The 103,378-nt window shown below is 50.3% G+C and overlaps 1 protein-coding gene across 1 annotated transcript; it reads right to left on the bottom strand.

The window, feature by feature from the left end:
- Positions 1–50,650: 50,650 nt before the first annotated feature.
- On the bottom strand, positions 50,651–101,423 carry SYT17 (synaptotagmin 17). Its single transcript, XM_026082990.1, has 10 exons — positions 101,381–101,423; positions 100,157–100,305; positions 95,087–95,235; positions 94,137–94,756; positions 82,401–82,521; positions 81,410–81,565; positions 53,482–53,647; positions 53,272–53,365; positions 51,664–51,796; positions 50,651–50,730 (listed from the first exon to the last, which is right to left on the bottom strand). The coding sequence occupies exons 4-10, from the start codon at positions 94,575–94,577 to the stop codon at positions 50,651–50,653; spliced, it is 1,191 nt and encodes a 396-aa protein (XP_025938775.1). The 5' UTR covers positions 94,578–94,756; positions 95,087–95,235; positions 100,157–100,305; positions 101,381–101,423.
- Between the last annotated feature and the right edge of the window lie 1,955 nt (positions 101,424–103,378).

Here is a 103,378-nt window from a genome sequence, read left to right as displayed (position 1 = left end):
GCGGGGAGATCACCCCTCGCGGGCGGACAGACTGCCGGCCCCCCGCGCCGCCGGGCAGGGCTGTGGGTGTGCCCCCGTGACAGGGGCTGTGGGTGTGCCGCCAGGACCAGGCTGTGCATGTCGTCGTCCCGCCAAGGCAGGGCTGTGAACCTCCCCCCCCATGACAGGGGCTGTGGATGTCCCTCCCCTAAGACAGGGGCTGTGGACATTTCCCCCCCCCTCCCTGTGACAGGGGCTGTAGATGTCCCCCCAAGACTGGGGCTGTGGATGTCCCTCCCCTAAGACAGAGGCTGTGGTTGTCCCCCCAAGACAGGGGCTGTGGACATTCCCCCCCCCATGACAGAGGCTGTGGTTGTCCCCCCAAGACCGGGCTGTGAACATCCTCCCTGCTTCCCTCCGCGGCAGCCTCTGCTACCCTTCTCCTTGCTGGGGTCTCAGTGGGGAGCTTCCCCCTAAATAAGTCCTTTTCCCCTGCCTGGGTTTCTCCCCTTGGGATGTGCCACCCATGTGGCACTGCCAGCAAGAAGTCCGGTCTTTCCTTTGGCAGTGATCAGCAAAAAGCTGACAAATCACATACTAATAGTTTCTCCTTCTTCCTCCCAGCTGCTGAAATGCATTTTAAAAGAAATCTAGCAACATTTCTTCTTCCTAATCCTGGATTACTCTTCTGTGTGAAGAAGTCTCCACACTTGCTAGAAGGGCTTTTGATGCAAATAGCAGGGAAGGCCTATCTGTAAATAGGAAGGCAGGCAAACCTGGGAGGCGGGGGGAAAGCCTCCTCAGTTTGGCACATATTCTGGCTGCATTTCTCAAAAAAAGATGTAAAGACTGTCTCAGGCATATCGTTTCTCCTCCAAGATCTAGAAACTTAGCATATTTAATAAACCTGATTCCTGTCTGCAGAATATTTCCCTAGTTATGAAAAATTATAATAGCTTGGTCAGGTATTCAGCAAAGAGATCCAGGTAGACCAAACTCTTTTATTAATTACAATATCTTAGATTTAATATCACTGAAAGACCTGAGGAACTGTTTTAAATTCCTGCATGGCTAATACATCACAGTTCTGGTGGTGAATTAGCTAACACCCTGTTGCCACCTCTCCTTGATTCTACTGCACAGCCATGATCTTCGTGACACGATCTTGCTGGTTTACAGCCTGTAAATGCTCCTAAGACATGTACAGATTTCAAAAGCAGTCCCAGGACAAAAAAAAAAGTTGTATCACAAGGTTTCGTTACAGCATATATTTTGATGCAATAAGACCTAGTGTCCATCAGACTGCATTTCAACGGACATACTGTGAAAAGTAGTTGTAAATCTTGATTAAATGAGTCAGTTGTGCATAAATAATTAATTCCATGAGTCATGATAAATTGTTTTATTTTTCTTCTTTATAATTGAGATGGACATCCAGAATTACTTAAAATGCAACAAAATGAAGTTTTCTGACCTATAGCAACAATGCCTACTGCAAATTTGCTCACTCTTTCCAACAGAGTCTAACAGATCCCCTGCCATTGGCGATGCAGCAGGTGATGATTTTTCCTCTCATTTCACGACTGAGTAATATCCCAATGGTAACAACATGAATCGCTTGTGGGGAAAGGTAATAGCAGGAATGTATTTTCAACTACCTTTCAAACTGATTTAGCATGGGGAGGCAAGAAAGAAAACTGGCACAATATGACCAACACTGCCTGCAGATAGCAAGAGTTTAAGAACCACTAATTTAGTATTTGGTACAAGAAATTTTGTATCACAAATCGTGTATTCTAGTGATGAATTTGCTGCAGTCTGTGTGCTCTAATGCAGACTCTTCTGAGCATAGTTGTCTCATTTGTAAAATGATGATGTTTAGCTTTCTTAACTGCTGTTGTACACAGCCTTAAAAATGTAAAATGTTATATAGTCGCCAAGTACTGTCAAATACATACTTGATCTGTTTCTCCAAGGATGATTATATTGTGAAATTTGAATAGTATTATAGATAATAATTAAAATTCTCATAATGATTTGCAAGATACAGTAATAATTATTTGTATAACATATTTTCAATTATAGATTTCAATCAACCACTCTGTGCAGATGGACAAGGACATTCAGACACCACTTTATGGATGAAGAAGCACAGAGAAGCTGAGACTTAGGTTTTCAAAACTGCCTTCTAATTTCTGTCCTTAATTTTTGGACCTCAATTTTAGATACTTAATGGCCAGCACTGACATTAATTGGATCTGTAGGTTCTTGAGTCTTGTTAAAAAAAAAAAAAGTCTAAATCTGGACCCCCAGAATAGAAATATGTGGACTTAAAAGGCCTGTCCCAGGCCTCGAAAGCACTTGCAGAAATAGATACCCAGTCTGACTCCCTGGCTTATGCTCAGTCTACTCAATGAAACTGTCCATGTCCATCCTAATGCAGAACTCTGGAGTGACAGACACTGCGAGACACACTTTTCCTACTTTTTAATTCATGGTAATGATTTCTCTATTTAATATATAAAAGAAGACTATATTAATTTGAGTGTTATTTTTATTTGAAATAAACTGCAGATTGTATATATTTAATGTGCTTAAATAGGGCAGTAAGCACCATATTGCATCTTTTACTCCTTACTAGTTTATTTCTTTACTAAGCAGTATGTCTAGAAAAATCAGCATATGCTGAAAATTACAAGCCACTTTTGGCCCTATGGCTCCTTATGATCCGTAACAAAGCTACAGATTGAGAGAAAAACAATCACCAACCATGAGAGGGAAAAAGATGCTATTTCCTGTACTGGAAATAGGACAGAAGCCAAGGAGCAAAACAGTATTTAACTGGAGCAGAGAAGCACCACATGCCAAGATTTTGTAGCCTGAATATTGCAGATGCATGCCTCCTGAAAATTATAAAGGATTCCTAGAATAGTTATTCCCTATACCTGCCAATTCTACGGATTCAGTGACAGTAGACTGTTTTTATCAGTGACCTACCAGATTTTCAGTTGAATGGCCCCATACCCAGCAAGCCCACTATTTCCTGGACCTAGCAGACTCCAAGCACGTGACGTATGGCCAATCTGTGCAGGCATAGAAAACCTAGGGTGTCCAGAACATATTGTACTTGTGGTGCATGCACAGCTCATCAGCGCATGCACAGTAGGTCCCTCAGGACTCCTACTGTTTTCTTCATTAAAAATGTCGGTAGGTATAATTATGTATGTAGATTGTACTGCCGAGCAAAGATACTGTCTATCATGAACAAATGGTACAATCTGCATTGGGGCCTACTTTGTTTCATCCCAAACTGGATTTTTTCCTCATCCTTCTGTGTATATTAATATCTAGATCCAAACTAAAAATGGTCCTGAAAACAAAGCATGTTGAAACATTCTAGGGTTTTGTGTTGCAAATCTTTTTAATGCGAAAAAGCAGAATCTTACATTTTAGAAATATATAAATGCACTGTAAATTGAGCACTAACAAAAATCATCTTTTGTCTTCTTTGTTTACATAAAAGAGAAAGGAAAATATTTTACCTTTCCCAAGTAAAACTGAAATTTAAGTGACATGGCACATGGAAATCTGCCCTATTTCCTCAAGGTCTTTTAGAGGATAACTTTTACTGAACAGTGTTCCTCTGCATCAGTGCAAGAAATACAGTACATTAACTTTGTTAGAACTTACATTTTTGTTCTACAGAATTTCTTTGAGATTATTTCTTTAAAAGGTGAGCATTTTACATCTCCTAGATAAGACAGCATTGTATACTTTAGTATACAATATATGAGTAAATACATGAGTTCCTGCCACAGGTTCATCACAGTTTCATTATATCATGGATTAACCTAAGTCCTTGGTTGTGTGTGTAAACTCTGTTTCTTGGTTTTCTGTTTATTAACTGTAGGTTACCTTAAATGTTCTATATATCATTTGCATGCTACCAGCAGCAATCAACAGTCATATAATCATAAACCTGAGTACTTCTATTTAATCAAATGGTACCTAAATAAGTAGTTGTTGGAGTTACTTTGACCTGACAAATATATAACCTAAAATAGATATAGGTCTTGAAATACTTGTTAAAATGACCAGGGAGAACATAGTAAAATAGTACATTTTCAGTTAATATAATGAACTCTATTACATCTGTTAGATTTCAGCCAGGGTAAAAATGGAAAGATAGCCCAAAGCAGTAGTTTGCACGCTGGTCTTCAGGAGAGCATGAACTGCAGCGATCCTTTTATGAGTTTTGGAAATCGCACAGAATGCCTTAGAGGAAAGTCATAGTAGACATGCAGTGTATTACACAGTTAAATTGACAGCATCGTAATAACTTGGTTAAAATTTTTTTCTCTATATCTCTGCAAACCAAACTCTTTGTGAAACAAGCTCACTTCTGATTGGTAGGTAACGCTGGCTGAGAGTCAAGTATGCCGAATAAAATATGTGCAACTCACACCGAATAAACTCCTTCTGAATAAAATATGTACAAAGAGCAGTGGTTCCCTCTTTTTGAATCATTTAGGAATCCAGTTAGACTCTCCTTTCTCGGTACTGTATCCAAGGTCCTGCCCGAGATGGTCTGTTATCTGCAAGCCAAACAAGGTGGCTACAGAACGGTTCATGTTGCTGTAAGAGCTGGCTGTTTTGACTGGAGGTTGTTGTGAGATTTGTGCTGCTTGCATTATTTTGGGAGAGCCTAGGCTGAAGCTTAATGAAAAACACTGCATCCTGCAAGAGTGAAAAGCTGAATCAGGACTTATGAGAAATTGCATATTATGAAATTGCTGCACAATGCTGGAACAGAGCTGGCATTAATTGTACTGCACTGCAGAAAAAGACAAAGTTGGAGCAAGAAGCAGTTACCTTTTATTGCAGATGCCAATTTTACAAGACTATTATACAGTGGAGTCCTTTTTAAAAATTAATAGTTTAGTTGATGCTGTGTTACCTTTCCAGTGAATTTTAGAATTTCTGTCTGTTGAAATAACTGCTTTCCCACATAAGCTTACATGTCCTATAGACCAAAGTTTATAGCATGTTTGTTGAAGAGAGGCTGCCGGAAGAAAGTACCAAGCCCTTAAGGCACAGCAAGCCTGTGGAAGTTTGTCTGGATAGTGTGATTAATGCAGTTTATTAATTTAGCTCACTTTGGTGCTTCTTGCTGATAGTGGAACTCTATGAAAACTAAAAGAAAAATTGGTCTAACAGGTACAGAACAATTAAACATGAAATATGTAGTAAACTTCCCCAAAGTATTTGTTCTTCAGTCTTCTCTAATTTTAATTGCTTTTTCTAGGCTTATTTTCTTTAATAAGAAACCTGTTTCTTTAATGTTTTCCAGATCTCAACATTACAAAATCCTTATCTCTCGGTCTTTCCTTGAAGACCGTGCAAAAGACTTTGATGATATCACTAGAGATGTCACACGAGGTCATACTTTGCATGGCAGCCCGCTAGCCAGCTTTTCTGAGAAACAGCGCGGTATCGGAGCACAGACGGGAGGAGTCATGGAGCTAGACTCATACAGGTGTTTAAGCAGGAGGCCCCCACCGCCCCCACCGGCCCCCGGGGCTCCCAGGGCGAGCTGGGCTCGAGGCAGGGTCTGGTGCCCGTGCCCTGCGTGGGGAGCGGTGTGCAGAGCCCAGGGTTCCCGTGAGGAGACCCGTGTCCTCTCCAGCCCCGCTCTGGAGTCTAGACAACCTTGCTGGCCTGCCCCATCTTCCTGCCAGGGAGCGCTCGGCCCTTTCTTTCAAATCTGGGGAGCACACCATCCCTCCTTTGGTAACGAGGCTGGGAGAGACACCACGCTAAGCCTCATCGAATGGAAAAGATCTACATTAACTTCCTCCTTCGACCACAGGGATTCAAACCATGCTGTGCTCTAACCCTCGGTTACAGAATTTCCCTTGATAATTACATATTCATTAAGTGAATACACAGAACATATAAGCCTGCCCGAACCGCGGTGTGGCAGGGTGCTCGCTCAGGCCCAGGGCCTGTTTAACTACGCCATGCTGAGAGGAAACGCACATGCCGCAGCGGTTACAGCCCTGCTTCGGGAGGCGGGAGACATGGGTCACAATTTCCTTGCGTGAAGTCTCGTCCCTCGACGCGAGTCCCTCAAGAAATATTCTGGCCAGCAAAACTACCAAGAGCTCCCCAAAAAGGCAAAGGGTGACATCTGCCCCTTCATAAGCTCTGCATAATTGGCAATATCCCCCCAGGGAGTCAAGAGCAGGACGGGCGGCAGCTGCCCGGGTGGCTGTGCGGTGTCCGATCCTGCCCACGCCAGTCCCGCGGCAGGGTGGGCACAGCAGGTTTGACCAGGGTTTTCCCACCAGAGAAGCGCAAAGGCTCGGAATGCAGCCCAGGTTGAGGAGCTTGTGTTAGATAACTTAAAGCTTTTTAGTAAAAAACGCACTGACAGACGTATGCATGACTGAATACAGTAACTGCAGTCACTGCAAGCCTACGCCTATAGGTATCCCTTTGCGTTTTAACTGGTAAATTTGTGAATAAAACTAGTAACAATTGTGCAAGCAAATTATAACCACGCAAAAGTAAAGCAGTAGACATTTCAGTGAAATAATAAAAGTCATGTAAATTCGGAGAAATGTAGGAAAACTAGAGTACCGTGTCTGCTGTCATTATTGGAAAAGTGAGTTAAACCTGTAGTTCCATAAACTAATGAAAATAATGAAGATAATGAATCTCATTTTCTAGAGATTCATCATCCATCTGACTGATTTTATAAGTGAAATTTAATACAATTTTCTGTCAATTCTGCAAATATTTCTCAGGTCCCACTCTGTTTTTCTTACAGTCCATCTTGTGAAGAGCATTTTGGTAGAAACATGCAAGCTGAGCCATCTGACTACAGACCTGGCAGTGGCACCAGAAGTTATTAACAGAGGGCCCATGATCCACGGGCTGGCCAACGGATCCCGTAACCTCTGCTTCCATGGGAAACCAACTAAAAAGTCATTCACGCCTCTGAATGTTTGTGTGATCACATGCTGCCGGGGTGGAAAACACTCACCAGCAGAAAACAAATGGAGATGATCTCCATTGTCTGTCGGGTGCATAAAGCTCAAATAAAGTCAGCATGTCCGAAACGTCTGTGTTTAGCGCTCGGCTTAGTGTGAGGAAGGGGGTCTTGGTGGCCACCATTGCCTGGCACGAGCTAGAGCAGCCCCAAGAGAGGTCAAAGTCTCCGTATGCAGAATTAAGGCTTTGGGCACCACTTAAGCAAAACCTCACCCGCACAGTTATCTTAGATGTTATTTTTGTGAGGAGGGCTGTGCCCATGCCTAAATAATGACATACAATACAATTCAAACTGAATCAAATGAGAATAATTTGTCTCCTACTGCTGGATATGTTCAGCGCAAAGATTTTGCATGAATTCGAGTCTGTGAAAAGCTTGATTTAGGAGAGCTGTCCAGCATTACATGAAAGAGAATCTGATTTCCTAAATAACATACTAGCTCTGTAATCACCACATCATCTTCCTGTATTGCTCTGTCTAAATCACTATACTTTCCAGCTTCTGCAACAGCAGCCTTACAAACCACAGCTTCCTTCAATGCACAGCTTTGACTCATCCCGAGGCCAGGACAAAAAATAGTATGTGGGTTTGTACATAAAAACTGTACGTAACTCATATTTAACCTTAATTCTGGCTTTTCCCAGTTTATAAGTTTTGATTTTGCAACCTTCATAAAATTCTTTAAATCCAGCTTTTGTCTGTTTACATTCAAAACTCCAAGGGTTTAGTCAGGAAGAAACAGAAGAAAAAAAGCAGAGCTCTCATCATGTGATATTTACATGTTCTTTTAACATTTTTTTGTGATTTACATATAATTTATATTCCTCAATCCCCAGTACTTGTGGTTTCTCTTGTAAAAACAAAAGGATGTTATTCCACAAGACTGTGTATCCTGTAAGACTTTCTAGGCAGAAATGGCATCTTTGCTTATATTTAGCACAGGAAGACCTTGATCTCATTGGGATCTCTGAGCACAACCATAACATTAAGTCTAATAATTATGCTGTAGAAGAGCCCAAGAGCCTGAAGGCAGTGGGAACTTGCCATTTGAAGCAGGATTAGCTCTCGAGCAGACCACATCTCCTGCTTTCGCTCCTTCTTTGCTTTACCAGAGTCCAGTTTACGCTACACCTTTGCGCAGTTCCTTGCAGTGCAGCTGTCCTCCTTGGGGCCACAGCTCATGTAGCCAATGCACAAAGAAGTGTTACAGCCCTTAAAGTAGGGCCTTTTAATAAACATGATTGGCCTTTCATTCAGTTAGAAAGCAATCAGTAAGTGACATGTATTTATTGTTTTCTTTCATGTAAATTGCATTAAATTCTTATTTGGGATATTAATTAGAACATTTTTAGTCTATGGCGTGTAATTACTTAATTCTCACAGTTCCTTGAACTCATCATTCCTCAGTCTTGCATATAAGACATCATCCAGAATGAATAAAAATTAACCTTGAAATAATCAGTGATCCACTAGCATGGTGCTTCATCATAGTGTTTTTTCTTGTTATTTTTGTTCACTGAATATAAAAACAGGCAATGTTTTGGTCTCTTAACTCATTCGTTCAGCTGTTTTTGTAAAACAATGACACTAGAAAGGGTGCTGCATTTATTCAGGCTGATGTGCCCATTAGTTAAACACTTATTCTGCAGATAAACAAAATTCAGCTTCGAATGTCCAGGACAGTCCCCCAGCCCCTTAATGACGTGCTCACAGACCTATAAATCCCGGCTTTACACTCTCACCAACACATGGCTGAAGAACAAGCTAAGTGTTTAAACACTGAAAAGAAAATTCATGATGAGACAGAAAATTGACACTGAGAATTGCACCAGTAAATGCTACAGCTGCACAAATAATTGCTGTTTCAGTGTAATTACCACTCAGAAATGTGTGTGTACTATATACATACCTATGCATACATTTCCACATAGTGTTTGGATCAATATAATCAATTTATTCGAAATCTGGAATCCAACTTGAAAAAAAAAGGGTAAGTTTGAATGAAACGTATCCTTCAAATTCTGAACTTCTTAAGATTAAAAATGACACTGAAGCAAATTACAAAGGAACCCATCACTTCTAAGATATAATGAAATCAATCATTCAGGGGCAGCTTTTTAATGCATTTTCCTCCTCTTTTTCCCTCTCCACTGCCCCTAAGCGTGTCAGCAGCAGCCTGCTGGCTCCACAACGCTGCAGGTAATTTCAGGGTATGCCTCCTACAGCGGCACGGCTCCGCGCTGTGCTGAGCAGCGCTGGAACTCCCCCAGCCCAGCATACATAAGTAAGAGCCAGAGCACATCAGGGAGATGCACATCAGCATGTTAAAGCAGCCTCATATGTAAATAACTGATTTTTTTTTTTAATTAGAGAATATCAGTGATTTGCATAAGTGACATGATATATGCAATTTCTTTTGGTTCCCCAAACCCTCCTCATTAGAAATCATGTGGCTTAGTAAAATATGTAAAATTGATGTACGTTTATTGTAAAATGCCTGAATTGATTAATTACTCCATTTGATTTCTATATTTAAATTCTTTTAGCTGCATTCAGCTGTTCCACTGGAGTGGGCAACAGGGCAGGTCGAGGGGCACCGTGGCCTCTTCTGCCACCACAGCAGGAGCCGCGGAGCTGGAAACTCCAGCCTGAGCATGGAATTTCATCCTTCCCGTAGGCTGCTCTATTTATTTCCGATTTTTTCCTGCTCTCTTGGCATCCACTCTGAAAAGTGACTTCCCGTGCTACTGTGCCCCAGCTGCACTAGGCCCGTTCTCCCTCTCCTCTCAAAAAGGAGATACTGTGGTGTCGAGCCCGCTGCTTGCCAGCCCTCCAGCCCAGCAGCGACCGCGCTCCTGCGCGTCAGCCGTCGCAAACCCCAAATGATAACTTCTCTCGTGCCTTGGTTTTCTTGGTGACAGCCTACACTCCTGTCCTGGCCAAAGCGGTTTCGGCGCACACTGCCAGGACACGGGTAGGTTTCCCCAGGCTGCGATTGCTGGGACGCCGCTGCCTCGGCCGCTCGCTGGGCGCCAGGGTGCCCTCGGCGTGCTAACGCGGACCCGAGGGCTGCGGCCAAGCTCGGGGCGCTGGGGGGCCTTGGAGCGGTGAAACCAGGCTGCGGAGCCCGCCCTGCGCTGCACGCCTCCGTGCCCTCGCCCCCTGCCAGCCCTGCCCCGCGTCACCCTCCGCCCCGGCCGGCAACGGCGCTCTCGTGGCTGCTCTCGCGCTGCTGTAGCTGGGCGTTTTTGCTTGTTTTGCTTCCCGCCGTGTCCGCAGACGACCATCCGGCCTGCGCTCCCTGCCCCGGCCCTCGGCTCCCTGGGCCGGAGCTCACGAGCTGGTTCTGCTGGTGCCCTAGCTCGTTCGGTCCCTCACGCTCTTTGTGATTTGCCTCTTAATAATCTTTCCTGCAATTACGCGCCCCAGAAGCGAAGCGCTTGGTTTTGCTTAGGCAGTCCTCAAGGTCTGCAGAGTTGCAGCTCACCCACATCATCCAGCAGCTACTCCTCCCTCCGCGACGGTCTCGCTCTAGAGGCAGGCGTGCTGCGAGAGCTCGGCAGAACGCAAGCGGGCAGAGCTGAAGAAGAGGTCCTGCATGCGGGCGGCATGCCGGACAGCCCGCGCAAGCCGTCGAACCCCTCCCGCGCGCGAGGCTGGCCTCGGCTGCAGAGCCGTCCCGCGGAGGCCGCGTGCTGCACAGCCCCGCGCTCAGAGCCGCGCCGTGCCGCGCCGCAAGGCTCCGCGCGGGCCGCCCTTGGGCCACCCGGCCGGGCAGCGCGGGCGGGAGCCGGAGCCTCCAGCCGCCCGCCTCGCTCGGAGCAGCGGGTTACGAAACGCGCGGTCCTGGCGGGGCACTGGGAGTTGCTAAATGTGTTCTGATAGTCTCCATAGCAATGGAAAAGCATACTAACAAGAGAAACCACAGAGAAGATATATGCCAGAGATATGTCTCCTTGACAACGGCAGAGGCCTGGGACTAAGAGCTGCCTGGAAAAGCTGCAGCCAGATCCCTCACGTCCTCCTCTGCCGGCGTGACTCAGGACGGAGCAAGGAGGCTACACCAAATTACAGCAATAAGCACCGAGACAAGAATAAACAGGACCACTAATGCCAGGAGTGAAACTACAACTGATTTACCCGAGCTGGAAGTATGCGTGTGTCAGCTCGTTTGCTTGCATATACAAATTACGTATACTTTTGATATATTCCCATGTCGCAGAGTCAAGAATTCAAAGATTACCAGGCTTAGTATAAGCCATGCAACCACATTCAGCCTTCCTGTTCATTCGCCTTATGAGACATTCCCTAATTACATGATCAAATGAGATTTTTTTTTTCTCTAGGACCCCTGCCTTGTTCCGTACACCAGGCAGATGATGCTGAATTGGTGAGTCAATATTTTGTCTTCTCCTCATTGTTCGATAGCTTGCCTCGGGCCTTCTTTATTTCCTGCTGTGCAAACATATTCATACAGACGGAATAAATTCCCTCATGAAGATTTCTGCAGCGGTTAGTATTGCAAGCAAGGTTAAATGCTACCAAACTGGAAAAATGCTAAAAATATTAGCTAAAGCGTAAACAGCAACTACAAGGGCAAAAAAGGCAGGAAGAGGCAAGCCAAAAATGCTCTACACCTGTGCATTTCACCAACTCACATGCATCGCTCCAGCAACCAAATAATCCAGCTGCTACTTTTGTTCTCGTTTCCCTCTCTGTTTACCTAGGTTTTTCTAAGGTTACCCAGCACCGGAGTACCCAGACGCTGCTCCCACGGCCCTCGCTGGGCCTTGCGGGGACCTGTCAGCTCCGCGAGGGAGAGCTTGGGTTAGCCATGCGCTAAAGCAGCTAGGATACTTTGGGGCTCTAAAAGGTATAATTTATAAGTAATGCTCAAATAAGTAAATAATACACAAAATCAGCTTAGGGACAGGTCCCTGCCAGTGAACTTTGGCATTGACAGACAGCCTTGGGCCTGCAACTTGAAAACAAAGCATAGGTCCCCGTTTTATTCCTCAATAAAATGCAGAGCATCACGACTGGGAATTAGGCAAAGTCCCTACCATCGTTTATCATGTTAATGGTGAAGACAAATAAAGCACAGTATTTTCAGGCATATAGAGTATCACAAAGCAGGAAGTTCCACCACTTTTGCAGTAAATAAAACTTATAACCGAGTTGAGATTTTATTGAAATTAAATCCTATTGATTTCCCTCAGCTTTCTTCTAATTAAAAGATGTAATTGCCTTTTGATCGTTTAGGTAATTTCAAATTAATTCCATTGTTGTATCCTACTAGCTCAAGGATGCAGATCTCAAAGGAAAGGCACATAGTTCCAGCTGTGTTGTTCACTTCTCCTTACCAGCCGACTATTCCCTGCATTGACGTTTTCAATATTTCCTAGAAACTGGAGGAACTCGGATTAAAAGTTTTCATGAATAACCCAGCCTCCAGTTTTGCAATTGCTAGATATTTACGCTACACCAGATGCTGCCAGTATAATACAGCAGCATTAAATGCTACTGGGCATATCATTAAGCTATCAAACAGGATGGGAAATTCAAATACAATTGCTGTGAGTGCTGTTAGGCCACAGAGAGATTGTAGCTGCTTGCAAAGAGATTTCCACTTAGGATCAAGGTAAGAGAGAGCACAAGCATGCACAGAGTTTTTTATTTAGCGAAGTGAAGGAATTGCCCAGATTTTTTGACAAAAGGAACGTCGCATTCACTGGAAGCCAGACCATTCACTCATGAGAAATTTGTCCCCACAGATCCATCTAACAGCCAGGTATTCCCCCATAGCTCTAGCTTGGGTACCTCACTCTCTCTGTACGATGTCTCCAACAATTACTCCTATTTGCAACAGATTTTTTTTTTACTATAGGACAAAGCAAAAACAAAGAGCCACACCACTGTATTTGACTTGATTGACACTAGAGAAGGCTCTGAACATCACACAGTCTTGGCTGCATGCATTTCAAACAGCATCCAGGTCCAAATGTTGCAAATTGCTCAGCTCTTTCAGAAAAGCCAAGCTAAAAGGCTTGGAACAGACATCCCTGTCTTTCTGACATGCACAGAAAGAATGCAAAATTGCATATCTTTGGATAAAGTGATAGAAAATAAAGTTTTACAGGCAGAGGAGAGGAGCAGAAAGGATAGTGGCCCCAGAGGTGCCTGCACCCCGGCCCCCGAGAATGGGCACCCCAAGGATGGCTCCTTGCGCCGGCAGTGACCATCCACATATTGGACTCCACCAATTTGGCCTCCCTGCCATATATTGTTCCCATTCCTTATCCTGTTCTGTTTCCCACCTCTAGGGTCTGGTCTTCTGCTCCCCAGTGTGTGACCTGACACCAGGACAGAGCATCTGAAGGAGTGACCAGTGTCTGTAGCCGACGCCAAGCGCCCCAGCTCTGTTGGAGGTGGGATTGCAGGGCAAAATGCCAGCTGCATTGAAGTCAAAGAGAAAATTCAGGAATAATTCAGTGGAGAGAAATCTGAAGAGATCGTTTAGCAAAGCATGACTTTTCTAAAGAAAATCACTGTGCTATTATTTTGCCCGTCTCTTTTAGAAGCCTTTCTTGACTCACTGTATTTCTGTGGGTTTGAAAGCCACGTTCCCTCTTTTCACCTCCTAGAAAACCTCCCCGCTACCTTTCACAGGGCGGCGGGGAGGAGAACATCTGATAGTTAGCTCCCACCGGCTGGAGGAGGAGAAAACAAGCAGGTTTTTCCAGAGCTCGCCTGACTACCTCAGGATGGAAAGATCACAGTATTGCATCCCTTTATGCAACCTCCAGGTGATCGCCTTGGAGCACATGTGCAAGACCCACATCCTGCAGCACGCGCGTGTCCCCACAAGGCCCAGAAGGGTTTAGGGGTGGCTCCTGTTGTCCACTTGCCTCCTGCTGCCACAGGCCCCCAGCCCACTCCTGGCTTCTCAGTCCCAGCTGAGGCAAAACCCACCACTTCTCCTTCCCCAGGGATGCCTGCGGGCCAGGAGGACACTGAGGGGCTTTCAAGCAACGAGTTTCCATTTACCACACTACACAGTGCAAACCTAAACTTCTCTTTTCTGACATGAGTTCATCACTTCCACTACCCTCCCTCCTTTCAGTTTCTGACCCTTCCTCTTCTCTTGTTCCTTCCCCTTCCACCATCAGCTTTTCCTCTTGCCTCAGCTACGCCTGCTCTTCTATGCTTCCTTTGACCACCTAAACCAAGGCTTTCCTGCCCGCTCTTTATTTAGACCTTTCTCMCTCCCCCCCCCCCCATTTCCCCTTCTTTCTTCTTGCATCCCTTTTTCCTTTCTCAGCCGTCAATGTTACCCTGGTACCGTTCCATGATACAACAGGTTGCAGACACTTATTAGGCAACCACATTTCTTGCACAATCTCCAGCCACCAAAAGCACCAAGTGTTTAACGAAGTGGCTGTGGCCAGGGAAAGTCTCCTACGGGCCAGCAGGATGATCCAGTAGTCATGACTCACAGATGTTGATACGGGTCGAGGTGGTGAAACAAAACCTGGAAGAGCATCAGGTCTCTTCTGGTTTCAGAAAACCCTGGTCAGGCTGTCACCCCACTGGCAGTGCACTCGGCAGCAGCTGACAGGGACACCTTGGAGGAGTCCAGGTACCCACACGACCCTCCCTCATCACCAGGCAATGGCTTCCCAAAAACACCCCCAAGGAGACACCTCCAAGGGGCTCTGCTCCACCACGATGTGCAGTTCTTACTGTCATCAGCAGATGGCCAAACATTACCACATATTCATAACATTTACACCAGAAAGGCCACAGTGTTGGGCAGAAAACTCCTTTCTTTGCCAGAAACATTTATTTATAAAATGGCATATGTACACTTGGCATTTACCTTTTTATAGGCGTTATTACAAAACGCATGACAAATGTTAACACTCATTTCCTCTCCTGCTCTCGAGATGCTCGCCAAAGTAAAGAGGATTACACAGACAAACAGTATGATAAATCTCTACCCTGAAACACCTAAATATTAGTTCTTATTTCAAATGTATTTCCAATAAAGGAAAAGAAAAAGAAAAGAAAAAAAAAGGCCTAAACCTGACTGCTATTAAGCCAATATTCCCATCGGCCGTCAGTAGGTGGCAGAGCACAAGAGCCTTCCAGGCAGCATCACCGGGGAAAGGGGATTTGAATTCAGAAAGTGTCTCATTAAAAACAAACCAGCTTGGGGCTGTTTTTGCAAACGCATGTCTTTATAGTGTTAACTATTTTGAAGAAAAGTAAGCAAATCTATTGCACCGGCTCACAAGGGTGGAGGGGTTTTAACTTTATACTCTGATGTTGCATAATGTCTGAAATAATCAGCCCAGGCACTAACGTGGCTAACGGGAGCCAAAAGCCAAGGAATAACCTTTCCCGTGTCGCCTCGGGGCACGCCACACAGACAGTCAGCCAGAACTCGAGACGGACGCAGTGAAGAGCAGGCGATGGCAGCAGGCACAAACAGCAGCAGCACGGCCCCAGCGCTAGCGGCCTCTCAACTGCCTTTCGGGAGCGCGACGGAAACACGTAGCTGCATCTTGCTCCTTTGGCCAGGACGCTCGGGCAGGTTCACCTTTCCCGAGATCGGTCAGGAAAAACAACTTTGTAAGGGCTGTATCACTGAAAAAAAAGGACAAAGCAGGAACCAGCTCCGTGACTCTGGTGAGCTTTAGGAGAACAATTTTCCTGAAATGCCGAGTTTCCAATAGCTTAGGAATTGCCATTTAATCTTCAGCTCGTTAAAGATTACTCTAGAGCTTCAACTGTAACCAGACAGAAATGCTTCCCTCTTTGTGTAATACTGTATTTTACTTTTTCTCAAACTTGTTCGGCTCCATTACAGCTTGCCAGCCAGCTGGGTAGTAACGTGGGTCGCCAGGATGGGTGTTGGTGTCTCCATCATCTGCAGGAAGTGCGTGACTGCCTCCCCCACAGACTCCAGGTAATTCCTGACCAATATTTTTTGAGACTGGTGACCCACAACTCTTGGTTACATGAAAGATGTAGGGTGACACAGGATCTCATCCGTGGATCCAGCTGGCAAAGGGTGAAATCCAATTTCTGCCTTTTGCTCTGGATTGGTAAGACTACAGATGTGCATTACTGCACACAAGGCTTTCACGCCTGGGAGCCCAGAGGCTGCTGGGGCTCCCCCTCCTATTCCTGCCCGCAGCCTAGGGAGGACATGGAAATGTTCCAAATGAGAAACCCGGCATAAAGCACACAGCAACATAGCCTACCCTGGATTAAATAGGGAGTGATTTTCACAGATCACTTCCCTGGATGAGGAATCCAATTCCTGTTCCCCGTTTGGGACGCTGCACGGTTCCTCCTGCACAGCTTCTGACATGTGGTGGGCACCAAAACCCTCTCCGTCCAGCGCGGCTGCAGTCAGGCACCAGTGCCTAATGGAGACCTTCTGTCACAAACAGAATTGCTCCTGAAATAGCATCTGTCCTTGTAATGACTAATCCCACACTGATAACCAGGCACCAGTTTAATCAAGGAGATCACAGCCTTCCTTTCACTCCCTTGGCCAGATGGATTGACCCTCCGTCCTCCCTCCTCTTGGGCCGCCTCTGTGCACCCTGAGTGTCCCACTGCCTTCTCACCAGGAGCCTTCCTGATGCCCTCATCACCCATGCTCAGAGGCCCACAGAGCCCTACAGCTCTGCAGCTGTGACCGCACGGCCAGTCTCCAGCTGGGACGCCTGCCCTGCTACGACCAGAGGTACGCTATGAGGAGACTCGAGTGCAGGCACAGGATCTACAATACATCTCAGCGGGTCTTTGACCTGGACAGCCAGGCTAGGATGTGCCCCAGGAGGCACATGCAGAGCCTGCCTGACTGCTCTGGTTTGTCAGATTATGCCCAATTTTCCACTCTCTGCAAACCAACCATCTTGGGTTTTGTTCCACATCCAAAGTGCAGTTTTTTGTTCACCTTGAGGAGTATTATTTACATTATCCTGGCATCTGAAAAGGATTAGAGACGCTAATAGTGTGCTCCAGCCTCCTGAGCTAGGACCCTGTTGGGAAGTTCTTATGCTACGATAGTTCAAGAGTAGAGCACTGAAGGCCAGACCACAGGACGAGCAACAGTGCTCAAGGAGGCAATGAGGGTGGTGGCTGCTATATGGCAGTTCCTTCCTGCCCACCCACGAAAGCCCCGTCTTTGCACTCTGATCTCCAAGGCCTGCTGTGACACTTTAGTGAATCCTTGGGGAGACACCTAGCAAGGCCATGGTGGCTGCTCACGTGCACAACAGCAGCCACGAACAGGCACCATCCAGAACGAACTCTGAGCAAGACATCCTCAAACAGAGGGCGAGAGGCAGCCTTGCTCTGTAAATAACCTACTCTAATAGCTCCTAGGGGAGCCGCAGCAAGGTGGCTGTGTCGGCTTTCTAAGGAACCCGTGCTCCTAAATCCCACAGGTACTTTGGAAGAGCGCAGCAGTCCATTCCCCAGCAAATACCACTGTGCCGGCTGCTGGGAGGTACCACAGGGCATTATTTTGGAATCCTGCCATTTGGGGAATCAGTTGCTAAAAGTTCTCTTCATGTATTGTCTTTTTGTCTACAGTAACTCATTTCAGGATTTTCCAGCTTTAAAAGAAGTCTGTCTGATGGAGACTTAAAAGACTTTTTTCTTTAGCTTAACGTATTTATAAAACTATCTGTGGCTCAACAATCTGATTTAATCAGTTTGAGCAGATATAATTTAAGTACTGAATTCTTCAATTTCAGAAGATAACTCCTTTTGTCTTCCAAGAGCCCTATTATGACTAAGGCTATTGCTGACTTTATGACAAATAATTCCACTCTCAGACACCAGTGATCCTGGCAGGCAGCTTTAGAAACATGCGATTCTATGCATGTCAGAGAAAATGGATCATCCGAAAATAAAATGGCTCACTAAAGAACAAACAAAGCACACTGCCAGTCTTTTACGTGCTGCATTTTCTCGGCTGACAGCTGGGGACTTCCCGAGTCCCAGCCCTTTCTGATGCCTGCTCCCAGCCAGAGCAAATCCAGCGGAAAGGGCCTGCAGCCACCCTGCAAAGCACCGGGGCAGGAGAGAGCGGCTCGGAGGAGGCACCGGCCGCTCTGCTGTCACACGAGTCCTCATCCCCTTTCGCGGGGCCAGGACCAGACCCGCGAGCCACCCTCGGGTGCCGCCGAGCCGGGGGGCCAGGGAAGGGCACGGCTCCCCTCCTCGCCCGGCGCGTCCGGACGCTGCTGGCTCCGCGAGCGGCCGCTGGGCGCGAAACGCAAGGGGATCTCTGCACGCGCGCCTCGACAGCCGCCCGCTCCCGCGCACGGCGGCTGCTAAGCAACTAAGCCCCGGCCAGGAGGCACTTTGGAGATAAGGCTAAAAATAGGCGCAGGGCAGGAGAGCCGGAGCGCAGCATCCGAGGCGGGTGACGCCAGGCCTCGTGCCCGCGCCGGGGCAAGCGCCGCAGGCACCGGCACACGGCCCCGAGGGAGGAGAGCGGGCACCTCGCTCCAGCTCACCTTGCGCCCAGCCTCACTGGGGACAGCAGAGACAATAAGTCGAAACAAAGAGGTCCACGTACACTTTATGCAGCGGTTTCCTGGTCCAGGAGGGAGAGGTGGCAGCGGTGGACTTTCGCTGCTTTGGCAGCTGCTCCCCAGCTGCCCCCTCCTGCCCTGATGGGGCTACACTGCCCGCTGGGCTCTTTGGGAGGCACTATGCAAACCGCAGCAGGGAACGGGTCCAGGACACGAATAACCTTCCTTTTTCGCTGGTTTGTTTCCTTTAAACATCCTTGAATGGTTGCTCAAGCCAGCACAGTTGCCTATGTAACCACGGCCTCGGGCGTCACAGGCATTTCTTCCAGCAGCAAGAGATTTCCTCGAGCACCCCCCCCACACACGTGCACAATGAATCGCATCAGGGGAATTACCAGCCTGAAAACAGCCCCCCTCACCCCACCCAGGGATTATTTCGGCCTGGGTGCTCCCCGCTGCAGGAGCTGCCGGCAGGGAGGGGCTCGTTAGTCACCTGCATTGGGCAACAGCGTCCTCCACCTCCAGCAACACCAGCCGCAGAAACAGGAAAGTCCAGGCAGATGCTAGCCCACGGTTAGAGATGACTATCGCCCTAAGCAAGGCATCCCACAGAGGCATTTTACTCCTTGAAATACCACTTTGCTTTAAAACGGAGGCCCCTGTGCACAAGACAGTAAGCAAAACTGCTCAACTAGCAAATAGCAGCAAGGCTCCCCCAGCCAAGTGGTGCAGTGAGCTAGGAGACCTCTTCTTCCCATTGCACCCCACAAAGCGCTTGGTACCAGCCCCCCAAAGCTCCAGGTCTGCTGTGGGTCTTGTGGCAGCTTCCTCCAGGTAGCTTTAAAGGTGCTTCCCCTTCTCCCAGCCCTCCTCAATTTAAGCTGCTGTTAACGACCTCTCACATCAGGTGCTGTATTTCCACCAGGTCCTCTCCAGCCCACACATGGTGTGAAGCTGCTCCTCTGGTTGTCCAAAAACAAGAAATCGCAGGAGGCCGGAGCTCGTTGCGGAGGGAACGGCCTGCACGCGGACGCACTGGGGCCATAAACCTCTTGGGGCGCGTGAGCAGGGACGTGGGTGCGCGCACACCTGCCAGACACCGGCGTTGCCTTCGGCAGGAGGAGACGCTCGCTGATCCTTAACACGCAGCCCTTCATTTCCCTGCCTCCAGTGCCTCGGCATCACGCCGGGGAAATAAACACCAGGTTTTAATAAAATGAGTATGTGTCAAGAGATCAGTGACTCACGCAGCCAGCCGCAAAGGAGCATCCGGGTTGCTGGGGAGGACTGTGCCTCCGCTCGCTGTACCAAGCACCAGTGCTAACACCCGGGCCAGAAATGCTGGTGTGCTGTGGGTCTTCCCCGCTCTGTCCCCGAAGCAGATATCTCAGCACATTTGGAGACAGAGGGTCTCCAAGTGAAGGATATGGCGGGCGCTGGCCGCAGAGCAGCGCTGCAGAGGCAGCAGCCGCTTCGTGGGTCTGTGCTGCCCGCAACGTCTCCCCTTCCTGCAAAACCCCCGAGGAGGTGTCGGCCAAAACGTGACACCCGTGAACGTTTTCCAGCAGGCTTGTCCTGACCGCTCTCGGGCCACTCTTGCTGCTCTTCCTCCTAGGGGCTACTTTGAATTACCTTTAAAAAGCCGGGGGGTGGATAACTCACAGCTCTGAAGACCTTTGGAGATACCTTGTGCCATAAACATACTCATCTGCGCTTGCCTATATCTAGGGGATAAATGAGGCCCAAAGCACTTGAAAGGGCTCCTGAATCTCTGAAAAGCAAACCAGAGCCAGTAATCGCCTGTGCTGTATTACACCGTCCGCCCGGTTTCTTTGGCCCTGCTTCCAACGCCTTGTGGCAGGCAGCCACGCTCCTGGTGCAGCACCGCCAGGAGCTGGGAGACCAGCCGGGGTTGAGGGGCGACACGTCGGCCATCACGGAGGAAAAGCAATGCAGAAGTGGGGCCCGGACTCAGGGAAAACAGCCTCTCTTAAAAGGCAATACTGGCTGAACGCAACGCAACCGGAGCAGGCGGGTTTGTGCCGCAGAGACCTCCGTGCGCCTCCCCCCGCTTCCCCGTTCCCGGCGCGCGGCGGCAGCTGCTCTGCTCTCCGAGTAACTGTGGGCTCAGGCAGCCCCGCTGCCGCGCTGCGCGGGGACACCTCAGCACCCAGCCTCTTCCTCCCGAGCCGAGATAAACGCACTTGTGGGAAGAAAGCGGTGCCCCAGCCCTCGCTGCGCCCTCGGCAAGAGCAGCTCCTGGAGGCGGCGCGGGGTGACCCGCACCCTCGAGGCATTTCAGCTCCTTTTCTTTCATTTTGTTTCACTTCCCAACTGCAGAGTCGTCTGCTGTAACAGAGGCTCTTCCAGGGACTGCAGCCAGCAGCAGAGAGAGTCTCAATTTCTCCTGTATTAATTTGAATGCTATTTTCCAAGAGATATTACAGCACTCTCAAGGCCATCTCTGAGCTGTATGAGCGCCAACAAAACCTTCAGCGATTTGGGATTTTCAGGTTTCGGCTCCATGCATCCTTTCTCTGCCACAGTTTTGATGCATCCCAGGCAGCCAAAGGGCTTCTGGTTTCCTCGCTTATCACTGCTTCAAGGAATACAGAAAGAGATTCAAGCTATATGGTGTAGGGATGTTTTGAATAACTGCTCAATGGAGCCGGTACTTTGCCAGATCCAGCGATCTGCTTGCACCCTGTAGACCAGGACGTTTTTGCCCTTTCGCTGATGGGGAATATTCAAGTTCTCAATGGGAAAAAGGGAAAGGAATGTTCCTGGGACCAGTGTTTTGTGTGTTTGCTAATAAAAGGCACTAGAAAGCAATGAATATGGGTTCACAGTTAAAGAGGACAAGTTTGAGGGGCCCAGCGATTCAGAGGCTGCAGCAGAAGCCAGCCGGGACCTCCCCTCCCCACGGAGGCCTCAGCCACGCTGCCAGACTCTGACCTCACGGGGCTGGGAGCCGTCCTGCTCGGTCCAAGCTCCCATGAGACCTCAGATATCCACCAGGAAATTCAGCTTGACCTTAAACATCTGCTAGATACAGTGCCACGTGCTGTCTCACATCTGCTGTGATGCCTGCAGAGCTTTGGGGACCACTGCGAGCCTGTCATCATGGCAGAGGCCACCAGCTGTCCTGCAGCCACCTGCAGCTCTCTGAACCCAAACCTGCCGCCGTCACGCTCCTGCCACGGGCTGGGAGGGTGCCACAAAAACAAGGAGCCCAAGGGCCTGTGCTGTGCTTTCTTTCCCCCACAAAGCTCCATCATGAAGTCTCTTCGATAATGTCTTTATGGTGCCATCAATCTTATTTAAACTTCAGGATAAATAAATTGCAGCACATTCGCAGTTCCATCACGGTGCTCTGACTCACCCGGTCCCAGCAGACATCGTATATTAAATTAATTTTAGAATGTATTCCAAATAAATTGTTTCAGCTTCTACAACGAAGAACTCTCCATGTTGTACATTAGGGCAAAGCAGCACAGGCTAGCTAACAGGGGGACTTTAATGAGCTTGTGATTAGCCTCATTAGGGCTCAATTCATGAATGATAAAAGTCAAACCCCTGCCTCCACCTTTCCCTTGGCTTGGGGAAGGAGGGGAGGCAAACGCTACGCTAAGGGGAAAAAATAAAGTGTCGATCCAGGATTTCTTTCCTAATCTGCACAGAACATGGATTCTTCTTCAGATATAGGGCCAAATTCTGCATTTCATTACACCTGGAGTAACTCTAACAAATCAAATGGACTTCAGATTTACTCTGGCATCACTAAGAGCAGGATTAAGCCTGCAGACTTACCAGCTGTGTGGAAAAAGTACATTTTCCAGCTATTAATTGCTGCCCCATCCATGCGCACAGCTTTGGTTACTCATGTGGAAAGCGTGCAAGACTGAGGAGATTAGGGACTGGGGTTACCAGACAGCCCATTTAATATGAATTTTCTGTACTGCTGGCTCAAGGCTGTGTCTCCTATTAAATGCGCTCAGGATACTATTTCCTGGCGAGCACTGGGCGCGTGGGCTGGAGGCGCTGTGAGCCTGGGGGCGTTCAGCCCCATCGCGGGCAACTAGCGCTGGCGGGACTGCCGAAACCCTCCGTTAAAATGGGGGAAAAAAGAAAAACCTAACGTTTTGTTCTGCTGCTTTCTGACCCGGCAGTAGGGAGGCTGTGAGCGCCGGGCCGCCGCGGCGCGTGGGGACGTGCACCCCGGGAGCAGGGAGCGTCAGTCAGTCGCAGTCCCCGCAGCACCGCAGCAGCGAGAAGAGAGGTCTAAGTGCCAAGCGTGGCTCCAAACAGAAAAAAAAAAAAAAAACCACTGATTAAATCAAATTACTATTTGACTTACTGGCTGATAAGATAATTAGTTGTCCTGTACAGCTAATTAGCAAATTCCTGAGGCTGTAGTAACCACGAGGCCCAAAGCATACCAAACGCCTGGCTAATCTAGCCGTGCCGCACGGCCCCTAGTGCGCATCCTTATCTCCTTCCAGCCCCGCCGGGGCCGAGGAGGAAACACCTCCCTGCTTAGCTGCCGGCGCTCGGCAGCGGCTTCCAATCAGGTCGGGATGCAGAAACCCAGCTAATCTAATCTGCCTGGCTGGTCGCTTGATATCCGCGAGGTTTGCGCTGGGGGGAGAAGGCCCTCCGAGAGCAGCCCGGCACAACGACGCGGGCAGAGGGGTTCGCAGCCTCCCGCGTCCCTCGGCCCGGCACCGCTGCGGCGAGAGCCAGCGGGGCTGGGCGGAGATCGCCTTCCCCTCGAGGCCGGGCAGGGCAGCCGCGGCGCAGGCTGGGCGCTCGTGCACCGCTGGGGGCCCACGGGAGCCGAGGCAGGTCTCGGCTCCGCGTTTCCTCCTGGCCGCGGGCCCCACGCCGGCGCAGCCCCAGTCCCGGGCCGGGGCACAGCGGTAAGCCTGGTGCCGTGGTTCCCGCCACGCTCCCGTGTATGTGGCGCTCAAAATACCCACCGGCCCGCTGCTTTCCCGAGCTGTCATCTCAGCCGGGGCCGGGCTGTGCAGAGCAGCAGCTTTTAGCAGTGTGCCTTTAAATCCAACCGGGTTTTTGTTTTCAAGCAAGAGGGAGAGAGGAGCTGCAGAAACAGGGACTCCTGAGGCAAGAGGGCATCTATTGACCTTGAGAAAGCAATCAAACTGCTGCTCCGCGTAGCTAACGGAGCCGAATCCTTCTAGGTCCCGCCAGCGTGTTTCATTATGATTTGCCATTTCGTTCGTGCTGGGCTATTTACCCGCACGCGCACGGGCTGTCACTCAGCGCTGGCCACCGGCCGACCTTTCGCTGAACCGTGCCGCTCCGTCCCGGAAAACGGCACCGAGCCGCGCGGCTCTCCTCTCGCCCGCCACGTTGCACCAGATGGCGAGGCCAAAGCTGCTCGGCCCCCTCGGCTCCTGCCGCCGTCCCAGAGGCGACCGCGGGGCCGCGCGAGGCCGCTTACACGTGGCCTTTTCGGTGCGGTGTCGCTCGGGGCACGGCGCTGCGCAAAGCTGGAGCTGGCCGGGGCCTTGCGCCCGCGGGAACCGCCGGAGCCCGGGGATGCTCCGCAAGCCGCCGCCGCCGCCGCGGGCGCAGGCCGAGCTTTGCTCTTACCCCTTTTGCAAAGCTGCCGTATCGTTATCGCGACGGGGACCTGAGTCGCGGGCGCTGCCGGGGGCCAACAGGTGCACGCCACCCCACGTTTTACACACCTGCCCGTCCCAGCTGCGCGAGCTGGGCACGGCTTGCTTTCTTGCTGAAAACAAAAACCAGGCACTCCGGTGCCTGAAACCGCATTCTGGTTGAGTGATTTCTGTGTCGATGCAGAGGACGGACGGCATCAGCGTCCCACTCGTGTCAGGCACCAAGGGGAGGCAGCGGGTTTCGGCAGCACACGCACCGCGAAACGCTGCAAAACCGCGGCAGCTGATAACGTCTGCCCATGATGACTCACCGCTGCTGATTTGGGCAGAAGCAAGAAAAACAGCCTGAAATGTGCCAGTTTGGCATTCGCACTCACAGCGATAGAATATTAGCTCAGAAAGGTCCCCCGTCCCCCCCCCCCCCGCTTTCAGTTCAGCATTGCCGAAATTTGTTTTTTTATATTGAAAAAATGATATATGGACAGGCTTATATTCAGGAAATCAGCTCATGTCACTGCTAGACATGTCGCATTCAAGCAGATCACATCCGCATCAACAAAATACCTGACACTATTTGACCCTCTCATCTCCACAGGCAATTTCGCTTTTTCTTTCTCTTTTTCTGCAGCAGTGCCTGGCCTCCGGCAGCAGAGCTTCCCTTCCCACCGGCACAGGGGTTCATTTGCTTCCCAGGGACTTAAAGGGAGTTTCCTCATTCTCCCACAGTTTTCATGGAGGTGACATTCCAGCGGAACCCCGACCCCCATCACCATCCCAATTCTCCTGAGTCTCCTAACAACAGAGAAAAAAATTGAACACTGAGTCCTTGAAAATTATTTTTCAGGCACCAACTTTTTTCTTCCAAGAAGCAGCGTCTTATAAAAGCAGGGGTCTGGCTGAGCCAAAGCTGCTGAGCTGTTCATCAGAGCATGCCCTTTCTCACCATTTCTATTCCTCAATAAATATGGGAGTTACGGTAGTAACCATGTGGCAGCACCACTGCTGGTGCTCCAGACTGCGCCTGTGATTATTATTTTTCTTTCTCTCCTCTTCCTTTCTTTCCTTACCACTTTCCCTGCCCCTGGGAGCACAGCGTGACTGTGAGAGTGCTCACGACTTGCTGGTGGGAAAGGTTTTACGCACGTAGTCTAGCTTTAAGCACTAAAAGGTTCAAAACAGCTTCCCAAGTCTAACCAGTCCCAAATGTCACGAATCAATGGATGGATGAAGTTCATTTCTGTATAGCAGGCGATGGTTTCCCTTATGCTCCAAGAGCTGTGGCTGTGTTCCTACGAATCTTTAAAAGCAGTAATAACTACTAGAATCGACGCATTCATGCCTGCTCCCTACCGGTACACGTACAATAGTTGCAGGACCAATGATTATGCAATTAGTATCTCATTCTCGGAATGCTGTATTTTGGGATACGTGGCTGTGTTTGGAGAACGCTGTGCAAAGCGGGCGCCCAGCCGCAGGGGGCAGCTGCCTGCAGGCTGCTCTGCAGTGTCTCCCGGGGCGCTCCGGAGGCAGGCGGCAGAGCCACCCCCCGGTTTGCCGGCAGCGTGTCTTCCCTTTCCCCAATTCCTTCTACGGTGCTGCTTGGCTTCCGCCCTTGGGGCCTGCCCATTTCGCCCGATAGTCGCTCAGAGATAAACCTTCCCCAGAGCCTAACAGAAGCGATAAGCAGCATTAGTCTAAGAGGGGAAGAAGGACACGGCACTTCGCCATCCCCAGATCCTGCCTTCTTAAGGCAGCAAGACGTCTCAAGACCCCTTCAGGCATCTGTCCGTGATCATTTCTGTGCAAAGTGATGCTGGTATTTCACTTTTTAACTGTCTTATAAAACTGAAAAATTTCTTTGTCTCAGTCTTTGGGCAAAACCAGCCACAGCTGAGCAGCAACAATAAACCTAGGCTCATCCTAACAGCAAGACTGGCTACGAACATCAGCCCTCTGGCTTACTCGCAGGAAAAAGCAGCCTGCCTATCCCCAAATTATTGTATATCTTGTTATTTATTACACACATTCCTATTCATTTATATTTTTCTAATAATTTCCATTTTCTATTCTCTTTTCAAAGGCAAAAGATCACAGATGAGCTCTCTGGAACCACACAAAGAAATGCCGCTGTACTGACGAACGGTCTCTACATCTGATGGCCCCTGGGTCTGTCAAAGCAAAACGCCTTTTCCGCGGGAGGGGTCGAGCCGGAGGCCTGCGTGGTTCCTGAGGGACAGGTGTGTGAAGGCAGGCTCAGCCCAGGGGATGATGACCCCCAGAGAAAGACCAGGTACCATGTTTGCTAGAGTTCATTTCTCAAACCTGTTGTGCTTGTGGTAGTATATATCGTTCAACCTTCAGCAACACAAACACAGTAAAAATGTATATAATAATACAGTGCTCATTTTTTGCTGGCTCTAAATTCCATTTTTAAACCCAGGGGAAAACGCTACTTATATAGCTCCAGGTATTATAGCGTGCCACTAAAACAACTAGACAAGGCTGCCCTGAAAACAGAATTTTCAATATCCAATAATTAATTCCAAGTTCACAGAAAATCTTCATCAAAGTTGGATAGGAATGCTGAAAATGTATACTTAATAAAGTACATTTTGTTTTGAAGATAGGAAGCTACAGCACAATAGTTTTGGCCATTGGAGAGGGAACTAATGATTTCTGGTTGCTAGTAGAGGCGCACAGGAGGCTCCTGCACCGACACGCAGCCAGCGGAGCTCGCAAACGGCTGGGAATTCACCCAAACGCCTGCTGCTTCCGACCCTCTGTCATGTGCTCGCTTACCCCATTTATACGGCATGGGATCTGACTGGCTTCGAGGGGGAACTGGGAGCCTTTAGGCCGGCTCCCGCAGCGCATCACCCTCCCACCTGCCCGCACGCCCGCGAGAAGCCCCTCAAGCCGGGTTTACGCAGCATGGCCCCGTCCAAAAACCGGGACTGGGATCCTTCCAGCGCGGACCCAGAGGTCTCCGGCAAGCCACCAAATTTCTTGCTGCACGGATCAGGTCATGCAGGGAGCGGTGGAAAATATCTCCCCTCGACTGTTTGGTAGGAAAATCATTATGCCCTATTTCACCTACGTAAACGCTGCAGTACTTAGTCTGTGGGCACTTTTTAAAATATGCAGAATAATGAAGCATAATGAACGAGCAACATTTTCCCTGCACACAGCAATTGCCATAGGACTCCTCCATACATCTCCTGATTTGCATAGCCAAAAGATGGCAGCACTCTCTCACATATGTACCATGGCAAACACACTCTCTCTCCTTACAAATGCATACAAATGTGTATGATTTTAAATTAATACAGCTGCTCTGCACATTAGAGGGATGTTTTTCCTGGTTCATCTGCTGTAGCATTCGTAGCTGGACTAGCAAAGATACCAGATCATATTAACCTCCACTTTGCTTTTGTAAGTATTCTCTTACTTAGCATTCTGGGGCTGCCTGCTCATACAGCGCCTAGCACAGCCCGCCTGTGACTTGGCCTGCAGAGCGTTTCCACGGGCTAAACAAACAGCAGCGAGGATCTGGTGCGCACCTGGTAATCGCCACCAGCGCTGGGGGATGCTGGGCTGTCCGTCCGGCTGCTTGCCAGAGCTCAGGGAAAGGACTTGCTCTTGAGCTGCTTAGAGTTATTAGCAAAAAACAAACAAACAGACAGAAGGAAGTTATTAGCAGTCACCAAATTTTGCATCTGGACTGAACCTTCCTTCCCACCCTGCCCCGCGCGGCGCAGACCCCCAGCTGCCCCGGGAGCAAACCCTCGGCCAGGTCAAGGGTGCTGGCAGAGCCGCAGAGAGAAATTCAGAGAAACATTCATCCCGATTTTTGCATTTGCCAAGGTGGTGAGCACACCACAAGGTGAAACAGGGATTAATTCCACTCGCTTCTTTTAATTTTTTTTTCCCTAACCTGCACCTATTTTGTGCCTGAATTTGCTTGGTGCGTTTGTGCGGCTGAGGGAATTTGCCTTGCGTGAACCCGCCGGACTGCAGAGGCTGGACAACCCTCGCGCCCACACAGGCCCTTGCTGCCGCCCGGGCTGCAGCAGCCACCTGCTCGCTGGAGCTTTGCAGACACCGGGGTTTTCTTTGAATGAGCCTGACGCTGAGCTTTGCTCTGCAGTCGCTGTTAAAAGGCCACAGGGCGCTGGCAGCGGGGGGATGCCTCGGGAAGCCCATGGGCAGCACGGTGTAACGGCACGATGAGAGCCGTGCTGCACTAAAATGCACCGTGTCTACGGTGCGCTAAGGTTTAGGTCAGGGCTGGAGGTTGCCAGCCCCGGGGTGCCGTGCCCGCGGGGGAGACACCTGCTCCCGTGCTGAATTTGGGGACAAAACCTCTTTCCTCAGCTGTCACCAGTGGGATTTTGACTCGCAGCTCATCAGCCCCTTCCAGGCCACAACACCAGGACCGACCGCAGCCGCCTGTGCGCTGCCGCGCTCCCGGTGGCCCCCTCCATCCTCGCCGTGCCAAGCGCCGCTGGCGCGCGGCGGCCCCGCACCGGCTGCCGGCTGTGGGAAAGCCAGGCCGGGAAGTGCCTGGGACAGAAATTAATTAGCGACGGCAAGTGTGCCATGAAATCCGCCGCTCCGCGTTTCTCGCGCTCCGGCTCCACCGCCTCCGTTCGCTGCCCGAGAGCCAGCCGCACCAAATCAGGGGCCCGGCGCCTGCCCCCAGCGGGGAGCCCCGTGGCGGGGAGCCGGCGGCCGGCCGCGCAGCCACGCTCCCGCGAGCGGCAGTGCGAAGCCCGCGCTGGAAGCATTTACTTGGGGGCTCCCCGTTTAAAGAAAACGCGTGGAGTGCTTTCCGCAGCGTGGAAGAAGTGCTGCGTGTCAGCCGCCTGCTCAGCCCAGCTCTGCTGCTCAGGCTCTGCTCCGTGGGGGTTCGGCTGCTCCCACCGTCTCACTGGCGTTCGTGCGCAGGGAAAGCCGTGCTAAAAACCCAGATCCGATGCCTCTGGGATTTGAACCGATTGTAAACCACACCACCGACAGAAAACATAGGGAACGTACTTTGTTTGGTACTTTCTCCCCGATTTCCCACAGATGAGGTGAATCGCCATCACAAGGCTCCCGAGGACGTTCGAGGCCAACACAGCGCTGCGTTAGGCTCTGCTGCCCGCAAGCGCACGGATGTGACGGGCTGCAAAGGCAAAGGCAGCTGTCGCTGCGCTGCCCCTCGTCAGCCCGGGTGGATCTGGCCGGCAGCGTCCGGCGTGTCAGCAGCATTGCTGGGGGACACGCACCAGCAAGCATCGCTGCAGCCTGTGACGGCAATGCAATCGCTGCCATGTCTCCTGCAAAACGCATAGCAGAAGGGCTCCGGGATTTGCTTGTGCTGGCAGGTGTTTCGTTTTTTTCCAGTGGTACTTCAGGATGCCTCATCTGAGTTAACAAAAAACAAAACAAAAACCCAGAGCAGTTATGAAATTACATATCCAAAATGAGCATAACAGAAAAACAAAAGAGCAATATTGTTTCGGTATTTGCAGATGAACTGCAAGCATCAGAAGGAGCATTATCTGCATACCAGGCTGTGATTCATTGTGCAGGCTCATCCCATGCCCAGCTTACGCTTAAGCATTCAAACAAAACAGACAACTGAGCTTCTCTGTTAAGAAAATGGACCATCAGATGTAATTTCCATAGGATTTTTATAAGCAATGTTAACTGCTGCTTTTAGGTCCCAAAGCCGCTGCTAAATCCTCCAGCTGTCATGAGCATGGGAGCTGCGTGGCTCCTGGGGCCTGGGACAACTGGGCTCCATCCTTCCCAGAGATGCCCAGCACTCACCTCCTGCTGCCGTGGACCAGCCTGCGACAAACGTGCAGCTGAGTAAGAAGCAATTTTATGCAGGGCATAAAAAAACCCAAAAAACTGGAGAAAACAGTTAAACCATTAAGTAGGATTCACAAGCATCTCTCGCTTGTGTCCCCCTCGCTGCATTTCCCCAAGACGCAGATGAGTCTGGACCGCATTGCTGCCACCTTGCAATGCACAGCCTGCCCAGCGCGCGCCCATTTGCTGCCAGCGAGCGCGGAGCAGAGCCCTGCCGAGACGCCGGCGCCGCGGGTAGGAAGGGGCTCCCCTGGGAACGCAGCTGCCTGGGGAGAAAACACGCCCAAGGAGGCAAAATTGTCACCTACGGTAGCAATCAGTACACTGCCAGAAAAGGCAGAGGCCAGCATCGGTCATGGTTTAATAACGGTGATTTTAGGCTTTGTTTGTAAACTGCTTATTTAGTATTGAAGAGGGCACTTCAGGATGACAACAGGAATCCTTCTGAGCCTGGCACGGGGGATCCTGGGCTGATTTACACGCCGGGCATCTGCAGAGAGATCAGTATAAAGTAAGCCAGTGCAGAATTTGGCCCCATGAAAAATCTGCCATTAACGGGGAAACCAGTTCCCAAAGTCAGCTAGCAGAGACAAACCATTTAACTAAAATAAATCACTGCAAAGGCAATTCAAAGAAATAGAGAGAAAATTGCTTTTGTTTTTCAGTCGCTAGTTCCCAACTGCCAACTGCATTGGTTCCTAGTGTGCTTGCTCGCTGATAATCCCTTTTCCATAGGGATTTTTCACTTCAGGGATTTCTTCATGCAGAATGCCCAATTCTTTCATTTCTCATGCACTTACATGAGTTGAACTGAGCACCACACTCCTTTCTTCCCTCCCCTCCCCAAGAACCCACCTGCTGGAAAGATCCAGATCAAGTTTTATGTGTAGTTTTATTTTTCCCATCCCTGCTACACTGCGCCTGCTGTTTTTGTTGTGCCTCTGCTTGCAATGTCTTACCTGGCGCTTGTTATCCCAAACACACCTATTTATTACCCAGGTCTGAAAACTAGTCCCTCATGAGCAATCAATTCTTTTCTCAGATGGAGGCAGAAAATGGTAATAAATGGTAAGATGTTACCATTTATAGGACTCCGAGTCCTAGCAGCAGAGCAGCTTTGTGGCCCTCTGAGCTTGTGGTCTTTATTCAGCAAGAAGCTGCCGCTGGGCCAAATTCAGATCACATAACAATTTGGATGATGTTAACGGAACTGGAAAATAAATCAGCCGTATCTTTTTTGGCCTGTCAGAGCTGGCTGGAAGAGAGAATAGGAGAAAACAAACAAAACAAACCCTATATTTTAACCAAAAAAACCCCCCAAACCCACAGGGGTGAAATTCAATTTTAGCCAGTTAGTTTGGTCAGTTTTAGCACTGCCTTTGACTCTGCCAGGCTCAGACACATAGTTTCTAATACCTACAAAGACCAGGTCGGCTCGGTAGATTTTGTCAAAATTGCCCTAATTCACATAGCCGGGATGATTCAGAGTTGGTTTTGCTCCAAGAGGCTTGGCAGAACCGCGACAGCTGAGGCACGTATAAAGACAAACTTGCTGGCGAAGCAGGATTTCAAAGCCCAGGGAATGACCGCGGGCGCTGGACCAAAACCAGCTGCGGGAACGCGCCCGTCCCGAGGTCTGGCCCCAGTTCCAGCCAAGCCGGTGGGATTTGGCCGCCGTCGGAGCAGGCCGTCGCGGAGGCGGCCAAAAGCCATCAGATCTGGTCCTGTCCTCGCCCGGGTTGCCTTGCTGCCCGGCCCGGCCTGCCCGGCCGCGGCGTCAGCGAGCACGGCGCCCGCGTGAGGATGCATGCTGAGACGCCCGCCCGCTTCTGACAGCGGCACGTGGCCGTGGATCAGCGCCCGCTCCGTCGGCGTCCCGAGGAGCCCCACGGACGGCCCCCACTCGCGCAGGTGCTAGGCACGGGCACAGGGCATGCACACCAGCCGGCGCGGCTCCAGCACATTCTTCATTATACGGGCAGCTCCGCGCAATTGCACCGCGTCAGCAAGCCAATTATTTTTCCAGGACTCTCTGCCGGAATGAACTATTTTCCCCCCATTAGGTCACACTAATGAAGAAAACACTTCTTTTTCTGATGGAAGAAAAAAAAACTAATCACTGGTTGCCGCGTGATGTTCAGTTGCTGGATTCTACAAATTAATAAGGCTAGGAAGAAAAGCGCCCGGGATGAGAGTGTCTTGTTTTCACGAGTGAATTCATGTAACAGTAGGCAGAGCTGCACTGCTAAAAGCTGGGTTTGTTTGCATTTTGGTTTTTAATGGTGAATCCAAGAAAGAAAGTAGCTACAGCAAGCAGTTATAGCTCTGGGCAAATTCAGAGTCTGCTGCTGCCCTGCACAAAGCGCTGCGCTGGCTCCCTCTCCTGCTTTCCTCGACCCTCTCACTGGCCGCGAGCGGTGGGAAGGGCTCGACCCGCAGCGCCCGTCCTGCGCGTCCCCCGCTCACCCGCCTCCCTGCGCCACCTGCATCTTTGCAAGTCCAGCTTCATGGTCTCCCAACACAGGTACAACCTCTCCGCAGGCGAGAATCAAACGTCCCTCGGCCGCCCACCTGCCAGGGACGGGGACTCGCTGCCTTGTCCTGCCACCCCCTTCTGCGGTCCCCTTGCTCGGGGCATTGACATATAAATACACAAACTGCTACTGGTTCCTATTACTGCTCGTTCAAAGCAGTTTGAGACAGATCTGGTTTCCACTGCGCAAACATAAATCTAAAAGTAATCCTGCTGTCATTAATGATGTTATTCTGGATTCATTCTTCCATGCTAGAAATCAGAATATGGCCCAGAACACAGATATAGCTAGAGGAATTATCACTAAATCATTGCTTCTGTCTTCTCCTCTCTTCTGAAGTAATTCAGGAACGATCCCCGGTTGTCACGTATCTTAGCAGCTTCTTCTGGGGACCACGTTTGCAACCCATCCTGATGCCAGGCCAGCGCCAGCCACCACAGCGCCCAAGCTAGCTCAGATGCTATGTCAACAGAAGTCCGTTAGGCTGGGACAAATCCAATTTAAGTGGAACCATACTAGATTTTAGACTAAAGCATTTAAAGAAAATTACCAAAAAGTAGCCAGGAATACAGAAAGTGCAAGCTCTAATACATTCAATAAGTCATTGGTGACGACTGAAACCAATTTAACACTGCAGCTCTGTAAGTGGTACTTAATTAGCACCCTCACTGTGGATTCACACTCCGATCATTCAAAACTGTATTCGAAAAGCGGCCAGAGGAAATCACACTGATGTTCGAGACTGCCAGGGCCGCAGCGGAGACGGGCTGCACCAGCCGCATTATAACTGTTTGCGATGCAGCAGCCTGCGTGGCCTTTTAAATGCTGCACTAAGTGTAGTCTTTCCAAGAACTGAGCATCAGTCATTTGAGAAACCTTGCAGAGCAAAGAGCCACCGAAGAAAGCTAGCCGCGAGGAATCGCCCCCTTGGCCTGCTGGCGGCCGCTCGGCCCGGTGCGCTCGCCCGCGTGGCTCGTGGCAGCGCTGCAAAGCCGGTTGCGAGGACCGCGCGGGAGACCATTTCCCATCTTCCAATCAAACCGAACATCTGTTTTGGTTTGATAACGGTGCAAATAAGGTCGCCTTTGCTCTTCACTCCTGTGCCAGGTGAGGAAGGGGCAGATGTCTGCGTGCAGCAGGGACAGCGAGGGACAGGTAGCTGACGTTAAATGCCGCAAAAGTCAGTCCACGAGATCCCACAGACAAGGCATCGTGCAGCAGTGGATCTGGGGGACACAGGGCAGAGAAAATACCTGCTAAATGATTCACAACAACTAATAAACCTATTTTCTATCATTAAACACTTTGGCTAAGTCCAGTTAACCATCATCTATGAAAGCTCAGTCCTAGAGGGAAAAAGAAAACTTTAAAAAGTGATTCCATTTACTGTTAAAAACAGATTAGTTTAAAACAGCTGAAACGACAGCATTTCCTGAGCTCGTGTAACTTGCTTTCATTAGCATTAATGGCTTTTATTAAAGGAGCCGCAGCCTGGAGGGGCAACAGCACAGCGGGCCTGCCGGGAGGCGCCTGGGGAAAGTCAACGCGGAGCCCCGCGGGGAGCCAGCCACGCTGCGCGGGGAGCCGGGGCGGCCCCGGAGCCGGACCCCGCGGTGCCCGGCCGCCCGTCAGCCCCGGCTCCCGCGAGGTCTGCGGCACCTTCCCGGCGCCCGCTGGCCCGCAGGCGGCCGATGCCGCGGGCTGGGTCGCGTAGGCAGAGCGGACTGAGCTCCGCTCCCCGGCTCTCTCGGAGGGACATGCATCTCCTTCCAAGCTGCAGCCAGCTTCCAACAGCTGCCAGCCGTCAAGGGCACGGGCTCTCTCAGCATCTGTGTCTTTAGAAACCTCTTGCACAGCTCAGAGATAAAACCGGCATTCAACAGCTCGCCCCAAATTAAAAGACAGGTCAGACTCTCCGACAGGGACAAGCTGCTTGGTGCTGTTCCAGTGAGCTTAAGCAAGTATAACCTCAGTTTAACCACTAAATCAATGAGGCCTTAAGCATACATTGGGAGCCTTGGGGCAGACAGGAGTGCACTTAAAGCCTCCGTTTAAAATTAAAACGCCTCTAAAGTGAGCAGCTGAGCTATATGTTAAAATAATGTAAATTGTACGGCTCCAGCTCCCACTTAAAACATCACCGTGCATCAAACCTCCGGCAGCTAAGCTCTCGGTCGAGGCCAAGCCGAGGGCCGGAGAGGTGGCAGGCCGGGAACGACGCCGGAGCCGCTGCAGACCAGGTTTCGGCAGGGCTGCAGTGATACCCAGCGGATTAGGAGGAAACCGCGGAGCTCGGCGCGCAGATCTGGTCTCATCAGTGGGACGGCTCGGCCTCGCGGCAGGGCCGAGCTGCACAGATGAGGCCGCTCATCCACGAGGCCGTTCCAAGCACCTGGCTCATGCCGAACCCCCGGTAAACAGCAGCACTTACGAACCAGCAAACTTGCTGGGTGCTGTTGAAAACCTTATTGAATATTATAGCCTTTTTCTGAGAGCTATTCTCAGCAGCACATGAAGCATTTGCACTACAGTTCAACCAGCTAATCAAGCTAATGAGGTGATACACACAGCAACTTCCTGTGGTATATAATCAGCCTGCAATTAAGTTTTACTGTAAGTCTTACAAAACATGTCGCTTGGAACTTCAAAATGATGCAATTGAACTCCTTTGGAGGAGCGGAGGACACGGGAGGCTTTGGGAGCCGAGCACAGCCTCCCCGGCGCGGGATGGTGATGGCAGTCGCTCTCCTTCTTCTACCTCAATCCCTCCTTGGCCCGGAGGCATGGGGAAGCAGGGGACAGGGGAAACCTCCCCCTGCTCTCGCACCTCCAAGGAGCCTTCGCTGCCTCTGCCGAGGCCACGGCTCGCCCGGCGCCATCCGTGAGCCCCCACCAGTGCCCCAGGTGGCCGGCAGGGAATGCAGCCCAGTTCACTTGCAGCCCGTGTGGCACCAAACACCCACGTTTCACCTGCTGTTCCTCAGGCTGGTAGTAATTACCATGGCTTCGGAAGGGTAGGTGCTCACTCAGCAAGCCCCAGAGCACAGGGAAACTTTCCTCTGAAGACTAATTGGATTAATTATCCCTCCTTCCTCAGAACACTTTGCCGTTCCCTTTGGAGACGGCAAATGCTAATTAAGAGAAGATGATTTGCACATGACCTTGAAGGTCCACCCAGCGCTCCTGACTTTGAAGGGAACAGCTTGCACTTTCTGCCTGCATGCTGCCGGGCTGTTGATGCTGAGAGATGACTGAAGGGTTTGATCAGCATCTCTAGGAGAGAATAAAATACAGGGAAGCAGGAAAGGGACAGATGACCAAACCCCGGCACCAAGCAGACTGGCTTCAGCTTCCGCTCTGCAAGGCAGAGGAGCAGCTGCCTTTCCCCACTCCAGCTGTGCCGAGCTCTGGGCTGCCGCCGCGGACCTGCTTGCCCTGAAGCCAAACCCTTGGGCACCCCAGGCCGCAACGGTGTTCGTTGGGTAGACAACAAACGGAAACATGAGGAACGTAATCCTCCTCAAACTTGAACTTGTTACCCTGGAACTGCAAAATTAACATATTATCTGCTAGACTAGAAAGGTGCTGTTTAAAGCCACACTTCAGGCTGGGTGTTGGAGGAAGGAGTCCCACGTGTGTTAGGGAGACACATTTCAACTTGCAAATAAGATTACGATTTTAAAAAGATATGCAAATTGCACACATCCAAGATGGAGTTCAGACAACCCAATCTGTGCAATTTGCTTCTTCCAAAAATAAATTTGACATAGTACTCCTCCCTTTTGACTCTGCGTTTCCCCTTACAGCGGACATCTGTCGCAAAAGTTTGTTTTCTCCGAGGACATTAGCTTAACGAGGGCTGTGTGGAAGCACAAAGAACAGTGCTCCAGGAGATGGTACTTTCAGGCTCGTCTGTCAGCACAGATGCATGAGAGGCAGTATGGCTTTCTCTCCCTTAGCTGCAAATCCTCTCTGTGACCTTCCCTAAGGTCCAAAAATATCCCCCCTTTGTCCTCTTCCACTTCCCTCTTGCAAGACACACCATTTTAGGAGGGATCTACTTAGCCTGCTTATGAAAAGGATTTCAACAAATTACTTAGAAGGAACAAGTGTTAAGCTTGTGTCTAAAAGCACCCATGAGAAAAATGCCATTTAGCCTTAAAAAAACATATATAAACACTGAAGCCAGTGCATTAGGCGCAGCCGTTTGGCATATGCCATTAATTGCATAGGTTCTGTCACTGCGTGCAGACAAGGCTGCTGCCACTAGTGGAAAATTCAGGCATATTCCCCAAATGGCATATTAATAATGAGATCTTTCATAGGAGGATCCATGACTCATTCGACAAGAAAAATGGGTCATTCACTGCAATGAGACTAAACAAAACAGCAGCTTTGGGGGTTTGCTCAGTTTAAACCAGAAGATGAAGAAAGCAATGCAAGAGAGGATGTGGTGACTGCAACTGTCAGATAATATTAGCAGTGTGAGTCTGCACGGGCATTTTAAACTTAACCACCCCAAACCCTCCTGGGCATTTTATGCCTTTATGGTTGCATGCTAAAATCGGGAGTGGAGGATCCTGTGAGCGTCATTCACCAGGGCCTCACCCTCGCTCCAACCAAAGCCACAAAATCGCCACTCCTTCCCCAAATGTCACGGCCTGGGGGTCCCCAGGACTGCAAGCAGCCGTGGCAGCAGGGCCCCGGGACTCCGCGACGGAGCTCCTCCTCGGTGGCGCGGCTCGGATGAGCAAAGCCGTGGAAGCGCACTGCGCGCGCGGCTGCTCCGGGGGCACGGAGAGGGAAGGAAACCTGGCCTCCTCACACCGCTCATGCACATCCACGTGTCGGAATTATTCACATCCACCCTGCAAACGAAAAACACTGGGCAATCGCTTCTTACAGCCTCAAGGGGCCGTCTTTGCGACCTCCTTCGGGCACACGTCCGCAGGGCGTTGCGAGCCGTCCCCGCGGGTCCTTCCCGTGTTCCCTGTCCCCACGGGGCGGTACGGGCAGGGAGCTCAGCTCCAGAGCCCGGCACGGCGGCTCTCATTCGGACGGCTCTACTGTAAAGCTGTCACATGCAAAGTGACACACAGTTCCCCCAGACAGCTGCAGCAGACTGCTCAGAATGAGTTAATGTATAAAAAAAAAAAGAAAAAGGATGTGTTACAAAGTTGACATTTAAGATTTTATTATAGCTGTTAATCTTACTGCTATGACAAAGTTGTAGTCGCTTTCACAACCCAGCTAAACCCATGGTGATTTTCCATATTAGATTAATATCTTCATTACTAGCATTCAGCATCTATTTGGGCCCATAACTTTGTACGACGCTTTGGAGAGTAGGAAAGGCCGCGGCCCTTTCCTGGAAGACTTGCCCTTCACACCGACAACATACCATATTTAATTGCCTTAGCCCGCCTTTCCGCTGTTTTCACCCCTCCCTCCTCCCGCGACCCGCACGTTGCGTGCTTGCCCAGCCTCTCGCGGGGAGGGCAGACAGGCGCGGGAGCGGCGCCGGCGCGGCGGGGAGCACCGGGCAGCCGGGCAGCGGGAGCGAGGTGCTGCTGGCGGTGGCTCAGCAAGCTCCTGCCTCCCCGGCTGCGGCACCCTGGCCGGGGACGCGACCAGGAACGGCGGCGCCAGCCACCGCGCTGAGATGGCCCGTGCCTGCCTCTCCGCGCGGATGCGGCAAGGAGCACGGCTCTGCCCGTCCCGCTCCATGGCTTCCTCTCCAGGACGCTTCCCATCAGCAGGCGACCTTCAAGAAGTAAAGCAAGGGGGTATCATCAAAACAAGCATCAAATGGATTGTGATCATCGGCGCTAAGTTTTTATGAATTTATTTGGAAAGAGTTTTTAAACTCCACGTTCTGTGTAATTCCTAAAAAATGTACTTCGAGGAGGAAGATATCAGCTAATATTCCCAAGCCATAAGGAAAAACTCTCCTTTTCCTTATGTTCCTGACATACAGTTTCCTCATCTGACCTTGCAAGATCAGGGAGCTGCTCTTAACTTGGTTACAGAGGAAGACGGTTATTTCTCAAACCTCCTTCCAATTAAACCTCCTCACCTTTTTACCTGGTGGTACCTTCAAACTTCTGAGTGTAGCCAAAGGAGGACATTTTATTACAGTTCCTTCCACACTAAAGACACACAAGAAGAAAGCTCGTACTGCAAGCTTTTCCCTTTTCTCCGACAACGAGCCACTCAAATTTAACATTATCCCAGGCAACTGTGAGATTACAACAAACTGATGTCCAAAGGAATAGCCAGAGTAAGCACATACATCCTAAATGTGTGGGGGGGTTACATTACTTGGTTTTCACAGGGGGGATATAGTTATAACATACATCATACTCAAGTACAGTTTCCATTCAGAAATCTGCATTATAACAATAACACAGTCAGGTGTACCGCATTCTGACAAAGCACAAACCTTGAAAAAGACCCACACAAATGATGCAATCAACAGCCAAGAATAATTTTCAAGGAATACAACTGAGTAAATATCTAGTTGGCATGGTAACTGGAAGAACAGGACTATATTTTTACAGATTAGAAAATACTCCTGTCTTTTGCAAAAGTAGCAATAGTATTGCATTTGTGACCTCATTAGAAGATACCATCCAAATATTTCTGAGAAGTATCATCTCTTTCTGCAGTCTTCCTATTGCACCTAACTAAATGAACACCACGATGATAATATCCCAGAAATGTTTAATGTGCTAAGGTTGAGTGTGCACCTCTCGCACTCCCCAAATGAATACAGCTGCCCCACGGGCTGGGTGTCCAGCAGAAATACATGGAGGTCTGGATTTGCAAGAGGCTTTCCAGCATGGCCTGCACGGCAACTGCAACAGTCAACACAACCAGCAAACCCTGCTCTGCTGGTAGCGCGTGTCTAACAGAGTAACAGAACTAAAGCTTCATCAAGAAGTTTGGGAGTTCACTTCTTTACAAACAAAAAAAGTATCCTTCTGCACTATTTCCTCATGAATAATTTTCCCAGCTTTACTGAAGAAGAAAATATGACAAAATAAAAATGAACACAGAAAGTCTGGACAAAAAAGTGATCCCAAGAAATTTGGTGAGACCCTCATTTCTAGGAATTAGTTCAGGGCATTATGATTTTTTCTGTCATCAGATACTGAAAGAGCCCATTTAATTTTTAATCTTGGGAGCAACTCTCTGTTCATGCTTCCTGGATGCCAGCTGACTCAGGCTAGACGTACCGGGCACCTACAGACAGCTGCCCGTGGTCATGGGGCTGGAGCAGAAGTGAGCACCTGCAGTGGCGAGGCAGCAATGGGCAGCTGGGGGTTACTAGGCTGTCACAACTGGAGAGAGAACAGATTAGCTCTCTGCACCTTCATTGCAATGACTGTAGCAGATTCGTATTTATTGTGACAGCTAATATTCATTTCTCTACTATTTCACCTACATTTTGGCACAGTGGCCTTCAAGGATGACTGGTTTTACGAGCAGAAACCACAGTGGGAATTAATTTCTTGTTAGACCTAGACTAGTCTTCCGATCAATGGTGTCTGTTACAATTTGCAACCAGTAGTGAAAGTTTAAGGCCAAGTTATAGGGCTTGTAGAAAGGAAAAGCTTTTAGTAAAGAAGCCGAACACCCTTTTAACAGGGTTGCACTGCAGAGCTCTGCACTAAAAGGAGGGAAAGGCCCTAACCCTTGGGCTGAAGCGCTCCATTACAGCAATTTTCCCTGGCAAACACAAGCTTTCAGATCAATGTTGAGCTTGCCAGACACTTGTTTCTGTAACGCAGTTCTCAGATCACTGACGTTTCCAAATTTAAACTCATACCTCAGCGCTTCCTGGGCCAGTTTATCCCTTGGAGGAGGGAAGCAGGCAGGGAGGGGAGCAGACATCTTTTGAACAGAAACAGCTGTGGACATGGCCAGCTGGCTGGGTGCAGCGGCCAGAAACCCTCCGCTCGAGCTCCTGGGCCATGAGATGGGCAGAATTGCTGGGACAGAGGAGGAGCAATCGGGGCCCCAGCACTGGCATTAGCCACAGGCACCAGCAGGCAGCCTCCGCTGCGAGCAAAGCCCTTGCAGGGTCTCCAAGGTCTAACGGGGCAACTGCTCCCCGGGAGCAAGGACCTGCTCGTGGATAGATAAGTGGTTTGTGCTGGGTCTTCATTGGCTCCTTAAAGCTTCACTGGGCTTTGGAAACTAATAAAGGTACAGTCGGACACTGTCAGCTCACAGAGTTTATAAATCAGCCTTTGGCCAGATCTCTGGCCCTTTTCTTGGCAATCGTCTCAGTTGAGCTTCTGAATGGAAAACCAACAGTGCTGAGATATCTGCCTGCCTGACCCATGCACTAAGCTCAGCTATGCCCAGAAAAAGATTCATTTTTGAGCAGGTTTTCCCCATTAACTTCATGTCTTTCCAGTTTATTCACTGATAACAGCAAGGAGCAGCTGTTTTAAGGGGGGACGAGATAACCCTCCAGCAGAACAAAAGGAAAATCTCAGTTAAGCAAACATCTGTTGGACATCAGCTGGGAACAGCATAACACGCAGCCAAATCCCACTTGTCTTCCTCATGCAAAAAGCCCTGAAACTTCACTGAACCTTCCTGAACAGAGCACCGTGACAGGATTGGTCTTCAAGGGCTTTCAAAAATATGTTTGCCCTTTTCTCATCACGAATTTTGTGTATTAAACATGGCACATAAGTATTAAATACTCATGCAACCCATGGACCAAAATCTACACTGCAAACACAAGTCAAAATCTGGACAGATTTTATGTATGCTCCCAAGTGATTCAAAGTTTAATCGAATTGGCAGCGTGTTTGGCTGACTGATTGCAGCTGTGCAAAGCAAAATATACTGAGCCCTAGCGGGACCACAGTCACCCGCTTTCTGTGAGCATTCAGGCCATGCTCTTTGGTTTCTGCTGCCTTCCCACAGTGTCACTTAAAATCCACAGACTGCAGAGCTGGAAACACAAGGGACCGGCGAGCTGAACCAAGTACTGGGAGCCTGCAGCAAATTGGCACAGAGCAGGACCTACATCACCCACGTACCAAGGCTTCATCTATATGCACCATGTGCATTTTGAATATTAACATTTTGTGATCCCCTCCACAGAAAAAGCTCAAAACCAGAGATCATTATTTGTTTAAGAGTACCTGAAGAAATACGACTGATCTCTGAGTGCCCTGGGGCTTTGAAGACCTGCAGAACATGATGCACTGGCAGTTTCAAGAGGTGATATCTACAACCACCTCTTATTTCTTGTCTAATAGAGATTTTGTGACATGGGGCTTTTCTGTCTGGGGTGTGTGCTGTGTCCTGAGCTCTTTAGTGAGGAGTGTTCAGCATAAAAAATTATTTCATTTACAGATTAGGACTTGGTCTTCATGTCCTTAAAGTCAATGCTCTTGCTACCTTGAAGGAGCAGGAGAGCTTGTTATAATGAGATTTCTCTTCCAGTATTGCAGGTTTAAGAGCTGCAGTTTGGGTGAATTCAGTGAAGTGTCTGCTTCAGGCTGCCTGGCTCAAACCAGCTCTTGATCATCACCTGTCACTTCCCACCCAGCTGACTCTGGATAAGGAAACAAAACCTCACTCTTCACCCTGTTGGTCTCGAAATCCCAGAAACATCCCTGTAAGCAAACGGACTTGCTGAATCCCTTCATCTCCTGGACTTTACTCAATTACCATAAAACAGAAGGCACCAGCAAGGGAAGGGATTCCATTTTCTTTTGAAGTAAGGATTCTGGAGTCCGGGGAGAAAGCGAGGGAGGTTTACAAAACAAAGACCCCATTAACTTTGGTCCTGACTTTCAGGATTACTAGTCATGCAGATTTAGTTCTTTTTGCCTGAAAATGAAGATGTTAATTGGAACTGACAGTTTTCATAGGTTTTCCCATTAACAATATTTTTAGCCACTGTAGGGCCCAATTCTTCCGTTACTTCAAACGCTTTCCCAAGGGAACTTTTTAACCTTTCTTTTAAAATGTCTTGTGCCACTTACAGGGGAAAAGAGTGTTTATTGACTTGTCATATACCGAATACTGGCAGTTATGAATTCCAAGCTCTTCTGAACCTGGGACGCCCGAGGATCTGAGTGCCCTGGCATGTGAGCTGAATAGGTAAAACAAACTAGCATGAAGCAGCAATAAGTCTGAAGCAGAGCTTTGAACTTTGCTGGCCAGTTATTAGGATCAGTCCCCATGTCTCAACGTGGCAGCTTTTTCCTGCAATGCTCTGAACTTCCTACAAGCTCTGGGCAGGGTTGCACAGCCCTGGTAGAGCACTCCCTCCACGCGGGCGCCCTCCCGGCTGAGGAGGTGCCCTCCTGCCCAGGGCGACACCCTCTGAGTAAGGCTGAGCTTTCCCCAAGAAGCTGCAGCGAAAGTTGTCTTCTACTGGACTTTGCTGACTGGTTTTACATCATGCAGCTGATTTCAGTCACAGCAATGAGACATCTCTCTGGGCCACTGGCACACTTACAGCAGCAACATCTGGAGCCAGGATTTGATTACACATATGCGGGCAACATGCCACAGAAGAGTAAGGGAATAAGGAAAGGGAAACTGAAGAAGGTAGAAGACAATTTGAGATCCAGCCTGTCCCAAGGAGTTGCATGGGGAAGGTGCTGCTTTCAGGTCTTCTGACTTCACCTGCAAAGCTTCCAGAGATTTTCTCTGACCATTAGATCTTGCTCATAATGTATTTTTAGAGTAATTAAAAGCCAATCCTCCTAAAACCCCCAAACCTCTCATCAAAGAGGGAAGAACTAGAAAGAGAGTACGCTGTCTCCCAGCCTTCCTGCCCTGCACACCAACCACCTCTGCTACCATGGCCCACTCCACCATTTGACCTCCTGCTGCCCTCACGAACTGTGTCTAGCCTGGGAGATGCATGGACTGGAAGTGCAGATGTCATGGTTGAAGTGTTTGCACTGGGATGCCAATAGCTATGGAGGTTCCAGCTGACATTAACCAAAGTATAGTACTTTTTTGGAAAGGTCACTTTGCATAATAACTCAGTGCATGAGCATGCAATAATGGTGTCACCTGACTTGAAATGCAGGATGGGTCACTGCTGACAGCTCTGCCCGATGCCGGTCAGATGCCCCAGCCCAGGTGTCTTCATGCAGGCATAGCTCCCTGTAACTGCATGATTCTGCAAGACAGTTGTATCTGCAGCAGATGCAGGCTCCATTCCAAAGATGACCTCTACAGTAGCAATCAAGATAGTTGCTCAAGCTCTTTTTCTGCCATAGATCAGATCCTACATGCTGACATTTTGTTAACTTGTTGGATCCAAGAACATTTTGTTTTTACAGCTGGTTTCTTTATGTAATGATATTATCTATATATAATTTATTGTTTTCATATGACACGTGAAGCAAAAGCCTTGAGAAACCAGATTCATTACTTCCTGCCACAGATTTGCATTCCCTTCTCTTTCTAGAAAGAAATCCAGTTCAGCCCACTGGCACCCCAGAGCCAGCGCTTCCAGCCCCTGGGCAGGCAGGCACGAACCAGCCCCGCAGCCTCCCTCCGTGTCCTCACAGCTGTTCTGCCAATGGCAGCACAGTACTAAGAAACTTATTTTCACATGTGAAAGAAGGAATTTAGGGTAGAAAAAAAATGGAGAGAAGATACCGTATATGCACCATCAAGAAAACACGGTAGCCCCTCTCTTCTGACCTGCACTGCTGATGCCAGATGGGCAAAACAGCCCCCATGGCTCTGCCGCAGCCACCTGGACTCGCCCCAAGAGGCCTTGGTTTCATGATCGCCTGGTTGTGAAGCCCAGCAAGTCAGCAATTAATAGTCCTTTGGGGATTCGGGATCACTGCCCCACCGGCTTCCCATGCCGATGTCACTGCCATCATCTCTGAGCCCAAAGCATGGCTATTCACAGTAAATATTATACAATGTCAGGGTACCTTACAGCAGAGCAGGAAAACCCATCATGGTATTTTTCATGCACCACCTTTTACCCATCTGGCATGATTTCCTTGCAAATATTAAGACTGAATAGCAGGCAGGTTAAGGTAACCTGACAAATGTGATGTTGATAGGAACGGCCTTGGTACTTGATATTTGCCGTGTGGTCAGGACTGTGCTTGTCGCTAGCTATGGCAGAGAGCCAGGGACACTCTGCGACGCGCCTTGTGTTACCGGGCACACACGAGGGCACAGTCTCTCTTGGCAAGACGCCCTCTGACAGGGTAGGACACCCCTTCTCTGTCGGTACCCAAAATAAGCAGGGGTGGAGTATAAGCCTCTGCTGCGTGGTGGTGAAGCCGGCGGTGGCCCAGACCTTGCTGTGCTGCAGTGCCCTTGGGCAGGAGAGCAAAGGCAGCCATTGACTGATGGCCAGGGTAGCATTAGGCAGACTAGAAGTGGCAATAAAATTCCATTAAGTCATTTAGCTATGAAATATTGGAGAATCCCAAATGGCATGAATCAAATCTGAATTAGATACAGCTCTGAGACACCAGTTCTACAGCCTTTCCCACTGGCTTGGACACAGTCTCCAGCTTATTGTCATGTCAAGCCTGATTTGGTCAGGTTATAAGCACTTCACTTTGAGCAGATTCTCTCTCTCTCTGTATCAGGGACTGTTATTCCCAACCCTCCTCCTCACACTGCATCCTCAACACAACGACTTCTACCTGTCGTGGACAGGCCAGGCTTAGTTTTCTAAAACACCAGTTGTTCCAAAACTGCCAATTTGGGAGGGGGTGGGGGGGTGTCGTGTCAAGAATTTGTCCAGAGAAATTCTAACACATTATTTGCTGCAAAAATACAGGCATTTTCATGGAGAAATATGGTGAGTTTCCCTCAACTGCATCAGTTTTATTTCCATAGCAAAAAAAGAGTTTTCTTGTTCGTGGAGGAAATAAATGGGTTTTGACTTCTGGAATTTTGCAGGCTGACTAAACACTGACCACACGCACATGTGTCTGTCTGTCTGTACGGGTGTGTGCATCTTGCATGTTGACTGAGAGCTTTTCCCAGGGGTGCAAAGTTTCACATGCAATTATAACTCTAATAAGAATGTGTCGGAGAGGAAGCGCCGGGTGGGGACATCAACCCCCTTCATCAGTCATTGCAGTGGCTTGTTTCAGGCTTGCAAGCAGCCGCGAAGCCTGCCCACACCCCCTCACGCTGGGGCTGGAGTCTGGCGTTATTCCAGAAGAAATGTAGCTTCCAGGAGGAAGCTGACACTGTGCCACGACTACGTCGCTGCCTGGGCTTGGCCTCGGCAGAGACAGCAGCACTTGGCCCTGCCAGGTCAAAGCAGCAATAACCCACCCCCCCAGTTCTTATGGGGTCGCTGCTTTGCTCCTGAGAAATCCAACGTAGAGGCTAGAAGGGGCTTGCTAACTCCTGGCCCTTGGAAATGAAATGGAGAGCGGGAGGAGCAGGTATTTGCAAGGCAGAGGTGTTACACCTGCAGGCATAGTTCTGCAGCCCAGCACTGCCTAGACACCACGACTAATAGGTCGGTGCTTCCCAGGAGCTCGCGGGAGACACTGCGCGCTGAAGACTGATTTGTTCTTTTGGTGTATTACACAGAAAAGTGCCTGGCCTTTTCCTGACGCTGTGGTTTTTTTTAGAGAAAGGCTACAGAATACAAGAGCATAAAAATTCCTGTGTATCTAGACAGGCTCTCTTGCAGGGGTGCTCCTGGGCGGCTCGGTAACAGCAGCAGCAAACACGTGGCTTTAGCACCCTAATGTGTGTCTCCATGCCCATACAGCCTTCACAGCTGCCGTCACCCCTGCGACCGGGATCAAAGCTAGATGGAGCATGGCATGCCACCATCACACGTCACATCACCCCCCATCACATGTCACATCACCCCCATCACGTCACATCACCTCTGTCACACATCACGTCACCTCCATCCCACGTCACATCGCCCATAACAACAGGGTGCCCCGCCAAGAGGGGTGGAGGGACCTGAGCTCTGGGCTTGCTCTGCGCCACCCGGTTGGGATCTCTGGTGGAGCTGGGATGCCTGTGTCAAGCTCTGACTGACACACAGAGACTCAGGATCAGGCCCAGGGTGCCTGGGGCTTGGCAGCACAGCCTCAGCCTAACTGCTCCTGAATCACCCCATGTAAAGCACGCCTCGCTCCCGGGGAGGATTTTCACTTCACCCAGCGGGAAGCACCTATGGCTTGAACTCACAGCGGACCCAGGCCACACGCTGCCTCCAAAACCCCGGAGAGGTTTATCTGGCTGCACGATTCCTCCTCCAGTGCAAGGAAGGGGCTGTGGATCACACCATGGCCCACGCGTCCCCAGGACGCCGGCGCAGGCTGGGTGGACGGGGTGGCCACCCTTTGCCACCCGTGCTGTCTGGGCAGAAACTGGTGGGAAGAAGGCCTTCAGCTGTCTCTAGCTGAAGGTATGGAGAGGTTCCAGGGGGAGGCTGGCTGCAGCAAGCTGCATCTGGCCTTGGCGGGCAGTGACAGCGCCACGGTCCATGGTCCTCCTTGCTAGAGGAGGCGATTTTAAATCCCCTCTCATTTCTCCCTGCAGGGCCACGTGTTTTCAGCACAGACACCCATGCAATGGGAGCTGCAGCAAGGGACCACGACTGGCATCACTCGTGAGAGCCAGCGCGTGGCTCCAGGAGCAGCATTGCGAGCTGTGCACCACCCTGGTCGGATACACCCCAAATCTAACTAGTGTGCAAACATCTCATCACTGCTCGTCAGCCTGCTGGACGGGCAGATCCTCCACTTCACAAAGCAAGGAATGGGCGTTAATCGTTTTAACACGATTGTACCAGGAATATAAATAGAGCAGGGTAAGTCCGTGGCCAGTAATTGTGGCAGATCCCTACAGATAAAATAGGTTTCCTTCACAACCCACAAGTCTCTCAAGGTGGATAAGACCTTGCAACCTTTCAGCCATGCCGGCACCCTCAGAAGCGTTCTGATTGCTTTCACAGCATGAGATGGCTTCTGGCCATCAAGGCATCAACATGTTTTGACTTTGGTTTAGATGATTAATTCATTGCAGTATCACCAAAAAATGTAAACAAGGCAGCCGCGAGCCCCTGGGGAACAAGGCAGGACTGACCGGCACGTATCTATCTATACCTGACCGTTGTTCTGCTGCTGAATTCGCAAGCAAAACAACAGGGAAGCTCAAGCAGGGGCCCCTCTGGCCTTGCTGGAGCAAGGGCCATTTACAGCACCTGAGGCCCTGCTCGTGGTCGCGGGAGGAGCCAGGATCAGAGCCAACCGCAAGATAGCCAGTAAATTCAACATTAACCTACAAATCTGAAGAAAAATCTAGCAGGAAAGCATCCACCTCGCTGCTAAGGGTCTATCAAACGAAATAGCCTTTGTGTTGTTCAAAGCACGTGCACACAGGCAAGAAAAGGGGAGAAACAGCCAAATCCGGTGGTTATTCACACCCACCAGCCCTGTCTCCTGCTGAATAGCGAGCTGCCAGCTGCCCCATGGCACGTGCTCCATGCGGTTGGGCGCCGTCTGCAATGGCCATGCACCCTCAGGTCTGCTTCAGGCCACCAATTTTTCCAGTGCAGGCTTCAAAAGCAGCAGAGCCGGTGCCCTGACATGGCCTGGCAGCTGCTTCTGCACGTCCGCATCCGGCCTCCTTTCTGTCGCTGCCGCTTCTCGCTCCATTGACTCCAGGTCCTCCGGAGCAGAAAACGGCGACAATTCGGATCAGAGCGTGTCCAATGCGCGGTGCGCGCTCGTCCGCTTCGGCTTCGGCAGCGCACCCGCTCACCCAGCGCCCCGCAGGGCTCCAGCCCGCTGCAGGGTCGCCCGGGCCACGCCACGCGTTTTAAAGCACCTCTTGTGCTTTTCCTGCCCGGGACGAAAAATTATGCAGCCTGCTCTCCCCTCCCCCAGTATTTTATATATATATTCTAGGGATTGCAGTCTTCCCCTGTTTGAGGAACCTGCTCCTGCACAAGTGTTCCCACCTACAACTGCGACTTCCCCCACCAGTTATGCAGTTTCTCTCCAAGCTCTCAATGGGATTGAAACTCATTTTAGCCAAAAAGCGACGATGACGACACCACAGTAAGTTATTATAAGCTCCCAGCGGCCTTGACCTCACTGTATTTAATGTAATCACTCTGGAAAGTATTAGTTTGGAAATTTTACGTTTGTTAGATGGTAATATCAAAGGAGACCAAACAATTTTGTAAGGATGCAGACGTACACTTTTCCTCATCTCCGCAAGGGAACAGCCTTGCATCTGCGTCAAGCACGGGATCGTCCCTGGTCCCCGGCCTGGCAGAGCGGGGCGACAACCCCCACAAAGAGCTGCCTGCACCTCCTGATAGAAGTCAGTGCATTTCAAAGTTGATTTTTAAAGGACAATGCAAATTATTTTATTATTTTTATGTTATAGTTATTATTTGATTACTGTATAGAAAAAAAACCACCCACCATGCAGCTAAGCCATCCGAAGGGCTTGTGACGATAATGCTGCTTTAAATACCCGTGACAAGCTTAGAGGAAGCAATTAGGAGGAATTAGTATTGCGTTCGCTCTTGAAGGGCGGCAAGTCAGCTATTTCTGCAGCGGCCCTGGGGAAGGCCGCGAGCGCGCGGCAGAGCGGGGCGAGCGGCTTCGCTGCCGGCCGCGGGGCAGAGCGCCTCTCCCCGGCCCGCCACCGCCGGCCCGCCGGCCGCTTCCGAGGTTATCCCGCACCTCCCGCGGCTTCGGGCCTGCCCACGCGCCCCAGCGTGGCTCCGCTGGCGGTTCGTTTCTACAGCTGCTCACTATTGGTTTTAGCGTGTTTATTCAGTCCCCTGAGCACTTCAGGGGCGCGAGCCAGCGGACAACGCGCGAAGCCGTGCTCCGGCCGGGGCGCCGCCGCGGCCGTTCTGCCCCCGGCCTGCTGCAACCGCCAACGCGGCCCGGGAGCCAGGGCGCAGGAAGAGGCGCAAGGCGACCGCTCGCCTGGGCGACGGAAGCACCCCTCCGGCCCCGGCGGAGAACGGGATCGTGGTGGGAGCGCGCACGCGGCTGCCGGGACACGGCCGCTCCTCCGCCGGGGACACCGGCGGTCACAGCAGAGCCTGCCCGAAGGGTTTCCTCGGCGCAGGCCCCTCGGTGCCCCCGGCACGCACGCACGCACGCATGGCGGCAGCGGCCCACAGAGCGAACCCGTCCCGGGCGCTGCGGCCGGCACCAGCCTCCCGGGCCCCCTCCGCGCCCCGACCCACTCGCTCTGCCGCCCCTGTCTGCACCAGGCCCCGGCGACTCGCCCCCGTTTCCTCTGGCAGCCTGAGAAAGACGGAGGAAATTCCTCTTGCCGTTTGCCATTTATTTCAGCGGAGGGAGGATAACTTCAGCAACACGAAGGTACTTTGCATGACTTAACCAAAACCACCGCTTCTCCTCTGCTCTGCCGACTCCACAGGCAAAACCGTTTCCTACACGTGGCTATTTTGGTGTGTGTGTTGGGGGGGGGGGGTGGTAACTGTTTGGTGTAGTGGTAAAATAACGGGTTTCCTCTAATATGATGCAACGCTACATTTGGAGCCAAAACCCGGGCTCGGCTTCGGGCGCGCTCGCTTGGTGTCCGGCGCAGCCTGGCACGCTGGCCGCCAGCGCCGGGAGGGCTTCGCGGCCCCGCTCACCCGGCCGCGGCTCCCTCCCGCCGCAGGGCTCCCGCTTCCTTCTGCTCCCGCCTGGCCGCCTTCATGCGTTACGGACGTTTCCTTCCGCCTGCGCAGCGGGTCCGGCTGGGGATGCTGTGCCAGACGTACCGGTGCGCGGCAAACCCGCGGTGCAACCCGGCCCGCTCTGCCGCTGCCCGCCGAACGCCAGCTGCGCCTCGGGCAGCGGCCAGGGCCCCACGGGCACGTGCCGGGCAGGGCGGCCGCCGCCGGGCGCGCAGCTATTTACAGGAGCCGCCGCCGCCGGGGTCGCCGTGCCGCCGCGGAGCGTGCCGGCGGGGCTGCGGTGCCCGCCGCGGGCGCACGGCACAGCGCGCTCGCCGCTAGTCGGCCGCCAGCGAGGGGATCTTGCAGACGAAGGGGAACTCCCTGCCGCAGCTGTTGTCGTTCCAGGACCGCAGCGCTGCCAGGGAGAGAAAACACAGCCTGAGCTTTCGTCCGTGCGGCGAAGCACAGAAGCGACACCGCCCCGGCTGCTGCTCCGCTGCCGCCCGCGTCTTTCCGTCCCGGATCGGGGCAGGTTGCGGCTCACGCGGGCGCAAGGCGGCAGCGGTGTAACCCCTGGACTAGGGCACTGGCACATTGCTCCTGGGCAGGAAGGAAGCAAAATTAAACGGCAGATGCAACTTCTGCCTATGTCCCCAGGGCCGGGTGCAGCAGTGAGGGTCTCACGGGAAGCAGCAAGGGAATGAGGAGCTGTGGTTTGTGCCCCACGTCTCTGCAGGTCACATTTATCTATCTGCCCTTATTTGCTAGGAAAAAGCAATTTTGTGCTCCTCCACCCTGAGTGCGTAACACTCTGCAGTGACGCTAAGCAATAATAACGGAGAGCATGAAGTGTTAATTTTTGCACAAGCAGAATCTTGCCTCGCTTCAGTGAGATCCCTGTGGCCTAAATGGGGGAGGGAAAAGCTAGCAGATTGACAGATCTTTGCACAAGCTGCGTGCAGGAGGGGGGAAATCAGAAAATTTGACCTTTGACTAAATGCAGCAATTCTCTGGAGTGAGTGATGTTCCCCTCCTGCCTTCTGTTCATCAGGAACGGCTGTGATTGGAGAGGGAACGCATCGGAGTGGGAGAGAAATGGGTTATAAACAGGGAAAGAGAGTGCGTACGTGTGTACGGGGGGGAACAGACCCCTGCAATAGGACCACAATAACAGAAAACACATCACCTCTCTGCAAAAAAACCCGGAGAAAATAATAATACAAATTGAAAATGCAAATTGTCAGCCTGCCAGCATCCTCTTCAGAAGAGGCTGAGCTGCAATGGATTGAATTTATTTACATGCAAATAAAACTGAACGTGTCCTTGAGCCGCGCGGTGCGGCACTCACCGCTGCTGTGCCTGTACCAGATCTGCACGCAGTCCTCCTCCGCCGGCATGGCATGGATCCCGTCGTCCGGCTGGTTCCCGTCCCAGTAGTTGTAGTCGTACGAGGAGCCGTCCGTCCACTCGAAGTGGCCCTCCTAGAAAGGCAGCAGTTCAGCCCCTGCGCTGGGCCGCGCCGGGGCACCCGACGGGAGGCGGACGCCTGTGCAGCAGGCTAGCAAGGGCAGGGAGCCGGCCGCGTGCGGGAAGCACCAGCCCGAGCAGCAACCTCCATGGTGTTCGCTATGAATTCAAACCATTGGTTCTTAGCCCCCTCCACCGCCCCTAAGAAGTCAGACTGGAGCGATACATGAAAACGCACATTTTGCACTTCCAAACTGGGTGACATTCAGTGCCGTGGGAGGAGGGCGACCCAGAGGGTTTGCAGCACGCAGGGCCGCTCACGCGAGCCTGTCCCCGTTGAGACGAGTGCCGTGGCCGTGAGCGAAACCCGCAGCCAGCAGGCACCTTCGGCTCTCCGCTTGGCACACGGGAACCCAGAGCTGCTCAGAAAGGGAACTAAATGCCCCTATTTCAAATGGCCTTTTTTTTCTAAATGAGGTTTCTGAATATATCCTGATTCTCTTCAAATCATCCTTATAACCTGAGAGCACAAAAATTCTATGTTTCTCATCCTTCTCCCATTTCCCTTCTTTTCCCAATATCCACAGAAGAATTGTTCACCTGTGACTATTCTCCTGACTTTCTCAATTTTTATTTTCGCATTATATATTTCCAAAATTTCAGCTTTTGAAAGGCTGCAGAGTATCCGACAATGAAACCCGGTGATGCTGACAGTACTTTTTTTGAAGTTGGAGACATTTTCAGCTTACCAAGGGACAGCACTAGATTGTGTTATGCCATAACTTCATACGATAATTTTCAAATTTTTCAGAACTATAAAAAGAAAAAGCCAAAATGCTTATGCAGCAAGAGTTCTACCATACTTACAGAAAACATAGAAAAAAGAGGCCAAAGAAAAAACATATGAAAGATGCCACAAAAAAAGTTTTAAAATTTGAATAACTGCCCTGTTTAGACTCTGTAAAATGGAAATAACTTTCACATTTCAAACGGTGCGGAGCTTTGCTTTGCTCTGCTTTCTTGCCTTGTTTACTCCTGCTAGCAAAGCCTCAGTGGCTGGGGAGAGTGACTGATCCGCTAACGTTACTCGATTAGGCTAAAATATTGCAAGCTGAGTGGACGTGCCTAGCATAGGCATGGATAAAATATTTGGACCAGGAGTATAATACTTTTTCTATTAATTGATTAATAATGACATGAATAATCAATCATTCTTAATCTATTAATTCTAGTAACACTTTTCTTTTAAAAGCAGACCGGAGGAGAAGAACAGACACCTTTCCCCAGCATGCTGCATAACGACTGTCACATCATGAGCACCACGTGGAGCAGATTAACGGCTTTTCAAGGAGAGAAGAGGAAAAACAAGCGGCTTTCCAGGGATAAGATGCAGGTAAGTGAATTTAAAAAATAAATAAATAAATTACTGCTGCATCAGTCGGATGCCCATGTGAGAGGCGGCGGCTGGGGGCCAGCGGTGGTTCCTCACCTGCCGGAGGTCGTTGAGTCCCGTCCAGATGTCGGTGGGGATCCCCGGCACGCGGCTGTTCACCAGGTCGTACACAAAGACGTTTTCTTCCCAGCTGCAGCCGTTGGGAGGTCACGTTAGCCAGGCGGTCAATGCCCTCACTCGCTCGGCGCTCGGGACAGGCACGACCCTGTCTCTTAACGCCGCCGACAGCCGCAGAGGCGCCCTTACCTGTGGATGGAGGCCAGTTTCGCCGACCGGATGCCGATGGAGAACTCGGCGCAGTAAAGGTCGGCCTCAGCCCACGTTTTGTTGATGGGGAAGTATCTGTAGCAGTGGCCCTCGTACTCGGTCCAGAAGAGAGGGCAGGAGTAGGCCTGCACAGGCTCTGGCATCGCTGGGGAAAAGCAGAGAGGGATGGAGGCGGTCGTGGCGCTGCTGCGCAGGGTGGCAGCCAGCAGCTGCCCACCGCTGTACCCCGCCAAATGCACAAAAAAAAAGGCTGCTGAAAAAAATACAATGTGCAAAAGCCGTGAGTTTCCCGGGAGACAATGGCTGCAGAGGTGCAACCACAGTCGTCTCCTGCTGCCACCGCCGCAGGAAGTTCACACGAGCCCGTTCCCGTCCAGCCCAGACTGGCCGTGGCAAATGTCGCATTTCTCTAGGTTTGGCCTCAGCGCACAGGGAAGTCACGCCGAAGAGGCCACGTATGTGCACAACACGCATTCCTGGAGCCTTTGCCCTTGCCATGGTATAAACACAGCTGGTGCTTTAAGGCACTCCTGATTTGAGGCACGCTCAGCTTTTTCCCGCGGCGATCCCACACGTCCCGCTCCCTCAGGATCCTTTACAAAGGAGAAGGCAGAACCCGTGCGCAGCACCCCAATACCAGCCGCAAACAATCCCAAAACCATCAGCCCACGGTCAATACACTTAAATCCCTTATTTGCCATTCCTGGGGCTGTTCAAAGCCACCCAGGTGTCCCCAGTGGGCTGCGCTCCTCACCGCTATTTCAGGTCTTGCCCAAGTGGGAAAGACCAGCCTGCGGTGAGGTTGCTCATGGCACGGCTGGGGTGGGACGAGTGGTTGTGCTCTTCGAGACCAGAGGGACCAACCAATGCAGGCGAAATCCTCGGGGGAGGTAGATGCCACAAAACCATCCAAGCAGGTAACAGGCCCCAACCCAGAGAGGTCGAACAGGAGCTAAAAAGCCTCAGGTGTGAAAGGACGTCAGGGGGAAACGGCTTTGCAATGAGAGGAATTGCTGCGCGGAGCCAAACGCTGCTCGAGGCAGCACGTGACATGATAGCTCTGAGCGTAGCATTGCTATGTGGGAAAAGGAGAAATTAGATGAATTTTAAGCGGCCACAGGAGCATTAGCTGAGCTGAATAATTTCCTCCTAGTCCCAGCACTGGCATTGGCAACTCCTTGGGAGATAATTTTGTATTTCATCAGTTCTTTCTGCATGGGGATCTCTGAGCATTTTACAGACATCAGGCAATTAATCCCACAAATCCCTCCTGAAGCACGCATTACACACGATTTGCAGATAACAGAAACCAAAAATGCAAAAAGCCTTTTTTTCCTGAAAAGGGTACTGAGCAGATGCTAAAATGGGGCCTTTCCCCCCTGCAGAGTGCGGTGCCTGCCAGTCCCTGCAAAGCCGGCCTCTGTCCCTAGGGCCAAGGAACCCTGGTGAGATGCATGGCTTGCTTGCACAGCCTTATCTCTGATGGCTTTACAGGCCAGGGAAAAAAGGAAGATAAGGAACCCCTGGTCGAAAGCAGGAGGCAGAGCAGCGTTCCTGCTGCTCGCTGCGACGTGCCGATGCCCCGGGTGCACATGGTTTCACAGCAAAGTCTCCCCGGCAGGACTGCACCCTACGCCTGCATGCACAGGGTAGCAACTGGGGCAGTGGAGACACTGCATTGACAGACACCATGAGCTCCACAAGCCCTCCGGGAACCAGTATTTTAGAGAGGCTGTTAAAAACCTTGCCGAACTCTTCACCTTTAGCAGCACGATGGCAAAATTAGCAGGGCTTAAACCAGCAGCAAATGGGGCCCTCCACTTTGGAGTGCTAATTGCACTGGGGGATTCTGGATTCCAGTCCCAAATGGCCATCGCGGGCCTGGCAGCTGACCTCATTGTCCGGCAAAAGTCATCTCCTTTTGTTCGGAGCAGCCGAGAAAGGTCACAGGTGGGGCCAGTCCTTCTTTGATATTCTACACTGCTTTCCCATTAGGTATCATTAATTTGATGAGCTTCAGCGAACCATAGGTGCCTGAAGGAATTTGAGGTTAAATATACCAAAAAGGAAAAAAAGGGGAGGTCAGTGTTTAATTAGCATCTTTTCCGTTAGGTCAACATTGGAGGCTTTCATATTCTCTTTGGAAGCAAAGTATTACTCTTAAATTTACAGGCAAGAAGGACCGTGGTACTGCTTTTATCTGGGAACTCTGGGGGCTATTTTTAGCAGAAAGGTTGTAAGAAGCTGCATGTATGGTTGTGAGTATATGAGTACACGCATCGCCCTGTAGGGACACTTCATCACCTAAGCCAGCAGCTGAGGATGGTATTTGGATCTAAAAAGAAATGGGGGAAACATTTGGGGAATATTTGGTCAGATTGCCACTTTTAAACGCACCAGCAGACACTGCCCCCAGCAGCATCAGCTCACCCTACAGAGTGGGAGGATCGGAGTTTCCCACCGCTACAAGCCCCTGGTCGCTGGAATGACTCCAAACCATTTCCCAAATCCCAGGGGAAAATGAGGGCAAGATCCTTCCTTCTGCCGCCTGTTTACACTGAAAGAGATTATGGTCAGGGCTGACTTTTAACACAGCACCAGCAAAATCAATGTCCAAACTTGGCTGAAGGTACGAGGTGATACTACCTCAAGAAAGCTGGACAACAAGAATTTGAGGTCATGAAAAGAGTTTTGAGCTCTTGGGATCTGTTTTGGTGCCAGCAAAACTGGAGCCTTTTTATTTACTAATGTACTAAGACCCACTGCAGAATCACCAGGATCCCTCTAACTAGCAAAATCACTTGTCAAAATTTTGTAGAAGCTGGCACATTCCCAACAAAAAGTCTCACTTCCCCAAGTGGCCACTTTCCAACCAGAAATAATTAATTGAGAAAATCCCAGCCAGTGTCAAGGTTTTATTATGCCAGGACGCTACTGAAAAAGACAAAACGTTGACTGCGTGGCTCGCGCAGAGCTCGGCCCGTGGCACGGGGGCTCTCCCTTATCGCTGCAAGGCCGCATCCCCCCAGCGGGCAGCAGGTTTGAGATATGATGTGTGGGGCTAGGACGAGATTGGCAAGAGATGTCCATGCAAGTGACATTCCTGCGGCGGCGGGGGGTACAGTGACATCAGAGCACTTTCTGCAGCAGATAGATAGGATCAAGTTAGGCTGGCAGCAGATGCCAGTATTGCTGCTGAGAGTGAGAGGGCCCTGAGACACTGCTCCCAGCACACCCATAAATTCCCTCTCCCTTGTGACCCCAAAAAGCATTGGACCTCTTCAGGTCTTCAAAAGCTGCTGGGACTGGAGGGTGCCCATCAGTACCAAGGGGCTTGCACCAGGCTGAGGCCAGCAGAGAAGACCCGAGCAGGTCCCCGGGATGTGGGACCACCAGCCCTTCCCATGGAAACCCCCGGCATCAGCAGCAGATGACGGGAGGCGTTTGGTCCCCGTGTGGCAGGGGGCTCTGCGGAGCCGGGGGCAGCCAGCGGAGGGCCTGCAGATCATTTAATAAATGGGCAACGTTGTACAAGTGTTTTTCAAAGTGCACGTCACAAGTTGCCAAGCAAAATCCTAAACAACATCTGAAGTGTGCTAGAGAAGTGACATCCTTTCCAATAGAGAGGGCTCTGCTTTTTAAAATCCTGTAGCAAAATCAAGCTGTTTTTACAGAATAAAATCTGCCATGTGTGTTCCCAGACGTAAAGACACCGCAGCCATTCGCAGCAGCCCTCCTACAGCCCAGCAACACCTCATCGCTACCACTAACAGATAGAGGTAATCTTACATTTTTTCCTCCTTAATTAGTTTTGGCAAAGCTCCCACTGATTAGTTGTCTGGCAGGAAAACCAAGCTCGTATCGATGATTTTTCTCCCTAACTCACCGAGCCCCTTTCTGCTCCCATCCCCACATAGGTGGGACAGGGCAAACGCAGGCGAGCGGCAGCTTGGTGCTGCAGGGGCTCCCGCTCCCTCCGTCCCCGTGGAAAGCTTGTGAGACTCGAGTGGTGCAGCGCGACCACAGTCCCTTCGCACGGTGCCCACCAGCAGCGGGGGGGAAGAAACGGGGAGCAGGGTGGGGGGGAATCGCCCCCGCGGCGGCTGCAGCGCCTGCTAATAGAGAAAATCCAGCCTGTCCCGTGCATGGAGAAATGAAGCCAGTGGAAGGAAAGCATGAGCGCACAGGAGCAGAGAGATCGGGGCTGATTTGTGCTTCCCAGGTGGAAAGTCTGGGCTTGCTGGAGTAGTTGGAGAAGCTTGGGAAGTCAGCGGCTTGCCCCGGGAGAGGCACTAGCTTTCCAAACTCCTGCCCAGGCGACCGCAGCCCACGGCTTCCCGTCGCCGAGCCACTGCCGCGCTTCGCACTCACCTTGGCTGATTTTTATGTTGGTCTGAGGGAAAGCCTGGGTGGCGAGCAATGCCGCGGAGAGGACGGCGCACAAATCCCCCCTCATGCCCATGGCCGGCGGCCAGGCTTCCGCTCCCGGCTCCGCAGGCAGGCAGCTGCTGCTCCGTCGGGGCTGGACGTGCCGCTGAGACGCCGGGGCGGCCGTGGGGGCGGCCGGCGCGCTGCACCCTCCCTCCCTCCCTCCCCGCGACGCGCCGGGAGGCTGGCCGAGCGCCCCGCCGCATGGCCGCCGAGGGCTGAGCCCAGGCGCGCTCGCCGCATCCCACCGCTCCGCAGCGCTACCCTCCCGCGGACCCTGGGGAAAGCGAGTGCCGGGGGGGGCCTCCGGCCAGACAGCCTTCATAACCCGCAAGGGACCTTACTCCAGCGAGTCGCTACCTACCCTCCTAACCGCTTCCCGGGAAATTAGTGATTTTGTGCCAGCAGATTTACGGGTGCTGGCCTGCCGGCACAGCAAGGCTTGGAAGGGGAGTGCACGGGGCAGGTCTTTTCCTTTCGGTGACTGAAAAATGCACCCGTTTTGTCTGAGTGAGACTGGCAGCCCCTCAGATACGTGGCAGACTTGGAGAGACGCTGGGAGCTGCGTTAACGCAGCGAAACCTGGCGATGGGGGCAACGCGGGCACGCTGGCGTCAGCCAGGGCTGCACGCTCCCCTCGCCCCGCGAGCCGCACGGAGGCAGGTCAGGACCCGTGGCTGATGAAGAAGGTCTACCTTTACGCCAGGCTCATTTTTGCTGCCTTTAGTTGCATCTTTTAATCCATTACTGCCCCATTTTGTGCAGTCTTTTTGAAAAACAGGGGAAAGGCAGTGTTTGGCACACTCGGACAGCCTGGATGAGGAAACCTCCAGCTATGCTGCAAGGCCCACGCTGTTTCAGCAGCTCGCCTAGCTGCCGGGGCCATGCTGTTGTCACGCCGTCCTATAGCATCCAAAAGCCTTCAGCATCAAGCAGCAGTCAACGTTATGGATGCTCTAGCATCTCTTCTTTCTGTGGTCAAACTTGTAACTGGAAATAAAGATTTAAGATATTGTATAAAGTCCTTTTTTTTTTTTTTTTTTTTTTTTTTAAAGCTGTTTCATCTGATGAGAGCATACAGGAAAGGGAAACAGGAGAGGTGCGAGAGTTGTGAAATTTTACAGCCCTGCTCCATTTCCAGCTGATGCCTTCAGCCAGCGTTGAATAAACTGCTTGGAAACACTGTCAATGTGCTATTCACTTTTTAGTCTTAGCTACAGATTTACATTTTCAGTATTTTCTGGGACTACAGTTTGGATGACCCCTGTTTTCACAGGCAAGACTCAGGAAGTAATAATTTGGGGTAACACAAAGCATTCAGTACAGCAAAATGCCCAGACTTATACCAGAGACAAAAGCGCATTCAATCAACTCTCACATTTTTAATTTTCTCTGCAGTTTATAAAGCCTTTCAAGAACACTCCTCCTCTTTCCTTAGGAGTTCCACACATTAATGTGAAACTAGACAGCCCAAGGGAAAGTCTAGCGATGTATCAGACCACTAAAAATAAAGGATTTCAGACTATTTAAAGACAACTGCATGCCTTCTCCCTTCTTAGCTGTACACCGTTCCTTGATACAGCTCGTGTTATAGGCTATCATCAGCAAACCATGGAATAAAACGCTCCAGCTTATTAGCTTACCCCCAAAGCACAAAAGTTGATGCTTACCGAGAGCAGAGATCCCGAATAACTAATCCCAGCCCGTTTCTGACAGGCGCAGCCTCCGCAGCGTCTCGTCCCCCTCGACACAGCCAGCACGAAGGCTGTGCGTGCCGCCAGCGCAGCCCGGGACTGCGCCGCGGAGCAGCTGGCCACCAGCTTTGGCACAGCTCCGGGATGGCACCGAGGACACGCGTGCCATGCGTGTCGAACACATGGAAGCTCTCCTCTTCGACGTGCTACAGTACTGCTTTACTGACATTGCCTCGTGCTCCTCTCCTTCCAGCTGTGTCAAGTTTTGGCAGTGTACGTATGCGACCACCCCCTCTTCCTGCGAAACAAGGTAGACCATGGAGACCTTGTGGCTCCAAGGACAGCCTTGGGGGCAAGAGTCTATTGTAGGTTTTCTTCCCCCATGCTTAAGCAAAACACGTCACAGGTCTCGTGTCAGCTTCAATGGGTGCACAGAGCTCATGCAGCTGCCCAAAACCACCTGCAGAAGAGTATCAATGGCAATGCTAGTGACTGCTAACCCCACCACCACCATCACCTTGTCTGAGCCTTCCCATATAACAGATACAGACTGGCCTCCTACCACGCTTGCTTGCCCAGGGTTCCCCCGGGGTTCCCTCTCCTCAGTGATTTATTGATGAGATGAACCAGGAGGAAAGACAAAGAAGAGAGAGATTTGCCACTGACTTCACTGTGGGACAGAGGAGGTGTTTTACCTGCAGGATTATCTTTAACTCACAGACAGGCAGATGAGAACTGAAAGCCATCATCCACAGAGGAGGCACTTGGAAAGAGGGACCTCAGCAGAGACCCTGAAGTAACCTCTGTCCCTGTCCCTGAAGCTTCATGCTCTTTCTCCAGCTGTGCTGGAGAACAGCTAAAAGCCAGGTGGACACGAGCAGCTGTGTGTGGCCACAAGAAGTGCGGGTGCTCACCTGGTGAGGTGCCATTCAACAGGTGACAGCGCGTGACCAAAGTAACAAGGGCAAACTCCTACCTGTGTTTACCCTCAGCCACATCAACCAAGTGATGGTCCAGCCACAAGGTCACCGAGGCCTTTCACCACCCTGTAGCCAAGGACATGTCAAGCTGTACCTTGGAGTGGGGTGTCTGTGCTGTCCCTCTCCCCCAGTCGCTGCAAGTTATCTTCTTGATGCCAAGAGGAGAGCACATCTCTTGTAGGAAACCACGGACACTTGAATCACCTGTTCCTTGGCCAAACCCCCATCATCGGCCAGTGCTGAAGATTTTCTGTTAAACACATGTTCAAAGACTGTGTGCTCTGAAATACCTGAGAAGAGCAGATGGGTGAAGAACAGACACTACGGCTCACGGTTCCCCCAGGGTTTTGCCACTGCCCTCTCCCATCTGATCACATTATGCCCCATGTTCAGAGCCCGATGCAGCAGCACGTCTTTGCGCTTGGAGCCCAGCAGCTCCGGCAAGGCCCCTCCTACTCTCCAGCTGCAGATTTTTGATGCTTTGTGTTGGCTTTGAGAAGAACTTTGCTCCTACACATCTTACCTTGTGTTTGCTGTGATTTCCTCCTCCATGATGGCAGGGTCGCTGTACCAAATTTAGCTGTCGCATGTATTATGCAGAGATCTGTGTTCAAGCACAGAGGGGAATGAAACACCCACAGCTCAACCTAAACCTGAGCAGGTTGCAGTCTGAAGGTGTCCTGTGGGGTCCCCGGCTGCAGAGCAAGCAAGCAAACCCGTACTCTGTGGCGCAGATACCCCAGGCCACAGCAAGGCTTATTGCCTATCACAGTTACATTTGCTGAGACAAGTGCCTAGAATTTTACTTATTCTTTTAAATGACTCACTGGTCCCTAACCGTAGCAGCCAAACAGTGAATGGAGATGCAACATGCGTAAGTACGTGCTGTTTTCTTTTTTTAAATCAAAATATTAAAAACACGAGAGGTAGCTGGAGCTCATTCTGGGCTGTGTTTGGTTAAATAGAGAGGATGGCTACCGCAGCCATAGCTGCTCCAGGCACCGCTCTGCTCTCCAGCCTCCCCGCGTCGAGGGGCCACGGGGGCAGAGGGAAAGCCAGGTCCACGCCACCACACCAGCCCTGAATGCCGCGCCGATTTGCTTCGGACTCATCTCCCCACGCAAGCGAATAGGGGGTCTGCTCTGCGCCAGGGCAGGCGGCAAGCGCGCAGGGCCGTACAGCCCGGCGGGGCCGCAGCGCAGGGACGGGGCGCGACCGAAACGCCCCGGGGCGGGCAGGGCACTCCCGCCTCTGCTCGCGCTGCAGGACAGCCGTGCGCAGCGGGTGCAAAAGGCCACGGGTTGTTATAGAGCAATTACACAGGTGACTTAGGGAGCAGGACAGGGCCAGAGCCCCGGGGCCTTCCTCCCACCTCTTGGGTTTGACCGCCAAAGCCCCGACACGGCAGCGGAGGCAACCCAGCGCCTGAGGCTTTCCATCATAACCTGGATAAACACTGCCAAAGACAGAACAGACACTTCTCTCTCCAAAATGAAGATACAGAAAGACAAATTCATGGATCAGCCCAGCTCCCTTCAGGCTGATGCCCTTTTCATTTGTTTTTTGAACAGACTGTAAGCAAGATACAAACTATTACGCAGTCACAGCAACGTTGATAAACCGAGCAATGAAAAAAAATTCATTTGGGGCCCAATCTTGCAAAGAACGGAGACCCACAGCCCGGTACAAAGCCTTTTTCACATCAGATTCCCACACTTTGGGTGTATTCTGCAGGGGAGCTACCCCCGGGAAGAACAACGCATTTGCTCCTCTTTTGGGACAAATCTGCACCAGCGCAGCTCCCCGACTGCTCCCCCGTGGATCGCCTGCGGTGAGCTAGAAGGGGGTAACCTCCAAGCTGTGTCTTCCCTTGGGCCACAAACAAGACCGACTGACCTCAACATACAGATGAATTGTGTCACCAAGCATCACCTCAGCATACATGGCACAATTAAATAGATTTTTATTTTCAATAAATATACAATCTGCATCCTACCAGACAACACACTATGAAAAAATGTACAGAAGCAGCCAACAGAACAGACAGCTTGACCGTAGCTACATTCACTTCGTGACTCGGAAAACTACCTCGGTTAATACACGGGACACGGAAAGAGCCGCTGCAGTCTGTCGGAGAATTAAAATTGCAGATTTGGGGAGTTCCTCACTGCAAAAGTCCCCTCAGCGGGTCTCTTCTGCACACCGTAGGAAAGGCTTTAAAAGACATGAGCTGGCTTTCCCCGTACACACGTTATCGGCAACGTTTGCTATATCGTGACGGTATCTACTCGACACACACAGGCTGCTATGTGGAGCGGCAGGGCGCGGGACCGGCACGGCATCGGCTGCGCCCGCTGCGCGGGTGCATCGGCGCGAGCGCACAGCCGCCCGCGCGCCCTGGCGCACACGTGCACGCGGACACACTAACAGGGGTTAACTCTGTCACTAGCACAAGGACAAAACCGGCGTGGGAATCGATTTCACCACAGTCTACCGCTTAAAAAAATATCCTAGCCTAATCACCACGTTCACCAACGAGAGCACAAGGTACTGATATCTCCGAGAAAACGCGTGGCGGACGGGGACTGCCAGGGCAGCGGAGGCAGCTCCGAGCCCTGCCGCCAGCTCCGGGCCCCCGGCCGGCACATCCCGGCCCCGGCCCGCTCGGCGGCCGCCGCCGCGCCGCGCAGGGCTAAAAACGGCCGCAGCAGTTCGGAGCGTCGGCAGGGGCGTGCGAGGGCGCGGGGGGCTCGCTCTTCCCGGTGGTTCCTCCTCCGCCGGCCGCTCCTCATGTCGCCTCGAGGGAGGCGGGGGAGACGCGGTCGCACTCCTGCCGGGAGCGCAGGCTGTGCCACTGCTCCACGGCCGTGCGGTGGGAGCCCAGCATCCGGCGCCAGTGGTTGGACTCGGGGGCGCCCGTGGCGTACTGCCCGATGACGATCCGGCCGATGAAGTCGTTGCTGCTCTTCACGTTGTGGCCGTACACTGGGAGAGAAGAGATGGAAACGGGTCAAGGCACAAGTGCACGGGAAGGTGCTCGTGGCCTCCAGGGCACGGAAAGTCGGAGCCAAGAGCTCAAAAGCCGAGCTGGGCCATCCAGCACCGCTCCAGCACCACGCTCGCCCCGTCCCTGCCGGGGCTCGGCCGCCCAGCACCGCACAGGGAGCCTCAACCCTCCCCCAGGACGAGCCCCACTTTTGGCAGAAAAGCGCCTTCGTGCCGCACAGGCGGTCGGTGTGACGACGCGCTCAGGCACCAGGCACGGCAGCCAGGCTGGTGACATTTGGAAAGCGTTTCTAGAACAGATTTCACAGAAACCGTAGCCAAGATGCCAGAATTGCTGGTGCATAACTTAGTACCTCAAAAACATTAGCAAGACCTAACTGGTAGTTTGGAAAGAATAAGATAAGCTGCACTGCCCATTAAAATACAGCTTAAATAAACAGGACCCTCAAAGCCACAACTCGCTAGGACGATGTTCAGCGAGAAGAGGCGAAGCAGAATTACACTGTGTAAAGAAAGGCTGAAATATTTGTCTAGGAGTGATGACATGATCAAACAAGCAAACCAGCACAGATTTGGGTAAATGAACAAGGAGTATTTCACACTGTTTTCCTCTAACGCAAACGTTAATGAACCGTTCTAATGATAACCGGTATCGTTCCCAACCCATGGACAAGAATCACACATGGACCACGCTGTCAGCGGGACGTTTATAAAGAAGCAATTTTCCATAATTGTCACTACAGCTACTTGTTAAAAGCCCTGGAAAGGAACCAAGGGGGAGACATACACTGACCACCCCGGCCTTTCTATTGGCCTCGTCTCACGCAACAAAAGATTGCAGACAGCAATGAGCTGTAATTATGGGCCCGATCCTGGAAAATGCCGAGCACTCCCGTTGGGCAGGATCAAAAGCACTTTGTGTTTTCCAAAATAAAGCCCCGCCTCGGCTCATTAGGAAGTTGAACAAACAGGCTGGGCGAGCTGAAGCCAGGATATCCACAGGCACTGGCTCGAACACGAAGGATTAAAAAAGCTTCTCATAAAAGGGAGGGATTTTTAAGAACAAATGACCGCAGGGGCTCCAAATCCCCTGAGCGACCCGGACGCAGGCTTGCGGAGCGAGAGCAGGTTCAAGGGGAAGGCAGCCGGCAGGCAGCTGGACGGCACCGCTGCAGCAGCAGCAGCTCCCTGCCGCCGGCGCAGGAACCGGCCCTGGCGGCGCAGGCGAATGTGGGACCCCGCGCAGCACCACGGTCCGATGTGGACTGCAGCCGCCCAGGCAGCTCCGTCACCAGGCTCTCAACACCTCTTTTAGCCGGGGGTCTTTTTCAAGATTGCATATTTGCTATCATAATAATATATCTTGTGATTAATTAGTACTGTTTTAATGTGCGACTTAAGTATATCTGCCATCTCCATATTTATGTAGAGTCTGATTACTAGCTGCTGTACCAGGAAGAAATGTGTCACTGACAAACATTAATGACCTAATGGCCATTAACATCTGGATCACACATGGTATCACACCCTGGTGATTTGGGTGCTGCCTGCTAGTGCAGGCACAAGCTAAAGCCACGTGAGGCTGGACCTGGCCGTAGACCACCTGCCAGATCCGGTGCACGCGTTTATGGGCTGAGAAGCTTGCACTCATCACATTACCTGGGGGTATCTTTGCTAATCTTGTTCCCTCTGCCCTTCTTGGCTGCCTCAGCAGAGACACCTGTAGCAGGGGGCTGCTGCGGGCACCTTCGCAGAGAGCTCTGCTGCCGTGGCCCTGGCGCCTCCCGCGTCGGGGCTACTCACGGATCAGCTCAGCCAGCTCTAACCCAGCAGTGCTCTTGGCCATGCACACAAACCTGTCAAAGGTTCCCCATCATTCCCAGTCCCAAACCCTAACCAATCATTCCTCCAAATTAATGCACTAAAAATATGACATTAAAACTCGGAGCATTTCAAGTCTATCTTTAAAGTAGTTAGCAATGAAGTTGAGGCACATCGTCACGTTAGGAAGCCCGAGTCTGTCCCGACTGCCACCATCATTCCTCTGGGGGCAATGCCATCAGCTCTCGCAGACATACCTCCGAGGAAGTGCCAGCACAAAGTGGACAGCCTTGTTTTATCTGGAACGGCCATCTTTTGAGTGTGCAGTGAGGATTTTTAAGCCATCCATCTCTAACGAGTACACAGCCTGTCAAAGTTATTAACGAGCTCTCCTGCAAGGCAATGGATCACCAATGTAGCTGGCATGACTATGCTAAATGCCCTGCTATGACTTATTATCCTAAAGAAAACAAATATTATGATAAAAAACACATAAAAGTACCCCAAACCAAATGTCTCCTTAATTTTTTATATAGGCGTATTTTCTTTCTTCTTTTTTTCCTTCTGTATTTCAAGAAGGCAAGAAGATGAAGTCTAATCCTGGGAGACAATACCAAGTAATTCAAACTATAAAGTCCTAAAGGCCATCAATTAATCACAGTTTAAATTAGCAGCAGCAAAGTATCCCAGGCATACAAATTCTTCAAAAATAATTCATGTCAGGACTGTAAAATGAGTAGATGTGTTAAATGCGGGCACCAGCTATTATACTGTTGATCCAATTATTTTGAATTCCTATGACTGAAAGTGTCTTGCTCAAAATCCTACCTTTTAAATATTAAAGCCTTTTTTTTTTCATTCTAATGGAACTGTTGGAATCCATAGGACTCATCTCTTCATCCCTGCTGAAGAACGTGAATGCTAATCTCATCGTGTCAGGTAATTACCATGTTGATTCCTTTAGGGTATTAATGTGCTAATTATACAAGCACTGTTGCTTCCATCATTAACTAGTTTAGGTAGCACAGATGTAGACTTACTGCTGAAGAACAGGGAAGAGATTTTCTGACGGGAGCTTGAAGGCCAAATGCTTAATCATGACCCATTTGCTGACTGTAAGAGATGGTGCTATATTCCACCCTGTGGAAAAAACCTGCATCTTCACCACAGCAGCTACCTCACAAGATAAGATGTCTTTGTGTGTCAAAAATTCAGATTCACTTAACTCACAAATCTTCAGAATTCCAGGACATATCTTTCCTGGAGGCTAATTGCTTTTTTCTACTCTTAAAATAGTCAGCATTTGCTGAGCAAATCTGTTGATGGTTCAGGTGCATGGATCTACTGTATGGACCTTACCCAGAAGAAGGTACTAAAGTTCCCATTGTGAAAATAACCTTTTCTCTGACCACGTTCAAGAACACTTCCCTGTTGCTGTCACTGGTTCTTCCAAGAAGAGCTTGGGAAGAAAAACTGTAAGAGTCCATAAACACAAGTCAGAAAAGCTGAAGGTAAAACGTGGGTCTCTGCCAGCTGCACTTTGCATACAGCAGACCGGGTGGGTGCTGGGTGTCAGAGGCTCCAGTCCCAGGGGCACAGAGGGGCTTCAGCTCTTGTCAACTGCATGCTCAACTGCTTTGCTTTACTTCTGCTGCAGCTATTACTTCTTTTCTCGGTCAAAGAGACGAGGAACCTTGAACACTGACTGACACACGCTAGCCATCCTCTTTTATCACCCTATTTGTACTCCATTCAGTGGCACGCGTGCAGTCTGCTCAGAAGTCCAGCAGAAGCGGCTAATGTCTCATTCCCTTTGCAGGCCCCGAATGCACCGTAATGTGCTCATGAGAACTCTTGGGTGCTCAGACGTGATCCAAAAATGACAACTTTTCAAGATATAATGACAGCTGCACGTTATTCTTGGGGCAAGCCCTGCTCTGGCGGGAAGGAAACCTGCTCAACAAGGCGAGCGTCTGACCTGGGAACACCTGTGAGGACGCAAAGCCTGCAGAGGTGCAGGAAGGCACCCACCCCTGGGGCTGAGGCCCGTACTGCCAGCAGCCGGGGCAGCTCGGCGGGCGCGCAGCCTTCGGGGAGGCAAGGAGCGGGTGCAGTGCAGTGCACGCTCCAGCTACCGTCCCAGCTGCGGTGAAGCCAACTCCACATGTGCTCATGCCTTCAGCACTGGGAGGAAAAGAGCTCCAGCTCTTTCTTTTTCGACTCCCACAAAGGGTACAAGTAGGCAACTACTCACCGTCGAGATCTGTGCCCATCGAGAAGGCACCCACGGGCCCAGGTTGGCCTCCCGTCTGCCGCTGACTGGGTGCTACCACCAGGACCGGCGCGGCAGCAGGCAGGAGACCACAGCAGGCATTTCTGTTGCACAGCGAAGGCCTCCCAAACCGAAGCCTAGACAGGGCCGGGAGATACGAGCACCGCGTCCCGCCTCGGCCTCGCGGCCCCGTGACCGCGCTGGCCCGCCTCAGCCCCCGCGGCCAGCGGGTGAGGAGCCGGGCGCTGCTCCCCGCTCCCCAGCCAGGTTACACCACAAACGGACCCAGCAATATTACCCGATGGCTGAGCATCCCCCTCCCGTGCCTGAAAGGCGTTCAGACTAGGTTTCAGATTAAAAGTGCTCTCGGCCTCGAAAAACAGTAACTGCGAAACCCTTCAGAAGCGCAAAATGAGGTAACTACCATTTGGGTTTCTCAGGCTGGCCCAGACTCTGGTTTACAGACAGGTAGGCACTGTTTTCCATTTAAGAAACCTATTTTCCTGACAGAAACTGCACACCTGATCTCATGAGCTCTTTTTCCACCATCGCAGTAATTCACACAATAACGACATCCATTTCCAGGCCAACACAGAGCAAAAAGCAATTAAGGAAGCAGAGGTCAAACCAATTCCTTCTGCAGCTGCTCTTTACCGAGCATTGCTTTTGGAAACAGAAAGGCTTCTTTAAAAAAAAATAAATCTCTTTATAATGGAAATGCTGAAATATAAATCAAAATTGGGTTCACTTATGCCCATTAAAAGGGTTGAATTCTTGAGGGCAAGCAATGTGATGCAAATGAAATATTTGTACGTTATATATTTATTGATGCTTTCTTCCTAAACGTGCCACCCCTCGGGTGTGCTGAACCCCTCGCTCTCTGCGCTGACTGTGCCACTGGGCTCCTGCCCATGGTGGGAGCAACCACGATCTTGCTGCAGGATCACGACTTCGAAGGAAACTGTCCTCTGTGCATGGGTGTCCTCAGAGCCGTTACGGCTCCAGGCTTGAGGGCTCCAGACAGTCAGCAAAACGAACAGGTTCTCCGAGGATGTGGTAAGGCCGGGTCCGCCAAGCTCTTCTGCAGACCTGGCACGTGAGACACCACAGCACTTACCACTCCCCGATCCAGCGCCCGGCTGTAGCTCCAGCACGAGCTTTCCCTTGTCTCCCACCAGCCTTGATCACATGCAATTGCTTGTAACCAGGTCAACAGTTTTGCCGGTCACTATGTAATCTGGTGCTCCCTTCTGACCCAAGAGCCTTCTGCTGAATCGTATCAGTCCGGGGACCTGACTCAACCCAGACTCCCTCCACCTCCCACTTTGCTTCTGCACCGAGACATCCAAATCAAGAACTTCTAAAGGGTATGACTGCAAAGTATTCATGATTTATGACTTAAGTGCAATAGTACAGATTAAGCTGGTATTTAATTCATCCTTCGAATGAACACAATAGCAGCCCTGAAATAACCAGGAAGAAGCACTGATTCACAGTATTTCCTTCAGCTAACTTCAAGGCAACGAGTAGCACCACTGATGTGGACAGGGACAAGCTCACGCAGAAGCCCCTTGTTCAGCTGGGGCCACAGAGCATCGGTGTCCCCCCAAAACCCCGCGTCAGACCTGCCCGAGCAGTTGCTCAGCAGTCACTGCGGCACTGTGCACTACCGAGCGCAGCCACGCAGGAGCTCTGCTGCCGCCTGCCGGCGCTCGGCCCCGTACCCACGGGACGCAGCGGTCCCTGCAGCCCCCTCGAGCGTAAGGGCCCTGAGACCAGGGCAGGCAGAGACATCTGCACTTACAGGAGTGACTGGGAGCTCTGGCACAAATAATCTGACTCTTTCCCAGTCACCTACAATATGATTTCTACCATTTCACTCCAAGAGAAAAGAGAAATCACAAGCAGGAACCTGTCTCTGTTTTCCATCTGCGCTCTCATTTAGGCTAGACATCAAGCAGACATCTTCACCTATTTTATGCCAATTAGCTTACTTACAGTATATGCCACCCATTCTCTTAACAATTTCCCCAGAAGTTTTGTTTAATGCAATCTTCTTGCCTATTGCATATTTTAAAAGGCCTTGAATAATTGAACGCCACTGTGCAGATCGCATGCATCCAACTCACACATGACATTGCACCACAACAGACTAACCAGTGCGATTACCCAGCCAGCCCATGGATACCTGGAGGTATTTCCTGGCAAACCTGAACACAGCCATAGGAACAAACCCCATCACGCTCTTTTCACACAGCCCCTCAGCAGAGCGTACAAGTGACATTTCATTCCCCATCCTTCACCAGCAGGACCCGGGGTCCAGCCTTTGCTGAGCTGGCTGGTGAGCTGTGCCCATCAGCAGCGGGCCTGGCAGGTTAAACGGGTCTGAAAACTACTCCTGAACTGCTTGACATCAATACTAAAAAGCTATTTAGCACAAAGAGCATGCTATTAAGAACAGCCGACCAAAGGACTAATGATACGTGCTATGAAAGCCACAGCTACAGAGTAAACTGTGCCCTTTGCTCCTTCACTGAGGCCCGTAATATTTGGTAAAGAAGACAGAAAAGCAGGGGAGAAGATGCAGTGCTTTCACATTTATCAATCTAGTCTCCATCAGGCTCTGATTTGCATGCAAAATTCGCTTCTCAGAATTTCCTTCATTAAGCTGCTCCCTGCAACATCTGCAAGCGCTGAGCTGTGGGTGAAGGTTTAATCGCTGGAGCCAGTGACCGAGTCCGTGCTCGTGCACTGGGCCTGGCAGGGCAGGGAGCACCTGCACCTCCACCACCCAGCTGCTGCTTCACATGGGGAAACACCACCAAGTCAAGGAAAGTCTCTTTCTGGAAAACCATTTCTCCCCGCCTTGCCCTTCCACAAGGGCAGCCCGGTGCTTTTGCTTGCACCACCTAAGGGAGCAGCCACCACTGCCCCTGCCGGCGGTGGTGCTTCAACATTCTGCCTTCTGGGTCTGGCCTCAAGTGGAAAGAAGAGCAGAAAGTCCTGCAGGAGAGAGCAGGGGCCCAGGGAGCAGGGGAAATGCAAATGAACAAGTTCCTCTCGTTGAGGTCTCAAGGACACACAGGGATGACATGAAGTTAGCTCATCAGGATAAACTGGAATAAGGGATTGGATGCATCAGCAGTGTTATTGCAACAGCCAGGAGGATACTGAAAAGGAGAAGGTGCAGGTAGGTTATTCACCTTCAGATATATATATTTTTTAAATATACTTCAACTCTCTGCACCACAAGCCCAGATCCAGGAAAGCACATGAATGACTTCATGCATATTTTATATACGTCACTGGGACTTCCCATGCAGTTGAAGCCATTCACAGAAACAAATGCGTTCCCACAACAGGACCACACCAGACAGCCGTCCCTTCCTCCCAGCACCATCACACCCCTTGCCAGCCTTCCTCCTACGAGAGCAAGCTAAAACCTCGCTCCAGAAAGTCCTCCATCACTGCCAAGCCATGCCTGCGTGCAGAACAGGCGCACGGTCGGCCTCCGCTCCCTGCTGCCGCAGTGTTATTTGGGTCGTACACCCCAGCTGGGAGCCAGGGCTTGGTCAAGCGCAAAGGCAAGACCAGAGCTGTCCCCCAGCCCAGAAAGGTTGAAATAACAGAAACGCAGCGTGACACCAACGTTTGTCACACGGAAAGGACAATGTGCACAGTGGAAGCGGCTTCACATGCCGTTGCTCCTCTGTGCATATCAAAAACAAATAAGAAGGGGGAAAAACAATGTATAAACTGCTACTTGACATTCTCCCGGTTAAGTGGCACTCCATAGTATTCACAACAGCAAATCAATTACATGAAGGCAATTTCTTTTCGCTGTGCCCGATCATTTGTTTTCTAATTAAACAGATCTAATCAAACTGGAACCATCACCCAGAGAAGTCAAGATATACACAGAAATTAAAGCAGATATGCACAGAAATTAAAGCAACGACCACAGAAACGCAGGGCTCGGCGCGACGTGCACGGCAAAGCTCCTGGTGGCGGCGGCATGTATGGGGCCAGCCAGCGCGGGGCGCACCGGCCAGCCGGCGGGGTTATCCTCTCAGCCAGGCCACATCAGCCGTGACATTTACACCAACGTCCACAAGGAGTATTTCACACCGAACATTTAGAAGGGAAATACCTAAGCCATCGCAGGCAAGGGCGTTATGTTATCAGTTTTATGTCAGGCGGCTGTATTAGGAGTGTTGGAAACAAACAGAAGAGAGAAGAACCTGGCAGCATGAGGAACTATAAAAGCTGTAGTTATACCTGAAGGGCCTTCAATGCCATCTGGTTTTCCATAGCTTTGGAGGCAGACTGGACAACGTGGAGACCCTCCAACAGGGAAACACCAGTGCCTACCCCAGCATCTAAAAATGAAGTCAGCCACGACTGTATTGGAGAGGCAGACTCCACCGTCACACTCGTATATACCCTCCGGCAGATTTGGGACCATGGACAAGCGCTTCATCTCGGGAGACTGCTTTGCCACCTAGCGTGGCTATTGCCACAGGGGTTTTTCCTCATTTGATACACAGAAAGGTTACGGCCTAGTAAGAAATTTCAACAATTTCTTTCACCGTGGCGTGAAGAAAGCAAGATAAAACATTGAGGTTGAGGGCACGACACTGTTTAAATGAATGCACTTGGCAAAATCAGCAAGCACTGGTGATCAGCCTGGAGAGATAAGGTTTTGCTCATTTCTTTAGAAGAAAAAGACTCCAGAAAAATTCCAGAGACCTACAGAAAAATCAGTTTCTGCTATGTCTACAATGATGTACAGACTCTGATGTTGCAGACTTCTTATTAACAAATTCAGTCAAATTGAAGGCTCTAATTTTGCCTTCTAAGTAGGCAACAGATTGGCTCAGGAAGCATAAACATCTTGTTGCTTTCATCAGTATTAATACTGTTTCACTCCTCCTCATTAAAGCAGTCACCCTGATGTGAAAAGCCGACCCCATTCCCAGAGCACCTTCCCCAAGTGGCATCATACCAGGGGTGAAGGTCCTGGCTGCAGGATCTCATCCAGCTTCTCTGACCGAACCAGGGACCAAACCTTGCTGATGGTCTTGCTGTTACCTGCTCCATTTTGAAAAACAGCAGTGCTTCTGTTTAACGGGAAAACCAAAAAGCCACAAATGGGGATCTGCAAGATGGGCAGCAAAAGAAACCTTCTCCCTCTCATGACAATATCAAAACCTGTGCAACATATCCATTGCAGAGAGGCTCTGCCTGCCAGAGCAGTCGGCTTGACACCATTCATAGCAAAGCCTGAAACACTCCCAACATTTTGGGAGGAAAACAATTAATTCAGAGCATGCCGCACGCTGGCCAGCACAACACAGGCCCTGTGGGTAAGTATGGCTGCTCGAGGCTTTGGTCAGCAGAGGGAGATGGTGAAATCTCGAAGGATTTGAGTTTGGCACGTTCTTCACAGACTGATATACCCTAGAAACAAGTCTAGTATTATTTGCAGCCCTAAGGAAGGGCAGGGTCACATTTTTGAAAGCACACAAATGCTGAGTGCTCCAACTTCCCAGACAGCATTCATTATACCCAGACTCTCGCTGTGGTTTCCAGAGAGTCAAAGTGGGCTATTGTGTTACCAAATCCCCCCCCAAAACCCTACACCGAGTTCATTAGCATCCTGCTTCATTAGCAGCTTTCCAGTTTTGACCAAGTGCTTCCATGGAAGCATCATCTGCTGGTAAACTATGTAAGTCACTAAGACTCATTAAGCCTTCCTATCCTTAACTGCATTAAGCAGGTTCCTGAAGGGGACTTCACGCCTAAGTAGAAGGGGAAGCAAAGGAGAACAGTATCTTTTTACTGCAGTAATTTGCCAAAAGTATCATGCCAAAATCAGGAAGTGCTTCATACCGCCAGTACTGCGGGATCTTTTACAGGAGAGGCACTATCTGATTATTTTTATAGCAGGTCTTATATTTCTGAATGCTTTTTCCATCTTCTAAATTCAATCCTGTGCCTGGAAACAGACTCAAGGGGGTGCCGCTCAGCAGTTCCTCAAGGCCCAGGGAACCCTACCCCCCTTAGGAAGAAGAAGGGCGCTTGGACATTTGCTTGCTACTTGTGCTCATGCACTGCTGTACGGTCTGCAATGGGGGCCTGCGAGGGGGGCTGGCATCAGCTCCCACCATCTGAAACACCAGACCACCCTAATCCGGCACAGCAAAGACAAACGCCTCTCTGATAGGGAACTGTTCTTGCCTGCATCGCCTGCCAATCAGGGCTTGCAGGATAACCGAGTTCACGGTATTGAATTCTGGCCCTGCTCCAGCCACAGCTGCTGGGCGACGCAGGTAGGATTCACATTTCCCTCTGCCCACCAGATACAGAGAGATTTAGTCCTCCCTCCACACTGGCTTTCCCACAGCCTGATGGGTCTGGACTGGAAAAACCCAAGTTGTGCCGTTAGAGCAATGACGTTGCGCGGCCGCGGAGCACCGTGCTGCGCTCGCTCTGCATTCCCGCCCGACGCTCTTCACTGCTCGCTCAAAGCTGCGCCTTCTTCTTTGCGTGGCTTGGGGCTAGAGGTGAGGATCTTTTGCTGCCAGCGTATTTCACCCTCCCCTCCTCCCGTCACCCAAGAGCAGGCGTTGTCCTCAGAGGACCTGCTGGGTCACGTTGCGTGGCTGCAGGGCCTGGAGAACAAGCAGCTGGGAACGTGGGAGGTGCCCAGAACAGCCCGTCTTTTCGCTAGACCTCAGCAAGGACCATATGGTGTCCAGTGCATAAACACATGAAGTATTTTATAGCACCAGACACAAAGGCCAGATTCTCATCTAAATTAAACAGGTATAAATCCTGAAAAAATTCTGTGATAACATCAATGCTTTTTTTCCCCTTTGACTAAGATAGGACTACACAGGCTTAAACACAGACGAGATTCCACCTCTGAGCTCCAGAGATGTGGAATATATCGATACCACTATGCTTCAGAAACACAAGGCTCTTGCATACATCAAGGCGCAGTTTTCTAGCAATAAGTTACCTAATTATCTATCCATCTAAGAGATGCTATGGTGCCCAACACAACAGCATTTCAAAACAGAAACCACCTCTTCTTCCTGTGTTTCAGCACAGAAGAGAAATAGTTTCATTTGCCTCATATGTTAGAGAAGAGAGTTGTGGGTTTTTTTCTGTATATGTGAGCAAAAGACTAAGTGCCTGAGTATTTTCTGAGGGAAATAAAAAGCAACAGGAGGAACGAGATACAAGCATCTGAAACAGCAAGGCAAACTGTGGGTGTATAATGACCCCAAACACATTGCGTTGCCACCCCTGCAAACCAGCTCCTAACGATGATGCTGACGCTGCTGTGCTCGGACATCTGAAGGTCCTGCTTTCGCACAGCCAGGCAACTCAAAGTTCGGGTGTATTTCTGGAGAAGCCTGAGGCTAAAACCATCATCAGCCTTCAACCTGTTCAGCTAACTGGAGCATTTGGAAATCAGCCTGTTAATAACAAGATGCTGCTTGTTATTATTGGAAAAGGCTTGGAAAAACCTCGACACCTCTGCAACCCATCCGTGTGATTTATACGAGTCTTGTGCAGCTCAGGCAAACACCAAGAGCATCAGCCCGTCTCCAACAGCTACTCCGCGAGCCTGGAGTAGGTGCCAGTAGTCTAGAGCCAACAGACAAAAACGAAGAACAGTTTTAAAGTTTGAGGAGCTTCCGCCACGTTCTCATCAGTCAGAGGTGAAGCCAGAGCCAGAGCTCAAGGTGTCTGTAGGCCCAACTGTGGGATACAAACTGACAATTAGCTTTATTTCAAGCCGTGATGGATAAACGTGGGTTTGTGATTTGAAGGCTTTGATACGGCGGTTTGTGTCTCTGCCTGGCTCGGGCTCACGTGGAAGAGTGCGAGGTGCGGTGCTGGCAAACACTCCCGGCTTCAGCCCGTCCCCTACCATCTTTTCTGCTAGGTAAGGGCTGCTCTCCTCCCCTCTCCTTTCACCAACAACGATTTAGCACCAGAAACCTGTCATATGGATCAATACCGCCCCAAAACATTTTCTAGCAAACATGCAAAAAATGCTCATAAGAGAATGTACAAAATCAGCCTGTACCAGACCATCTTTAACAACCACAACCGTGAAGAGCTACAGCAGGGCAGGGTTGTGCTCACTGGTGTCTATTACTGTTATTAGTGATCATTTATTCCAAGCCCAGATTTGCCTGAAACAAATCTTACTCTCTGACAGCCAGTCAGGATTTCAAGGAAGACCCAATTCTTCTCCTCTCAGCTCTAATGGCACAAAAGAAATGAATATCCTTAAACAACAGGCAGTATTTTTTTCAAAAATTCAGGCAGTATTTATTGCAGTCAAAGCAAACTGAACTACCCAAAACTGCACCACTGGCAGCAGATACCAACAATAAATTTTTTTCTCTGAAAATTCAAACTTCATTAAAGGGTCCTTAAATTTTCCCAAAGGCCAGGGAAAATGGGAAATGAGGTAATACAGAAACAAAAGTATATCGCTATTGACAGCGATTTATTTTAATCAAGTACTCTCTATTAACTAGAAGTTAATTAGAGCTCTGGGATAAAGCATCAAAGTGATCTAGGGGTCTGAAGACAAGAACCATTACAGCATTTAGGTGCACAGAGACACTTAATGGAATTGTCAAAAACCCTGTGGTATCCAGCAGCCTTTGAAACCAAGGGGATGAAGGGTTCAAAATCTCACTATTCAGCAGGGCTTGCTCAGGAAAACTTGGCCCTAAACCATTACAGAAAACAGAGACGTGATCTCTTTTTACTGAAAGGTGGTGAGAATCCATCCTACAGACGGCTTGGAAGAGAGAGGGCCTGTGAGCTGCGTGGGCCTCGGTCAATATTTATTATAAAGATTTCATCAGCTGTCACGCACGCATCGACAACCACAGCCAGCGCCAGCCCCGTCCCCAGAGCAGCAACGAGCAACCGCTGCGCGAGCCCGTCCTCCACCCCGTGGCAGACTGTCCTCTCCGGAGTGCGGCGAGAGGAGCCCACCGCGGCCCCGGCTCAGGGCAGGCTCCAAAGCACCTTGCCTCCCCGCGCTTGGGCAGCACCCAGGGCACCCAAGCGATCCTTCCCTCTCCAGGGGCCCTTGCTGGCTCACGAGCGTCAGAGATCTTACTATCTAAACATGCAGAAGAGCTTGTGTAGACAGAGAAAGACACACACAGTCACCACAGGACCTCCGGGACAAATACATTACGTAACCGTAGGCATTAAAGGTTGTATTTTAATATGGTAAGTGATCAAAAGACGTTAACGAGTCACCAAGATGTGGTTTGCTTTGGAGGGTTAATGCGTTTTATTGGGCCATCTGGGCTTTACTGCAGCGCAAACAGCACGGCCGATTATTAACACCGTTATAATCATTAACAAAACACCGCAGTGCTTGGATTGCAGGTGTCGTCTCCCTTCCTGCCGCGCAGCCGAGTCTCTCTGAAGGCTGGACTCGGACTTAGAAGGCCTGCCTGGCCCACCACCCATCCGCTGGGAGAGCGGGGCAGCTTCCCGCCCCAGCATCCGGCCCTCGGCAGCGCCCGGGTCGCAGCGGCACCTCAGCCTCAAACACCCTTTTAGCGCCTGGAAGGGATCTCAGGGCACCACCCCAAAGCACCAGCTGACAGCCCTGCTGCCCAGGCCACCTGCCACCTGCCCCGGCCCGGCCACCAAGCAACACCTCTGCTCACCGGCGGACGCGGCCATGAGGACATGCCATCCCTCAGAGCCTGCCCAATCCGTCTGGAGAGGCAAAGCTACGACCTAGGAGCGCTCAACCGGAGGATGGCAAGGGGGGGATGTTCACAAAAATGGCAAGTAAAAACCAACCGACCAACCAACCAACCCTGTGCATTTCTCTTACAGTTTGTATATGGATGCTCATTACCTAGGCAACATGTTTGATGGTGTAAATTAAAATCAGACATCTTCTCCACTAGCTGTTGCCTCACTAATTGTCTTTTTTCTGTCAGGGCATTAGACTCCATTATGAATATCAACAGCTTTCCTGTCTGCGGCCTCTGCCGATTAGGAGCTGTCTCGAGCGGGTGTCCTCAGAACCGTCCCCGACCCTGGATGTCTCCTCCTGGAGCAGACACCTCCACCCGCGTTCAGCCCACCTCATCTGAGGCACTAAACCGGCACACCCGAGTTCAGAGCCTGTCTGCCTTAACCTCCTTTAACACAGCCAACGCAGACAGACTGGTATCTCCACAGTGTGGCCCAGGCTTCGGCTGGATCCCCCTCGGAAGGCACACACGTGTGTGCGTGTGCACGCTTGCGCGTCTCTCTTTCTCTCCCTCCGTGACCACAGAGGTGGTTCACAGTGACTAACCTCCTAATTTAGGCACTGCAGGGAAGTGAAGCTGTGCCCATCACCTAAAACTCCCCGTCATCCACCTTCGACACACCAGCAACTTTCCCCTGCCCTCCAAAAATCAGCCACAAGTTGGATATTTAGGGAGACAACTCCTGCGAGCATCTGAGACGGGAGCAGAGAAGGCAGCAGACGGACAGCTTGTACAAGGTGTTCTGCACCAAGGTGGGAGGAGAAGCATTTTGGTTTGTAAATGCCAGTAATTTACAATGTTGAATCCTAATAAGCACAAGGACAGGAACTGGTCCAAAATCCCCCAAATCTTGACTAACGCAGAGTTCAATCTGTGCACCTTACTTTGCAAAGATGCTAAGCACACACTTACAACCTGTAGTTAGACTGGCCATACTGAGACCACGCATTCAACGTACCGCTCTCCAGAGCATTAGAAGGAAAACAGAAGGAAGAAAGGTGATATACAAAAAAGGTGTCCACACTCCATGTCTGACATTCTGCACACAGTCTTCTTAAAAGTCATGGGGAAACTGCATGCAATTCTTACCACAGTGCACTGAAAATCAGTTTGATTTGAGATGCACAAGAAAAAACATGAAAAAAAAAATTAAAACTTACTTTGTCTAGCCGGTGCCTCACTTTGCGGTGTGGTACCAGCTACACAGAGAGAGCCAGGAGCCTCAGCTGACACAGCCTGGCACAGCTCCACGACCGTCAGCTGAAGCCAAGCCAATGTAAAGACAGCTGCAAACTCGGTCCAAAATATGAAGCCACTAAAAAGGCTGCTTTAAATTATTGAAGGTATGCTCACTTCTGGCTCCTGTGACTGCTTTTGCAGCTCTCTATCCATTCAAAGCATCACCAGCCACCCTTCAAGCAGGATTATTTCCCTTTTCAATTGGACTTTGACTCAACACAAATTTAATTAACTGACCTAATGGACTAGACCTGTGGATTTAAGGAAAAAAAAAAAAAAGCCCACAAAACAGACAACAAAAAAGACCACTGCAGAAAAAAAAGAAAAAAAACTATAGGAAAACCCAACAACAACATGGCTTATCCTCCTGCTTTGCAGAGATGCAAAGTAATAGAAGGTCTGGGCTCCACTCCTCACATTACAAGGCACAGGTCCTCCACTCTGGCAACCATTTGCACTTTACCACCTTTTCGTGGAGGATCCCAAAGCACTTTATGGGCTTTAAGCTGCACAACACACCACCCAGCCATGAGAAAGCCATGCAGGGAGTATGACCCTCCCTGCCCCAGAGCTTCAGCCAACCTGTGAGCAGGCCTGGCTTGTATTTAGTTTATTAAAAGCACGCGCATTTGCAGAACACGAAACTGGTGCTACGTTTTGTCGTGGGGATACAATTGCATTAATGTGCAGAGTTTTAACCATTTACGCTAGCACAGAATGTAGCTCAAATCTTTATCGCCATTGAGTCCCCTTATTCCCACATCACTATAGGTGTCCATGAAGGGTTCCTTGGTCAGCCTCATCCAGAAAGACTGTTGTCTCTACAGCTCTCAGCATCGCTCACCACCTATCTCAGACACCAGACCCAACCACAGCAAAAGCAGCTCGCCCAGCGGCGTCCACGGTAGTGTGGTGCCCGAGCTGCGTTTCACCCTTCGGGCTGAGGAGGACCACGAGAACCTGGCCCCAGGCTCCTCCAAACGTACCCATGCCAGCACACGCTGGGGCTGCCGCCCACGGTTTTGGCCTGGAATTATTTACTGCGACTTTCAAAGCAAAAAAACACATTACTTAAAAGTGAAGCAACCACTTCAAGGCATGTCACAAATCCAACTGCATCACAAATCATTATGAATCAGCTAATTTTCGAGTGACTTCTTTCAAAAAAAATCCATTTGCACTAAAAATATCAAACATCCACATATTAACGCCAACTTCATCAGCTGCAGCAATGAGCAGTATATTCCACTCATCCTTCCTGATTCCCCAGACCTGATATTTTGTGTTTGCCTTTTGTTCTTCCATGAGAAAAAGGGTAAAACAAACGAGTATTTCACTTCTGTCACAAGATCACCTGACAGAAGATGCCAAGAACAAATTCATCACTGCGCAGGAAAGGTATATTCGGGATGACGTGCATGCAAAGCCCTGATTAATTATAGACTTTTCGCTGAGGAAATCTCTGAGCATGAAGGGCAAGATTTAAATTGCTGATCAGCATCACTTCTGTTGTGACATGTTTGGAAACAAACTAACGGGTTGGAATTAGGCTCCTTGTACAGGCTGCAACATCTGTTTCTCCCATGTAAGAAACAGAATTACTTCAAAATGTTTTTTTTCAGATGCAGATTCTTGCTCTTCTTCACAAGACGGTGAGTAACAGGGGTGGGACATTTGGAGGGAGAGAGTTTAATTTATGCAGCACATCAGCCCAGAGGGGCAGAGCAGCGAGGGTGGAGGGCAGGCCCCGGACCGGCCGCCGCTCGGCCCCAGGCTCCCTCGGGGGTGCCGCGGGCCGGGACTCGCTGACCCAACGCAGCCCCTCCGTGCTGCCCACCGCTTCATCGCTGCGCTCTGCTAACTCTGCTCTAAGCAGCTGCCCAAATTGCCAGTTCCTACTGCATGTTTTCATGCCTAGAGAACAAAAATAACAGATTCAGAAATTGTTAAAAATAATAATTCCCACCCGAAGCCAATTCGGGCCATTCAGCAATCGCTTTTCTTCAGGCTGCTTTTTCCCTTTCTTAACACTGCACGGTTCAGACCTGCAACCAAACACCCCCGGCACTGACCACGAGCTTAGCTCCGGGGATCCCGTCTGGCCACAGGCCAGGACACGGACTAAGCGGGACACCTCGGCAGTGCCTCCCAGGGCTCAGCGCCGAATCCCATCCCCGTACAAGTACAGACATGAACACACCAGCTGATGACACAGGGGATGTCAGCAGCAAGCACCTATATCTGTATCATCTCAAAGGCAAAGTATGGCAGGTATCAAAAGCTGTCTTTCCCAGCATTTGGTTTTTGGGTTCATTCATTACTTAGCTCTCCTTCCTCTGATTTGGACTCCAGGCCTAAGTCCAATGCACCCCTCTCCTCTGCCCAATAGCGTCCCTGGTGGCACCATTTAAGAACAGGCTGCCGAGGTGCGATCCCAGCCAGCCCCCATGCAGGCGGCACCGCTGGGAAGAGGAAAGAGCACTAAGGAAGCTTCCCGAGGGAGTCCGGAGACGGACACCCCTTCCGGGCCAGCTAGGGAGACAGGCACCATCCCACCCGGGCTCCTCTGCAGGCCCAGAGCAGCCCTTCTGCTCACCTCAGACGACCAACACAGCACCAAGCAGAGAGTAACAACTTATTTACCTGTAAATACTAAGCTGGCGTTTTCCAGTTCTTCTTGTGGCACCTTGAAGCTGAAGGACTCATTGTAGAAGGGATCGATGGTCCCCCTCATGCAGGAGGTCTTCTTGGTTTTTGTTAGCTTCAGCCCGTGAACAAGCTGGATTTTCACAAAGGGATCTGCCAAAACCACAAAACACAGGCTCGGCGTTAGCGGTGTATGAGCCGATACTCCAGCTTCGTAAAGGCTCAGCACAGCTGGGGCCACTGGAGTGAGGCTGCATCACACTGGAAAATGGCATTTGGGAGCAACTGGGGCTTTTGCCATGGTGCAGCTCCCAGCAAGCTGCAGTGGAGCGAGACAAAAGTCAAGCAGCTGGATTAAAAACGCTCCCTGCCGAAGCCACACAGAGCACGATTAATGACAGCCTTGATAGAGGCCAAATACACTGTTCGCTTTGAAAAATGCCACAGGCTGGCAGCAGCAGCAGCTGGGCAGCAAGTGGGGGAAAAATACATGAGCGATACAATAAATTACTCCATTGACATGGAGTAACTACAGCTAGCACACTCTGAAATGGCACAGAGCAACGCGTGGACATCGCAAAAGTGCCACGCCATCCACAGAGCAGCTAGATATCGTAAACGAAATCGCTGCAACATAAACGCTCACACAGCACTGGGCATCTCCAAAGTACAGCACCCCTCCACCAGGCTGCCTCGGCTACAGGAAACGCGGGAGTATTCAGAAGCTCCCAGGCGCACTCTGGTTCAGTGTTTTTGACTCAAAGTATGAGGAAGATATTTACACCCTTTGTTTTAGCACATGTTCTGAACACTTTTTTTTATTGTCTGCTACACATATAAAACACCACATATTACAAATATCCCAGTCTGGTGTCAACAGGAATCGAGCATCCGAAAGCCTCGGCTCCCGCACAGACTGGAGCCTCGCTGCCGATCAGCTTCAGCAGCACGTATACATCAGTAGCGTGAGAAATACCCTGCCCTTTACCTGAGCCTTGGCTCATGTCTGTTTGAAGCAGCTGCTTGGCTCTAATGATGTCTACGTTCAGTCTTCCCGCGCTGGGTAGGTAGTTCAGCGACAACAGCAGCTCTCCCAATTCAACTTCATTCTACAGAGAAAAGGGAAGGTGGAAGCTCAGAACAAAGCCCAGAGCAGAAGGGAAGAGCAGGAAGATAAATCAAATAAATCCCATTTGTCTAAGTGCCTGAACAATAATTTTCAGTCACACTCTAAGCTGCAACCCAGAACCATCTGGTGGCACCTTGTACTGAGTCACAAGAAAGAAAAGTATCCTCTGATGAAGACCTGCTCTTTAATCTCTGACTGTTCACTAGCTCTCAAACAGCTGTTGCAAACTCGACCTACAAAAAGAAGTGAATAAAAGGTCGGTAGTTTCTACCTACTTAGTTTTGAATGGTTCCACGTGATTCTGATCTTAATCCCTTCACGTCCCTATGAAGGTACAAAACGTGGCTCCTATCTGAGGAGGCATCCTCTTCCCTTCCCCGCGCCAAGAACTGCCCCGTCCACCGGGGAAGTCAAGGCCTGGCGTGTTTAAGGCACCCCGGGTCACACGAGGGGTTCAGGGGATGCTTTCCCAGAGGCTGCAGCACGTCACGCTGCTGCGGGCCAGGCTCACCTGTGCCCTTGCTCTTCAGCGGGCTGTATCATGGCCATAGCTTCACATAAATATAGCTGTTCAGCCAGTACTTCCTCTCCCTTTACTTAACAATGCTTAAAACCAGCAATTAAAAAAAAAAAATGGCTGGAGAACTGGCATCACTAACTGCTCTGCAGATGTGACAGCTCAGAATAACCTCTCCCCTTAGCATGACCCGGCTCTGCGATGCAACACAATTATCCGGAGACAGCGCACATCTCTGCGGATGCAAACGCCCCAGCCCGGCAGCGCCGGGCATCGCCCTGCCTTCCCAGCCCCAGCTGCGGAGGAGGCCAAGCCTGCCTCTTCACCCCACCAGCAGGAGAGCTCAAAACCAAGCCTAGGCCTGACCTTCGCAGCCTGCTCTCAGAATAAAAAAGGAGCTGCCATGGCATCGTAACCATAACAGAAGGCTTAAACGCCCAAAATACTAGGTGACAGAAACTGGAGAGTAAACGACTGGGCAGACGACAAAGACAAAAGCCATGAGAAACAGTCACAGCCTGAATTGGCTGAAAGAACCAAATCATCAGCAGAGGGGACAGCATGTGAACTCTGTCCCAGGCAAAGCTGGGAACGGCTCTGGGAAAACTGGGGTTCCCATGAAACCGAACCAGTTCGTGACTACTAACTGCACAAGGAGGATGTTCTCCACCGAGGCGTGAGCTCACATGAACTGAAGACACGGAGGTCTGGAAGCAGCTGTGCACACGAGCAAATGCTCTCCAGGCCCACCAGGTTCAAACTCGGCGCCGGCACCTCTTGCCTGTGCAGGGAACGACCACGAGGCCGCTGGCCTCCGCCACCGCCTGGCAGAAAGGCGCCCGAACGCCCCTCCCCTGACCGCTGGACTCCTCGCCTAACGAGCCGAGCCGAGCGCTACCGCTGACGTCAGGCGATCGCACTACGAGCTCTCCCCCAGGCATCTCCTCTCCTCTCCGCTCCCGGTGACTACCGGCGGCGCAGGCTGGGCTGCGCACGGGGACAGCTGGCAGACCCACGCTCGGCCCCTCGCACACAGTACAGCAAGGCTCAATTTAATTCAACATGCTTTTTTTTTTTTTATTTTCTATGGAAAATATGCCCATAAGCTGCCTGATTCCACATCAAAGGCCTCTGCGTTTTATGCTGCGCTGTCCCCTCCGCTTACACGGGCAAAGGGAGAGGGGACACCTCATGAGGAGCCGGGGCAAAGGCTGCCAGTAGAGCGACGCTTGGTCTCAACAAGCCTATGCCTGTGCCGCAGATCACAGCCAGCCTCAGGAGCCTGCTCCAGCGGCTGCAATGCCCCATCAGCACCAGCAGATCCAAACTGGAGAGCCTTGCTGCCCGGCGGCACCTTTCCAACAGCCCCCAGCCGCGCACAGTAAAACAGAGCTGCCTCCTTCTCCCAAACTCTTCCTTCACAGCATCTTTTGGGCCGCGTTACATGGCAGCATGTGTTTACACAGCATGTACGTCTTCTGCTGATATAATATTCTTGTTTTACCTCAAAAGCATCCCTCATGTCTCCACCTTCATGAATCCCCCTGTCAGGGCTCTATTCAATACACCGTATTTTAAATCCTTTCCATCTCCAGTGCAGACCTGACCCAACATACACACAGCACTCAAGCCTCCTGTAAGGTCAAGCCAACTGCTGTGCCCGATTTTGCACAAAGCAGGGATCTAAGAGAGTATTACACCCAAGGTGATTAAAATGATCAATTTTATTGTCTTTGATTTGATTCTCTCCAGAACCGCTCCTCTCAAGTCCATGTAGGGCAGGGCTGGCAAAGGCCTGAAGGTATACGTATCACTGAGCACAGCAATGCCTCTTTTAGCAGGGCAAGGCCCTGTGAGCTTTGCAAATGCTTTCCACAGCCCTGTTCTAACACGAGGTGAAAGAGCGGGCTGCAAGGTCTGATGTCCATCATTCCTCACCCGGGGGCAAGCCGGCGCCTGGTTTCCCATGGCCACCCACGCGGAGCGGCTCGCGCCACCCTGGCTTCACCTCCGCGCGTTGAGGCTGCGTTGGATGCACGGCGCTGTTTCACGACCCCCGAGGGATTTAGCCACGGTGGGTAACGGGGTTACCAGCTCCACAGCAGTGGGTCAAGGGCTGTCACAGCTGCTGACCACCTGGCACACTGATGCAATTTGCAGTCAGTGGTGTTTTACATTAACATGCCGGGGTGTGAAACGCACAGCTCCAGAAGAATGCGTGGCTGGTTGTGCCACGGCGCTCATGCCCGCTCTTCCCTCCCCTCCGGATACGGCCAACACCAAATCCCAACGGCTGAACTCAGAACTCGCATACGGGTTACAAAACATCTCTGTTACAAGCATGATAACGAAGTGTTGCACGCCTCACGGTGTGATACCCAAAACAGTCTGTCTGAGGAATCCTTCTGCCACAGCTCGTTTTTATATTGTAACAGCAACATTCTTACCATATCCACCGTCATTTTTCACCTGCACTTGCTGCAGTGTTGGGTTCCAGGCAGATTTTAATTCTTAGAAACTCAGGTAGCACAAATGAGGAAACTACTGATGTTATTACCAGCTGGGAGGATGCAATCAAACAATTTGCGCTGTAAATACCAAACCGCTGGTACAGACAGGAGGCAGACTGATGCTTGACAGGAACGTAAGACACTTCAAGCCACCTCAGACTGAGGAGTGATGAAAATCTGCATCAGGATTTGGGGCAATCACCTGGGGATCCATCCAACTGGTGGAACCTACTGACTCCAGCCAAGACCTGCAGGAGCTGAGGGCTCCCCAGCCGGACGACGCTCCTCGGAGAGGAAAGGCTGATACCTGGGTTTCCCTGGGTCCCAGCTGCCAGGGGAGAGAGGGGAAAGATGAGGAATTGAGTGGGGCTCTCGCATGAGGGTCCACGTTGCTGAGAGCAGGTTAGCACCCCTGTGACACAGGGATGCTGGCAGCTCTGGAAGAGCCTTTTTGAATATTTGGGTTTAACTATGACTAAGGCGAGCTATAAGACACCGTACTCTGCAAGCCTGATCCAGCAGAGCTAACAGCAGAGCACGCCAGGCTGCAGCGAGTCTCTGATCAGGCCTCCTCTCCCAACTGCCCACAGCGCCTTCTGCCTCTTACTGCTCTCTGAGCGTGGCTATATTCTCGTTAACTATCCAAAAGGCAGTAATGCACAGTCCAGCCCAAAGGGACCATGTCAGGATGGATTTGCTCGAAACCGGCAAGAAAGCGACAGCCCCGCGGTGAAGCAGAATAACGGAAGGGTTTTCAGCAACACCACGAGGAGTTTCCAGCAAGCAACGGAGATTCCCCGTGCAGCGCGCCAGGCGGGCAACGGGGAGCCTCGTAAAAGCATTCGCCCGAGCAGCACGCTGCCTCCTGTCTCGCGAGCGCACGCTCCTGGCCGAGCCACAAGAATCCAGAAGCACGCGAAGTGACCCAGAAAACGCGGTGGCGGCCAGCAGCAGCCAGGCGTTTCCCCCGGCGGGTCAGTGCCTCCACCGCGCTGTGCCGAACCGCGCTTGCTACCTTCGCCCCGTTCGTGGGTCCCCCTCGTTTGCAGCCACCGTTAATGAACAGGCAGGCAACTGCCCGGCTGTGCAGGGGAGCCCGAGGGGCCAGCTGCACCTCCGCAGGGTCGGCTCCCGGCGCCCCGCCGCCGAGCCCGCGCGGCGCCGCTGCCGGGACGCCCTTGCTAACAGGGCAAGCCGGGCCAAAAGCAGCGTCGCGCGGCCGGAGGGCAGCGAGTCAGGCTGCCGGGGCGTCTCCGCTGCATGGACCTCCGCTTTCTGCCTGCGCCCCATAAGCGCATCGTGTTGCCGCCACCACGACTCCCACACCCATCAGGTCGCTCACAGGCACCTTTCTCAATACGGAAGCGTAAAGATGCGTTCTCCGCAGGGGCTCCACGCGCTGAAGCCTCCCCAAGCCTCAGACTGGTTTAAGAGCCGAGCGGAGCGGAGGGACCCGCGCTGATGCACGAGAGGTGTCGGTGGTGTGTTGTTCACGGCAGGGAAAGGAAGCGTCTGAATTTTGCTTTTTCTAGGTCCTTTCATCAAGGAACTAAAACGCAGTTGGCTTTGCCCTGAATAGCTTGCTCGGAGCACACAGGCGCAGAGGTGCCCCTCAGGCACCACCGTTGAAAGCCATCGTTTCAGTCACCATTATTATGCTGATGATGTGCTGATTTGTGCCGAGATCCCAGGTGACCCTGGAAAAGCAATTTCCTGTTTGATTAGGTGCCTAAGTGACACCCAGGCTCCGATGTCTGAGACTCTCCCGAAGCGCTGATTAACATTTCTTTCCTTGCTGCTCCTCTCTGCAGCTGTATTACCTACTCCATCATTTGGATTTGCAACCTTGGGCTCGTCTTTGATCCAGAACCTTCTGTAATTACCGTTCGGGTTGAACCAAGCCCCGAAAGGAAATGCTCTCTCTTCTGTCCTCTCTGAAACACAACAGGGCTATCTCAGGGAAGAGGAGTTTTTAATTAATGCCATTTGCACATCTTGTTTAGATCAAGGCGATTCTTTATTCACAGGTCCCCCAGACTGTTTATTTTGTATCACTACAACACAAGCAAAATCCTGCAGCTGAAAACCTCCCTGGATCCAGATGGGAACCAGAGCACATTACATCAGCACAGACATCTATGCAACGCTTCTAATGAAGTTTCAGATTGATTTTCTTCCTCAAGGTTATCTGTGATGGTACCTCCAGGCACATTAGAAAACCAATGGTTGAGAACAGTTTGCTCTAACAGGCTTTCCGCAATATCCTGTAACACACAACATTTCTGGAAGGCCGAGCTATTAAGGACCAGAACCTGAGAAAAATATCTGCCTAGAAGAACAATGTTAGCTACATGACGGATGCTGAGTAGATATATGGTTAAAAGAGTCATAAAATCCCCACTTGAGTCTAACGAGCTTTGCCAGTGACCATCTGCAGGGCCATGGGAAACCATCTATTCCTGCCTGCCTTCTCTGGGGACGCTTCCCGGCTCCCAGGGCTATGGCCACTCTTCAGGTCTCCAACATTTTTCAAGCTTTCTGGGAAGAGGATGGAAGAAGCTTGAAAAGCACGTGTTATGTTAGCAATTGCACAAGTTTTGCTTCTGTAAACACACTGGCTTCAGCCTCATGTGAAGGGAAGGTCTCCCTGCTTGGCTGCTATGTCCCTGATACGCGTTTACACGCGGTGCTGCCTCAAGCGACGCTCCGGCTAGAATAGCTCCCCTGACTCTGCCTCTTCACCAGACCTGACACTTTTTCTCTGCAGTGATATCAGCAACGAGAAGGAGCTGCCGAGCCACGTCTCCTCCAACCCTACGGACAGGATCACGGACGTGCAACAGCAGCGCGAGACCAGCATCTCCGAGCCGGTCCCCCCGGAGCCCGCAGCCTGGCATCGCAGAGTGCAGCGGCCCCGGTGGGGAACTGCATCCCGTCTTTTTCCATTTGTGAGCCTGTACGGATCTTCCAGGGGAGCTGCAGACCCTTTCGGAGAGCTCGCTTGCACAGCACGTGGCACGGCAGGTAGAAAGCATCACTAAGAGCCAGATCACCCTCACAGAGCAAGGTTCCTCCTCCCTTTCCCCAAAACCTGGGGTGGACAGGTCAAACCGCTCCGACCTTCCACTCCCTGCAAAGCAAGGATTCACCTGCGAATCCGCAATAGAAGCAGGAGCTCGGGTCTGCTGCGCACCACCGCTCTCATCAGTGACCCACGGGAGAAGAGGGGTCTCCGGTTGGCCTCTCCTGCGCAGAGGTCCCCCAGGAGGAGAGGGAAGAGGGTTTCCTATGGAGCACTCTTGCCCGCAACCCTGTTAACCCCTCTTCCAGTGGGGGCAATGACTGCACTCCTCCTCAGCAAGGCCAATGCCAGCGCATCCGGCTCCTCCGCGGAAAGAGCCAGAGGATCTGGGGCTGAACTACACAGCAGGGACCAGAGGAGGCGACCGAGATGACCGCTGGAAGCAGAAAAGACAGAGGAGGAGAAAGATCAGAAAACGACCAAGAGCAAAAACTTCTAAGAGCCGATTTTAACGTCCCGTTAGTGAGCGAGCAGAACGCCAGCGACTGGGCCAGGCCCCTCGCCAGCGACTCTGCAGCGCTCCTTCAGCCGAGCAGCTGCTATGGTTTCGGACAGGTTAAACGAGAAAAAAAAGGGGGGTGGAAAATCCCAGACAGACTCACTTCCCTATTTAATTTCCTGCGACTCTGTGCAAGAACACGGACCCTGTTCCACGCTGGCGCATACAATGTTGGATCAACAGTTGTCTCAGATCTCCCTGAACAAAGTTGCTCTCTGACCACTTTTTTTATCAGCCCAAATATATGTCTGTATAAGATGCATTTCCTGGTATTTTTTCAATAATACACGGCACTGTCAAATGCTAGGCATAATATACATTCCCCAAGGACAGCTTCTTCTCGGGGCTGCACTGCATAAGCCAAGGAATAACACTGCCAAGGATGAATTTGGTACCTGCACAGCTGGACTCTTCCAAGCTGCAGAGCTGCGTGCCAAAACCACCGCAGAATCCAAGGTACCACGGCAAAGCAGCGGTCAGAAATTAGTCATTATCTGAATCGCAAACTCCTGTATCGCTGTTCCTGTCTAGTCAACACGTGATAAGAACAACAGTGCAACAACACTTATTGTGGGCTTAACCCTGAGATGGGAACCAAGAACTGCAGCGAGCTGCTGTAGGAAAGCACTTATCAGTCTGAACCTATAAAGATGACAACTCCTAAAATGACTATCAGTCTACTGCATTCGTAGTACAAAGTTTAAAAAGCAGGTCCAATACTTATCCCCTCTATTATAAAAATGGCTTAATTCTTTCCTTCTCCCTTCAAATTCTTATGCTATTTTCCCACTATAACCAGGCAAGTTTTTTCTTTTACAGAATGATCTCCAAGCTCTCATTACTGCTGGTCTAAAACATTTATTCCTGCCTACTCAAATCTGCCAAAAAAGAAATGAATCATATGTCAATAAAACTTGGGGTCCTGAACATGTGTTTCAGAATTAGTCTTTACAGAGAAATGTGCGAATCTGAGCACAGCTACAGCAAGGACTGCCAACTTCATTCATGGTAATTAAGCAATGCCACACGCCTTTCAGGGGATATTTAAGGAGCGCAGAATGTTCCTATGGGGACTGGACTGACGAACTACTCCAGCAGTAGCTACTGCGCTTTAGAAACAAGCTAATTATCCTGGAAGAAACAGCCTTCCAGAACTACCAGGAATAAAGAATTTGGCAATACCTGCGTTGACATTTTCTGCAAGGAAATAAGTCCTTCTGCTGATTTGCTGGCTCTGATTTGACACTGTATGGCAGCTCACCTGGGCCTCCTTTTTGGACTCAATCTAAGCGCTGAATGCGTAATCCAAACCAAAAAAGTATTAATGTACAAGTATGGTCTTTTTCCCGAAGCTAAGCATTACGTATTTGGTTGAACTGACTCCTCGAGGCTGAGGAGACGGTGCACTGCTCACCCATACTGGGAGGCTCTAGCACGATGCCTGACATGACGGGCACTGCAACGCTGCGCAGCCCAGTGCATCAGACTGGTTATATTTAAGGTAAGTTTTTCAGCTGTTAGTACAAGCAACCCCATCAGATGGTAACAGAGATGTTCTGCTGATGATCGTGATGTGCTGGTACCCATCAGCAACGGTGGAGTCGTCTGCTGCAGGAGCTGGACCATGCCCTCAGCCTGGAAGAAACCCATCCATCCCTGCCAACCACCACACGCCAAAGCTTGCCAGCGCACCCCGTCTTGCAGCGGGGCTCATCGGTGCCGGTCCAGCCTCGTCACGAGGCAGCGCGCCAGCTCTGGGCTGGCGGCAGCTCGGGCCCCTCCGCTCAGTGCCAGGGTGGGACGAGGACTCAACTGTCTGCAGCTGCCTTCATCAACCACCTTCACGCACGACAGTTTCCAGGCAGACCCAGTAGGTGCAGAACAGATGTTCGCCTTAGCCGATAGCATTAACAGGGCTTTCGCTGCTCTGGCACAAGCCTTGCCCCTTCCCTCTCTTGCCGGTGGGGAGAGAAGCCGTCTCTCCTTGCAGCTCCTGCCGTCTGCGTTCATCCTCCTGCATCCCTCCAGCTCGACACGCTTCTCTCTATAAGTGCCAGCAAAGCCCACACATTTTGTGCCTTTTGCCTTTACATATCTCATCCATGCTTCAATTTTTCTCTCTCGCCTATTACTGCTTTTACAAGTACCTGTTTCAGCCTTTTCCTCAGCCTGATCTCTGTCCCCAGGGGCAGCGGGAGCCATCAGCTGCTGCAAATTGTCAGAGCCCCGGGAAGCCAACGCGGCCCTGAAAACCTGCACTGGCTAACGATCAGAAATGCACTGCCGCGGGCTTGCCTTGCTCTCGAGAACCCGAGGATACCTTATGCAAAACAAATTTCTATTGTATGTCCATTTTTTTTCCCTCCCAGTCTATCATGATCTCACAACACAAAATATACTTAGAGCAGATTCAGCTTCACTCTGACAAGAAACTAATAACGGTTGTCCCTGAACTAATCAAGAGAGGGGTATAAGAAAAAATTATTTTTTCATGTCAAATCTATCATCCCAAAGGCAGAAGCTTTTAATTAGTTATTAAAAAAAATTACAAATTTCTAACACATGTATTACCATTACTGAAAGACACTAAAATGCAGTCTTTCAAAGTAATAGGCTCTATTATTTTACTTCTTCCAGGATTTATTTTAACCCTTTGATCAATGCATTTAACTATAATCACCACTAAGAGAAAATAAACCTTATTCAATGAGCTTTAAAATTTTATCACTGAGAAAACATGGGGATATCATACAAAACATCCCCCTTGGATATTCTAGTACAAGTAGGGTTATTCTCTTTGCAGTCCCAGCCTGCCAGTTAGCTGTGGCCCAGCAAGAAAGAACAAGGAAGTAAGAAAAGACAAAAATGAGGCACTTCAGCCAAAAAGTCCTTCACACCTTGATTCAACTGAATTAAATACTGCTTTTTTCTTCTTGCTATCATATGGAAAAAGGCTTGTAATGTTAGGTCTGCCAGTTCACAGGAAGGGAGTTTTTCTCCTTCATTTTAGAAATATGAGAAATGCCAATTTCTGCATAAATAATTTGTCTTGAATCCTGGTGAAGCAGAGAGCACTGCTACAAACCACAGCAGCTTTCCATGAAACTTTGGAAAGACAGGGAGGGAGAGAGGGCTGGCTCTTGGTTTGAAAGCAGAGATGATTTTGACTAAGCAAGTCCTGTATTAGTTGTGGAATAAATCCATGTTACTAATATAGAGAGATGCATAATATAGAGAAGTATTTATCATGCAACAGCAGAGAACAAAAACCACAAGGCTGCATGGGTATGGACACAGGGAGGACGAGCATCTCCTCCGGCCTCAGATGCAGATCCCATGCAGATCGATGCAGAGCCCATGACGAATCATGAAAACCAAAAAAAAAATTTGTTGCAAGCATTTGTAAACACCCCTTCGGGGGGAAAAAGAGGCAAAGGCTGTGAGGGGAGCACCAAAATACCTGTTCTTGCTCATTTTTACCAACCTTTTTGTAATGCAGCTGCCCCCTCACTTTCACAGCTCCCAGGATCACTTCAAGAAGCCAAGCAGGTCTCACATGAAGACACCCATGGAGCCCGTGGCTTGTGCACGACTTCTAACACCTTCTGTTTTGCCTGAATAATGGTCAGGCTCATCCCATACTGCCACCACTACTAGTGCAGTAAATCTCATCAGCTTTCTTGCCGTTATCAGGGGTCTTGATCCTCTTCTCCCTCGCACACTGCAATGGGCCAAAAGCCCTCTCCAGCCAGTACACACGGAGCAGGAGGCGGCAAAGAACAAGAGACCCAACTAACTTTGTATGTAAACACTGCCTCGATGAGTTTTAACTTCCACAGGTCTCTGATCACGTTTCAACTCCAAATCATATTCTGCCCTTGGACCCACACCATAAATTAGAGGTGAGGCCAATGATTTACTCTTCATCTTGTCTACTACTTCTGGCTATACTGTCTTTTTGCCAAGAATGCCTAAAAGTCAACTGTGAACTGTCGGCTCAGACATATTTTTGATTCAGCTAAGGCTCTAAAGCTCAGAAACTGCAATCCCACAGTTGGCGAGAGCCAGGGAGAGGCAGCTGTGTTGCACCAACCTCGCACAGCACTCCTGTCCTTGGCAGGGAAGTTTAAGATGAGCCTACCTATGCCAAGCTCTTGACTTGTCTTTTTATGGGGTCCTGTGGCTCTGGTCACGGTTGCAGAGCTCAGACCTTCCCACTGAACAGCTCTGCCCCTGCTGGAGAGCTGGTGGCATGGACCGGGGCCTGTTCCGGAGAACAGATCCAGAAGCACCCAGCCCCTCTCCACCTCATCCCAGGCCACACTCGAATCTAGTCCAAAATGCAGGCTCAAACTCACATTCATGCAACATGCTATTTAGGCCAGGTATCATATATACGGAAAGTTTAATTGTCTTCAGGGACATGATGAAAATAGATCTACAACTACCTTGCCATTTTTTACTCGTGGATTATGCCAGAATCTGCACAGATCCAAAACACCTGGAGCATCCAATACTTCTCAAAGGGGATTGGTGTCCTGGGTACTTTCTTGTAGCAAGCCATCACTGAATGGATGCCAGTGGTTCTCCTTAAGGCCCCAGAGCAGTTACTTTAATACACACAGGAGCGACCCCGACAGGACAGTGTCACCACAGTGCCTGGGCACGAACACAGGTCACTTCACAAGAAGGGTCTCCCAAAAGTTGCAGATTTCCAAAGCAGTTTTGCTTTGTTCCCATTAGAGCCGACATAGGATCTTTTGTCATTCCACCTCCTTTGGATATGAAAGGACACAGCTACTCCACCTCCCACACAGTAATACAGTTATGAGACCAGTTACAGGCTCAACATTATTTCAACCCAGCAGATGCTCTGTTAACTACATGATACTGACTAATTAGAAATTGTATTAATTGCCAATGAGCAAAGGAACCACACAATAAACAGCAAGTAAAATCGTAGCAAGAATCTGAAAAATCCCATTACCTGAGAACTAGGAACAAGGGCTTTCCACCAGTGTCCGCCTTTCACAAGGTCTACATCGCTCAAGGGCATCGACACTTTGCCAATAACACAATGGCGCGAGAATTTGTCAAAATCCACTACAGTTAAAAGTAGAGTTCTTCTTTGGGCTTCTAAAAACGGGATTTCAAATGTGTACCTCTCTTCAAACACCGGGTTCTGGGTTTTGCGTTTCACTCCTGTCTGCTTGGAGTTCTTCTGATCCGGAAGGAGGCAAATCTTCACGTAGGGGTTGGAATGAGCCATGTCTTGCCTTGAACCATCATAAGAGATGGGAGGAGGCAGATCTTTAGCCTCGATGACTCGTACTATTAGGTAATTATGCAACAGATCGTACTGAGTGCTAAAATGCAGCATGCCCAGCTGATACTTTGATAAGATTTCCTCATCCGTCAAGGAGTCCATATCATCGCTGTTCGAGTCAAGAGAGTACAGTCTTGGTTCAAATTTTCTAAAATAGTCATCCGGGGTATAGGTTTTTCGCAGGATAGTTGGCTGCACTATTTCTTTTTTAGCTCCTATAATTCCAAACTCAATAGGTTTAATGTCAATTAGCGGAGAGCTTGGCCTCCTCGACTCTAAACCTAAAGGAGAGAAAGGTACAAACAGGACTGTTAGATACTCAGCTGAAGTCCTGACACTGCAAACAAGAATTAATAGCATCCTTAGTTATGCCAAAGGGCAAACTCGGCTACGCTTTTGCCCCCGTGGCCATTTCCACGTGCAATCACCGCGCATACACTTCGGCACGAAAAGCAGGGCTGTCCTCTTTCCCAGCGATCCTGCACAACAAGATCAGATTTTAACCAACATGCCTTCAACTTCACTTGACTCCCTGTCTAAAGGATGAAAGAGCAGGCAGTACAGTGATTTTTTTCACCAGAATTACATTAATGTTGGAAGGGTGACCTTACTTGAAATGCGCCTCGTGAGGCTGTAAGTGGACCGTGATGCATCTGAGGATGACCGCCGTCCGTCAGGGGAAGCATCCTGGAGAATGGGAGGCAACTCGCTGATCGTATTATCAGAGTCACCATCCTTATCCTCATTCTGGCTGCTTATCCTGTTACGACGAGAGACCTTTGGGTGATTCAATCCAGTAAAAAGACTCTATACAGAATAAAAATGCATTCTGATATTCTGGGTCTAATCTGGGTGCACGTCGTGGAGGTGCAGGGTATCTGCTTCAGATCTGCTTGGCAGGGAGGAGAACGAGTAACTGACTTCGGTCCTCTGCAAAAACGAGATGCTCTACCCGTCTGCCTGTCTTCCAACAGAGGCATATTACTATCAGAGCGTGACTCAAATCTCGATCAGACGTATTATATTCACCTTTAAGCAAAAAGAATTAGCTTTCTGCTCTAAATTCATGGCTACACTTGGAAGCACAGCCTTCATTAGGAATGAACCAGCATGGAGAACCACCGTGCTCAGCCGTTGCACACTACCATGCCCATCTCGCACAATAAAATACTGCTTTGCAAATATATAACTAAGGTTTCAAAGCTTGATCCTATAAATATGATTTATTAACAGCTCTTTATTGACATGCCTTTTTAAAGAACTCCTGGCTGCTTTTTATGCGCTTTTATAAACCAGAAGAGACTCTCAAGCGATAGCAATCCTCCTGCCCAGGGCTCTTCGCTGGGGAGGGGGCCAGGGCAGGAGGGAAGTTGGTAGGATCCAAATAACAAAGTAAGTTTGAGTGAGAGCTGCAGCATCTCTGAGAAGACTCAGGATCCACCAAAGAACAGAAGACTCTGATCATAAAAAAGTCCACAGCGAGCAGCTGATAGAAATCTGCTAGTGGAAATGAAATCACACAATATTATGTGACACCTACTGCATCAAGTTAAAATAAGCCTTTTGGATAATCCATGAGACAGACTAGCCAGAAAAATAGCAGCAAATCCCAAGGAAAGCCTTGGCACAAAATGAGCAAGCAAACAGGAATATTGTTTGAGTTTTGCTCCTGATTCACTCTTTCTGTGCTCACGGGTAGGTTGGATATAAACGAAATATGTTGAACCATTTGCTTTACTAATCAAAAACTGAACTAGAGCAATAAAAATATTCTGCAAAAAGCAGCAAACTAACCGAAAAGGCCCCCGACTATAAAATGGACTTAAACTTTGATTTCTTATCCAAATCTACCCTGCTATCCCCACAGTTCACATCAGGATCCAGAATACATGCAAATCTCACCAACCCTGAGTCATGCAACTCTTTCAGGTTAAAAACAAAAATCTATTTAATATCAAAACAAAAACATATGTTAAAAAGGTCATACAGTATTTGAGTAACTTTGCAGCCCATTAAAGGTAGCTCAAATCAGGCAGTTTGACATAAAATCAGTACTGGGAACACAGATCTCTTTTTCATGCCTAAATGCAGGTCTACACAATCACAGGTACCATTTGGATGTACTTGTGTTTGAGAAGCAAATGCACAAACCGAGGAGAAGGCAGGGTGAAGAGCAAATCAGGAAGAAAGGCATTAAGGATGTTCTACAAGGGGTAAACGTAATAGTGAGTTAATAACATACAGATGACCTTCAGTAAGGAAATTGCTACTGAGCCACAATAATTTTTCCTCAAATAAACTTTGGCTCTGTTTAAAGTAGCTCTGTTTCTGTTTAATCAAAACCTTTGGGAAGAGAAGTTGAGTTCAGATTTCAGTTTAATCTCACAGAATGTGCACCATTTATCTTTGACTTTTTTATGTAGAATATTTCATAATATGCAGGGCCAACACACACCCTAGGTCCCAGCTGATTTCTGCAGAGATGAGGATACAAGCAGGACTCACGAAATCACAGCAAGAAGCTGCCATGCATTCAGGTCAACACAATTAGATTCACTTTAGCAAGGAAATATTTTTCTAAGTTGCCACTGGAGGCTACTGTAAAAAATTCAGAGTGAGAAAAATTAAGTCTCCCAAGAGGAAGGGCTTAAACCTGCAGCTTTAAAGCCCCCTCCTGAATTTCCAGGACATCAGGTGTCTCAGAGTTGCTAAAGGCAGAACCTACACACAAAAAATAAAGAATAGACTATTAAACACAGGCATTAGATGTTCACTAGTAGGCAAATGAAGACCATAAAATCAGTTTTTCACTGGAGAGAAGGCAGGGAAGTAAGGAAGGAGAGAACTGCACTCCAAATTATATCATAGTGTCCCAGGTGCACAAAGAAATGGCAAGATTGAAAGATCTTCATTGAAAAGCTGGATTTATTTTTAAAACACTTTCAGGCTGTGAGCAGGGAATACAATAAATTGATTTGTTCCCAAATTCAGTGCATGTATCTAAATGCAGAACATGGTTTTGTCAAATGCATCTCCTGTTTTAGAGTTTTCCACTGTATCTAAAAGCCTTTGTTGCCAGAAAAAAAAAAAAAAGGAAAAAGAAAAAAAAAAATCAATTAGCATGAACAGACCTGTGAGCACTTTAAAAACATACCCATTAAATAACTTATTTCGAGACCGATTCCCAACCTCTACTCTGCTCATGCATCTAGCTCCAAACATTCTGCTTCCTACCTCCAAAAGCTCTTAAGTGAAGTTAAAAGTGTAACGTTAACATAATCAGAATAGTTACCTTCTTCACCTTCTGAATTCAGCGTCGGCAGAGGCTGCCTGCAACCACTTCCACCTTAAACGCGCACAGGCAGCCCAGCCCTCCCATGGATCAGCAAGCAGAAGGCTCCGTGTCTGTCCCCTGCCTTTTTCCTCTTCACCTTCCAGATTCTTGCTCTTCTACAGATTCGTTTCTCTTTTTCCCCTCAATCACATCCCCTCAGTTGCTTTCCCTCTTCCTACCTCCTCTGCTCTCCTTACCCTCCTCATTCTACTCATTTCTTACCATTTTTCCAATAAAGTTACCCTGGAAACTTAAAACACTGCCAACCTTCCCTGCCACTGCCCGGGGCCAAGTCCTGCCAAAGGAACGGGAGGCAGCAGTCATTTCAAGCGAGCAAAGACTGAGCTCCACTTCCACAACCAAATGGGTTAGCAGACGGGCTCGTGGATCACGGATTTACACCGGCGCCAGAGGAGACGACGACATCCACGCCGCTGCTCCAAGCACAGCTGCGTGTCCCCGGTGTAACTCTGGTTCCTGCCTCGGGCATCACCTCCCGGCACCCAGCACACCACAGGGCACCAAGGCCTCAACTGCACCGGGTCCCCTGAAGCTGGACGGGAAGACGGGCAGGTGGCCAGGGCACGGCTCTGCCGCATGAACTCGGCTGGGGCCACGAGGAGCCCTACCCAGGCACGAGCTAAGGGCAGCAAGGAAGGGGACGCGGCTGAAGAACCGGGCTTTTCTCAGAGCGCGGCGTTGTCTGCTTATGGTCGTCCCGAGAAACTAACCGAGGAGGCTTTTGGATGGAGCAGGGCTGTGGGAAAACAACACAGGCTGGAGAGAACGTTTCACGAGTCCAAAGGTCTCCACAGTCCCTGCCTGTGGCAAAGTCCAGCTCATCTGCAAAGCCACCGCCTGGCTAAGTTTTAAGGCCACAAGAGGAACAGAGAGAGAGCTTCAACGCTCACAGCGCCCCGTAAGCCACACAAAAGGATCAAGCAGTCAAAAGCCACGCAAAAAAGGCCCCGTCGCCCCACATACCCAAATGCACATAACGTCCCCTCTGCTCCCGAACACACGGGAAACGCTAAAGCGTCCTTTCACAGCAACCCTAGCTGCTTGTTCCCAAGTACGTAATCGCTTCTGCAGCAATCCTTCCATGTCCAATACCGCTACCTCATCACTGTGCTCTCTCGTGCGCAATGCTTTCCTAGTTAGCATCGATTTTGTTTCCATTTCCCATTAATTGCAGGTGAATCCATCTCTGGGCATAGATCAGACTCTTAAAAAATGCTGCTCCGCATTTAAAAACCACTCTAACACATCTCCAACATCGCTATTCTTTATTGCTTCGGTATTAATTACCGCACTATTCTATAATGATATAAAAGAGTACATGGACAAGACTGTGAGTTAAACATGAGGCAATTTATTTCATGTAGCACCAATACATGGACCTTCCAGACCTGACACAGAATAAAATAAGTGCTCACAGGAGGAGATAAAATTAACTGAGTGTCTTTACTGCCCGGGTACCACCATCTCAGCGTCCCACGAGGCACTGAGGGAGCATCTCCCATGTCGCGGTTTCTGAGCACACTGGGAGTTCAGGCATCTCCATCAGGTGGTCTGCTCTCAGAGAGGACAGCACAGCCAGCAGACAGACCAGCCCCTGGAGGAGAGCAGACCTCTGCTCTCTTCCTGCCTTCACTAATGCCTCCACTGGGCCACCCTGTGCTTCGGTTTCCCAAATGAGGGGGAGTAAAATGGGGAAGATACCACTGACTTTCTTTGTAACATGTTTGCAAAAACACCACTAATCAAAGCCCCAGATAAAACCTGTGTGTTACTGCTGCTGTTGTCTAGTGATTCAAGAGGAAATCTTAGAAAGTACCAAGATGATTCAGGAGATCAAGTCTTGCTAAATGAAACTTTTGATGAATTTTCTCCTTCAGTACACATAAGCCCTTCACCTTGCTGAATTATAATCATCTGAATGCCAGGATGAGTTCTCCCACTCTTAAAAGTTTCCAGAACAACCTTGTCAGCCTTGCAGCTAAGTTAAAGGACTCCGAAAGGATGGTCCATTTGAAGAGGAAATAGGACTTAACATGAGAAGAATCATCTTTAGCACAGGGTTTAGCGCAGTTAAACCAATTACCATAACGCCTGTATCAGCTGCCAGGACAGCGCTTTACAGAGATTCCCATCACTCTCTGAGTTAAGAGGGCTGATGTTTATACACCCTGCCGTTGAGCAGCCGGCTCCCACCCTGGGCAGGAGGTTCCTCCTCCAGGTACGGCCTCCTCCGAGTGTCCTACCACTGTTCCGCATCAACACTCCCATCACAGCTGAGCAGCCTTACTCTTCAGTTACAGCTATAAAATGGTGCAGCTAAACTTACAGCCAGGCGGGAGTCTGAGCAGGAAAAGGTCCCAGGATTTCAACTTCATCTTCACTTGTTTGACAACAGCTACAGTCGAAACACTTCTGACAACAATTTCTACAAGTCCATCGGCACAGCAAGAGATCCGAGATCCTAGCGAGCAGACCCTGAAGCCATTGGAAACCAAAGCACAAGATTACAACCCGTCGATAGCTAGCGAGGAATAACATTCAGCTGTATTTATGTTTGTTTTGCCGTGACACAACGTTAAGAACTATATTTATTCCATCTCCATCAACAGACAAGTGCTCCACAGTTACTAGGCCAACTTCACTGGTGCCGTAACAAATAACTGCCGTAACTGCAGGTATTTTCCCGCTAGTAGCAATGTGTTATTACGTATGTTGGCAAGAGGGTGATTTACAAAACACTGTGGTGTAACACCGTGCTAGAGTGGAAACATGCTTATTCTTCCACGCGCATCAGCAAACTAACAGATCAGCAAATGCAGGGCAGAAGGAATTAAAAACAAGGTAAGTGAAAGATCCGATTTAATTCTACAAGGTCCTATTTAATTTGAAAAAACCTCAACACAGCAACATGAAAACATTTCACCCCTGTAGATACATCAGCACATAATATTTGTATGGTCCACACACGTACAGTATTGCAGCCCTATAAATTTGTCACTAAAATGGATGAGCAAAGGCTTAATATCCGCACACCTCCCCTCCACTGTGATGATTAATTAAATGAAGAACCTTAGATGATTTTTTAAAGAAGTTACTTGAGCCAGGAAAGTATCTTCATTTCCTAGGTTTCCATGGTGGTACTACTACTATGACCTGTAACAGAGCTACTCTGCTTTTACACACACACGTGTGTGAGCAGACACCTGCATATTCCCCATCCAGACTACGGGACACACATTGCTGCGTTGTTTCCACAATATCCCATGGGAAAACCATTCCTATGCATGAAGGAGTTGCATCTTTCTTTGCTGCCACTTGCTCTGAGGCTTAGACCGGTTGGAAACATTTCTTATTACTCCAATAAAACACAGTCTTTCCATGAACAAAATCAGAATTTTTTTTTTTTGGGGGGGGGGGGGGGAATCACCAACCCCCGAACGTGGTGCACTGCTTGCATCTAGGACCTGAATAACGAGTCAGAAAACAGGAGATGATCCCCTCAGGAGGGAGCGCGAGGCCGAGCAGAGAGTGAATCATCAGATTAACTCACCTCATTTATTGGTTCCAACTGTCCTTTTAGACATCCAAGATGAAGCAAAAGGGAACAAAATGAAAAAGGCAAGAACAGGTTAGCAGGGCTCAAATAGCTTTAAATTTTCTGCCATGGCATGCCCCAGTCTGGGATGAGCTTTAATTTCCAGCAAGATAACGGCTTGTAAACGTCAGAGAAAGGCGAGCGCTCCTAAACGGGCGCCAGCTGCTTCTCTCCCCAGCCCTTTCCCACTAAGCTCCTGCTCCTCCTTCCAGTGAGGAAATGAAATTCCCAAACCCATCCTGAATTATGAAAATCCCTGGTATCGATTCTCCTGCCTGTGGCCCCTCGCTAATCTCCGTATCATGTGTGACCACTTTTTTATTTTTTAAATAACCCGTCCCTGACTGCAGCAACTATTTGCTGCTGACAGCAGACCACATCCTTCCAGTCACACTTCACAGCAGAAAGAGCTTTCATCCAGATTCAGCCCATAAACACATAGTTGCAACACCAAATCATTAAAAGCAACATTTCCAGGAACAGGCACAAATTTAGAGTAGTCTCCATTTTGTGCACATCACTTGAGGTAGCTGGGCATCTTCAGCCTCATCCTCAGACTTGGACGGATTAAAAACAAAAAAACAAAAAACAAACGAAAACACTTGGAAGTTACGTGCTCAAAACTTGAGTCTCACACTCCAGTTTGAAAATTTGCACTGCAGCCACTTCCCCAAAGTCACAGAGAAAATCTATAGCAAAAGAAGAAATTATCATAAGAGAGTTTTAACCACAAAGCCACCCCTGGAATATTATACTTGCACTACTTCTTTTCTAGCTGAAGATGCAGTAGTATTCTGGACATCTGCTGAAATGTCTTTCCTCGCTCTTTCTCTTGCTACTGTCTAAGAGTTTTCTAATTGCCCTAGCTGTCTTTCCATAAAGGGGAATCCTAAAAAAAAAACCAAAAAACCCCCACCACCCTCACGCCCTTCCACATGTAAAAATCAGAGCATCTAACTTCATGCTGATAATATGGACAACAGTGATCTGTTATAAAGAAGCTAGGATGCAGAATTTATTTCTAAGAACATTCCCACGGATGATATTTCAGCCCAAACCCTCCCTTTTTACCTTCTCAGAAACCAGGGCTTGGTGAAAAGGCCATCACTTGTTTGAAACCAAAATGAACAGACTGAAAATGCTGCAGTGCAATGTGACAAGACAGTGATGAGATATCCATGGACCAACTGTTTAAGAAAATCCCGAATGGTTTAAAGGGCTTTATCATTCCTTATTAATGCAAAGTTGCAGCCAAAGCGACAGTGGTTTAGTAAAGCTGCAACAAGAATATTTGAACTGCTGTACAATGAATCCGCTGGATTCGTGCCACAGCCGAATGCCACGGCACGTGCTGGGAGAAAGAAGAAAAGCGGCATTTCCTCGTGGCCTGCAGGGACCCGGCAGGCTGCTGGCGAGCAGCCGGGCTGGTCACCATCAGCCGGGATTCCTGTGCAGCGGCTCGAAGGTGCCAGCGGGCCGGGCGGCACCGTTCCAAAGCGGCTCTGCGACCACGCGGACACCTCGGCCAGCACCGGCGACCAAGAGGACGAGAGGCAAGCGCTGCAGCGCGGAAGGGGCGAGCGAGTACGCGGAGCCAGGCGGCCCCCGAGCGCAGGGACCCGCGGGAGCCCGCAGGGCAACACGCGCAGCTCGCGGGGCCGCGCCGCGCGGCCGGGCAGGCGGCGGAGCGCGACGGGGACGCGACGGCCCGCGGGTGCCGGGGCGCCCGGCCGTGGGGATGCTCCGAAGCACCCGGCCCAGCCGGGGGGCCCCGCGGAGCCGCGCCGTTCCCACGGGGCCCACCAAAGCGTGACGCGGCTGGGGGCCTCCGGCCGCACGCAAACCTTCATGCAAAACCCCACGAAACGCCCCAGCCGGGCCGCCACGCAGCCGCGGCTGCCGCCAGGCTGGCTGAACCGAGCAGCGCTTCGCGTTGCCGGGGGCGCTGCCAGG

This window comes from Apteryx rowi, unplaced genomic scaffold (genome assembly GCF_003343035.1).
Source record: "Apteryx rowi isolate R43461 unplaced genomic scaffold, aptRow1 scaffold_6, whole genome shotgun sequence".
Taxonomy (NCBI): Eukaryota; Metazoa; Chordata; class Aves; order Apterygiformes; family Apterygidae; genus Apteryx; species Apteryx rowi.
The sequence above is the reverse complement of the archived record's forward strand: the minus strand, read 5'-3'. Positions and strand labels throughout refer to the sequence as shown.

Bases quoted from the DNA above. Each gene is read 5' to 3' on its own strand.
- SYT17 (XM_026082990.1), bottom strand. From the start codon at position 94,577: ATGGACTCCTTGACGGATGAGGAAATCTTATCAAAGTATCAGCTGGGC. The intron at 82,522-94,136 runs GTAATGGGATTT...TTTTCTCTGTAG, and splicing joins CCCTTGTTCCTAGTTCTCAG to AATGAAGTTGAATTGGGAGA. The intron at 51,797-53,271 runs GTGAGGAACCAC...CTGCCTTTCTAG, and splicing joins GACTCAACGACCTCCGGCAG to GAGGGCCACTTCGAGTGGAC.